Below are 140262 nucleotides of genomic sequence, written 5' to 3' on the forward strand. Positions count from 1 at the left end.
GCTTGCCACATCTTACCACTGGGATTTTTGCCCATTCCTCCTCGCAGAACTGCTCCAGCTCCTTCAAGTTGGATGGTTCGTGAACAGCAGTCTTTTTAAAGGGGTTCTGAACTTTCATTTAACTGATGATCTATCCTCTGGATAAATCATCAGCTTCTGATCAGTGGGGGTCCGACACCCGGGACCCCCGCCGATCAGCTGTTTGAGAAGGCAGCGGCGCTCCTGTTCACTTGAATGGAGCTTAGCCGCGCCCACTCTAGTTGATACAAGTCGTGACATCAGTGGGCGGGCGGCCCGGCGGTAAACAGTGAGAAGGCCGCGGCGCTACTGGAGCGCCGCTGCCTTCTCAAACAGCTGATCGGTGGGGGTCCCGGGTGTCGGACCCCCACCGATCAGAAGCTGATGATCTAGCCAGAGGATAGATCATCAGTTAAATGAAAGTGCAGAACCCCTTTAAGTCTGACCACAGATTTTCTATTGGATTGAGATCTGGGCTTTGACTAGGCCATTCCAACACATTTACATGTTTCCCCTTAAACCACTCAAGTGTTGCTTTAGAGGTGTGTCTGGGGTCATTGTCCTGCTGGAAGGTGAACCTCCGTCCTAACCTTAAATCACGCACAGAGTGGGACAGGTTTTGCTCAAGAATATCCCTGTATTTAGCACCATCCATCTTACCCTCAATCTGACCAGTTTCCCAGTCCCAGCTGCTGAAAAGCTCCCTACAGCATGATGCTGCCACCACTATGTTTCATTGTGGGGATGGTGTTCTTTGGGTGATGTGATGTGTTGGGTTTGCGCCAGACATAGCATTTCCTTTGATGGCCGAAAAGTTTAATTTTAGTCTTAGACCAGAGCACCTTCCTCCATACATTCCACATGCCTTTTTCGCAAATACAACATGCCTTGTTGTTTTCATCTGAAAGTAATGGCTTTCTTCTGGCCACTCTGCCATAAAGCCCGACTCTATGGAGCGTACAGCTTATTGTCGTCCTATGTACAGATACTCCAGTCTCTGCTGTGGAACTCTGCAGCTCCTCCAGGGTTACCTTAGGTCTCTGATTGAGGCCCTCCTTGCCCGGTCAGTGAGTTTTGGTGGGCGGTCGTCTCTTGGCAGGTTTGCTGTTGTGCCCAGTTTTTTCCATTTGGTTATGATATATTTGATGGTGCTCCTGGGGGTCATCAAAGATTTGGATATTTTTTTTAACCTACCCCTGATTTGTACTTCTCAACAACATTGTCCCTTACTTGTTTGGAGAGTTCCTTGGTCTTCACAGCAGTGTTTTGTTAGTGATGCCTCTTGCTTAGGTGTTTCAGCCTCTGGGGCCTTTCAAAAAAGGTGTGTATATGTAATGACGGATCATGTGACACTTAGATTGTACACAGGTGGACATCATTTCACTAATTATGTGACTTCTGAAGGTAATTGGTTGCACCAGAGCTTTATATGGGCTTTCTAACAAAGGGGTGGATACATACGCACATGCCAGGTTTTCTATTTGTAAACAATAGTTTTATTTATATATTTTTCTCATTTCACTTCACAGACTTAGACTCTTGTGTTCTGATCCATCACATAAAATTCAGATTAACAAAACATTGAACTTAAGGCTGTAATGTACCAAAATACGAACAAAGTCAAGGGGGGTAAACACTTTTGCAAGGCACTGTAGCTGATACATATTACTGGTGCCTGTGAATACACCAGCAATATGTATTAAGCCTTATTCACGCATCAGTGTTTAACAGATGTGTGCTGTACGTGTTCTCCACGGACAGCAAACATCCCCAATCATTTTAATGTGTGTATTCACAGTGTTTTAGCACAGTCCATGGATTTGTGTTTTTACCACGGATGCATGCTCTATTTTGTTCACGGATCCACCAGGCCCATTATAGTCTATAGGTCTGTGAAAACCACGCATGCCATCCATGTTGCATCTGTGCTTCTCGGATAATTAAAAAGAGATTCTTTGAAAATAATTTTTCAGCTGTTCAGTGTCCTAACACGGATCCTTCACGGATGCATCACTGACCACCTGCTCATGGATTTGAGCATGGACCTGTGAATGAGGCTTTAGCTTTCGGTCTACAGTTAGCCACGCAAAAATACTAGCCCTCATACAGCTCGATAGATGGAGAAATAAAAAAAAAGTTATGGGTGTCAAAATGCAGCAATGCAAAAAAAACAAACAAAGTTTTTTTTTGTAAAACATAAAAGCAACTATATAAAATTTGGTATCGAGACTAGGGATCGACCGATTATCGGTTTTACCGATATTATCGGCCGATTATTGAGGATTTCGACCGCTATCGGTATCTGCATCTATTTTGCCAATATTCCGATAGCGTATGGGGAACACAGATCGCACTGCTGTCAGCGCTCTTCGTGTTCCCCTTAGCAGCACAGGGGAGAAGGAAGCAGTGTCTCCTCCCCCTGTGCTGCTGCTGCCGCCAATGAAAGGACAGGGGACAAGAGAAGGGGAGGGGCTGTGGCCACTGCGCCACCAATGAAGATTAATCTCTCATTTATTCATATACAGGAGGCGGGAGCTGCAGGCTCACATAGCCGGCTCCCGACCTCTATGAGCTGTAGCTGCGATCTGCGGTAGTTAACCCCTCAGGTGCCGCGGATCGCAGCTACTGCTCATAGAGGTCGGGAGCCGGCTATGTGATTCAGCAGCCAGCTCCTGCCTCCTGTATATGAATAAATGAGAGATTAATCTTCATTGGTGGCGCAGTGCACCCCCCCCCCCCCCCAAGCCCAGTATTAGACATTGGTGGTGCAGTTTCCCCCCCCCCCCCAACCCCAGTATTAGACATTGGTGGCGCAGTGCGCTCCCCCCCAAGCCCCCCCAGTATTAAGCATTGGTGGCGCAGTGCGCCCCCCACCCCAGTATTAAAAACATTGGTGGCGCAGTGCGCCCCTCCACAGGATCCCCTCTCCCCTGCTCCTCCTATCGGAGCCACAGCAGTGTAATGCTCCATACTGCTGTGTGCACAAAGCAGAGAGCAGCAGGGACAGTGTGAGCTCCTATTCACCCTGATAGATCTCTATCAGGGTGAATAGGACAAGGGTCCCTAAGGGGGCTAAAAGTTAGTAAAAAAAAAAAAAAAGTTATAAAAATAAAACACCAAAATATTAAGTATAAATGAAAAAGAAAGATTTACAAAAAAACCTACACATTAACAATAAACATTATTTTCAGCAGATTTGTGTAGGAATTTTTATTTATTTTTTCAAAAATGAAAATTCCCAGAATATCGGTATAAATTATCGGCTATCGACCTGAAAGTTCACAAATTATCAGTATCGGCCCTAAAAAATCAATATCAGTCGATCCCTAATCGAGACTCGGGCGGACAAAACCACTGCATGCAGTGTTTTTTGTCTGTCCAGATCTCCGCCGGACACCAATATAGTTAAAGGGGTTATCCGAGACTAAAAAAATGTTCCCCATAAGCGCAGGCCCCTCACACTGATTCTACTTACCTGGCTTCCCACTCCCTACGCAGCTCCTGGTCTCCGCACCGCTGCTGCTTCTTCCTGTGCAGGGATAAAAACATCCGGTGTTGGGGGGAGCAGCCAATGGCAGTCGGGGGATGAGCCTCCCTAGCGTCTCCTGCGATGGGGAGAGTCGTCCCTGCCTGCGATTGGCTGGCCCCCTCCCCGACACCAGATGTTTTCATCCACGCACAGGGAGAAGCGGTGAGCCATTTTTTAGTCTCGGATAACCTCTTTAATGGAACCGGCGGGCATTCTGGTACCACCTGGCAATGCCGGATATAGATAGCTGCGGCAGGCTGTTCTATGCCAGAACAGCCTGTCTGATTTCTTGCCGCATATGTGAAACTAAGCTAAGGCTATAGCCCTTTATTTTTGGTTAAATGATGCAGAAAAAAATCTTGAAGTCACTCCCGGGATATCTACATGTTAGGGCTCTTTCACTTGAGCGGATGCCGTGTGGGTAATGTGCTGCGTGAAAGAGAGCCAAGCCCCGTTCCGGACAGCAGATACACGGAGCATTAAGATGATTAATAAGGCGCCGTGCCTCTCTGTGATCTTTTTACTACAAAATCACAGTGAGATAAAGTTGTCACTGAATTTGTAGTAAAAGGGTCACAGAGAGGCAAAGAGCATTATCAATCATGTTACTGCTTTGTGTCTCTGCTGTCCGAAACGGGGCATGGCTCTCTTTCACGCAGCAGATTACTTGCACCGCATCTGCTCGTGTGAAAGAGCCCTAAGGCTGACGACTTGCCTCCAGGCTGTAGCGTTATATATTAAGAAAAGTGGTTTTCTATACTTAGAAAGCTATTACATATTAGTCAGAGTTCTTTATAATCGTATATTGTGCCTGTGAATAAACAAGTAATGAATTTGATTTCTAAGCATGGAAAACCACTATTCTCAATATGGTAATGCTATAGTAAGTAGTGTATATGATATGTAGATGCTAGGACACAGCCCTGCCCTCAGCATCTCTAGCCCTGTCAATCAAGGGGAGGATGGAGTGTGCAGAGCACAGGAGTGTTAAAAAAAAAAAAATGCTCAAAGCGTTCACTGTATGGGATAAACACATTTGTGTGTCACTTTTCTCATATACTCCAATGATTTAACAGGCAGAGCTCCATAGGAACTTTGCTGTGGCAGGCCTCAGAGCCTTCAGAAGGCCTGAGGCTGCCATAGCAACAAAATGGCTCCTTCAATCTGGGGGAGCGCTGTGCTTCCAGTTCCCGAATGGCTCCCCAATGTCAAGTTTGAGAGAGCCATCTGGTTGCTATGAAGGCCTTCTAAAGGCTCTGAGGACTGCCACAGTGAAGTTCCTATTTTCCCCACTGACCATGACATCACGTTCAGCTTTTGAGTGGGTACCTTGTTTAAAGTGCGCACTTCCCCCATACATGTACAGCAAATGTCCTTAAGTGGTGAGAGGTCTTGTCTGATCAGAAAAAAAAATCAATGGAACCTGTACAAAATGAAAAAAAAACAAAAAAAACCTTTGCAATAATCCTGATGTGGCTAGCCTGGCATTACCATATATTACATTACCCATTCATTAGAACACTATTTAATACTGCATTTCTTCTGCAGTGAAATGCATGGCATGCGGGGACAGATTTAACCCCTTCATGACTTCTGCCGTACATGTGGAGTGGAGTAAAAGCCATAGCTAGCGTGTTCCTTTTTTTTGATACAGCAGACACCCGGGGCTAATGTCTGCGTTCGGTGGTACTGCTGTCTACAGCCATTTAACATTTCAGTTACTGTGGTCAAATGTGACCATGCATCTGAGAAGGCTAAAACCTGGAAGCACACACTTTCGGTGCAGAAACGTTTCCCCTCCCCCCGGCAGAGATCCTGGAAAGCGTTCTATGTGCACATAATAAGCCTGTACTAGACTTCCAGGCTCATTACTTGTATATTACAGTTCAGGCCAGCAGGTGGCGGCACTGAATTGTAATATAGCAATTTCTGTATAAGGTAATGGACCAAATTCTATTCTATACAAATTGCAATGTGATGATTGCATGTAGTGGTCCACTTGGGGACCTAACAAAAGTCTTGAAAAATATAAAAATTCAAATCATCCCCCCTTTCCCTAAAATAAAAAAAAAATTACATTATGGGCATCGCCGCATGCTAAAATGCCCTTACTACTAATTGGTTCTAAAAATCCCATATGGTGAATGGCGTAACGGGGGGAAAAAAATTAAATGGCAGATACGCTGTTTATTCATGACTTTACTTCCCAAAGTTTAACAAAAAGTTATCAAAAAGTAATACTCATCCCAAAATAGTATTAGCAAAAACTACAGATCATCCCGCAAAAAAAATAAGACCTCACACCTCTCCGTAAACATAACTATTAAAAAGTTATGGGTGTCAGAATATGGCAATGACAATAAAAAAATTATTTTTTGCAAAAGTTTTACTTTTTTTCAGAAACATTATACAAGTGTGGTATCACCATAATGGGCAGAAACCAGACGATTGTATCTATTGATAGATGCCTTTTGTTGATCGACTCTTGTGAGTACAATAAAACCTTTTAATAACATCAAGCCAAAGGGTGCTTCACTATTGTATCAATCCAGAAGGAGGAGTGAATGCCGAAAGGACATGTGAAAGGACCCTGCATTGCTTACAAATGTATTTCATGCACTTAGGATTTGCATTAACGCTCTTACCTGCCATCTAGTGGCAGAATGTTATATCATGGCAGTCTGGTTTGCCTGTAAATCTAAACTTTTCTGCAGCCCTCCTATTATGGAGAAGGAGGAATTGAGCACATTAGTGAATATTTTTGTGCAAAAAGTATAACTTGGAATTGATTTAACTCCTAACTGATTAGGAGTTAAATCAACTAATCAGTTAGGAGTTAAATCAATTCCAAGTTATACTTTTTGCACAAAAATATTCACTAATGTGCTCAATTCCTCCTTCTCCATAATAGGAGGGCTGCAGAAAAGTTTAGATTTACAGGCAAACCAGACTGCCATGATATAACATTCTGCCACTAGATGGCAGGTAAGAGCGTTAATGCAAATCCTAAGTGCATGAAATACATTTGTAAGCAATGCAGGGTCCTTTCACATGGCAGAAAGCATAGCAGCATTGCTATACAAAATAAATGCCAGCTTAAAAGGTTGTTTCCCATACTTTAAAATGACATTGCAAGCCTCCAAAGATAAAGAGAGGGTTTCTGAAAATCTATGCTGAAAAAGGATATTGCTCTACCACTAACCACAAACAGATGTGTGAAAGAACTGCCCTGGTTTAGGAAATACCGGGTCTAGGCGTTAAAATTTCTTATGCTAATGCTATGTTATTCAGATCCTTCCAATGTAAAGAGAAAATAATCACAGTACACTGAATGTGCTTGTGTATCTTTTTAGTTTAATGGGCTTAATAAGCATTATTACAAGACAGACCCTTGTTTTACACTCCTTAGATGGTGTGATCAGTATAAGCTGCACCCCTTAAAGAGGACCTTTCACCTGGATAAACATTGCGAACTAAGTATCATTACATATACCACGGCGCCCAGGGATCTCACTGCACTTACTATTATCCCTGGGCGCCGGTCCGTTCGGCCGCTGTGCCCTCCGGTATCTTCGCTCACTTGGTTATAGTAGGCTGAGTCTGCCCTTGTTCTGCTGGGCGTCTCCTCCTCCTAGGCTCCCAGCAGAACAAGGGCAGACTCCGCCTACTATAACCAAGTCCCCTAAGTCTCCGCCTACTATAACCAAGTGAGCGAACATACCAGAGGACATCGCGGCCGAACGGACCGGCGCCCAGGGATAATAGTAAGTGCAGTGAGATCCCTGGGCGCCACTGTATATGTAATGATACTTAGTTCGCAATGTTTTTCCAGGTGAAAGGTCCTCTTTAAGGGTACTTTCACACTAGTGTTTTTCTTTTCTGGTACCGAGTTCCGTCATAAGGGCTCAATACCAGAAAATAACTGATCAGTTTTATCCCCATGCACTCTGAATGGAGAATAATCCGTTCAGCATGTCTTCAGTTCAGTCACTGAACGGCGTTTTGGACGGAGGAAATACTGCAGCACGATCCGTCCAAAATTCTGGATCGGATGCCGGATCCGGCATTAATTTACATTGAAATGTACTAGTGCCGGATATGGCATTAAAAATACCGCAATGCTGGATCCGTCCTTCCGGTCTGCGCATGCGTAAAAATGTGAAATAAATATATAACGGATCTGTTTCTCCAGATGACATCCGGAGAGACGGATCCGTTCTTGCAATGCATTTGTAAGATGGATCCGCATCCAGTTCCGTTTGCATGCAGATTGCCGTGACGGAACTGCTTGCCGGGTGACTCTGCCGCAAGTGTGAAAGTAGCCTAAGAGTGGCTGCACACTGTGCAGAAAACCTGCAAGAAATCTGCAAACCCACGCATAATATGCAATGTATGCATTAAAGGCAACTAAGAGAGGCCATAGGCCTAACTAACTGGGACAAAGTCCCAAAATAAAAATACAGCCACAAAATGGGATATTTTTAAAACCATCCTAAAATCTAATTGTGAGAGGCCCATACCTTATGGGAATAAAAGGTTAAGGAACAAGAAAAAAAACAATGTGGATAAATAGAAATGTAAAGAAGGCAATAAATGGCAAAAAGAAAGCATTTAAATCAGTAAAACAGGAGGTTAGAGAGGAAGCACTGAAAAACTAATGAAAAAAATATAATATATAAAAAGAAAATAAAAGCAGCCAAACTAGAGACCAAGAGATTAATTGCCAAAGAGAGTGAAACTAACCCTAAAGTGTTCTTCAATTATATAAATGGTAAAAAGTATAAATCTGAAGGTGTTGGCCCTCTACACAGTAATGAGGGGGGAGTTGAAATATTTTTTTTTCTCCACTGTATTTACTGAGGAAAATAAACTATCAGATGAAATGCAGAATGTAAAAGTAAATTCCCCATTAAAAGTGCCCTGTCTGACACAGGAAGAAGCAGCGTCTTAAAAGATTAAAATAGACAAAAAGCCAGGACCAGATGGCATCTTGGAGTACCTCAATGAAAATAAGCAAATAACGCCGTATCAGCATGGCTTCATGAGGGATTGGTGATGTCAAACTAATTTAATCAGTTTCTATGAGGAGGTAAGTTCTAGACTTGACAGCGAATGGATGGCTATACTAAATTTATAACTACATGCAATAACAAAAGTGTCCAGGTGCTGGTTTGTAATGTAGAATGGACAAACCTGATTGTGCATGCAATTAGGGGTGACATGGTGTCATGGCACCTTTAAATGCATGTGCAATTAATAATAATTATATTCTTACCTGGTAACAGATGCTATTGCGATCTGGGTCTTTGCTGGTAACAGATGCTATTGCGATCTGGGTCTTTGCTGGTAACAGATGCTATTGCGATCTGGGTCTTTGCTGGTAACAGATGCCTTGTGCGATCTGGACTTGAAGGAATATCTTCTTCCTGATTGGAGAATGGTTCAACGGTCCGCATGTGAGTACCTATAAAAGAAAAGGATCGCACGGTTAATCGTCAGTTGGTGAGCAGCAGGCGAAGAAACCGGACCTGAAAAAGAAGTCTCCAGCATGGAAGAATTACTTAAGCAGTTAATTTCGAAAGCAGCATCTTCTGGAGTTGAAGATTGGCTAAGAAAATGCTTACAAGACGATGCAGCAGGATCGCAAGTACATCCGGATAGGTCCTCTACTAACTCGGTCTGCGCTGCCTTTCCCTTTAGGAGCGCAGAGCCGACAACGCGTGACGTCATTCCAATGCGACATCAAGAAGTAGAAGTATTTACACCTCATCCAGTTCCAGCTAAAAGACCCAGGAAAGAAAAGAAAAGATTTTCACCGTCTAGACAATCTCCGAAACGCAGGATTAAATTATCTGCTGCGCAACAAGGCACGAGAGCATCCGACAAGCATAGCAAGCGTTATCAACAGCCACTACAGCCAACTGTCAACTCCACTGCAAGATCTACAACTGTCAAGCCAGTGACAGCAACAGCGATTCATCTAATGGTGAGAAAAATTACACACAAACACTAAATAGTGACTGTTTATTACAGGGCACTATACAAGAACAGGGTAATAGTCATATTTCAGATGTAAATTTTGATAGAGAAAAAATACAGCTATTTAGGGACTTTGTTTCTTTTCTATCAAAAAACGAATCTCATACTAATGAGGAATCTGTTTGGTCAATTCAAGATAATGATTCGTTAGTTGAAATTCCTAATACGTTAGCAAACTTGGATAACATTACAAAGCCAGAGGACAGGTTAGGCCCTCAGTTAATTCCATATTTAGATAACAGTACAGGTATTAAAGAAACTTCATTAAAAGACACCATGCCTTGCCAAATGTCTCCTCTGGGCTTCCATCTATCCCATCAAATTAAAGAAAAAATATGGAGAAGAGAATATGTGGATTTATTCGCTTTACTCCTTTCTTCAAAAGATATAAAAAGTGATAAGAAGGAAGAAGAAGATAGAAAACGCAATATACAAAAATCCTTTTTAAATTGGGTACAATCATTCTGCATTTACGCAGCAGTATTAGGGGAAAAACAGCCTTTACATTGCTGTGATTTATTTTATTACTTGGATAGTATTTTGGAGGCTTTCAGAAATTTTGGAGGCACAGCATGGATTAATTATGACGAATCCTATAGGCAAAAATTAGCAGTATACCCTAATTTAGGTTGGGGGATAAAAGATGTGGGCTTATGGCTCAATTTAATGTTACCACAAAGGAATTTTCTTTTTCGTAACCAGCAAAATAAAAAAGGAGATTACATTATTTTAAACAGAAGGCCCATCTTCTAATTAATGGTTTTTCAAAGGGTTTTTATGTACCAACTTTTTTAGGTACAGGTTGTACTGTTGTAAAAAATGCTAAATCCGTTGATTTAAATAAATTAATTGTTCAAGAAAAAATAGATAAAGAAATTTCGGATAATAGAATTGCTGGTCCTTTTTCTTCTCCCCCTTTTCAGAATTTTAGAATTTCTCCACTTGGTCTAGTCCCGAAAAAAGAAAATAATTATTTTCGTCTGATTCATAATCTGTCTTTCCCTAAGGATGGATCTTTGAATGACACGATTGATAAGGAATGGTCTACAGTGCATTATGCATCTTTTGATTTGGCTTTATCTCAGTTACGTAAGGCAGGCAGAAATGCTCAGATGGCTAAAACAGATATTAAGTCAGCATTTAGACTATTACCTATCAATCCAGCTGGTTACAATTCACTAGGTTTCCATTTCGACCGTAAATTTTATTTTGATAAAGCTCTCCCAATGGGGTTCTCTCTTTCTTGTAATTACTTTGAAGCCTTTTCTACCTTCTTACAATGGATGGTAGAGAAGCATTATAAATCTGGATATACAATTCATTATCTGGATGAATTTTTATTCATAGGCAAGGAAGGAACAGAAGAATGCATTAATCTGCTGAATACTTTTTGTGGAATAGCAGAATATTTTAATATTCCGTTAGCTAAAGAAAAAACCGTATTGCCAACAACAAATATAAAATTCCTTGGAATCTTTATTGATTCAGAAAAAATGGAATTTAAAATTCCAGAGGAAAAATTATTCGCCACAAGGGTTCAACTTATTAATATGTTATCAGCAAAAAAAAAAGTACACTCAAGCGATTGCAATCAGTATTAGGTTCTTTGAATTTTATTTCCAGAGTTATTCCTATGGGCAGAATATTTTCTAAAAGACTATACGCTGCCACGGCTGGTGTTAAAAACCCATACGATCACATACGATTATCCTATCAATTGAAAGAGGATATTCGCATGTGGATAAGCTTTCTTGAAAATTTTAATGGATGTACGGTTTGGCAAGTGGAATTCGTGGATTCGGATTCTCTCCATTTATTTACTGACGCAGCTAAGTCAGTAGGTTATGGAGCCTGTTATGGTACACATTAGTCTGCCAGTAGTTGGCCAATAGAATGGCATGAAAAGCCTTTCATAAAAAAACATAAATTTTTTAGAGCTTGTCCCAGTTTGGATTGCTTTATCTATTTGGAGTGAACATTTTAAAAACAGACAAATATTATTATTTTCGGATAACAAAGGAGTAGTATTCGCTATAAATTGTCTATCTGCACATTCTACTTTTGTTATCAGTTTACTTAGATTAATCGTTTTAACGTGTTTGCAAAATAATATTTGGCTTAAAGCTAGATACATTGAAGGTAGGAATAATATTATTGCCGACGCTTTGTCCCGACAGAACATGACACTATTCAGGGACCTCAATCCAGATGCGGACAAAGAAGGAATAGAGTGTCCAACACAACTATGGGACTTGATGGCAAATTTATAGACAAGCTCCTAAAAAATTCAGTAGCAAACACTACATGGGCTGCATATTCAGCTGCATCGGCTAATTGGCGGCAATTTTGCTCGGTCAATAATTTTGTAGAAACTGAGAGATTATATGCAATTATTATTATTTATTCAAAAATTATTTAAGGAAGATAAAAAAGGGGATTATATTCAAAAAATGATTTACGGTATTTTGTTTTTTCAAAAAGTTCTTAATATTCCTCCTTTTTCAAATAATTTTTTAGTAAAACAGATCATAAAAGGAATTAAACGTGTAAAAAGTACTACAGTTAGAACAAAACCTTTTATCTTTAAAAAATTTAAAAAATGTCATATTATACTTACCAAAAATGTGTTCTTCTCCTTATGAAAATGTTCTATTTAAAGCCGTATTCTTGCTGACTTTTTTCGGAGCTTTCCGAATCAGTGAGATAATGGCAGCAAACAGAATTTCAGAGGCCCCGCTGCTCCTCAAGGATATATGCCTATATGAAAATAAAATAAAAATATTTATTAAAAAATCTAAAACAGATCAGTTGGGTAAAGGTGATTGGTGCATGTTAAATAAATACCCTTTTCCAGAATTATGCCCAGTCATAGCTATGAAGGATTGGTTACAAACTAGAGGGGTAATTCCTGGTCCATTATTCATGCATGTCGACAAATCCCCACTGACGAAATTTCTATTTAATTTTATATTATCAAAATGTAGGACTTATTTACAATTAGAGCAAGAAAAAATATCTGCTCATTCATTTCGAGTAGGGGCAGCCACTTATGCTCATTCTTTAGGACTTAAGGAAGAAGCAATAAAACGAATTGGAAGATGGAAATCCAATAGATACCAACTATACATTAGACCTGAATTATTATTTTAATAATTTTCAGATGTAAAGATTGTATGGATCATAGGAAACCAGCTTATTTCTTTGGCACGTGATCGTTCAACGATGCGTTTTAAATCCGATAATATAGGTTTTGGCAATAAAGTGGTTGTGTTTTGGAGAGGTATTTATGGTATCAGAATTCAGGAAATTTATTCTTTATGTTCTTTTTCTCTAACTTGGCCTATGCCCAATTTGATTATTTTTCATATAGGTACTGATGACTTGGGCAGAATAAGCACACATGTATTATTAAAGGATATACAGGATACAATTTGTAAAATTCAAACATTATTACCATACTCAAAAATAGCATTCTCTGAAATTATACCAAATTGGGATTGGAATTCATCTCAACTATCTTTTATGGAAAAAATAAGAATACGAATCAATAGGAATATTGGAAAGTTTATGGGGTCACATAATAAGTTGTCTTATATACATATTGAATTAGAAGGGTTTACAGCAGGATTATATAATATGGATAACAATTCATTATCTGATTTAGGATTAGACATTTTTAATGTTGGATTGCAAAATTTGGTGGAGAAAGGCTGCGGTGTTAATTAGCCATCTAGCTTCGCTATTTGGCGGTGTGGGGTAATAGTCACTCTTTGAGTGGACTAGGTGGATTTAATTATTTATATGGAGTAATAGTCACTCTTTGAGTGGACTAGGTGGAGTTAATATTTATTGAATTGGTTTATCAGATTTAATTCAGTTTAAATATTTATTAAGTAACGTAAGTAACACCGTGGCCAATTTTATCCAACAAATAAAAGAGAGAAAATAAAATAAAAATGATTAATACTACTTTGTGTGTTGTATTTATTGGAAGTAAGTTGATAAATTGGTTACAATGGAGTTTATGACACCATGGACAAACCTGATTGTGCATGCAATTAGGGGTGACATGGTGTCATGGCACCTTTAAATGCATGTGCAATTAATAATAATTATATTCTTACCTGGTAACAGATGCTATTGCGATCTGGGTCTTTGCTGGTAACAGATGCTATTGCGATCTGGGTCTTTGCTGGTAACAGATGCTATTGCGATCTGGGTCTTTGCTGGTAACAGATGCCTTGTGCGATCTGGACTTGAAGGAATATCTTCTTCCTGATTGGAGAATGGTTCAACGGTCCGCATGTGAGTACCTATAAAAGAAAAGGATCGCACGGTTAATCGTCAGTTGGTGAGCAGCAGGCGAAGAAACCCCCTCCCCCCCCATCCCCCTGTTAAATTTATGTCACGGTGTTAGCTTTGGGGTAATAGTCACTCTTTGAGTGGACTAGGTGGATTTAATTATTTATATGGAGTAATAGTCACTCTTTGAGTGGACTAGGTGGAGTTAATATTTATTGAATTGGTTTATCAGATTTAATTCAGTTTAAATATTTATTAAGTAACGTAAGTAACACCGTGGCCAATTTTATCCAACAAATAAAAGAGAGAAAATAAAATAAAAATGATTAATACTACTTTGTGTGTTGTATTTATTGGAAGTAAGTTGATAAATTGGTTACAATGGAGTTTATGACACCATGTGTAGAATGTGTTTTGTGACACAACCGCTTTAAAGCATATCTCTTAGGCCTGTTTCACATTTGCAGTAAACAGATAAGGCAGGCTGTTTTGGCCGGGAACAGCCTGCCGGATCCATGAATACCAGGCGCTGCCGAGATACCGTCTAGCCCCATTCACTATAATGGGGACCGGCGGAGATCCAGACGCAACCTGGCAAATATGACCATAAACGGCCAGACAAATACCGCTGCAGGCAGCAGTTTTCGTCCAGCCGACATATTTGCTTTCTAGCGGCCAAATCTCCTCTGGTCCTCATTATAGTGAACGGGCCGAACGGTATCTCGGCAGCACACGTAGGCGCCTGGTATTTGTGGATATGGCAGCCTGTTTACCGCAAATGTGAAATAGGCCATATTACATTAGACTATGCTGCTCTGTCCAGTGCATTCATAAGGGTGGAGTGCTCCTGTTTTCCTCTGGTGATTGACGGCAGGGTGCTGTGTATCTGCACATTCCAACAGTCCTGCTATAAGAAGGGAAGGGGGACAGCAGCTCCCTTGATAAATACACTAGACCAGGCATGCTCAACCTTTGGCCCTCAAGCTGTTGTAAAACTACAGCTCCCACAATGCCCTGCTGTAGGCTGTTCAGGCATGCTGGGAGTTGTAGTTTTGCAACAGCTGGAGGGCCACAGGTTGAGCATGCCTGCACTAGACTACTAAACTACGGGTTTATTTATGATTAGTTATACAGCACTTTTTGGCGTATATCTGTCACGTGCACAGATTTAAGGCTGTTAAGCGCCAGCGTTGGATGCATCTAAGTTACCGTATGTAGCGGCGCCTCTACATAACTTAGGCACATGAAGTGCCAGTGCAAGCGTATTAAGACCTGTGTCTAAAACGCTAGTCTTAATAAATGACTCCATATGTTTCCAGTGTATTCTTTTTTAGTTCTTATTAGTCAAACAGCACGATCCCTCTATGATATCCGTATAACCTATTACAGCATATGAAGTCCCAAAGTGAGAATCCCTTTAAAAGGGGCAGGCCACAATATATTTGGCCATATATGTGTATAGATATAGGTAACTTACTAATATATACTCTTCAGAAGGCCTGAGGTGATTTCTTTACCAACCAGACAGTCTTGCCTCTCCCTCCTACAAATGGCAGTTGATTGAGGGGCACATGCAGTGGCGTAGCTATAGGGGTCACAATTGCGACCGGGCCCCTAAGTCAGGGGGGCCCATAGGGAAGATAGAGTAAAGCGGGCCCCGCAAGTATTTTTTTATTAAGTGCGGCAGGCCCTCCTTATATTTTGTGTGGCTGTGCTTACTTGTGAGAGCGAGACCCGTGACCTCCACGGCGGGTCTCGCGGGATCACAGCAGCCAGGAATGACAAGGCTGCCTCAGCCCTCAAGTGAGGAGAGCGGAACAAACAAGAGTAGGTAGTCATTTTAAAAAAAAAAACACCTGCGTCCGGCTTCATACGGAGGGGGGACATGAATGATGATCAGTGGTGCCGTGAGGCAGTGTGTCTGAATTTAGAAGGGCCTGGACCGGCCATAATAGGGCAGCAAATAATGAGGAAATCCAAATGTATAGAGGGAGTGGGTGGGGGCAAAATGAAATATAGTAAGAATTAAATAATAAGAGAAAAGAAGAAATTAATCGTACATCCACTGCTAATGCTATGATCTCATCCCTGCATTCCTGCAGGAGACAGCACTGAATAGCGCATGTGTACTACCTCCATGCTAAATGAGGCATTTGTGTACATTTTGATCAAAAGGCAATAAGCCCACTTACCACGCCAAGGTTGCCTCTATGAGTGGGTCCTAACCTAAAATTGGCAATATTGGGTATACTGCTGGGGATAGTATACTCGGATACTCCAGTATATATTGTTACTCCCCACGTATTGCCAGACCCTGCATAGTCACAGAGATTCTCTCCAAATATATTTTTATGTATTTAAGTTTTAATGGCTATATAACTATAACACCTGGATCTGAATACTTTTGTAATTGCATGTAATTAAACATTTAGTATAGCTACTGAGTAGTGTTGATCGAGCACCAAAGTGCTTGTGTACAGAGCACCCGAGCACAATGGAAGTCAATGGGAGAACCCAAGCATTAAACCAGGCACCCCCTGCTCTGAAGAGGGGAGGGTGTCAGAACTCTAGTTCGGCTTAGGAGTCCCTGCTCTGACTCCATATATAGCTATATCCATATATGGAGTCAGTGATTGGGGACACCCAGTGTATTTAAAGCTAATTTAGCCTCTATTTCTGAAAAGTTTCTGACAGGATTTGAACGCACAACCTTCTAAGTTACAGCCAAGAATCTTAACCACTACACTATAGCGCTGCATGGCCATCCCCAATGGGCTTATACACCATCTGCTGGTGTAACTGTGCATAGCATGTCAAAAACATTACACTACAAACCCAAACTTTGCAGATGGCCTCAATATTTTTGGACGGATCAGAAGAACGCAAAGCTAAATGGTGATATGAACTCTTCCTTAATGTGGGGGACAGAGAAATTAGAAAAAGGACAAACATCAGGTGGACTTCATTGAATACCTCAGTAGTAGTGCTGACCGAGCATGCTCGGCCGAACACCAGAGATAATCGAACACCAGTTCGGCTCGAGCATCGCGATTGTATTTAAATCTAATTTAGCCTCTATTTCTGAAAAGTATCTGGCGAGATTCAAACTCACAGCCTTCTACATTACAGCCAAGAATGTTAACCAGTACACTTTAGAGCTGCATGGCCAGTTACTGAAAAATAATAATAAAAAAAAAAAAAAATATGAGACGTCTGCTGTGTAGGAATACTTACTGCTATATTTTTTTTTGCCATAATATATTTACATATATTATACAGTATATTTAGAATATATAATATATTATGAAATATTATATATTATAATATATTATGGCTAATACATCAGTAGTAGTTTCCCACATATTATGCATTCATATATATCAGAAGTATGATTTTATCTACAGTGGATATAAAAAGTCTACACACCCTTGTTAAAATGTCAGGTTTCTGTGATCATTTCAGAACTTTTTCCACATTTAATGTGACCTATAAACTGTACAACTCAATTGAAAAAAAACCTGAAATCTTTTAGGAAGAGGGAAGAAAAAATATAAAAATAAAATAATATGGTTCCATAGGTGTGCACACCCTTAAACTAATACTTTGTTGAAGCACCTTTTGATTTTATTACAGCACTCAGTCTTTTTGGGTATGAGTCTATCAGCATGGCACATTTTGACTTGGCAAGATTTGCCCACTCTTCTTTGCAAAAACACTCCAAACACATTCAGATTGCAAGGCCATCTGCACAGCCCTCTTCAGATCACCCCACATCGGATTCAGGTCTGGGCTCTGGCTGGGCTATTCCAAAATGTAATCATCTTCTGGTGAAGCCATTCCTTTTTTGATTTGGGTGTATGCTTTGGGTCATTGTCATGCTGAAAGATGAAGTTCCTATGCATGTTCAGCTTTCTAGCAGAAGCCTGAAGGTTTTGTGCTAATATTGACTGGTATTTAGAACTGTTCATAATTCCCTCTAGCTTAACTAAGGCCCCAGTTCCAGTTGAAGAAAAACAGCCCCAAAGCATGATGCTGCCACCACCATGCTTCAGTGTGGGTATGGTGTTCTTTTGGTCATGTGCAGCGTTGTTTTTGCGCCAAACATATCTTTTGGAATTATGGCCAAAAAGTTCAACCTTGGTTTCATCAGACCATAACACCTTTTCCCACATGCTTTTGGGAGACTTCAGATGTGTTTTTGCAAAATGTAGCCTGGCTTGGATGTTTTTCTTCGTAAGAGAAGGCTTTAGTCTTGCCACTCTACCCCATTGCCCAGATGCATGAAGGATACAGGAGATTGTTGTCCATGTACCACACAGCCAGTACTTGCCAGATATTCCTGCAGCTCCTTTACTGTTGCTGTAGGCCTCTTGGTAGCCCAGACCAGTTTTCTTTTTGTCTTTTCATCAATTTTGGAGGGATGTCTAGTTCTAGGTAATGTCACTGTTGTGCCATATTTTCTCCACTTGATGATGACTTTCTTCACTGTGTTCCATGGTATATCTAATGCCATGGAAATTCTTCTGTACCCTTCTCCTGACTGATACCTTTTACCAATGAGATCCCTCTGATGCTTTGGAAGCTCTCTGTGGACCATGGCTTTTGCTGTGGGATGCGACTAAGAAAATTTCAGGAAAGACCAACTAGAGCAGCTGAACTTTATTTGGGGTTAATCAGAGGCACTTTAAATAATGGCAGGTGTATGCTGACTCCTATGATTTTGAATGTGATTGCTTAATAATGCATTAAAAAGAAATGTTTTTCTATTGAGTGGTACAGTTTATAGGTCACATTAAAGGTGGAAAAAGTTCTGAAATTATTTATCTTTGTCTCATTTTTTTTTTTTTTACAGCACAGAAACCTGACATTTTAACAGGGTTGTGTAGACTTTTTATATCCACTGTGTATATATATATATTTTCTTTTTTAGTAATTACACATTTTTACATTTACTAAAGAAAATGTTCCTGGTGGGATTTGAACAAACAACCTACTACATTACAGCCAAGACTCTTAACCACTACCACTACACTATAGAGCTGCATGATCAGTTACTTAAAAAAATAAGAAATAAATGAGACTTCTACTTTATAGGAATACTTACTACTAGTAAGGTTGTGAGTTCGAATCCCGCCAGAAACTTTTCAGAAATAGAGGCTAAATTAGATTTAAATACACTGACTTGAGCATCACGCTCGAGCACACGCGATATTCGGCCGAGCATCGCGATTCTCGAACCGAACTGGTGTTCGGCCGAGCATGCTCGATCAGCACTACTACTGATGTATTCAATGAAGTCCACCTGATGTTTGTCCAGTTTCTAATTTCTCTGTCCCCCGCATTAAGGGAGAGTTCATATCACCATTTAGCTTTACGTTCTTCTGATCCGTCAAAAAATATTGGAGGTATCTGCAAAGTTTGGGTTAGTAGTGTAATGTAGGTAATGTTTTTGACATGCTATGCACTATTACACCAGCATATGGTGTATAAGTCCACTGGGGATGGAGCTTACCACCCATTCCCCCCTTCTTGATAGGAGTCGGCTGGTCTGACTTCCTGTCAGGAGGGAGAGTTAGCTTGGCAAGCCTGGAGAGAGGGATCACATCCAACTGCACCCGCTCCAAGGGCCTTTGGGACTAAAGATCCAGCTCAACTGTGAGGACCACTACTCCAGGGACACTGTAGGGTCCTAGGTCACAGATGTTGCAAACTACAGCATTTACAGTCAGCAGAGTGATCAGTACTACAGCTATACAGACTGCTGCAAGTGAGGGGAAATGTGTTAAGATACCTATCACCACAGTTCAGGACCGGCACACTCACAAGTCTGCATTTCATGAATGGACACATATAGCCAAAAGTGCCAGCTTGTTGCTGTTAGCAAGAGAATCAGGAGAGAGAGAGACTTTTGCCGTTTAGTATACTCAGAGTGCAATCATCTGCCACCATACCTCATCATCTGGGGAATGAAATTGCACTTTGTGCAATCTACTGCTGGATGTACTACAACTTATCCTTCACATTTAGTAAAGAGAAACTTTTGCTCTTTTACTTCTGGCTTGATTCCTTGCACCATCTTTTCACTGCACTGATCCCCAGGGAGCACAGGCCTGAAGGAGCACACTGTGACCCAACATATCATCAGGGCCACTACCACTCTCCTCCTCAGCACCGGCTCCTCAGGGGCATGCTGCCTAATTGCAGGTTTTGCTGATTTTCCAATAATTACCTTATCCTTAGGCGGAAAGTCAAGGTATTAGCATTTTTTTTTCCCCTTTGAAATCTCCGTCTCTGCTGTCCTTAAAGACCCTTTGACATGCATTTCCATGCAGAAGTTCTCAATAGATTAAAGAAAGGTGTTGTGGGACTAAGCAATATGCCCCTTTAGATTGCCTTGGCTTTTGCACAACCTCCTTGGGGAGCTGAGTATGTGGATATATGCTATCTATGGTCCAGCATGTTTCAATCTAAAAAAGGACATGGAGAACAAGATAAAAGGGGATTGGTAAGGGGGCACTCGCTCCTTACTCAGTAAAACGGCCAAATTTAACAACTGAACAGGAACTGTACATGAGTTTAAAGGGGTTATCTGGGAAATGATAATGACTTATCCTCAAGATAGGTACCCCTACCAATCAGCTGTTTCAGGGAGCTGCTGCGCTCCCCGAAGCTATGGTGAGCGCTGCAGGCTCCAAGTAGCTTTCCAAGGACAGCACCGTACATTGTATAGTGGCAGTGCTTGGTATTGCAGGCCAGCCCCATTGACTTGAATGAGGCTGAGCTGCAACTAGGCCATGTGACCGATGTACAGTGATGTCACTGGCCTAGGAAGAAGATGCGGCACTCAAGGCCTCTTCTAATAGCTGATCGGCGGGGATCCCAGTTGTTGCACCCCCAGGAGATCTGATACTGATGACTAAAGATAAGCAAAGTTTTGGAAAATTAGATTCAGCAGCTTTGCCAAAGTTTGGCAAGAAATTCGATCAATTATAAACTAATTTGTCACAAATCACTATAAATCAGGTGTACCCAGGCCACTTTGCCTTATGGTACGGCCATACAGAGCGGCCGTGCTGCGGTTGGGTTGCGGTCATGCTGCGTTGAAGAACCGCGTGGCCAATTAGCCCGCAGCTGCTTTTCATTTAATAATGAAGACTGCACTGTATAGTCCTTCAATGCATCTTTAAACAGGGGCTGTTCCTAGTATGGAGTTTGATTGGTTAGGTGGAGGCACAATATGCTGGCATACCCACTTCTCCAACCCGGCACTCTCCTGCCCTACAGGTGGGAGCCCTTCTTCTGCCATCTGCTTTTCCTCCTTTCCCACATCTAATATCGATGAGGAACATCCAGGTCCTCCTCTCTCTGCATTTTGCTGACTTTTCTAAGAAGTAAAGCCAGCAAAAGATGAGGATGGTCATCATTAAGACCTGGTGCCCCTAAAGGGTGGAGACTGGATGGTATTGGTTGGCATGCTGGCAGTGGAATAATAAAGGCTTCTATCTTATTGATATTGAATTCTTCTATTCATTATTTTCAGCAACACTGCCCCTAGCGCATGAGTGCTTGCCATGTGTCTCCCTATGCTCAGCTCACAGGACAATGGCTGAGACCACGTGGGATGAGAGTTTTATAGGACTGTGACATCACTGAGGATGGCTATCTCTGGATTGTCTGGCTGCACAGCATCATGTGTGATCTTGCGCTCCCGGGCTTGTCTCCTATACACTTATTTTAGCTTTGTAACACTTGCATCTGGTATTTTATGAAAACCTGATTTGTTATGATGAAGCACAAGGAAATTCAGATACGTTGCAAATCAAAGTTTTCCTAAACTTTAGACCAAATTCTGCTACAAATGCTTCACTTTGTACAACCCTACTGACGACCTATCCTGAGCATAAGTGATAAATATCTTTTTTTGGAAAACCCCTTTAACCACTTCAGCCCCGCTAGGTGAAACCCCCTTCATGACCAGAGCACTTTTTACACTTCGGCACTACACTACTTTCACCGTTTATCGCTCGGTCATGCAACTTACCACCCAAATGAATTTTACCTCCTTTTCTTCTCACTAATAGAGCTTTCATTTGGTGGTATTTCATTGCTGCTGGCATTTTTACTTTTTTTGTTATTAATCAAAATGTAACGATTTTTTTGCAAAAAAATGAAATTTTTCACTTTCAGCTGTAAAATTTTGCAAAAAAAACGACATCCATATATAAATTTTTCACCAAATTTATTGTTCTACATGTCTTTGATAAAAAAAAAATGTTTGGGCAAAAAAAAAAAATGGTTTGGGTAAAAGTTATAGCATTTAAAACTATGGTACAAAAATGTGAATTTCCGCTTTTTGAAACAGCTCTGACTTTCTGAGCACCTGTCATGTTTCCTGAGGTTCTACAATGCCCAAACAGTAGAAAACCCCCACAAATGACCCCATTTCGGAAAGTAGACACCCTAAGGTATTCGCTGATGGGCATAGTGAGTTCATAGAACTTTTTATTTTTTGTCACAAGTTAGCGGAAAATGATGATGATTTTATTTTTTTTATTTTTTCTTACAAAGTCTCATATTCCACTAACTTGCGACAAAAAATTAAAAATTCTAGGAACTCACCATGCCCCTCACAGAATACCTTGGGGTGTCTTCTTTCCAAAATGGGGTCACTTGTGGGGTAGTTATACTGCCCTGGCAATTTAGGGGCCCAAATGTGTGAGAAGAACTTTGCAATCAAAATCTGTAAAAAATGACCGGTGAAATCCGAAAGGTGCACTTTGGAATATGTGCCCCTTTGCCCACCTTGGCATCAAAAAAGTGTCACACATCTGGTATCGCCGTACTCAGGAGAAGTTGGGGAATGTGTTTTGGGGTGTCATTTTACATATACCCATGCTGGGTGAGAGAAATATCTTGGCAAAAGACAACTTTTCCCATTTTTTTATACAAAGTTGGCATTTGACCAAGATATTTTTCTCACCCAGCATGGGTATATGTAAAATGACACCCCAAAACACATTGCCCAACTTCTCCTGAGTACGGCGATACCAGATGTGTCACACTTTTTTGCTGCCAAGGTGGGCAAAGGGGCACATATTCCAAAGTGCACCTTTCGGATTTTGCAGGGCATTTTATACACATTTTGATTGCAAAGTTCTTCTCACACATTTGGGCCCCTAAATTGCCAGGGCAGTATAACTACGCCACAAGTGACCCCATTTTGGAAAGAAGACACCCCAAGGTATTCCGTGAGGGGCATGGCGAGTTCCTAGAATTTTTTATTTTTTGTCGCAAGTTAGTGGAATATGAGACTTTGTAAGGAAAAAAGAAAAAAAAGAAAAATCATCATTTTCCGCTAACTTGTGACAAAAAATAAAAAATTCTAGGAACTCGCCGTGCCCCTCACGGAATACCTTGAGGTGTCTTCTTTCCAAAATGGGGTCACTTGTGGCGTAGTTATACTGCCCTGGCAATTTAGGGGCCCAAATGTGTAAGAAGTACCTTGCAATCAAAATGTGTAAAAAATGGCCTGTGAAATCCGAAAGGTGCACTTTGGAATATGTGCCCCTTTGCCCACCTTGGCTGCAAAAAAGTGTCACACATGTGGTATCGCCGTACTCAGGAGAAGTTGGGCAATGTGTTTTGGGGGGTCATTTTACATATACCCATGCTGGGTGAGAGAAATATCTTGGCAAAAAACAACCTTTCCCATTTTTTTATACAAAGTTGGCATTTGACCAAGATATTTTTCTCACCCAGCATGGGTATATGTAAAATGACACCCCAAAACATATTCCCCAACTTCTCCTGAGTACGGCGATACCACATGTGTGACACTTTTTTGCAGCCTAGATGCGCAAAGGGGCCCAAATTCTTTTTAGGAGGGCATTTTTAGACATTTGGATCCCAGACTTCTTCTCACACTTTCGGGCCCCTAAAAAGCCAGGGCAGTATAAATACCCCACATGTGACCCCACTTTGGAAAGAAGACACCCCAAGGTATTCAATGAGGGGCATGGCGAGTTCCTAGAATTATTTTTTTTTTGCATAAGTTAGCGGATATTGATTTTTTTTATTTTTTTTTCTCACAAAGTCTCACTTTCCGCTAACTTAGGACAAAAATTTCAATCTTTCATGGACTCAATATGCCCCTCACGGAATACCTTGGGGTGTCTTCTTTCCGAAATGGGGTCACATGTGGGGTATTTATACTGCCCTGGCTTTTTAGGGGCCCTAAAGCGTGAGAAGAAGTCTGGAATATAAATGTCTAAAAACGTTTACGCATTTGGATTCCGTGAGGGGTATGGTGCGTCCATGTGAGATTTTATTTTTTGACACAAGTTAGTAGAATATGAGACTTTGTAAGAAAAAACAAAAACAAAAACAAACAAAAAATTTCCGCTAACTTGTGCCAAAAAAAATGTCTGAATGGAGCCTTACCGGGGGGGGGGGGGGGGTGATCAATGACAGGGGGGTGATCACCCATATAGACTCCCTGATCACCCCCCTGTCATTGATCACCCCCCTGTAAGGCTCCATTCAGACATCCGCATGATTTTTACGGATCCATGGATACATGGATCGGATCCACAAAACACATGCGGACGTCTGAATGGAGCCTTACAGGGGGGTTATCAATGACAGGGGGTGATCAGGGTGATCACCCCCCTGTCAATGATCACCCCCCCTGTAAGGTTCCATTCAGACATCCGCATAATTTTTACGGATACATGGATCGGATCCACAAAACACATGCGGACGTCTGAATGGAGCCTTACAGGGGGGTTATCAATGACAGGGGGTGATCAGGGTGATCACCCCCCTGTCACTGATCACCCCCCCTGTAAGGCTCCATTCAGACATCCGCATGATTTTTTACGGATCCATGGATACATGGATCGGATCCACAAAACACATGCGGACGTCTGAATGGAGCCTTACAGGGGGGTTATCAATGACAGGGGGTGATCAGGGTGATCACCCCCCTGTCACTGATCACCCCCCCTGTAAGGCTCCATTCAGACATCCGCATGTTTTTTTACGGATCCATGGATCGGATCCACAAAACGCATGCGGACGTCTGAATGGAGCCTTACAGGGGGGTTATCAATGACAGGGGGTGATCAGGGTGATCACCCCCCTGTCACTGATCACCCCCCCCCTGTAAGGCTGCATTCAGACATCCGCATGATTTTTTACGGATCCATGGATACATGGATCGGATCCACAAAACGCATGCTGACGTCTGAATGGAGCCTTACAGGGGGGTTATCAATGACAGGGGGTGATCAGGGTGATCACCCCCCTGTCAATGATCACCCCTCCTGTAAGGCTCCATTCAGACATCCGCATGATTTTTTACGGATCCATGGATACATGGATCGGATCCACAAAACGCATGCGGACATCTGAATGGAGCCTTACAGGGGGGTTATCAATGACAGGGGATGATCAGGGTGATCACCCCCCTGTCAATGATCACCCCTCCTGTAAGGCTCCATTCAGACATCCGCATGATTTTTTACGGATCCATGGATACATGGATCGGATCCACAAAACACATGCGGACATCTGAATGGAGCCTTACAGGGGGGTTATCAATGACAGGGGGTGATCAGGGTGATCACCCCCCTGTCAATGATCACCCCTCCTGTAAGGCTCCATTCAGACATCCGCATGATTTTTTACGGATACATGGATCGGATCCACAAAACACATGCGGACGTCTGAATGGAGCCTTACAGGGGGGTTATCAATGACAGGGGGTGATCAGGGTGATCACCCCCCTGTCACTGATCACCCCCCCTGTAAGGCTCCATTCAGACATCCGCATGATTTTTTACGGATCCATGGATACATGGATCGGATCCACAAAACACATGCGGACGTCTGAATGGAGCCTTACAGGGGGGTTATCAATGACAGGGGGTGATCAGGGTGATCACCCCCCTGTCAATGATCACCCCTCCTGTAAGGCTCCATTCAGACATCCGCATGATTTTTTACGGATCCATGGATACATGGATCGGATCCACAAAACGCATGCGGACATCTGAATGGAGCCTTACAGGGGGGTTATCAATGACAGGGGATGATCAGGGTGATCACCCCCCTGTCAATGATCACCCCTCCTGTAAGGCTCCATTCAGACATCCGCATGATTTTTTACGGATCCATGGATACATGGATCGGATCCACAAAACACATGCGGACATCTGAATGGAGCCTTACAGGGGGGTTATCAATGACAGGGGGTGATCAGGGTGATCACCCCCCTGTCAATGATCACCCCTCCTGTAAGGCTCCATTCAGACATCCGCATGATTTTTTACGGATCCATGGATACATGGATCGGATCCACAAAACGCATGCGGACGTCTGAATGGAGCCTTACAGGGGGGTTATCAATGACAGGGGATGATCAGGGTGATCAGGGTGATCACCCCCCTGTCAATGATCACCCCTCCTGTAAGGCTCCATTCAGACGTCCGCATGTGTTTTGTGGATCCGATCCATGTATCCATGGATCCGTAAAAATCATGCGGACGTCTGAATGGAGCCTTACAGGGGGGTGATCAATGACAGGGGGGTGATCAATGACAGGGGGTGATCAGGGAGTGTATATGGGTGATCACCCGCCTGTCATTGATCACCCCCCTGTAAGGCTCCATTCAGACGTCCGCATGATTTTTACGGATCCATGGATATATGGATCGGATCCACAAAACACATGCGGACGTCTGAATGGAGCCTTACAGGGGGGTTATCAATGACAGGGGGGTGATCAGGGAGTGTATATGGGTGATCACCCGCCTGTCATTGATCACCCCCTGTAAGGCTCCATTCAGACGTCCGCATGTGTTTTGCGGATCCGATCCATGGATCCGTAAAAATCATGCGGACGTCTGAACGGAGCCTGACAGGGGGGTGATCAATGACAGGGGGGTGATCAGGGAGTGTATATGGGTGATCACCCGCCTGTCATTGATCACCCCCCTGTAAGGCTCCATTCAGACGTCCGTATGCTTTTTGCGGATCCGATCCATGTATCCGTGGATCCGAAAAAATCATACGGACGTCTGAACGGAGCCTGACAGGGGGGTGATCAATGACAGGGCGGTGATCAGGGAGTTTATATGGGGTGATCATGGGTGATCAGGGGTTTATAAGGGGTTAATAAGTGACGGGGGGGGTGTGTGTAGTGTAGTGTGGTGTTTGGTGCGACTCTACTGACCTACCTGAGTCCTCTGGTGGTCGATTCTAACAAAAGGGACCACCAGAGGACCAGGTAGGAGGTATATTAGACGCTGTTATGAAAACAGTGTCTAATATACCTGTTAGGGGTTAAAAAATTCGGATCTCCAGCCTGCCAGCGAGCGATCGCCGCTGGCAGGCTGGAGATCCACTCGCTTACCTTCCGTTCCTGTGAGCGCGCGCGTTCACAGGAAATCTCGCGTCTCGCGAGAAGACGCGTATATGCGTCCAGGAGGAATAAAGCAACCACCTCCCGGACGCATATACGCGTACAGCGGTCGGGAGGTGGTTAATAAGTGCTTTTGACACTCGTCCATGTGAACAGGGGCTAGGAAGTACACGTGGGTCAGTGTAGTTGCAGCTGGGGATTGGTAAGGTGAGCATTAGTTCTTTCACTGGTTTACCCCATTCTGGGCATGTTTTTAAATTAAGTGGCTAGAAAACATCTTTAAGTACAAAAGGCTGGTGGTAACATAACCATAACCATGTTGAAGAAATGTTATTGTAAAAATGACAGTTTCCACAGATGACAAGTTTAGTGTAATGGCTGAGGGCCCACCAACTTTACTCCTTTTTCACACAGTATATAGATTTCAGTTTTGTTTCAATTTATACACTAACCCTATGAAATTGCTTTGAACACAAAACTGGGCACATGAATAAAAAACTGTAAAAAAGACCTGCAAGTAATGCTTTGCAGCCCAATGGAAACTTCTCAGTGGAGGTTTACAGGACAAATAAACAGTGTTGGTTAGACGGATGCCTGTGGTCAAGGCAAAGAGTCGTTGCAAAGCAACGAGAGGCAGTGTAGTTTATATAAAAAAGACAGACAAGGAATCTGAATATACACTGGTTATATCAAAACGTTATCAAACGTGCCAAACAATATGTGCCCTAGCAGTATTCCAGGAAGCTACTGATCTCTAAGTCAACCAAGATAATTGGATTAAAGAATGTAAGGTCAAAACTGTACGAAGGTACTGGCGGTGTACCCAGTGCTGTTATTCTTCACTTTACTTCGAATCTGACCACCAGTATTCCTTGTACAGCAGTCGTTGAGGGGATGAGTTTTTTTTTTACAATGGTAAAACAAAGTATGGTGAACAGATGCCACTGTATGGCACCAGTCTCAGGCATCCGTTTAACGTATACGTTTTTTGTATACATTAAACTTATTGAAAGAAAGCCTTAGTTAGCCACACTACCGTAATAACCTGAAGAATTAAAGGGGTTGAAATGTACTTTCAAAAAACTAATATGTCATAGTAACATAACAAAGATTTTGATCAGTGGGGGTCCAAGTGGTGAGACCCCCAATGATTGTTCAAAATGGGAGTTAGAAGCGCACAGACAGAGCAATGTCTCTCCATGCTGCTGGTAACCATTGGGATACCAAAATAAAGCCTCAATAAGAATCAGAGTCTGGTAGAGTTAGGTTTATCGGGACTGGGCGAGGTTCTATATCTTTAACTAAGCTGTTTTAATATACTGTAATTTCACAAAGGTAGAGTATTGTCCAAAAGATATTTAGGCAGATAGTAGGCTTGTGCTCTGTAATGAAGCTATAATAAGATATTTCCTATATACAGGTCCTTCTCAAAAAATTAGCATATTGTGATAAAGTTCATTATTTTCTGTAATGTACTTATAAACATTAGACATTCATATATTTTAGATTCATTACACACCAATTGAAGTAGTTCAAGCCTTTTATTGTTTTAATATTGATGATTTTGGCATACAGCTCATGAAAACCCAAATTTCCTATCTCAAGAAATTAGCATATTTCATCCGACCAATAAAAGAAAAGTGTTTTTAATACAAAAAAAGTCAACCTTCAAATAATGATGTTCAGTTATGCACTCAATACTTGGTCGGGAATCCTTTTGCAGAAATGACTGCTTCAATGCGGCGTGGCATGGAGGCAATCAGCCTGTGGCACTACTGAGGTGTTATGGAGGCCCAGGATGCTTCGATAGCGGCCTTAAGCTCATCCAGAGTGTTGGGTCTTACGTCTCTCAACTTTCTCTTCCCAATATCCCACAGATTCTCTATGGGGTTCAGGTCAGGAGAGTTGGCAGGCCAATTGAGCACAGTAATACCATGGTCAGTAAACCATTTACCAGTGGTTTTGGCACTGTGAGCAGGTGCCAGGTCGTGCTGAAAAATGAAATCTTCATCTCCATAAAGCTTTTCAGCAGATGGAAGCATGAAGTGCTCCAAAATCTCCTGATAGCTAGCTGCATTGACCCTGCCCTTGATAAAACACAGTGGACCAACACCAGCAGCTGACATGGCACCCTAGACCATCACTGACTGTGGGTACTTGACACTGGACTTCAGGCATTTTGGCATTTCCCTCTCCCCAGTCTTCCTCCAGACTCTGGCACCTTGATTTCCGAATGACATGCAACAGTCCAGTGCTGCTTCTCTGTAGCCCAGGTCAGGCGCTTCTGCCGCTGTTTCTGGTTCAAAAGTGGCTTGACCTGGGGAATGCGGCACCTGTAGCCCATTTCCTGCACACGCCTGTACACGGTGGCTCTGGATGTTTCTACTCCAGACTCAGTCCACTGCTTCCGCAGGTCCCCCAAGGTCTGGAATCGGTCCTTCTCCACAATCTTCCTCAGGGTTCGGTCACCTCTTCTCGTTGTGCAGCGTTTTCTGCCACACTTTTTCCTTCCCACAGACTTCCCACTGAGGTGCCTTGATACAGCACTCTGGGAACAGCCTATTCGTTCAGAAATTTCTTTCTGTGTCTTACCCTCTTGCTTGAGGGTGTCAATGATGGCCTTCTGGACAGCAGTCAGGTCGGCAGTCTTACCCATGATTGCGGTTTTGAGTAATGAACCAGGCTGGGTGTTTTTAAAAGCCTCAGGAATCTTTTGCAGGTGTTTAGAGTTAATTAGTTGATTCAGATGATTAGGTTAATAGCTCGTTTAGAGAACCTTTTCATGATATGCTAATTTTTTGAGATAGGAATTTTGGGTTTTCATGAGCTGTATGCCAAAATCATCAATATTAAAACAATAAAAGGCTTGAACTACTTCAGTTGATGTGTAATGAATCTAAAATATATGAAAGTCTAATGTTTATCAGTACATTACAGAAAATAATGAACTTTATCACAATATGCTAATTTTTTGAGAAGGACCTGTATTTACAGAACAGTTTGGAAAAAAAAGTATAGTACGAAACTCATAATGACAAAATTTTGGCACATTTTAAGTTGCACCACCTTTCCCTCTTAGTCATGACCCTTGTCAGACAAGTCAGAATAAATGCTTTTAAACACTTACAAAATGTGGGGCAAAGCATCTGCTCGAATGTGTTGGTGCAAATTGTGCCAAAATTGTGGTGCATTTTGATTAGAATATTTGCATCCTCCCCTATGTTTCACAACCTAACTTACAGGGGTATTTCTATCTCTATCACTAGGATACGCCATGAGTGCCAAATAGGTGTGGGCCCCTCCTTTGGGATCCCCTCCAATCTCCAGAATGAGCCACTGAAGTGAAGGGATGTGCATGTGCAGCCACCCTCCGTTCACTGCTATGGGAGTACCTAAAATCACTGAGAGCTACCTCAGCTCAGTTCGGCATATACGGTACACACGTCATGTAGATTAGTAAAGCAGTTGTCTGGTTAATTAAATCTATTTTCAAATCCCTTATTAGGATGTCCCTTATTAGAATGTTCTGAACTAATCGAGGGGGTCATTCTTTCTTTGTATGTCCATGCATTTTCAGTGGAACCTTCAAACAAAAAGGGATTATCAAATACACTCATAGACAAAAAGACACCCAGACAAGACTATATTTTTTTGTCATGTATAATGGTACCAAACCTTTATGTGTCCCCATAGACATTTATTAGGATGGAGCAAAACGGAATGCCTCTTAAAGGCTTCCGTTTTGCTTTCCGTCCTAAAATTCTGTTATAACAGAACCTATAACGGAATTCCCTAATGCTAATGAGAATCTTCCCTTATCTGCAGTAATATGTGATTAGTAGTGCAGATAGATCTTTATTTTTCTCTTTCATCCTCCATGACGGCATACCATGGGAGATGACCCGCCTCCAACCAGGTAGGGACAGAAAGATAAATTTGACCCTCCTCCAGCTCCTCCTCAGTGTCTTCCTGTCCCTCCAGGTGGAGACCGATTATCCTCATGGCACTTGCTTTCTGTTTAAAGCAGACAGAGGCGGATAACAAGAAAAATACCTTCCACATGAGGGAAGCAGGCAGCACCTGTGCCCTAGTTAGGTATTTGAGGTGCTGATAACCATGGACATTCCTGCTCCTTACCTCCCGCTCTGCACATCGGGCGTGGAGGTCCATGTGTGGACCTGACACTCAAGTAGTCCCTCAGGTCATGTTCAAGCTCCGCATCGCAGCCCTATACTTTTGGCACTTGTGATGACGTCACAGGAAGTCTAGTGCAGTCTATGTGCGTTCCAAGAGGTACTTCCGGTCCGTTGAACGCACGCTAAGGGGGCGAAGCTAGTATTGGCACAAAGGATCAATGCGGATGTCGCCCTCTTATCTGAGGTCTGCAGGTAAGAGTATTTAAAGGGGTCAGAGGTAGAAACGGCAAACATGTCTGAGCCTGGTAAAGTCCAAATGGAGACCTCCCAGGGGCCGACTATTGTAAGCTACTGAAAGTCTCTTGGGGAGAATGCTGTATAATTTTACTTATGCTAACCCCCTTGTACCTCTGTCTCCTTCCCTTCCTGTATGCATGCAGAGTGATAAGGATGGGGCTCAGAGAGCTAAGCCTAGTCATAAAAACTGCTGCTTCTCCCTGTGCGCGAATGAAAACATCTGGTGTCGGGGGGGGGGGGAGTAGCCAAAGGCAGGCAGGGACAGGGTCGAGCCTCCCTAGCATCGCGGGTGACACTAGGGAGGCTCGTCCCCATCCCCGTCTGCCATTGGCTGCTCCCCCCGACACCGGATGTTTTCATCCGTTTAAAGGGACAAGCAGCAACGGCAGTGCGGGGACCAGGAGCGGCGCAGGGAGCAGAGTAAATATATTTTGTGTGAGGGGCCCTGTCAAGGAAGGTATGTAAGCAGGGAAATAACCAAACACAGGGAAAACAAACAGAATAATAGACTAGGCCCAAAAGCTAGGGAGAAAGGGTCACCTCCTGAAGCTTTCCCTATACTGCTGTGCACATGTGCATACCCTTATGGTGGATATGCACATGCCCTCGTGCCTACGTATATATACCCTGGGAAAACCCTGAGCAGTAGGGAAAGGGGAAGATGCGACCTGCTTCCTCAAACAGGAGGAAGCAAGCATCTCCCTAGAGGCCTAGATAAAACACACAAAGGGAAATGAAGGAGAGGACTTATCTGAGCAGAAGATCCACAACACATCAAGAGCCCACAGGAATGAATGAACTATAACCCGCACAGGCCACTGGGAGAAAGGAATAAATAGCCTCGCTAATAATCAACCCAGTACACCTGAGGGAAGGTGGATCCAGCTCAAACCAAAACAAAGAGTCAAACATGTGCAGCCAGCCTGGCAGATCTCCGCACATTCACAAGGCAAGGTGTGACAGTACCCCCCTTTTACGGGTGACCTCCGGACACCCCGGACCAACTTTCTCCGGGTGTGCCTTCACCAGGTGGCTAGCACTAGCATCAGAAGCTGGAATCCACATTACTTCCTCGGGACTGTATCCCTTCCAGTGCACTAGGTACTGGAGGGAACCCCGAAGAACACGTGAGTCGAGAATCCTAGAGATCTCAAACTCTAAATTGCCATCCACCAGGACAGGAGGAGGTGGCAATGGAGATGGTTCCATATATTTCTTCAGTAAGGACCTGTGAAACACATTATGGATCTTCCAGGTCTGCGGAAGATCCAGACGAAATGCCACCGGGTTGACCACAGCAGAGATTTTGTAAGGGACAATAAATCTTGGACCCAGTTTCCAAGATGGTACCTTGAGCTTAACGTTTTTAGTGGACAACCACACCGAATCACCCACACACAGGTCCAGACCAGTCATACGTCTCCTGTCAGCCATCAGTTTATATCTTTCACCCATATTTTCCAAATTAACTTGGCTCTTCCGCCAGATAGATGACAATGCGGAATAGAATCTCTCCTCTTCTGGCATTCCAGAAGATCCAATCCCAGAAAAAGTACAAAACTGTGGGTGAAAACCATATGCGCCAAAAAATGGCGACTTATCAGTGGACTCCTGTCTACGGTTATTAAAAGCAAATTTGGCTAGAGACAAGAACGAGGACCAGTCATCTTGGTTCTTGGCAACAAAACACCTCAAATAGGTCTCCAGGTTTTGGTTAGTGTGCTCTGACCATTCGACTGGGGATGAAAAGCCGAAGAGAACGACAGTTCAATTCCCAGACGAGAGCAAAACGCCCTCCAAAACCTGGAAACAAATTGCTTCCCCCTATTAGACACCACATCTGAGGGAATGTTATCGATAAAAACCTGAGCGAGAGTTTTGGCATTGGGCAAGCTAGGTAACGGTACAAAGTGGGCCATCTTACTGAAGCAGTCCACTACCACCAAAATCACAGTTTTCCCAGAGGAACTCAGTAAATCGGTAATAAAGTCCATGGACAAATGCGTCCAAGGACGAGACGGGATGAACAAAGGAAAAAGGGATCCTGAAGGCAAGGTGTGAGCCACCTTCGCCCCGTGCACAGATCTCACAAGCTGCCACATAACCCTCCACACCCTTGCGCAACCCTGGCCACCAGAATCTCCGGAAAATAAGATCTATGGTGGATTTGCTTCCAGGATGTCCCGCAGGGACCGTATCATGATGTTCCTTGAACACCTTGTATCGCAGTTCAGCAGGAACAAACAACTTGCCTGGAGGACAGGAATCAGGAGCCTCCTCCTGGGCCCCCAACACCTCCATCTCCAACTCGGGGTACAGAGCTGAAACCACTACCCCATCAGCCAAAATCGGAGCGGGATCCTTTGAATCACTCCCCCCAGGAAAACTTTGTGACAACGCATCTGCCTTGATGTTTTTAACCCCAGGGCGAAAGGTGACCACAAAATTGAACCTAGTAAAAAACAGTGACCACCTAGCCTGTCTAGGTTTCAGGCGCTTAGCATACTGCAGGTTAACCAAATTCTTGTGATCAGTATATACCGTAATAGGATGAGTAGCCCCTTCCAACCAGTGACGCCATTCTTCAAAGCCCAATTTAATGGCCAGTAATTCTCTATCTCCTACATCATAATTTCTTTCAGCGGCGGAGAGTTGTTTGGAGAAAAAAAGCACACGCATGCAATTTGCTAGGAGATGGACCCTGCGACAGAACTGCTCCGACCCCCACTTCTGATGCATCAACCTTCACGACGAACGGTTGAGACACATCAGGTTGCATCAGAATGGGAGCAGACGCAAAACATTTCTCAATAGCAGAAAAGGCCTGTAATGCCTCATCCGACCAGTCAGAGAGGTCGGCGGTGGAATAATTAAAGTTTAATTTTCTGTAGTAATTGGTAAAACCCCAAAACTGCATCAGAGCTTTCTGATTCTCAGGCCGGTCCCATTCCAGTACCTCCCGGACCTTTTCGGGGTCCATACGAAAACCAGAGTCAGAAAGCAGGTATCCCAAAAACGGTAGCTCCTAGACAGCAAATACGCATTTTTCCAATTTTGCATACAATTTATTCTCCTGAAGGATCGACAACACCTGTCTCACGTGATCCTGATGGGTCTTCAAATTGGGTGAGTAAATTAGTATGTCATCAAGATAAATAACAACAAACCTTCCCACTAAATGATGGAAAATATCATTGACAAATCGCTGAAAGACCGCTGGCGCATTAGTTAAACCAAAGGGCATGACAAGATTCTCGAAATGACCTTCGGGTGTATTGAAGGCCGTTTTCCACTCATCTCCTTCCTTTATTCTGATCAAATTATAGGCTCCTCTTAAATCTAACTTGGAGAACACCTTGGCTCCGACAAGTTGATCAAATAGATCAGAAATCAAAGGAAGGGGATACGGATCACGGACCGTAATAAGATTCAAATCCAAACACGGTCTAAGTGAACCGTCTTTCTTTTTTTACGAAAAAGAAGCCAGCGGCCACAGGGGACTTGGATAGCCTAATGTGTCCCTTTGCCAAACTCTCGGCAATATACTTCCGGATAGCTTCTCTTTTGGGTTGGGAAAGGTTGTATAGCCGAGATTTTGGCAGTTTAGCTCCAGGGATGAGATTGACCGGACAATCATATTCTTGATGGGGGGGCAGCTCCTGAGCTCCACCCTCCGAGAATACGTCTGCAAAATCAGAGAGAAACTGAGGTAGGACAGTAGTTGACACCCCTGAGATAGAAGCACAGAGACAGTTGTCTGTACAAAATTCACTCCAGCTATTGATTTGTCTTCTTCGCTAGTCAATAGTAGGGTTATGCTTAACCAACCATGGTAAACCTAGAACTACCGGAGCAGGCAAGCCCCTCATAACAAAACAAGAAATGGACTCAACATGTGAATCACCCATCCTTAACTGAATGTGAATACCTCCGTAGTTTTTCATTACCATTTTGAGGTTTAACCAAAGCACACGCATAAACAAAATGACTTTTTTTTACCACAGTAGTAACATAACTTATTCAGCTTCCTAAAATCCCTATCATCTGAACGAAAGGAAACCTGGCCCAACTGCATAGGCTCCTCTCCTGCCCCAGATTCAAAAGTCATATTACCCCGGGGACTAGGTGGGACCGAGCCACTTACAGACGGGACCCCCCGCTCGAGAAGAATCTTATACCTCTCTCTAAGACGTCTATCAAGCCGCACTGCCAAAGACATGGCCGTCTCCAATGAATCGGGATACTCATGAAAAGCATGGGCATCATTCAACCTCTTAGATAGCCCCTGACAAAACTGACTCCGGAGTGCAGGATCATTCCACCCCAAGTCAGTTGCCCATCTTCTAAATTCTGCACAATACGACTCTGCAGTATGTTCTCCCTGTAAAAAACTGCGCAGCTTCGATTCAGCCATAGAGACGCGGTCTGGGTCATCATAAATCAAGCCCAAGGCTATAAAAAATTAATCCACCGACCAGAGGGATGGTGAACGGGTCGGCAGAGAAAAATCCCAGGACTGCGCGTCCCCTTTGAGCAGAGATATAATCATCCCCACTCTTTGATTCTCGTCACCAGATGACATCGGCGGCAGACGAAAATACAACCTGCAGGACTCCCTGAACCGTATAAAGTCATCACTACCCCCTGAGAACCTATCAGGGAGAGCGACTTTAGGCTCTAAACAGACCTGTTTTCCTCCAACGGCGCCAGACGCCAGAGCATTCTGACACTGTGCAACAGAACTGCGGAGGTCAGCAACCTCCAGCGATAATCCCTGCATGCGATCAACCAAGACAGCCATAGCCTCCATTTCGCAAACAGCAGGGATATGACAGTTTTATGGCGGGTTATAATGTCACGGAAGGTATGTAACCAGGGAAATAACCAAACACAGGGAAAACAAACAGAACAATAGACTAGGACCAAAAGCTAGGGAGAAAGGGTCACCTCCTAGCGATCCCTGAAGCATTCCCTATACTGCTGTGCACATGTGCATACCCTTATGGTGGGTATGCACATGCCCTCGTGCCTACGTCTATATACCCTGGGAAAACCCTGAGCAGTAGGGAAAGGGGAAGAGGCGACCTGCTTCCTCAAACAGGAGGAAGCAAGTGTCTCCCTAAAGGCCTAGATAAAACACACAAAGGGAAATGAAGGAGAGGACTTATCTGAGCAGAGCTGGAGCAGACGATCCACAACACATCAAGAGCCCACAGGAATGAACTATAACCCGCACAGGCCACTGGGAGAAGGAGGAATAAATTGCCTCGCTAACAATCAACCCAGTACACCTGAGGGTAGATGGATCCAGCTCAAACCCAAACCAAAACAAAAAGAAGAGTCAAACATGTGCAGTCAGCCTGGCAGATATCCGCACATTCACAGGGCAAGGCGTGACAGGCCTGGCACATGGGGGGGCTGTTTATGACATTGGATAACCCATTTAGGATACATTCGCACAAACGTATGTATTTTGCAGTCCGTAAATTACAGATCTGCAAAAAATACGGATGACGTCAGTATGGCATCCGATTTTTTTTGCGGATCCAATGTAACAATACCTATCGTTGTCCACAAAACGGACAAGAATAGGACATGTTCTATTGTTTTTGGCTACGGAATGGACATACTGATGCGAATAGCACACAGTGTGCTGCCGCATTTTTTGCAGGCACATTGAAATGAATGGGTCTGCATCCTATCCGCAAAAATAACGGAACGGAGGTGGAAACAAAATACATTTGTGTAAATGTAGCCTTAAGGGGTTTTCCAGGAATACAGGGACCAGAAGATAGAGGAATGTGAGCCAGCATGCAGAACTGGAGTGGCGGGGAGCAGGTAAGTATAAATCTTATGGGAGGTAATGCAGGCTAGGGGTTTTTCCTTAAAGGGAGTCTGTCACCAGATTTTGACCTTATCGACCGCTTGCATAGAGCTCTAGCATAGCAGTCCATGATTCTAATGGTACCTTTGATGTTTTCTTGTGAAGTTCCCCCAAGGCAAAAACTGACTTTTATTCATATGTAAATTTGGGCTTGCAAGTGCTTAGGGGCGGCGTTCACCTCATTAGTGCCCAGGCTGTTCTGCCTCTTTTCGTCATATCCCCACCCCAGCCTCTTCCTCTGCCTGCCCCGCTTTTCCTTTGCCTCCTCCTTCTCTGCAGCGAGATCCCACGCCTACGCTATCCATTGCTTGGCTGGGGCATGCGCACTGCGATGCCCATTGTGGGTGTCTCTGGTCCGCCTCCTTGCCGCTGTTTCTCGCCGTTGGCCAGCGCATGCGCAGTAGCTAATATTGGGCATCTCAGTGCACATGCCCCAGCAAAGCTATGGATAGCGCAGGCGCGGGATCTCGCTGCAGAGAAGGAGGGCACAAAGGAAGAGCGGGGCGGGCAGAGGAAGAGGCTGGGGCGGGGATATGACTAAAAGAGGCAGAACAGCCTGGGCACCAACGAGGTGAACGCCGCCCCTGGGTACTTACGAGCCCTAATTTACATATGAATAAAAGTCTGTTTTTGCCTTGGGGGAACTTCAAAGAACACGTCAAAGGTACCATTAGAATCATAGACTGCTATGCTAGAGCGCTATGTAAGCGGTCTATAAGGTCAAAATCTAGTGACAGACTCCCTTTAAAAGATAATATTCCCAAAAAAAAACTTTAAAGTGAACTGAATTTATATGAGTAAATGACAAGTAATACTGAATCTTTTCTCACAAAACTATATATCAATTTTCTTAGCTTGTCAGTTTTACCGGATCCATGATTACTTGTTCATCTTTTTTTTTTTCCTAAATGTTTTATTTAAGCAGCCCCATCTTATATATTTGGCATTGCAGCTCTGCCCCATTCAGTTCAATAGGGATGAGTTGCAATACCAGCCATACCCCATGCACAATAATTGTGCTGTTTCTAGAAAAAAGAGACCTGTATAATTTTACTTATGCTAACCCCCTTGTACCTCTGTCTCCTTCTCTTCCTGTATGAATGCAGAGTGATGAGGATGGGGCGCAGAGAGCTAAGCCTAGTCAAAAAATTAAGAAATGTGTTATATGCTCAGTAAAATTACCTGATTTATATGCCCAAAAACTCTGCAGGAAATGTACTTCAAATATAGCAAAAGATTTGGTTCCGCCTATTAGAGAGGAATTGAGAGACATAATCAGGGAAGAAATGCGGACAGCCCTGTCTAAAAATCCTATGCCTACCTCTGGTGCATCTACGTCAAAACATAGGGAACCAAAAATAAGTTACTCTAGTTCATCGTCTTCAGAGTCAGATCAAAAATCGGATTCAGAGGGTCTTGTCTCTTCTGATTTGTCTGGGTCTGATTCAGAATTTAAAACATTTTTGTTCTCCTCTAAGGATACTAAGGAATTAATTAAGGCCGTCAGGGCGACCATGGATCTCTCAGACGAAGAGGTCCAGAGGTCCGTTCAAGATCAAATGTTTAGTGGACTAGAACAAAAGAAAAGGAGAGTTTTTTCAGTTCACAAAAATATGCAGGAACTAATTAAAAGAGATTGGAAGGCTCCAGATAGGAAGTTATTTGTTCCAAAAACGATGAGACGTCGCCTTCCATTTAGCGATAAAGATGAGGCGTAGATATTTCCTTATCAAAATTAGTCAAAGGGGCAAATGCCCTTCCTTTTGAGGACATGGGGTCCCTAAAAGATCCCATGGACAAGAAAGTCGATTCAAGTCTGAAGAAAACCTGGAGGCCGCAGCAGCTTTATTCAAACCAAATCTACCTGCCACATCCACTTCTAGATTCCTAAAAAAAATTTGTAATCTCTTCCCATTCTTTAAAAAAAATTGTTTATCTCCCTCCTACCTGAAGCTTGGCGTCATTGTTTAGAAGATTCTGTATTTGTGGGATTAAACAAGAAATCTGTTTCTGTTTTTTTTTGTTTTTCCCTTTGGACCACTGTCCTTTATTGGATCTTTTGGCCTGGAAGGAACTACCTTTTTTGACCCTCCGAAAGGGAAACTTTATTTTATTTGTTTCCTTAGGAAATAATTTTTTAGAGTCCGAAGCCTTCTCTAAAATATTTTCAAAATCCTGACCAAACATCAAGTTTCCGTGAAAGAGCAAACTACATAGTTTAATCTTGGAACTGATGTCACCCGTCCAAGATTTCAATCAAAGCTCCCTTCTGGCCACTACCGCTAGACCCGAGGTTCCTGCTGCTATTCTGACTGATTCTGCAGTGGAATCAGACAGAAAGCCCACCGCTTTTAATAAGAGGGGAAATGAATCTTTTAGGGAGTCATGAGTGCCCTTTCAGAAGCGATTCCAACTGTGATAACCGTAAAACCTTGGGTCTTAAATATTTTATCAGGGGGTTACGATATTCCCATTCATTTTATTTCTCCCATAGATGTTTTCAGAGTAACCCCTATTCAGAAATCAGCGAAATTACAAGAGGAATTAGAAAAAAGGGATTCAGAATCTGCTGGCTCAAAAAGCTATTGTATCGGTTCCCCTCTCACAAAAAAAAAGGGTTATTATTCAACAGTCTTTTTAGTAAAAAAAAAAACATGGGGGATATCGTCTGATAATAAACTTAAAGAGCCTAAACAAATTCATAAAATACGACAAGTTCAAATGGAAACGATAAAATTCACCATAAATCTATTAAAGGAAGGAGATTTCTTGGCATCAATAGATCTAAAATATGCGTATTACCATATTCCGGTATGCAAAAAAGCTCAAAAATTCCTCCGCATAGCAGTCTTTTTAAGAAAGGAGCTACGTCATTTCCAAGTTCTCCCCTTTGGCATCACCTATGCTCCAAGGGTGTTTACCAAAGTAATGTTAGAAGTAGTGGCTCATTTAAGGAGGAGGAACATTTTAATAAATCCCTACCTGGACGTTCTATTAAAAGTAGGAAGCTCAAAAACAGTCCTGGAAAACAATCTGTTCATAACTTGTCAGAAACTATATCAGACAGGCTGGGTAATAAACTTGGAAAAAATCAAACCCTTGTCCATCCATCCCAGAGTTTAATATTTTTAGGGGTCTGTCTAGGCTCAATCCTTCAGAAGACTTTTCTTCAACCCAGAAAGTGATAGGGATAAGCGAAAAAGTCTCACAATTCCAAAGTCAGTCAGTATGCACAATCAGAGAGGCTAATAAGCTATTAGGCTCATTGCCATCTTGCATCCCAGCAGTAAAATGGGCCCAGTTCCACACTCTGACTCTCCAACAATGGATATTAGAGAGTTGGAACAGAAATCAGTATACATTAGAGGAGACAATTCAGATTCCCTTAAAGAGGACCTTTCACCAGAATACAACTTCTAAACTAACTATACAGGCATGTAGAGCGGCGCCCAGGGAGCCAATCACAGCGCTCAGCTCATAGCCTGAGAGGCTTTTTTCTCTCTCAGGCTATGAGCTGAGCGCTGCGATTGGCCAGCGCTACAGCATGGGAGAATGAGCCGACGGCAGGTTCCCCTGGGTGGAGCCTAACTATGAAGATACCGGAGGCTATAACGGGAGAACGGAGCGGCGCCCAGGTATAACAGTAAGTGCAAGGGGATCCCTGGGCGCCTCTCTACATGTCTGTATAGTTAGTTTAGAAGTTTTATTCTGGTGAAAGGCCCTCTTTAAGAGTGAATCAGTCCTTACAGTGGTGGAAAGATCCAGACCATCTGATGAGGGGAGTTTCTTGGAATCCCAAACATCTGCAAGTTATTACCACAGACGTGAGCCTTTGGGGATGAGAAGCGCATTGCTCTCATCTATCTTTCCAAGGACAATGGTCCGAGGATCAGAGATCTCTCTCTTCAAATCAGAGAGTATTGTCTGCAGTCTCGGAAGCTATAAAGGCATTGTCCCATTACATAGAAGGAAAGGACATTCAAGTAAGGACGGACAACACGAGGGTAGTCGCCTACATAAACCATCAAGGGAGTACAAGAAGTGTAGATCTGAGTCTAGTGACAGAAAAAATATTTTCATGGGCAGAAGTGCACTCAAGATCCCTATCGGCAGTACAGTCGTGGCCAAAAGTTTTGAGAATTACATAAATATTGAAAATTGGAAAAGTTGCTGCTTAAGTTTTTATAATAGCAATTTGCATATACTCCAGAATGTTATGAAGAGTGAACAGATGAATTGCATAGTCATTCTTTGCCATGAAAATTAACTTAATCCCAAAAAAATCCCTTTCCACTGCATTTCATTGCTGTCATTAAAGGACCTGCTGAGATCATTTCAGTAATCGGCTTGTTAACTCAGGTGAGAATGTTGACGAGCACAAGGCTGGAGATCATTATGTCAGGCTGATTGGGTTAAAATGGCAGACTTGACCTGTTAAAAGGAGGGTGATGCTTGAAATCATTGTTCTTCCATTGTTAACCATGGTGACCTGCAAAGAAACACGTGCAGCCATCATTGCGTTGCATAAAAATGGCTTCACAGGCAAGGATATTGTGGCGACTAAGATTGCACCTCAATCAACAATTTATAGGATCATCAAGAACTTCAGGAAGAAGTTCAATTCTTGTTAAGAAGGCTTCAGGGAGTCCAAGAAAGTCCAGCAAGCGCCAGGATAGTCTCCTAAAGAGGATTCAGCTGCGGGATCGGAGTTCCACCAATGCAGAGCTTGCTCAGGAATGGCAGCAGGCAGCTGTGAGCGCATCTGCACGCACCGTGAGGCAAAGACTTTTGAAAGATGGCCTGGTGTCAAGAAGGGCAGCAAAGAAGCCACTTTTCTCCCAAAAAAACATCAGGGACAGATTGCGTGAAGAATACGTGAGCGCTACCATCAGTCCTGTGTCATGCCAACAGTAAAGCATCCTGAGACCATTCATGTGTGGGGTTGCTTCTCATCCAAGGGAGTGGGCTCACTCACAATTTTGTCCAAAAACACAGCCATGAATAAAGAATGGTACCAAAACACCCTCCAACAGCAACTTCTTCCAACAATCCAACAACAGTTTGGTGAAGAACAATGCATTTTCCAGCACGATGGATCACCGTGCCATAAGGCAAAAGTGATAACTAAGTGGCTCGGGGACCAAAACGTTGACATTTTGGGTCCATGGCCTGGAAACTCCCCAGCTCTTAATCCCATTGAGAACTTGTGGTCAATCCTCAAGAGGCGGGTGGACAAACAAAAACCCACTAATTCTGACAAACTCCAAGAAGTGATTATGAAAGAATGGGTTGCTATCAGTCAGGAATTGGCCCAGAAGTTGATTGAGAGCATGCCTAGTCGAATTGCAGAGGTCCTGAAAAAGAAGGGCCAACACTGCAAATACTGACTCTTTGCATAAATGTCATGTAAAGCCTTTGAAACGTATGAAGTGCGTGTAATTATATTTCACTACATCACAGAAACAACTGAAACAAAGATCTAAATGGTTTAGCAGCAAACTTTGTGAAAACTAATATTTGTGTCATTCTCAAAACTTTTGGCCACGACTATACACCTAAAAGGGTCACTAAATACAAACGCCGACTTCTTAAGCAGAAATTCTCTGAGGTCAACAGAATAGAGCCTAAAAAAATGAAGTGTTTTTCCAGATCACAGAATAATTGGGTACTCCCCAAGTGGATATGTTTGCCTCAGCAGAAAACACAAAACGAAAAAAATTCTCCCTAAATCCCTTAGATGGAAAATATAGGAGTAGACGCGCTGTCACAAAAATGAGACTTTCAGCTGGTGTACGCCTTCCCCCCTCTTCAGTTAATTTCGAGAGTGCTAAAAAAAGATATGCATAGACAAGCCCCATGTGATTTTAATAGCCCCCCCTATGGCCAAAAAAGCCATGGTTCCCTCTGCTGAAGCTCTTGTCAATCCAGAGACCGTGGGTTCTTCCATGGAGTCAAGATCTGTTGTCACAGGGGCCAGTCCGTCATCCCAAAGAGAAAAGACTACATCTGGCAGCGTGGAACCTGAGAGGGTCACATTAAAGTCCAAGGGTTTATCGGGCGCCATAATTAACACTATGGTAGCCAGCAGCAAGGAAGTTACTTCCAAGATTTACTCTAAAATCTGGAAAAGATTTTGTGGTTGGTGTAGTCAGGGGAACTTTTCTCAGAGATTTTCCATCCAGGCAATTTTGGGATTTTTGCAAACAGGATTCGAGAAAGGGTTGCATCCAAATACTCTAAGGGTACATGTATCAGCATTGAGTTCAGTGTTTGATGAAAAAATTGCGTACCATCCTTGGGTTATCCGGTTTTTGAAAGGGGCAGATAGATTAAGACCCTTCTCAAGACCTACTGTTCCTCCCTGGGATCTTAATTTAGTTCTGTCAGGGTTGATGAATTACCCCTTTAAACCCCTTTCGGAGGTCGCACTAAAATGTGTTTCCCTAAAAACCCTATTTTTAATAGCAATCACCTCAGCATGTAGAGTAAGTGAGATCCAGGCTCTAAAAATAGTGGAACCATTTTGCATGGTCTTTCTAGACAGAATTGTTTTTAGATTGGACAATTCTTTCCTTCCAAAAGTTGTATCTAATTTTTACAGACAGGAGGAGATTATCGTCCCCTCTTTCTGTTCGAATCCAAAATCAGATGGAAAGGAGAAATTTCACAAATTGGATGTACGTAGAGCTATCTTGTACTACTTAGAGACCACATAGTCCTTGAGGAAAACTGATTACTTGTTTGTACAGTTCAGTGGGGCACATAAAGCCACAAAGAATTCTTTGTCCATATTAAAATCTTATAAGTCTTTAGGGGTATCTCCACCAAAGTCTCTCACAGCTCACTCTACAAGATCTGTCGCAACATCCTGAGATCAAGTGCTTCTTTAGAACAGATCTGTAGAGCAGCAACATAGTCAAGCCCTCACACGTTTACTAAACACTACAGGGTAGATACTAGGGCTAATCAGGAGCTTTCCTTTGGTAGGAAGGTATTGCAGGCCATAGTCCCTACCTGTCACGGATGAATTTGCTGATAGCTGGAAATAAACGACCGACTGGCTTGATCCCAAACTAAGGAGCATATAGGTGAGCCCTTTAAAACCCTAAGAGCTCTCCCTGACTGCTATGCACATGCAAGGGTCTCAATGGTAGACGATTGCATGCCCATGTACCTAAGACTGTGTGACACCTGAAAACCCTATAATAGTGAGGGGACACGACCATCGGCTCTCTGCCCTTAATACGGACGGAGTCAGGGTCACCTAGAATCAAGCCAGCACAATAAAGGAAAAGACTTATCTGAGCAACCAGCAGCAGCAGCCTCCAGCAGTGAACACTTCATCCAGGAAGTAGTATAAACCGCAAAGTGAGGCAGTATGGGAGAGAATATAAAGGAAGACGATTAGTCTAAATAAGTGAGACCTGGCAGAGGGAAAAGAGATGACAAAATAAAACCAAAACAAAGAACGTCATACAAGAGGTAGAGAAGAACGTCTGTCAGACCTTGTCACAGAACTGGCGGTGACACTACCTAAACAAGATTAATCTGTTATATCTCATAATATGCCGTGATATAGGATGAAAGGGAAAAACCATATTACTTACCGGTAATTTCCTTTTCATGAATCCTCCATGATGACATGGGTTTACCCCGAACCCCCCCCCCCAAAAAAAAAAATATAATAATAAAAAATAATAATATTATATATATATATATATATATATATATATATAATAATAATACTAAAATGTATAGATATATAAGTATAGGATAGTATATAGGTATGTGTTGGTGTGAATGAAAAAAAAAAATGGGAAAAAGACTCTCTAGGCTGTCGGTTCAGAAAGACACTGAGGAAGAGCCGGAGGAGGGTCAAATTTATCTTCCTGTCCCTACCTGGTTGGAGGCGGGTCATCTCTCATGGTATGCTGTCATGGAGGATTCATGAAAAGGAATAGACTGCCAATCACTGGGAGGCCAGGGACAGATTAGCTGATAAATATTGGAACTCCGGTTTATCACCACCGATGACTGGCTGAAAATAAAGTATGTGACCCTGGGTTGTAATCAGGGTCTCTGTCACGGTCCGGTGGTCCGGTCCTGCCAGTACTGTGCTCTACCTGCCTTGCAGGTCAGCCCACTAGAGTAGCACTGTTCTTCCTTCTCTCATCTTGTTCTCCCCAGATTATGGCTGCCACCTTAGGGTATTTAAGACACCTTCCCCTGTGGGAAGGTGCCTTAGCAATGGGGTCTACTATGCTAGTTCCCTGCTAAGGTGGGCTGTTTCATGTATCGACTTCAGCCTGACTTCTGGATTTGATCCTTTGCTGCCTAACCGGACCTCTGTTGTTGCCGCCCTGACCTTGGACTGTTTATTGGATTGCACGTACTCTGCCTGGTCTGACCTTGGACTGTTTATTGGATTGCACGTACTCTGTCTGGCTTGACCTTGGCTGTTCCTGACTATTTTTTCCTGATTCCTTGGTCTCTTGACCTCATTTTCATTTCCAATTACTGCTGTTATTTCTACATATGAATACGCTAGAGTAACAAAATTGGTACCGACCTGAAAAGTCCATGCAGATGTATTTAATAGGACATATAAGTGGGTTTGTGGGTGACACATGCTTCTTCCATGATCACTGAGACATTTACAACACCCATAAATTCTTATACCAAAATATGAGAAAATCAACTAGGGAGATTTATCGAATGGGACAAATGAAAAGCGGAGCAGACTCCCAGCAATCTGATTTCGCTCCCTCTTAGTTCATTTGATAAGAGGATCCCTGGTTGTCATCTGGTTGAGTGATGCTAATCGTACTATATTATAACTAGTCTGCAGCTTGATATAAAATATACACATAACCTTACATCACAGTTTCCTAAAATGTCAGCAGTAAATGAAAAAGGAAGGCATGGGATGTGTAAAGTTTTCCACAGCTCTATTTAGTACTGAACTATTTCTCCACCCTTATCCTGGAGGACATTCACTTTCCACTGCAGCTCAGCCTACATCTTAAAGTAAGAATAAATATAAAAGTCGGCTTAACAAAGGAGAATCAGTGGTCTACCATATGTTATTTCCGTATCTGTTTAAAGCATGAACTATCTACCGTGCACACAGAGTACCCCTATACTTCTTTTTGTCTAATATGCAGCATTTTTGGGAGATTACGAAAGCAGCAAATGAATAGTTGTCTGCAGGCCATGTGACAGGACTGCCCATAAATAGCCCAGACTGGTTTCCGTTTGTTTTGTAGGAATTAAAGCCTCCTCTTTCTCGCTCTCTTTCTTTTTGTTAGGTCAGGAAATTATTTGTATGCGATCCACATGAGCATAGGAGCAGAGCCTGAGAGATGACTGTGTGCTAGAAGTTCTTGTCTCCTGATGATGTGTTATAGGACACAAAACTCCTTTTAAAGGATGGCTATCCGAGAGCTGAAAGTTTGCCTTCTGGGGGTAAGTGCTGCTTTGGGTTGCGGGAGGGAATCCGTTATACAATGGAAAAAAAGGACGGTAAATTGCACTCCAACATACCTAGCCGGGTCTCGTTGTGTCAAGCTGAACCAAATTATTGCATGTTGTCTTGTATAGTGCACGACTACAAGTCCCAGAATGCTGGAGAAAATGCTTTTTGTATTGCACAAAATAATTCACTGGGAAAAAATACCATACATCAAATCTTTGTACTCTCTTAGGCTAATGGCTACCCATGGATATATTTTTATGTAGTGATTATTGTGATGAATGTTCTCCCCAGATTTCAGGATCATCAATGAAGTGACAAGTGACAAACTGTTTTTCTCAACTGATGGTCACAGTGTCTATAAGACATTGTCTAGAATTAATCTATAGTTAGTCGGAAATATTGTCCAGAATGGCCAGACTGTAATGTTAAGGCAGAGGCAGAGGAAATCCAGAGAGGGATGACACTACAGGTTTCAAACAAAGAGCGTTACATCCTGCTTTGTTGCATTCCTCATAGCATATGTTCTAGATTTGTGATCCCTACCCTGATACAGAAGTAACCTCTACAATGATTGCATCTCAGTGAATACATGGGGCTGACAAACAACAAGTAATGACGGAGTGTAGGGACCTCTGCCCAGTTATTATATGTGTCCTCATCAAGCCTCTTATAAGTTGCAAGAAAGTGATGACCCAGAAACCTCCTTCATATGAGCATATTTCATGCCTCAGTTCAGCCTCAGAATATGTAGCTAATGTTTGTTTTTGTCACTATTCACACTGCTATATAGTATGTCCTTACACAGTGAAGTCTGCATTTACATCTGTATTTGTGACTAGGTATTAGGAGAAAACATATGTATGAAAATATAGGGAAACAATACAGAGTGAAACGGAGACATTACAATCCACGTTGGGTGTGTACTTATCTCTATATTACATCATGCTCATTATTATTATATTCACTTATTATACTCACTTATATATCGCTGATATATTCACAGCGCTTTACAGATGTTAGCATCAACCTGCCCCCAATGGGGCTCAGAATCTAAGATCCCTATCAGTATGTCTTTGGAGTGTGAAAGGAAACTGGAGCACCCGGAGGAAACCCATGCAATGGGCAGAACATACAAACTCCATACAATGTTCATGTGAATTATCAATAGTTGATAGTAGGGGCTATCTGGCAGGATACCTTTTTTATACATGGGGCAGAATGGGTTAAAAAAAATAAGCATTGCTCATGTCTTGGATCCCCTCCTGCTGACATTCTGATACTTACTGGGTCTCTGCTTCCTGGTCCTAGCTCAAGGATATGGCAGGAGATGCAGTGATTGGCTGAGCAGACATCTCTGTGCAATTCCTTTGTGTCAAGCTGGGACCGCCAGGGATCCGGTAAGCATCAGAATGGCAGGTGATCAGTGACATGAGTAATGCCTATTTTTGTAACCTATTCTGCCCTATATATGTATACAGTTGCAAGAAAAAGTATGTGAACCCTTTGGAATGATATCGATTTCTGCACAAATTGGTCATAAAATGTGATCTGATGTTCATCTAAGTCACAACAATAGACAATCACAGTCTGCTTAAACTAATAACACACAAAGAATTAAATGTTACCATGTTTTTATTGAACACACCATGTAAACATTCACAGTGCAGGTGGAAAAAGTATGTGAACCCCTAAACTAATGACATCTCCAATAGCTAATTGGAGTGAGGTGTCAACCAACGGGAGTCAAATCAATGAGATGAGAGTGGAGGTGTTGGTTACAGCTGCCCTGCCATATAAAAATCACACACCAGTTCTGGGTTTGATTTTCACAAGAATCATTGCCTGATATGAATGATGCCTCACACAAAAGAGCTCTCAGAAGACCTACGATTAAGAATTGTTGACTTGCAAAAAGCTGGAAAGGGTTATAAAAGTATCTCCAAAAGCCTTGCTGTTCATCAGTCCACGGTAAGACAAATTGTCTATAGATGGAGAAAGTTCAGCCCTGCTGCTCCTCTCCCTAGTAGTGGTCGTCCTGTAAAGATGACTGCAAGAGCAGAGCGCAGACTGCTCAATGAGGGGAAGAAGAATCCTGGAGTGTCAGCTAAAGACTTACAAAAGTCTCCGGCATATGCTAACATCCCTGTTAGTGAATCTACGATACGTAAAACACTAAACAAGAATTGATTTCATGGGAGGATACCACTTATGTAAAAAAAAAACATTGCTGCACGTTCACAGTTTGCACAAGAGCACCTGGATGTTCCACAGCAGTACTGGCAAAATATTCTGTGGACAGATGAAACCAAAGCTGAGTTGTTTGGAAGAAACACACAACACTATGTGTGGAGAAAAAGAGGCACAGCACACCAACATCAAAACCTCATCCCAACTGTAAAGTATGGTTGTGGGGGCATCATGGTTTGGGGCTGCTTTGCTGCGTCAGGGCCTGAACGGATTTCTATCATCGAAGGAAAAATGAATTCCCAAGTTTATCAAGACATTTTGCAGGAGAACTTAAGGTCATCTGTCCACCAGCTGAAGCTCAACAGAAGATAAGTGTTGCAACAGGATAATGACCCAAAGCATAGAAGTAAATCAACAACAGAATGGCTTAAAGGGCTTCTGTCACCCCCCAAAACTAATTTTTCATTTTTGGGCATATTAAAATCCTTATTGTATGACTATTCCCTATATAGGGCTCTTACCTTGTTCTGTGGCTTCGTTTCATAAAAAAATAGAGCTTTTAAAATATGCAAATGACTTCACTACCAGCAAGTAGGGCGTCTACTTGCTGGTAGCCGCCGCATCCTCCTTTTCAAAAAAACGCCCCCTCCTCCAGTTGATTGACAGGGCCAGCGAGCGCTCTCCTCCTCCGCCTGGCCCTGTCTGCAATTCAAATCCCGTGCCTACACCTTACATGTCTTCATTCGGCGCAGGCGCTCTGAGAGAAGGATGCTCGCTTCCTCAGCACTTCCTCAGTGCGTCTGCGCCGATGACGTCACCTCTAAACCCGAAAGAGAAGACGTCATCGGCGCAGACGCACTGAGGAAGTGCTGAGGAAGCGAGCGTCCTTCTCTCAGAGCGCCTGCGCCGAATGAAGACATGTAAGGTGCAGGCGCGGGATTTAAATTGCAGACAGGGCCAGCAGGAGGAGGAGAGTGCTCGCTGGCCCTGTCAATCAACTGGAGGAGGGGGCTTTTTTTTTCTAAAAGGAGGATGCTGCGGCTACCAGCAAGTAGACGCCCTACTTGCTGGTAGTGAAGTCATTAGCATATTTTAAAAGCTCGATTTTTTATGAAACAAAGCCACAGAACAAGGTAAAGAGCCCTATATAGGGAATAGTCATACAATAAGGATTTTAATATGCCCAAAAATGAAAAATTAGTTTTGGGGGGTGACAGAAGCCCTTTAACCACTTAAGGACCACAGGTTTATACCCCCCTAGTGACCAGGCCCTTTTTTACAAATCGGCACTCCACAACTTTAGCGGTTTATTGCTCGGTCATGCAACTTACCACCCAAATGAATTTTACCTCCTTTTCTTCTCACTAATAGAGCTTTCATTTGGTGGTATTTCATTGCTGCTGACATTTTTACTTTTTTTGTTATTAATCGAAATTTAACGATTTTTTTGCAAAAAAATGACATTTTTCACTTTCAGTTGTAAAATTTTGCAAAAAAAACAACATCCATATATCCATTTTTCACAAAATTTATTGTTCTACATGTCTTTGATAAAAAAAAAATGTTTGGGTAAAAAAAAAAATGGTTTGGGTCAAAGTTATAGCGTTTACAAACTATGGTACAAAAATGTGAATTTCCGCTTTTTGAAGCAGCTCTGACTTTCTGAGCACCTGTCATGTTTCCTGAGGTTCTACAATGCCCAAACAGTAGAAAAACCCCACAAATGACCCCATTTCGGAAAGTAGACACCCTAAGTTATTCGCTGATGGGCATAGTGAGTTCATAGAACTTTTTATTTTTTGTCACAAGTTAGCAGAAAATGCTGAATTTTTTTTTAATTTTTTTTTTTTCTTACTATGTCTCATATTCCACTAACTTGCGACAAAAAATAAAAAATTCTAGGAACTCGCCATGCCCCTCACGGAATACCTTGGGGTGTCTTCTTTCCAAAATGGGGTCACTTGTGGCGTAGTTATACTGCCCTGGCAATTTAGGGGCCCAAATGTGTGAGAAGTACTTTGCAATCAAAAGCTGTAAAAAATGACCGGTGAAATCCGAAAGGTGCACTTTGGAATGTGGGTCCCTTTGCCCACCTAGGCTGCAAAAAAGTGTCACACATCTGGTATCGCCGTACTCAGGAGAAGTTGGGGAATGTGTTTTGGGGTGTCATTTTACATATACCCATGCTGGGTGAGAGTAATATCTTGGCAAAAGACAACTTTTCCCATTTTTCTATACAAAGTTGGCATTTGACCAAGATATTTCTCTCACCCAGCATGGGTATATGTAAAATGACACCCCAAAACACATTCCCCAACTTCTCCTGAGTACGGCGATACCAGATGTGTCACACTTTATTGCAGCCAAGGTGGGCAAAGGGGCACATATTCCAAAGTGCACCTTTCGGATTTCGCAGGCCATTTTTTACACATTTTGATTGCAAAGTTCTTCTCACACATTTGGGCCCCTAAATTGCCAGGGCAGTATAACTACGCCACAAGTGACCCCATTTTGGAAAGAAGACACCCCAAGGTATTCCGTGAGGGGCACGGCGAGTTCCTAGAATTTTTTCTTTTTTGTCACAAGTTAGCGGAAAATGATGATTTTTTTTCTTTTTTTTTTTTTTTCTTTCAAAGTCTCATATTCCACTAACTTGCGACAAAAAATAAAACATTCTAGGAACTCACCATGCCCCTCACGGAATACCTTGGGGTGTCTTCTTTCCAAAATGGGGTCACTTGTGGCGTAGTTATACTGCCCTGGCAATTTAGGGGCCCAAATGTGTGAGAAGTACTTTGCAATCAAAATGTGTAAAAAATGGCCTGCGAAATCCGAAAGGTGCACTTTGGAATATGTGCCCCTTTGCCCACCTTGGCTGCAAAAAAGTGTCACACATCTGGTATCACCGTACTCAGGAGAAGTTGGGGAATGTGTTTTGGGGTGTCATTTTACATATAACCATGCTGGGTGAGAGAAATATCTTGGCAAAAGACAACTTTTCAATTTTTTTTATACAAAGTTGGCATTTGACCAAGATATTTCTCTCACCCAGCATGGGTATTTGTAAAATGACACCCCAAAACACATTCCCCAACTTCCCCTGAGTACGGCAATACCAGATGTGTGACACTTTTTTGCAGCCAAGGTGGGCAAAGGGGCACATATTCCAAAGTGCACCTTTCGGATTTCGCAGGCCATTTTTTACACATTTTGATTGCAAAGTACTTCTCACACATTTGGGCCCCTAAATTGCCAGGGCAGCATAACTACGCCACAAGTGACCCCATTTTGGAAAGAAGACACCCCAAGGTATTCCGTGAGGGGCACGGCGAGTTCCTAGAATTTTTTATTTTTTGTCACAAGTTAGCGGAAAATGATGATTTTTTTCTTTTTTTCTTTTTTTCCTTACAAAGTCTCATATTCCACTAACTTGCGACAAAAAATAAAAAATTCTAGGAACTCGCCATGCCCCTCACAGAATACCTTGGGGTGTCTTCTTTCCAAAATGGGGTCACTTGTGGCGTAGTTATACTGCCCTGGCAATTTAGGGGCCCAAATGTGTGAGAAGTACTTTGCAATTAAAATCTGTAAAAAATGACCGGTGAAATCCGAAAGGTGCACTTTGGAATGTGTGCCCCTTTGCCCACCTTGGCTGCAAAAAAGTGTCACACATCTGGTATCGCCGTACTCAGGAGAAGTTGGGGAATGTGTTTTGTGGTGTCATTTTACATATACCCATGCTGGGTGAGAGAAATATCTTGGCAAAAGACAACTTTTCCCATTTGTTTTATACAAAGTTGGCATTTGACCAATATATTTATCTCACCCAGCATGGGTATATGTAAAATGACACCCCAAAACACATTCCCCAACTTCTCCTGAGTACGGCGATACCAGATGTGTGACACTTTTTTGCAGCCTAGATGCGCAAAGCGGCCCAAATTCCTTTTAGGAGGGCATTTTTAGACATTTGGATCCCAGACTTCTTCTGGCTCTTTAGGGCCCCTAAAAAGCCAGGGCAGTATAAATACCCCACATGTGACCCCACTTTGGAAAGAAGACACCCCAAGGTATTCAATGAGGGGCCTGGCGAGTTCATCGAAATTTTTTTTTGGGCATAATTTAGCAAAAATTATTTTTTTTTTGTTTTTTTTCTCACAAAGTGTCACTTTCCGCTAACTTAGGACAAAAATTTAAATCTTTCATGGACTCAATATGCCCCTCAGAAAATACCTTGGGGTGTCTTCTTTCCAAAATTGGGTCATTTGTGGGGTGTTTGTACTGCCCTGGCATTTGAGGGTCTCCGCAATCATTACATGTATGGCCAGCATTAGGAGTTTCTGCTATTCTCCTTATATTGAGCATACAGGTAATGAGATTTTTTTTTCCGTTCAGCCTCTGGGCTGAAAGAAAAAAATGAACGGCACAGATTTCTTCATTCGCATCGATCAATGTGGATGAAAAAATCTCTGCCCAAAAAAAAAAAGGAGGGGAAAGGCGTCTGCCAGGACATAGGAGCTCCGCCCTACATCCATACCCACTTAGCTCGTATGCCCTGGCAAACCCGATTTCTCCATTCACATCAATCGATGTGGATGAATAAATCATTGCCGGGATTATTTTTTTTTTACATACAAAGTGTTTGCCAAAGCATAGGAACGCCGCCTCCTCCTCAGCTCGTATGCCTCGGCAAACGTATCTGTTACTGCAGAGTAGAAATCTCGTCTTGCAGCGCCGCATACACCGACTTGCGTGTAATCTGACAGCAGCGCAATGCTTCTGTCAGAATGCACATCAGTGCTGCAGCTGCTTGATCGCTTGGTCCACCTGGAAGGTAAAAAAACAAAAAAACAAAAAAGAAAAAACCAGGCCGCAACGCAATAATTTTATTAACATTAACTTTAGAGAACATTAACTTTTCAAAACTTTTGAAACAGAACAATAACTTTTTTGCTTACCGGTGATTTTTTTTTTTTTTTTTTTTTTTACCTTTATTGGACAAACCTCTCCTTCCCCATGGGACAATGTGCAAAGCGCAAATCGCCCAAACATGTGGCGAAGTGCATTATGCACTTTGTCCCAGGTGGAAGGAGAGGTTTGTGGCAGCTCTGTGTGAAAGGGGCCTAAGACCCCTATGTGCCTGTCCTGTGTACACAATCCCTATGCTAATAGTGTACCTGAGTGTGGAACTTGCGGAAACACTCCCCTATGCATAGGGCAGGCTGGTCAGGACAGTCAGGACAAAAAAAGGTGGTGTCACGCCTTATTCCACCCCTGCTACAGACACGACATCTTTTTCTTGTGGAACGTTGAGTTGGGGTACCAGGATAGACAGACGGGAAGTGTCTGCCATGTAGCCGGCTCACTACATCAGGGCCTTGGGGCACGGACCCTCCTGGATACAGGATTTCCGAAATGATCTCTTCCTGGAATTTTAGGAAGGATCCTGTTCTCCCAGCCTTACTGTAGAGAACAAAACTATTGTACATCGCCAATTGGATCAAATAAACAGACACCTTCTTATACCAGCGTCTGGTTCTGCGGGAAACTAAATAGGGAGCCAACATCTGGTCATTGAAGTCCACCCCTCCCATGTGAAGGTTATAGTCGTGGACAGAGAGGGGTTTCACAATGACTCCAGTTGCCCGTTCAATTTGGACAGTCGTGTCTGCGTGAATGGTGGACAGAAGGTAAACGTCCCTCTTGTCCCTCCACTTCACCGCGAGCAGTTCTTGGTCACACAAGGCAGCCCTCTCCCCCCGTGCAAGTCGGGTACTAACGAGCCGTTGGGGGAAGCCCCGGCGACTAGGTCGCGCGGTACCACAGCATTGAATTCCGACTATATGTAAGTGCCGAAAGAGGGCCACGCTTGAGTAAAAATTGTCCACGTATAAGTGGTACCCCTTGTGGAATAAGGGTGACACCAAGTCCCAGACAATCTTGCCACTGCTCCCCAGGTAGTCAGGACATCCGACCGGCTCCAGTTTTGAGTCTTTTCCCTCATAGACCCTAAAACGATATGTATAGCCTGTGGCCCTTTCACAGAGCTTATACAGTTTGACCCCATACCGGGCGCGCTTGCTGGGGATGTACTGTTTTATGCCAAGGCGCCCGGTAAAATGTACTAGGGACTCGTCTATGCAGATGTTTTGATTAGGGGTATACGCATCTGCAAATCTGGATGACAAATGGTCTATGAGGGGCCGAATTTTGTGGAGCCGGTCATAAGCAGGGTGGCCTCTTGGATGACAGGTGCTATTGTCCGCGAAATGCATAAAGCACATGATGACCTCAAAACGTGCCCTAGACATTGCAGCAGAGAACATGGGCATGAAATGTATTGGGTCTTTAGACCAATATGACCGCAATACATTTTTTTTTGTTAGACCCATGCTGAGGATAAGGCCCAAAAAAATTTAAACTCGGAAACTGTGACTGGTTTCCACCGGTAAGGCTGGGCATAGAAGCTTTCCGGATTGGCGGTAATAAACTGTGTGGCGTAGCGGTTGGTTTCAGCCACAACTAGGTCATAGAGATCCGCGGTGAAGAACAGCTCAAAAAACTGAAGGGCCGATCCTAAATGAGCCGTCTCCACGCGAACTCCAGACTGGGCGGTGAAAGGGGGCAGTACGGGTGCGGCGGAATCAGGGGATTGCCAATTAGGATTTGCCAGCACCTCTGGGAGACTAAGGGTTCTACGGACCTGTGAACGCGGTGGCTGTGACGGGGGAGTTATTGCACGTGCCACCGTACCAGCTGGAACTGCCCTTCTGGTGCTCGCCACTTCACCAGGGACTACGGCAGTGCTGGTAGAAGGTCCAGGCTGTGCTGCGCTGCTGGTGTATGCCGCACCATAAACAAGATCAGCGCTAGCACCACTCTGCTGCAAATGAGGATCATCATGCAGGGTAGGCAGAACTCTTACATGGGATCGGGTACGTCTGGCCGTAGCAGGGACCTCTACCTCGTCATCCTCACTAGCCGTTAGAGTGCCACTGCTGTCTACAGGTTCATATTCTGAACCACTGGATTCAGCGGATAAGGCGTCCCCATCGCTTTCATCCATCACGGTCAGAATCCTGTAGGCCTCTTCAGCGGAATACCCCTTGTTTGACATTTTGGGTTCACTAAATTTAGGGGGTATTCCTCTGAGACTACCCAGGAAAAAGAGCAAACCTGCTTAGTAAAAAGGAGTGCTTGCGAAGTAAAGCTGCGATCGCTAATAAAGATCCAAAAAGCTCAAAAGTGATCTTTTATAGCGGCGCAGCGATTTTACGGTTTTTGCAGTGATCAGAAAAAAAAAAATTCTGTCACTGCGGTGGGGCGGACTGAACGCAAGTGTGCGCACAAGATCAGGCCTGATCGGGCGAACACTGCGTTTTTTGTAGAACCTAAGGTGACCCTAATGTACTTATATAGATCTGATTGCGATCAGTATTGATCACTTACAGATACTATATAGTACTAGTGCTGATTAGCGACAGCGATGACGCTAATCAGCGACTAATCGGTGACTGCGGTGCGGTGGGCGCTAACTACCTAACAAGTAGCTAACTACCTGGCGGTGATAAGGGACCCTAACAGGGGGGGTGATCAATGACAGGGGGGTGGATAAGGGGGTGATCAGGGTGATCAGGGTGTCTAATATGGGTGATCAGGAGCTAAATAAGGGGTTAAATAAATGACAGGGTAATATCTAATGTGTAGTGTGGTGTTTGGTGCTACTTACTGAGCTGCCTGTATCCTCTGGTGGTCGATCCAAGCAAAAGGGACCACCAGAGGACCAGGCAGGAGTTATATCAGACGCTATTTTCAAAATAGCGTCTGACATAACCATTTCATTGGCCGATTCAAAAATCCACAGCCTGCCAGCCAATGATCGTGGCCGGCAGGCTGCAGATGAACTTGTGAACTGCGCAATCCTGTGAACGCACGCTCCTGTGAGCGCGCGTTCACAGGAAATCTCGGCTCACGCGAGATGACGCCAATCGGCGTTAGTGTGACCTGGGAGCGCCGCAGAGATGACGCCTTTCGGCGTTAGTGTGACGGGAGGAGGTTAAACAGAAGAAAATACGCCTTCTGGAGTGGCCCAGTCAGAGTCCTGACCTCAACCCTGTTGAGATGCTGTGGCATGACCTCAAGAAAGCGATTCACACCAGACATCCCAAGAATATTGCTGAACTGAAACAGTTCTGTAAAGAGGAATGGTCAAGAATTACTCCTGACCGTTGTGCACGTCTGATCTGCAACTGCAGGAAATGTTTGGTTGAAGTTATTGCTGCCAAAGGAGGTTCAACCAGTTATTAAATCCAAGGGTTCACATACTTTTTCCACCTGCACTGTGAATGTTTACATGGTGTGTTCAATAAAAACATGGTAACATTAAATTCTTTGTGTGTTATTAGTTTAAGCAGACTGTGATTGTCTATTGTTGTGACTTAGATGAACATCAGATCACATTTTATGACCAATTTGTGCAGAAATCGATATCATTCCAAAGGGTTCACATACTTTTTCTTGCAACTGTATATATATATATATATATATATATATATAAAATCATGCTGGATAACTTCTTTGATATTAAAGGGAGTCTGTCACCTCCATATGGCCATATACAGTGCTTACATGGCTCTGTAGCACACCTACACAGGATTGTAACAGTACCTTTGTTCTTTTCTTTAGACTTGCACCAGCAGGAAAAATGAAGTATGCAATTCATATGCAAATGAGCACTCGCAAGTGCCCAGGGGCGGCTTTCAGTGTGTAGGTGCCCAGGCTGCTCTGCCTTCTTTTCACTTTACTCCTCCCCAGCCTCTTCCTTTGCCCTATCGATGAGGCAAGAGACTTGGAGGGAGGGCAAAGGCAGAGACTGGGGAGGAGTAAAGTGAAAAGAAGGCAGAGCAGCCTGGGCACCTACACACTGAACGCCGCCCCTGGGCACTTGTGAGTGCTAATTTGCATATGAATTGCATACTTCATTTTTCCTGCTGGTTCACGTCTAAAGAAAAGAACAAAGGTACCGTTACAATCCTGTGTAGGTGTGCTACAGAGCCATGTAAGCACTGTATATAGCCATATGGAGGTGACAGACTCCCTTTAAAGCAAGTCTGTCAGCTTAAAATACCGTCCTATGTAAGGGTAACATATTAACCCCTTAGGGACCGAGCTCATTTTCACCTTAAGGACCAGGCCATTTTTTGCAAATCTGACCAGTGTCACTTTATGTGGTGATAACTTTAAAACACTTTGAGTTATCCAGGCCATTCTGAGATAGTTTTTTCGTCACATATTGTACTTCATGACACTGGTAAAATGAAGTTAATAAAAATAATTTTTATTAATAAAAAAATAAAGAAATTTGGAACAATTTGCAAATTTCCAAGTTTCAATTTCTCTACTTCTATAATACTTAGTAATACCTATAAAAATTGTTATTACTTTACATTCCCCATATGTCTACTTCATGTTTGGATCATTTTGGGAATGACATTTTATTTTTTCGGGACGTTACAAGGCTTAGAAGTTTAGAAGCAAATTTTCAAAAAACCCAATTTTTAGGGACCAGTTCAGGTCTGAAGTCACTTTTTGAGGCTTACATTATAGAAACCACCCAAAAATGACCCCATTCTAGAAACTACACCCCTCAAGGTATTCAAAACTGATTTTTACAAATGTTGTTAACCCTTTAGGTGTTCCACAAGAGTTAATGGCAAATGGAGATAAAATTTCAGAATTTAGATTTTTGGGCAAATTTTCAATTTTAATCTATTTTTTCCAGTAACAAAGCAAGGGTTAACAGCCAAACAAAATGCTATATTTATTGCCCCGATTCTGTAGTTTGCAGAAACACCCCATATGTGGCCGTAAACTACTGTGCGGGCACATGGTAGGGCATAGAGGGAAAGGTGCGCTGTGTGGTTTTTGGAAGGCAGATTTTGCTGGACTGGTTTATTTACACCATGTCCCATTTGAAGCCCCCCTGATGCACCCCTAGGGTAGAAACTCAATAAAAGTGACCCCATTTTGGAAACTACGGGATAAGGTGGCAGTTTTGTTGGGATTATTTTTAGGATACATATGATTTTTGGTTTATCTATATTACATTTTTGTGAGGCAAGGTTACCAAAAATAGAAATTCTGAAATTTCTTCTCCATTTGCCATAAACTGTTGAGGAACACCTAAAGGGTTAATAAAGTTTGTAAAATCGGTTTTGAATACCTTGAGGGGCGTCGTTTCTTAGATAGGGTCGCTTTTATGGAGTTTCTACTCTAGGGGTGCATCAGTGGGGCTTCAAATGGGACATGGTGCCAAAAAAAAGGCCATCAAAATCTGCCTTCCAGAAACCATACTGCGTTCCTTTCCTTCTGCGCCCTGCTGTTGGTCATACAGCACTTTACTACCACATATGGGGTGTTTCTGTAAACTGCGGAATTAGAGTAATAAATATTAAGTTTTGTTTGGCTGTTAACCCAGGCTTTGTTACTGGAAAAAAACGGATTAAAATGGAAAATTTGCCAAAAAATTGCTGTTTTGGCACAGTTTTTATTAATTTATTTTGACCGTGTTCATCTGAGGGGTTAGGTCATGGGGTATTTTTATAGAGCAGATTCTTACGGACGCGGCGATACCTAATATGTCTTTTTATTTATTTATTTATTTATGTTTAACACTATATTATGTTTTTATAAACAAAAAAAAAATTTTTTGTATCTCCATAGTCTGAGTCATATTTTTTTTTAGTTTTTAGCCGATTATCTTAGATAGGGGCTCATTTTTTGCAGGATGAGAAGACGGTTTTATTGGCACTATTTTGGGGGTCTTATGACTTTTTGATTGCTTGCTATTACATTTTTTGTGATATAATGTGACAAAAAAATACCTTTTTTTGCACCATTTTTTTTTTTTTTTTGACCGTGTTCATCTGGGGGGTTAGGTCATGAGGTATTTTTATCGAGCAGATTCTTACGGACGTGACGATACCTAATATGTCTATTTAGTTAGTGTCTCAAGTCTGAGAACCATAGTTTTTTATCCAATTGTCAGTGGCTAAATTGGGGAAGGGGAATATAAATTTAGTACTCCATGGAAGTGTGGTACTCCCTGAAGCAACCAATAATGCAGAGGCCTGGATAATCGGGGCATGTGTCACACTAAGTAGTGGTGTCCTTCTGTATCCCCCACCTGTGACACACTCTGCACCTTTTTTGGGTCCGTCCCTTCTTTCCAGTATGGGGGACCACACTGGAAAGTGTTGGCCAGGGACGATCCGGGCGCCTCCAGTTCCCGAGGTACTCCGGCCTGCTCTTTCCCGGTCACAAAAGATCAGGTCCTTGAGGACTGCCTCATAGAACTGAAGGAATTTCCCTGTGTTGCCAGCGCTCCGGAACAGCACAAAAGAGTTGTACAAAGCAACCTGCACGAAGTAGACCGCAACTTTTTTGTACCATGCCTGGGTTTTGCGCATGGCATTATATGGCTTGAGGACTTGATCAGAGAGATCAACTCCTCCCATATACCGATTGTAGTTGACGATACAATCAGGCTTGCGGACCGTTGCCGCGGTACCTCGCACAGGGACAGGGGTGATGCCGTTACCGTGAATTGTGGACAGTAAAAGGACATCCCTCTTGTCCTTATATCTGACCAGCAACAGGTTTCCACTGGTAAGGGCACGGGTCTCACCTCTGGGGATAGGTACCTGGAGGGGGTGGGTAGGGCATTGATTTTTCCGCACAGTCCCACAAGCGGACGTGGATCTGGCGGCGAGGGACTGAAACAAGGGGATACTAGTATAAAAGTTATCCACGTACAGGTCGTAACCCTTATCTAGCAGTGGGTGCATAAGGTCCCACACAAGTTTCCCGCTAATACCCAGAGTTGGGGGACATGCATCACACCCAGCAGTGGGGGGTTGAATACGGGAATCTCGCCCCTCGTACACACGAAACTTATGAGTGTACCCTGAGGTACTCTCACAAATTTTGTACAGCTTCACGCCATACCTTGCCTGCTTAGAGGGAACATACTGGCGGAAAAGGAGTCCCCCCTTGAAAGCAATGAGAGACTCTTTAACTGCGACCTCCCTTCCAGGTACATAGGCCTGCACAAATTTGGCCCCAAAGTGATCGATAACCGGCCTGATTTTGTACAGGCGGTCATAGGCAGGATCACCTTGGGGGGGACTGTCCGAAGTTGATCAGCAGTGGGGTGTGCGATGCGCTAACAGTGGCCGGACGCTAAGAGTGGACCCCAGACACCCGATTTAGGGTGATGCAACAAAAACTGTAATTTTTTAAATTTTTTCTCACTAACTCTCCCTGTATATCCCTGCCTAACCTAACCTTTCCCTAAATACCTTGGTGGAGCTGGGGCACAGATGGGGGTGCTGGCTGATGATCCCTGCAGCTCTGAAGGATCAGGAGGAAGAGAGGAGCGCTGATGTAATTTTAATAGCCTGCCCGCCCCAGCCGACCAATGAGTGCCGATCCTGAGAGGTGATGTTACCTCTCAGGATCGCAGGATGGTGATTGGTGGTGTATTATCACACCACCGATCACAATCCTGTTCCGGGTCCCCAGAGACCCGAATAACCCGGAAAACGCAGCAAACAGCAGGTCTGAATTGACCTGCGGTTTGCTGCGATTGCCGACATGGGGGGGGGGTCACAGGACCCCCCGGCGCATTGTTCCAGGATGCCTGCTCAATGATTTGAGCAGGCAGGCATCCAGTTCCGATCACCGCCGAACTACACATGACATACCGATACGTCATGTGTCCTTAAGTACCGGGACAACATTCCGTACCCGTACGTCATGTGTCCGGAACAGGTTAATTACAGATCTGCACTACCAGTCATCAAAATGGCTCTAAAAATGTTGAATACACCAAACACAGAGTAAGGTGTATTGGGGAGAGTGCCATTTTAGTGAACAGTAGTATGGACCTGTAGCTGCAATTTAACTTATGGTAGGTCTGAATATTAAGCTGACAGATCTGAAATAAAGTGGTTGGCCACCTTGGAGTCTGTGAGTCCAATGTACAAATACCATTATAGATGGCTTTAGTATGTGCAGCTGAGCGAAATGATCTTTTATTCTGCTGGATGCCATGACCGCAAGTGCCCTGGAGGTGGGGCTTCACTATGAAGTGCTCTCTGCATCATAGCCCCTCTGCTTTGGTTGCAGTCTGTGTAGCAGTCTCCTGGTTGAACACCAAAGCTGTCACTCAGATCATATAGGAGGGGCTGTAAAGGAGCTCAGTGCAGGGAGCACTTCACAGTGAAGTCCTGTCTCCTGGGCACTTGCGGCCATGGTGTCCAGCAGAATCAAATATAATTTTGTTCAGCTCCAAATACTAAAGGCATCTATAAAAGTATGTTTTTTACTGTTCTCCCTGGTCCCTAAATATAGCTTTTTTAAATGGGTCAAAACTGCTGACAGACTTTCTTTAAAGTTCTAACCAACATTAAGAAGATTGATGTCTTCTCTATATTTCTAATTCAGCTACACATCATGCAAACTAAATTCAGAATTTGTGAAATTTATCACAAAAAGTGCAAGGCAAAAGTGTCTCATTCTACAAAGAGGCTCTGAAATATTGTCTGTGATCTAACTGTTTACCATGGACAACTACTTCAATTTTACGCTGCTATTACTTGTATGGTTTGTGGTTGTTACTGCGACGATGTTAGATTACACAATAGGGTCTGTAAATGGCAATTGTTAGTGGTCGTTGGGTCACAAATGTATACGATAGCAAATATTGGGTAACTTAAGACAATAAGACATTCCTGCAGTTTCAAAATGTGTAGTAGAAGTTGTCTTAGTATACCTTGTATTTTGCTTTTTAAATGTATAAATCACAGAATTCATTTCTGGTCGTGATGTTGATACCAGTTTGCTAGTTCTCACATGACTAGGGTTTTGTCGCATCTGCTAGCAAAGAATTAGGAAATGCCTGTCCTCCCTATGCTTGAGTGGCAGCGTAACTTATCTTGTGGAGCCCTGTGGAGATGTAAATGGACAGCAACGGGAAAAGGAAGTTTTGCAACAACATATGTAAATAATTGTGCTGCTGCCTAAGGACAAGCATATTGAGCCACAGTAAAGTCAAGGCATGAGTGCGTTCTGTGTTTGTTCACCACCCCCTCCCAACCTATGTCCTTCTTGTTTCAGTGAGAGGAGGCAGGCAAATGATGAGTTTCCTGGAAATTCTTCCAGATAACATTTCCATCTGCGGCATAGCTTCTTACAGCAAGTATGAACTGCAGCAGATTCCAGTTTTTCTCTTCTTGTACTTGAAAGTAGTAAAACACAAAGCAAATAAATAAAAGCTTGGGTAATATCAGAACTCCATTATGTGACCTTCCCTGTAGGACTTACTGTGTAGTTCTGGGAAAATCATTGACACATAAGTCAATTTGCTATAACCTCAGTGCCGTCATGGTTTCTGATTGCAAAACTGGCTCTTATGGGAAGGTGGAGGGGAAGCTGTAAGTCCCAGGCACCCACAGAGGAAAAATACTGTAAAAATCCCAGATCAATGCCTTAAACTGTAGAATATATATATATATGTGTGTATATATATAAGTCGCAAAAATCCACGACACTCCTTAAAAGTGAAAAATGTTAGCAAAGGAGTGCTGCCCTACTTTTCATGTGTATATCTATCTATCTATATATATATATATATATATATATATATATATATATGTATTTATATTTATATATTGTAAGAAGGTACCTGGAATCTTCGTGGATGGAAGGTATGTGTCACCGAGGTTCCTGGCCTCGGTGAAGTAAGAGCCGGTATTTTATGTGTCAGCAGCAGCTATTGCTAATTGATACCATGAGATTTAGCATGGCTGTCATAGCTGATCCGGGACGGCTCTTACTGGGAGAAGTCATAGTGCTGGGTGGGTGACTACTCCCCATGTTCCAGGCCGGGTTTTGCCAGGCATAAAAACCAGCCAGCACTGCCAGGTGTGGCTTTACCTCCCTCTAACAGTGGAGCTCAGGAGTCTGTGTGCTGTAAACTGAGGGCTGTGCTGGGATTTGAGGTTTGAGCCAGGCTGGAGGACTCAGGCCCCTCTAAAGGCGAACAGGCCGCCTATGGACTTGATGAGGCTGAAATGCTAACAGGGTGTGAATTAACACCCAGGAGAAAAGGTGACTTTTATTGTATGTGAACAAACACCAAGCCACCTGCGTTTTGTGATACATCTTATCTGCATTTTGTTATACACCAATGTGTGAATAAACACCGCTGTTTGATTTAAGAACTGTGTACTTTGCCTCTATACTGCATCCGCTAGTCCTAACTACCAGAGCGAATCCCCACTATATATATATATATATATAATATATATATATATATATATATATATATATATATATTATATAATGTCTTTATTCTCAAAAGGATTCCATAAGATGGGACTAGTCATGTTCCCATTATGCAAAAAAAATAATAATCATGTATTAAATACCTATATGTGAAATTTTTTTTAAGGAATTGAAGGATGGTTTTCCGGATATACGGTAATAATAAAATAAAAAAATCACTTCAAGTATACTAGTTCCTGTCCAGCGAACCATTAAAGGGGTTGCCTCATGACGCCGTTACTAAGGTGAGATGAGACACAGGCCCGACCACCAGCCCCCGGGAAACAGCAGAGCGGTGTATGAGAGCTATAGAAACAGCATAGCACAGCAAGCTATGCTGTTTTTGAGTAAGGAAAACAGTATAGCTTGTTGTGCTATGCTGTTTCCATAGCTCTCATGCACCGTAATGGGAGCTACTGAACCAGTGAGTGTTGCAGTGCTCTCTGCTGTTTCCTGGAAGGCTGGTGGTCGGGACTGGGTATCATCTCGCCTTAGTAACGGCAAGATGAGACAACACCTTTAAGTTTGTCTTCATCTGGGCATTTAGCACATCAGGGAGTCTCACTTTACACTCTTTGTCTGACCATCAGTCAGACCGGGGAGGAGTGGTGACTCAATTTGAGCAAACGTTTGAAAAAACCATAGCACTCCAGTCTTCAATCCAATTGTATATTTATTAGCACCGAACAGAATATTCTGTTTGGTGCTAATAAATATACAATTGGATTGAAGACTGGAGTGCTATGGTTTTTTCAAACTTTTTTGGTAATTGAGGGGTCCCTTGGGCCGGGGCCTGACACCGCAACCACCGCCGCCAAATGATGGACTAACATACGTCAGTAAGTGGTGCTGTCCTTTTTCTATGCTTTTTATTGACTCAATTTCAGCAGCACACTTTGCTAATCCAGTAGTGTGGCTGGTCTCTCACATTATACCAATCAGTGCACTGCTCCTCTGCAGGCATATGTTTATCTAGACCTAAGAGAACAATAGTTCCATCATTCTGTCAGTCATTCCAGTCCTACACCTACTACTCTAATGAGGATTACCTTATAGATAAACCCTCACATGTGAGTCATAAACTACAATTACTTTGCTCTTTATTTTAGGACTTTTATCTCTGATACAGCTGACACAAAAGGACAATATTTTGTATTTAATTTTCAATGGTATATAGTTGACAACCTAAAAAATTAGAGTAATGTAAAGCGTAGCAGAAACAGCCACGGGAAATCTGCAGTTAATGTGATTTTTGTTCAGCTTCAGTGCTGAAATCTTTGACTGGCACTTTATTATATTATGATATCATATAATCTACATAGTGAACCTGTCATCAAGCTCATGGTGCCAGAACCAAGTGCAGCACGATATCTTGACATCGTCGCTCATGACAGAGAGCTACATTTTAATCTGAAAATTTGCTGTGTTTGTTGCAGTCTAAACAGGCTCTTAGTTAAGCTTACTGAACCTTGTGGGACACCTTGGGTGGACACTCTTAGTCTCTGGTCATAACAGTAGTATTCACCAGGGCCTTCCTCAGCCCACAGCGCAGGGACCAATCAGTAAGCAATCCAGAAATGCTTGCAGTGCTTCCAGGGACACCCCCGGTGAAAGGCTCTCCTAGATACAGGAGTCCCCAGCAAGATCATAGCTGGTGCTGGTCAAGATGGCAGGGCGGTGGTTCACCACCCAACAGGATCTAAAGACCAAGAGCTCTAGTGAGGTTTGCCGGCCAGACCCAATTCCACCTAACAGACTAGGCTAGTTTGCATTCTCAATTATTCCATGTTCATAAATGTCCATGTTAATGTCCATACTTAGCATAAAACCCTCTCTACTGCTCCACATATATGACTCACATATCACCCCTGTGATACCATGTTCCAGTGTCTGCATCCATACCCAGGACCAACGCAAGCCCTGTGTTCACCACCAATATAATGTAACAGCCACTGTTAGGCCCCTTGCAGACGAGCGTGTCCGGATTAGGTCCGGATGAGTCCCGGTGCATTGTGGAAAACCTGAGCGATTAGGTACGCAATTTCTATCAGTTTTGACTGCGATTGCGTTTCGTTGTTCAGTTTTTATCATGCGGGTGTGATGAGTTTTGCACGCGCATGATAAAAAACTGAATGTGGTACCCAGACCCGAACTTCTTCACAGAAGTTCAGGTTTGGGTTCAAGGTTGTGTAGATTGTATTATTTTCCCTTATAACATGGTTATAAGGGAAAATAATAGCATTCTTAATACAGAATGCATAGTACAATAGGGCTGGAGGGGTAAAAAAAATAATTTTAACTCACCTTAATCCACTTGTTCGCGCTGTCGGCATCTCTTCTGTCTTGTTGTGTGAGGAATAGGACCTTTGATGACGTCACTAAGTTCATCACATGGTCCATCACATGATCTTTAACCATGGTGATGGATCATGTGACGGACCATGTGATGAACATAGTGACGTCATCAAAGGTTTTCACGCAACCCCATTCATTTATATGGGGCCTGCGTTACGTGAAAAACGAACAAAGAGGAGCATGCTGCGATTTTCACGCAACGCACAAGTGATGCATGAAAATCAACGCTCATGTGCACAGCCCCATAGAAGTGAATGGGTCCGGATTCAGTGCGGGTGCAATGGGTTCACCTCACGCATTGCACCCGTGCGAAAGGGGCCTTAAAGGTGCAGTACCTACAATGAAGAGCAGTTATAATGCACATTGGTACACAACACAGTAAATATAACATGGCCCAGTTAACCTCATTATTAACAGTCCAATGCACAGTAAATAAAGTCCTGTTTGGGGATGCAGTTTGGGGGTGCAGGCGGTTTATCTCGACCACCTCTTTACATATCAATTTAAATTCACACAGGCACTGTGAGAAAATACAGACTGCATACAGATGTTGCCTTGTTTGAGGGAAGGCAACAGCACTGACTGCTGGGCAAACATTTACTTCCTTAGTATCATTATGGAGTGAAATGCATTAATTCTTGGATTTATTAGTAGTTTTATTGTTCACTTCACATTGGAACATGCATGCTGAAGCCTCTGTAGAACTGCTGGCTCTTAGATGTTTTTGAGGCTTTACCAACAGACACGAACAAAAAATTTAGCAGACAGAGCTTTTTGGGCCTTCAGCCAACAGTTACAACATAAGGCCTGAAAAACAAACATGTCTGCAGGACATCTTTCTCTTCTATATACAATGACTCTTCTTCTTGGTAACTATGTTTTATGGAGAACCCTAGGCTACTGTTTGAACTAATGCTAATTTCTTTTATGTTCTACCTCAAAGGTCAAGATAATGACCCATATGCAAAGGCAAAAGATATAGCCCCTAATTTGCTTAGTGTCTATTAAAACATCTTGGCTTTATCTGTTAGTTAACCCTCAATATTACTAGAGACCTCAGCTTTTCGCTGAACACTTGGTCACCTGACAGCTAATTCATCTAATTTCACCATACAGATACAGTGCCTTGCAAAAGTATTCACCCCCTTGACTTTTTTTTTCGTATTTTGTTACATTACAGCCTTAAGTTCAATGTTTTGTTAAGCTGAATTTTATGTGATGGATCAGAACACAATAGTCTAAGTTGGTGAAGTGAAATGAGAAAAATATATAAATAAAACTGTTGTTTAGAAATAGAAAACAGAAAATTGGCATGTGCGTATGTATTCACCCCCTTTGTTAGGAAGCCCATATAAAGCTCTGGTGCAACCAATTACCCTCAGAAATCACATAATTAGTGAAATGATGTCCACCTGTGTACAATCTAAGTGTCACATGATCTGTCATTACATATACACACCTTTTTTGAAAGGCCCCAGAGACTGCAACACCTAAGCAAGAGGCATCACTAACCAAACACTGCTGTGAAGACCAAGGAACTCTCCAAACAAGTAAGGGACAATGTTGTTCAGGAGTACAAGTCAGGGTTAGGTTATAAAAAAATATCCAAATCTTTGATGATCCCCAGGAGCACCATCAAATCTATCATAACCAAATGGAAAGAACATGGCACAACAAACCTGCCAAGGGACGGCAGCCCACCAAAACTCACGGACCGGACAAGGGGGGCATTAGAGAGGCAGCACAGAGCCCTAAGGTAACCCTGGAGGAGCTGCAGAGACTGGAGTATCTGTACATAGAACAATAAGCCGTATGCGCCATAGAGTTGGGCTTTATGGCAGAGTGGCCAGAAGAAAGCCATTACTTTCAGCTAAAAAGGCACGTTGTGAGTTTGCAAAAAGGCATGTGGGAGACTCCCAAAATGTATGGAGGAAGGTGCTCTGGTCTGAAGAGACTACAATTTAACTTGTAAAATATAGAGAGGCTAAGCACTCTCCAAATGGACCACACAGGGACTGACTCAAAATTACTAATGTTAATATTTATTACACCAATTAGTAGATCAAAAAGTAGATCAAAAAACAATATCGCCAAAATCACAATAAGTAATAAAATATTCAATGTTAGAAATATTCAGATTAAGAACAACATCATAAGTACATAGCTGGATATACAATGACATGCAAAGGGTGCTTAATACAACTCAGGTGAATGGATATGTCCTGATTGAATAAAAAATCGCTAACAGTTTGATGTTAGATGATCGACGATATGAAAATCGAAGGTTAGTTTATATCGAATAGATATTCTAATGTTCGAATAAATGTCCGGACTAAAATTCAATATTTTCTTTCGATTATGCTTTTCGATTATAACCACATATTCGATCAATATTTCCTGTATGGCAAAAGTCACTTGCGAATTGCCATCTGACTAGAGCACACAGTGGCGTCCCACGTGGCTAATGGTGTCCGATTCGGCGGTACCTGTTAATGGTGATTCCGCAGGAACAGTGTGAGCGAGTTGATAGCCCTCAGTGTAGAGATTCTCCGATGTAACAGGAGCTTTGATCGTACCTCTATCGATGTAAGGGTCAGGATATTCGCTAGATGCCAAAAGTATATCAGGGTAAAATCCTCAATTCAAGTCATTAGACTCAGGACGTCCATCAGCTGATGTGCGGGTCTTTTGAAAACAGACGCGTTTCGGGGTCTTTTCCTAGCCCCTTCCTCAGTGAGCTCCTGTTACATCGGAGAATCTCTACACTGAGGGCTATCAACTCGCTCACACTGTTCCTGCGGAATCACCATTAACAGGTACCGCCAAATCTGACACCATTAGCCACGTGGGACGCCACTGTGTGCTCTAGTCAGACGGCAATTCGCAATATCGAATTTTAGTCCGGACATTTATTCGAACATTAGAATATCTATTCTATATAAACTAACCTTCGATTTTCATATCGCCGATCATCTAACATCGAACTGTTCAATCAGGACATATTTATTCACCTGAGTTGTATTAAGCACCCTTTGCATGTTATTGTATATCCAGCTATTTACTTATGATGTTGTTCTTAATCTGAATATTTTTAACATTGAATATTTTATTACTTATTGTGTTTTTTGCGATATTGTTTTTTGATCTACCTTTTGATCTACTAATTGGTGTAATAAATATTAACATTAGTAATTTTGAGTCAGTCCCTGTGTGGTCCATTTGGAGAGTGCTCAGCCTCTCTATATTTTACATTTTCCTTTTGACTGGGTGAGTCATTAGGCTTAGTAGCACCCACTCATAGCTATAGGCGTTAGTGAGCCACCATACTCTTTATAAAATGTAACTTTTCAGCCATCAAAGAAAACGCTATGTCTGGCGCAAATCCAACGCATTACATCACCCAAAGAACACCATCCTACCTGATTTATTCACCTATTAAAGGGATTATACCTGAAGACCCTTGGTGTGGACTGCCGTATTTTCCTACCACTCTACGTACGAACCAGGCGAGGGAGGCGGTTGTATTGGGTGTCTTGAGCTTTATCCCTCTACACCCCTCCCTGGTGAAGTGAGTTTCGGTGTTAATTACCTTTTACTCTATTCTTTTACACTAGTTGACCCCATAGGGGCTTTTTATTATTTTATTAATTTATATAATAGCGTTTCTTTTCCCGTATTTTGGGATACTTTACTCCATAGCATTTACTACGTTATTAGCGGTAGGCGCCATTTGGTGATTTTTTTCTCTTTATTTCTCACCAGTCTGAAAAATGCCTGATCAGTCAGAAAAATGCATTGCAATACTGAATCCGTTTTTCCGGTGTCATCAGGCAAAACGGATCAGGTATTTATTTTTTTCTCATTTTTAAAGGTCTGCGCATGCGCAGACCGGAAGGATGGATCCGGCATTCTGGTATTTTGAATGCCAGCACTAATACATTCCTATGGAAACAAATGTCGGATCCGGCATTCAGGCAAGTCTTCAGTTTTTTTCGCCGGAGATAAAACCATAGCATGCTACAGTTTTCTCTTTTGCCTGATCAGTCAAAATGAACTGAAGACATCCTGATGCATCCTGAACGGATTGCTCTCCATTCAGAATGCATGGGGATATGCCTGATCAGTTATTTTCCGGTATAGAGCCCCTGTGACGGAACTCTATGCCGGAAAGGAAAAATGCTAATGTGAAAGTAGCCTTAGCTGTGTGCTGAAATAAGTTCAACATTTTCCCTCAATATCTCATAAATACAAAGGGAAAACCGAATTTTAGAAATCTTTGCTAATTTATTGGAAAAAAAAAACCTCAGATCTTGCATTGACATAAGTATTCAGACCCTTTACTCAGTACTAAGTTGACGTACCATTGGCATCGATTACAGCCTCCAGTCTCCTTGGGTACGATATGGGAATTTACTGCCATTCTTCCCTGCAGATCCTCTCAAGATCTGTCAGGTTGGATGGGGACTGTCAGTTGACAGCCATTTTCAGGTCTTTCTAGAGATGTTCAATTAGGGTCAATTCATGGCTCTGGCTGGGCCACTCAAGGACATTTACAGAAGTGTCCCTAAGCTACACCTGTGTTGTCTTGACTGTGTGCTTAGGGTAATTATCCTGTTGAGAGGGAAACCTTCAGTTTTCATAGAAAATATCTGTGTACTGTATGCTGCATTCAGCTTTCCCTCAACTCTGACCAAACTCCCTGCTCCAGCCACTGAAAAACACCCCCACAGCATGATGCTGCCACCACCATGCTTCACTGTAGGGATGGTATTGGGCAGGTGATGAGCAGTGCCTTGTTTCTATCAGACATGACACTTAGAACTGAGGCCAAAAAGCGCAATTTTGGTTTCATCAGACCAGAGAATCTTGTTTCTTTAGGAGCTTTTTTTTTGTTGCAAATTTGTATGTGTCTTTTACTGAGGAGAGGCTTTTTTTCTTGCCACTTTGCCATGAAGCCCAGATTGGTGGAATACGTCGGTGATGGTTGACCTTCTGGAAGTTTCTAGCATCTGCACACAGGATCTTTGGAGCTCAGCCAGAGTGACTATTGGGTTCTTGGCCACCTCCCTTACCAAGGCCCTTTGCCCCTGATTACTTAGTTTGGTGGGGCGGCCAGCTCTAGAAAGAGTCCTGGTTGTTCAATGTCTTCCATTTAAGAATTATGGAGGCCACTATTCTCTTGGGAGCTTTCAGTGGAGCAGAAGTTTATTGTACCCTTCTCCAGATATGTGCCTCCACACAATCCTGTCTCTGATCTTTACAGGCAGTTCTTTCCTCCTCACGGCTTGATTTGTGGTCTGAATTGCATTGTCAGGTGTGAGACCTTATATAGACAGGGGGAGTGTCTTTCCAAATCATGTCCAATCAACTGAATGTACCACAGGTGGACTCCAATCAAGGTGTAGAAACATCTCAAAGATGATCAAGAGAAATGGGAGGCTCCCACAGCTCAAGTGTCATAGCAAAGGGTCTGAATACTTATGTCCATGTGAAATTTTAAAAGGAGTTATATCAAATGGTAGGGGGCACTCAACTACCTGGTACCAGATGGACAAGGGTGATGTGAGCAGTAGCAAATATTTATTCAGATAACTGGAATTAGTAGTGGTGTAATCCACTTCATCAAACATAAAGGACAATGTAATAATAATATAAAAACATTACATCACACATGATGGCGGCAATGAAAAATAATAAAAATACATAAAAAATATATAAAAAAATATATAAAAAGTCACTGTTACATTGTTATTTATGTTTGATGAAGTGGATTACACCACTACTAATTCCAGTTATCTGAATAAATATTTGCTACTGCTCACATCAGTCTTGTCCATCTGGTACCAGGTAGTTGAGTGCCCCCTACCATTTGATATAACTCCTTTTACTCTCTCTGCGACCAGTGGTAGGTCGCAAGGGTTGTGCACCATATCCAGCTGATACGAGAGGTTAGAGCCATTGTACCATATCTTTGCTTCATGTGACATTTTTACAATTTTTATAAATTTGCAAAAAATCTGTGCCACAGTATATATCTACTGATCTTAGCACTTGCTCAGTGCAGCAGGAGCAACACTGATCAACCGCTGAGACCATCTGATACAGTGCAGCACAGATGACAGGTCTCAGTGCTTGGAGAGCAGCAGGAGAACACAAGTACTGAGACCAGGAGAGCAAGCGCAAGAAAACATGGCTCTACCCGATGATCATTCCTTGCAGTCTGTATGCCAGGATTAATAGGGTTGATCATGCTGACAGAGGTTCTATAATCTGTGTTACTAATCTTCCTAATATTATTAATCTTTATTTTTACTTATTTTAGGATGACATTTTGGGGCTTCCAAACCAGTTACTAGTTTTCCATACAGTTATGGTGTCACATTACAATGTTACAACTTACAATACGTTGATATTGTAACTAATAATGCAGTTCTGTTACCACAACATTTTAAGGGGTTCTCCAAGATTTTGATATTGATGGTGTATCCTCAGGATAGGTCATCAATATCAAATTCGTGGGGGTCCGACTCTTGGCACTCCTGCCGATCAGCTGTTTAAAGAGGCCGCTGCACTCCGGTGAGCACCATACCAAAAACATTGCATAAGGCCGAAAAAAGACATTTGTCCATCCAGTTCGGCCTGTTATCCTGCAAGTTGATCCAGAGGAAGGCAAAAAAAAAATGTGAGGTAGAAGCCAATTTTCCTCACTTTAGGGGAATAAAAAATTCCATCCCGACTCCAATCAGGCAATCAGAATAGCTCCCTGGATCAACGACCCCTCTCTAGTAGCTATAGCCTGTAATATTATTACACTCCAGAAATACATCCAGGCATGCATCCAGGCAATAACAATCTGTGAAACAACTAGTGAAGTTGCACTGAAATACGTACCAGTTTTTGCATATTAATTCTGTAGATCGAGCGAGAGAAGTGGTAGCATAGAGCTGGGCCATAATTTAATCACTGTGTCTGGCCGACATTATCCATCATTATACAGTACCAGCTGTCAGCCTATGGTGAACAGACAGCAGAAAAGTACATTCCCTATAATATAATTCAGTAAATTCATCACTTACACAGTGTGCTTGAGGCATATTCACCATGGTTGAACTGCGTTTAAGTGGCTGCAAGAGCACAGACATTAGACTGATCATTCGTCTCAAACTTTTTCTTAGTATGGAACTATCATACTTCATTACTTATATAAATATATTTATTTTAGGTATATTCTAGTTGGAGCACAAGTGTTTAGGAGTAATGTTACTCCTGCACCCACTCATCAAAAGAACGGGTACCATAATCCCAAACTGAGTTACATAGAGACAGTCAAGAGCATTTGATTTGCTCATTATTGGCAGTTCTTCTGTTTCTACTCAGATTCTTTTATCTCTGCAAGCTAAATGTTACGTCGCCATGTGACAAAGTGTATAATACTGGTGAGTGCAACTTGCAGGATATCCTCATTCTATTTTTTAGCCTTTGTATTACCCAATCAATGACAACAGCTTCCTTCTATACTCAGTATTTTCACAGGATACAGTTGCAAGAAAAAGTATGTAAACTCTTTGGAATAATATGGATTTCTGCACAAATTGGTCATAAAATGTGATCTGATCTTCATCTAAGTCACAACAATAGACAATCACAGTCTGCTTAAACTAATAACACACAAAGAATTAAATGTTACCATGTTTTTATTGAACACACCATGTAAACATTCACAGTGCAGGTGGAAAAAGTATGTGAACCCTTGGATTTAATAACTGGTTGAACCTCCTTTGGCAGCAATAACTTCAACCAAAGGTTTCCTGTAGTTGCAGATCAGACGTGCACAACTGTCAGGAGTAATTCTTGACCATTCCTCTTTACAGAACTGTTTCAGTTCAGCAATATTCTTGGGATGTCTGGTGTGAATCGCTTTCTTGAGGACATGCCACAGCATTTCAATTGGGTTTAGGTCAGGAATCTGACTGGGCCACTCCAGAAGGCGTATTTTCTTCTGTTTAAGCCATTCTGTTGTTGTCCTGTTGCAACACCCATCTTCTGTTGAGCTTCAGCTGGTGGACAGGTGGCCTTAAGTTCTCCTGCAAAATGTCTTGATAAACTTGGGAATTCATTTTTTCTTCGATGATAGCAATCTGTCCAGGCCCAGACACAGCAAATCAGCTCCAAACCATGATGCCCCCACCACCATACTTCACAGTTGGGATGAGGTTCTGATGTTGGTGTGCTGTGCCTATTTTTCTCCACACATAGTGTTGTGTGTTTCTTCCAAACAACTCAACTTTGGTTTCATCTGTCCACAGAATATTTTGCCAGTACTGCTGTGGAACATCCAGGTGCTCTTGTGCAAACTGTAAACGTGCAGCAATGGCTTTCTTGGACAGCAGTGGCTTCCTCTGTGGTATCCTCCCATGAAATCCTTTCTTGTTTAGTGTTTTATGTATCGTAGATTCGCTAACAGCGATGTAAGCATATGCCAGAGACTTTTGTAAGTCTTTAGCTGACACTCTAGGATTTTTCTTCACCTCATTGAGTAGTCTGCGCTGTGCTCTTGCAGTCATCTTTACAGGATGGCCACTCCTAGGGAGAGTAGCAGCAGTGCTGAACTTTCTCCATTTATAGACAATTTGTCTTACCGTAGACTGATGAACAGAAAGGCTTTTGGAGATACTTTTAGAACCCTTTCCAGCTTTATGCAAGTCAACAATTCTTAATCGTAGGTCTTCTGAGAGCTCTTTTGTGCGAGGCAACATTCACATCAGGCAATGCTTCATGTGAAAAGCAAACCCAGAACTGGTGTGTGTTTTTTTATAGGGCAGGGCAGCTGTAACCAACACCTCTGATTCTCATCTCATTGATTTGACTCCAGTTGGCTGACACCTCTTTTAGGTGTCATTAGTCTAGGGGTTCACATACTTTTTCCACCTGCACTGTAAATGTTTACATGGTGTGTTCAATAAAAACATGGTAACATTTAATTCTTTGTGTGTTATTAGTTTAAGCAGACAGTGATTGTCTATTGTTGTGACTTAGATGAAGATCAGATCACATTTTATGACCAATTTGTGCAGAAATCCATATCATTCCAAAGGGTTCACATACTTTTTCTTGCAAATGTATATATCCCAAACAGGCATTACCAATATGATGTTCTCTATTTGATGTTGATCTCTGAAGTGGCTTCCATAAAAAAAAAAAAAAATTGAATCTAGTAATCTCTACGATTACGTTTTTCACTCCTTTCACAGCACATGGACTAAAGCTGCCGATAACCATTAAAGTTGTCTGAAATGGCTGATTTTTGGTATTTCGGCCAACCAATTTGTGTTCTGGTATAATATGAATATTTTTTCGTCTAAAACTTTTCTATCCTATAGAACTATCGCTGTGTAACTGACCTCTTCATACAATATACAGTACAGACCAAAAGTTTGGACACACCTTCTCATTCAAAGAGTTTTCTTTATTTTCATGACTATGAAAATTGTAGATTCACACTGAAGGCATCAAAACTATAAATTAACACACGTGGAGTTATATACATAACAAAAAAGTGTGAAACAACTGAAAATATGTCATATTCTAGGTTGTTCAAAGTAGCCACCTTTTGCTTTAATTACTGCTTTGCACACTCTTGGCATTCTCTTGATGAGCTTCAAGAGGTAGTCACCGGAAATGGTTTTCACTTCACAGGTGTGCCCTGTCAGGTTTAATAAGTGGGATTTCTTGCCTTATAAATGGGGTTGGGACCATCAGTTGCGTTGTGGAGAAGTCAGGTGGATACACAGCTGATAGCCCTACTGAATAGACTGTTAGAATTTGTATTATGGCAAGAAAAAAGCAGCTAAGTAAAGAAAATCGAGTGGCCATCATTACTTTAAGAAATGAAGGTCAGTCAGTCCGAAAAATTGGGAAAACTTTGAAAGTATCCCCAAGTGCAGTCACAAAAACCATCAAGCGCTACAAAGAAACTGGCTCACATGCGGACCGCCCCAGGAAAGGAAGACCAAGAGTCACCTCTGCTGCGGAGGATAAGTTTATCCGAGTCACCAGCCTCAGAAATCGCAGGTTAACAGCAGCTCAGATTAGAGACCAGGTCAATGCCACACAGTTCTAGCAGCAGACACATCTCTAGAACAACTGTTAAGAGGAGACTGTGTGAATCAGGCCTTCATGGTAGAATATCTGCTAGGAAACCACTGCTAAGGACAGGCAACAAGCAGAAGAGACTTGTTTGGGCTAAAGAAAACAAGGAATGGACATTAGACCAGTGGAAATCTGTGCTTTGGTCTGACGAGTCCAAATTTGAGATCTTTGGTTCCAACCACCGTGTCTTTGTGTGACGCAGAAAAGGTGAACGGATGGACTCTACATGCCTGGTTCCCACCGTGAAGCATGGAGGAGGAGGTGTGATGGTGTGGGGGTGCTTTGCTGGTGACACTGTTGGGGATTTATTCAAAATTGAAGGCATACTGAACCAGCATGGCTACCACAGCATCTTGCAGAGGCATGCTATTCCATCCGGTTTGCATTTAGTTGGACCATCATTTATTTTTCAACAGGACAATGACCCCAAACACACCTCCAGGCTGTGTAAGGGCTATTTGACCATGAAGGAGAGTGATGGGGTGCTGCGCCAGATGACCTGGCCTCCACAGTCACCGGACCTGAACCCAATCGAGATGGTTTAGGGTGAGCTGGACCGCAGAGTGAAGGAAAAAGGGCCAACAAGTGCTAAGCATCTCTGGGAACTCCTTCAAGACTGTTGGAAGACTATTTCAGGTGACTACCTATTGAAGCTCATCAAGAGAATGCCAAGAATGTGCAAAGCAGTAATCAAAGCAAAAGGTGGCTACTTTGAAGAACCTAGAATATGACATATTTTCAGTTGTTTCACACTTTTTTGTTATATATATAATTCCACATGTGTTAATTCATAGTTTTGATGCCTTCAGTGTGAATCTAAAATTTTCATAGTCATGAAAATAAAGAAAACTCTTTGAATGAGAAGGTGTGGCCAAACTTTTGGTCTGTACTATATGTAAATCTATTCTGTTTTATAGTACTACAATAACACACATTTTGGAAAAAAAAAGTTATATTTTGAGGTAAAGCTGGGAAAAACAGAAGTGACACTAAATGATTTTGCATAATTAAGTTATTAGGAAGTGTAAGGATGTACTTTCTACAGTAAATAAGCTACTTAATCAGCAGAATATTGCCACAGAGAAATTTGAAAACTATACTGGTACAGTCTTTACCAGAACTCATGCCATTAGTATATTGGGTATTGCATAGAGGAATATGTGTACAGAGACAGCACTTATATGGGCTAGGGCCCTTTCACTTTGTGTGAGGATAGACACAATCAGAAATTAACATTCATATGAATTCTAAATAAGTAATAAATAAGTACGATTGCTAGTTCATGAGAATTGGGCCATGTAATGGTGCCACCGATCATCAGAGAATGAACAAAATGCACGTTTGTTGGGTAATGAAAATTTTCATGCAGCACCTAAAATAATTATGAAGCAGGGGATGTACTGCTAACATGCAATGGGAATGGGGGATGTAATTGTAATAGCCATTTTACATTGGATCAAGTAAAAGTCCCTTTAAAATAAGTGCTGGTCGTATTGAATATTGTCGATAGGTGCTCATTATTGACCTGACATCGGCTCATGTAACAGGACCCATTAGAAGCTGTTTACCACCAATGACTGTAGATAAGCGGTGTATCTGGTCCTCTAAATCAAACAGTGATTTTCCAGACCTTGTTGCAATGTATAGTTTGCCCATAGGGTTCAACCTAGTGAGCAAAATGAGCGAAGAAAAAAAAGCCAATTCTGTTATTAAATAACATATTGATTACAAAATCTCCAGAAGTACAGACAGGGGGTGGCATCCATAGATCATACAGATAATAGTATATATATAATTAAATAAGAACTGATCCAATATGTTGTAAAAATAAAGTTTGACAGTCCAATGAAAATTGTCTGATATGTACTTTGTAGAACATACACTTTGCTTGGTGTTTTTGTAAAATTGCTGCATTCATTTGAATTCCTGTATCTTATGATCAGACATAGATTTTGTGTTGGTATTACTTAGAAGCAAAGGTTCTGACACTTTATAATCAGAGAAAAATGTCCAAAATGTCAACATATAATAAATACTACTTTTTTGCAGTATGATCCATTTTGTTGGCTATTTGCACGTGCTTCTTCTCCGTTTTTTCTTGTGTCCACAAGATATGTTTTATCAGGAGTTGGGTTGTGGTCTGGCACTAAAATACTGTTGACATCTTTCTCTATGAAGTCCTGATCAAATAGATCCCTCTGGCCCTGCACTGCCCACAACATCAGCTTGGGTTAGAGTAGTCCTTTAAAGAGGTTGTTCGGTTTCAAGATGAAGTCAGACAACACTGGGGATCAGACTGCAATGAATAATTGACCGGTACTTACGGTACCTTGCAGACCCAGCTCCGCAGTTCTAGTGTTCCCAGCTGGGCTCTGTTTACCCAGCTTCAGCGGTGATGTCACATGAACCGCCAGTCGCTGGCCCGACATGACATGACTGCTGCAGCCAATCACTGGCCTCAGCACTGCATTCAAGAGGACAGTGATTTTCTGCAGCAGATTTTGTTGACATCAAAAAATATATATTTTCCTGTAGGTTGAATGATAAGAAATGATTTAATTATATTAATGTTTTGTTTCAGGACACAGGAGTTGGGAAATCCAGCATAGTTTGTAGATTTGTCCAAGACCATTTTGATCATAACATCAGCCCTACTATTGGGTAAGTGAACTGAAAAAAAGAGAATTTCTACTTACTGAATGTACACCGATTGGCCATAACAATAGAGATACTGACAGGTGACAGGAACATTGATTATCTTATTACAATGGCACTTGTCAAAGTTGGGATATATTAGGGGACAAGCAAACAGTCAGGTCTTGAATTTGCGATGGATGACAGAAAATTGTGCAAGTGAAAGGCTCCAGGTCAGAACATCTCCAGTACAGCAAGTCTTATAGATGGGTATACAGTGGTTACAACCCACTAAAAGTGGTCAAAGGAATGACAATGGCAACATGGTCAAGGCCCAACATGGCCATGTCCCAAGGCTCACTGAAGGCTAGCCTGTGTGGTCCAATCCCGCAGAACTATTGTAGAACATAGGTTAAAGAGGACCTTTAATCAGTTTAGCCCTAGTCTAATTATGGTCTTACCTTATAGGGCGGCCTCCACTGATGACATGGCACTTTTCCCAAAAGACCCCCTTCCCATTTGTCCGCTGTTGGCCGCGTGGATTTCGGCGCCTTATATTATAATAAGCTGACTCAGTATACTAGGGGGAGACTCGCAGTTCCGCTGGGGGCGGTTCTCTTCTCCCTGGCTGTGAGCGTATCCAATCAGAGAGCACCGCTCTTAGCCAGGGAGAATGAGCTCTTCCCTTTGGATTGGAAAAAAAAAGTGCCATGGCATCAGGGGGGCGCCCTATAAAGTAAGACCATAATTAGACTAGGGCTAAACTGATGAAAGGTCCTCTTTAATGCTATGGCTATGACATAAATGTGTCGGAACACACAGTGTATTACATCTTGCTGCAATGCACTGTGACAGACAGGTCAGAGTGACCATGCTGCCCATTGTTCACCACCAACAGCACCTACAAGGAGCACATGAGCATCAGAACCAGACAAAAAAAATGTATGAAGGTGGCCTGGTTTAATGAATCACATTTTCTCTTATGCCATGTGGATGGCTGGTGGCTTGTGGCAAACCTACCTGGGTCTGCTATGAGAAGGAAACAAGCCATGTTTAAGTCTAGGTGCTCTAGGCAATTAATGGAATTTATCAACTCTGCAATTCTGGCTTCAAAAGTCGCTACGTAGGGGCTTTACTACTTTTTGGGCTCACTTGCGCAAATAATGTTGTGACTTTTTGCATTTTTACACCACTCACTCCAATCTTAAAAACATGTGTGAGAAAGTTGGTGTGATTAGCTATGTTAGTTTTATTACAGATTTAGATAGTTTCATCACTGTGCAACAGTGGGTGCTGTGCGCCTCTGTTCCCCTGCTTCCCGCCACAGTCCCGGGCACCGTGTTCAGCGGTGATCTGCTGCCAGTGCTTCCCCATTCACCGCTGCAGTCCTGGGCACTGTCTGTGTAGGTACTGTTCTGGGATCGGCTCAGTTTCCTCTCAGCCCTGGCCACAGCATGCTTGCTGCTTGTTCCCTGCAGCACTCCCTTAAGGGCCGGCGCACGTCACTTCCTGTGCTTTATGGATTAGATCATGTGACCTCGCTGACCAATCCTAGCCCTCCTGCACATATATAAGTGGCTCAGCCCACTTCCCAGATGCCTCAGTGTCAAGGTCCTGCTAGGTACAGTTGCAAGAAAAAGTATGTGAACCCTTTGGAATTATATGGATTTCTGTTCAAATTGGTCATAAAATGTGATCTGATCTTCATCTAAGTCACAACAATAGACAATCACAGTCTGCTTAAACTAATAATACACAAAGAATTAAATGTTACCAATTTGTGCAGAAATTCTTATCATTCCAGGGTTTACATACTTTTTCTTGCAACTGTAGCGGTTATCTCTGCTTGTGTTTATGTTTGCCTGACTCGTGCTTGTGTTTCTGGACTCCGCTACCTGTTTGATCCATGCCTGCTTGCCTTGACTCACCTGTTGCCAACCCGGATTGCCTGACCTGTACCTGTGCCGCCTGCCCTGACCTATTGTTGTTTGACTTCGCCTATGCCTCATGCTTCGGTCCTGCACTGCTGCTCCTGGTTACGACTCAGCCTCCTGACAACGCCTGTACCTCTGGTACATTGCTCTGGTACCTCCTGGTCCGCCTGGACCAGCTGCCTCGTGTGCCAATCCTCCTCAAGAGGTAGCAACCTGGTGTTCCACTCAGAAAAGTCTATCCCCACCACCAGGGGTACTGTGAAGATCGAGGGGTTCACTTAGACAACGCCCTTAGAGGAGGTAGGACACGTGGCACAGTGAGTTCACACCCACTGGTTCGTGACACACTGCAACTTTTTAAAAGGTTGCAAAAAAGTTGTAAACTCACTCTAGTAGGGGGTTGGCATAAAAAATGGTGTTGCATTTCTAGGCAATAGTGTTGGCTTTAAAGATGTTCCAAATTTAACAAGCAACACATGCTGTTTGATAAATTTGGTGCAAAGTACTCCACCATAGACTCAAGCAAAACTGACTTCAAATATTACCCTCATGATAAATTCCCTGCTATGTTCTGCTGCTAAGTCTTTGGTTCCGGCATTTATGAGAATGTTACTTTGACACATACCGCCTACCAAAACACTGTACAGACCAAGTACACCCCTTTGTAGCAAAGGTATTCCCTAATGACAGTTTCCTCTTTGAGCTGAATAATGCACAGTGCAAAAACTGCTCAGGAATGGTTTGACAAATGACAAAGCATTCAAGGACTGAACTTGAAAGCCAAATTTCTCACATGTGATCCGATTCAGAATCTGTGGAATGTGCTGATAAAACAAGTCCAATTCCTGGAGGACCCACCTTACAACTTACAGGACTTAGAGGAGCTGTTGCTAACATCCTCGTACCAGCTGCCACAGGGCACCTTCAGAGGTCTTGTGGGGTCCATACCCTGAGGAGTCAAAGCTATTTTATCAAGACAAAGTGGGCCAGCACAATATAAGGCAGGTGCTTTTAATGTTATGGCTGATCAATGTATGTGCCAGTATCATCTCTGACCACAGACTAAGTTCATAGCAGTTCCACATAACCTGATTTCTGTGCAATGATGAAGACCTGGTATAATTAGATTTATTATTAGATATTTCCATTTATGGTTTCATAATTCTAGAACTGTATGTCTTTTTTAGCGCTTCATTTATGACTAAAACAGTTCCTTGTGGGAATGAGCTGCATAAATTTTTGATATGGGACACTGCTGGTCAGGAACGAGTGAGTATCAAACATGTATATGAAACATTTATTAGTCAATATTAGTAATAGTTATACAGATTAGTAGTAATCTGGTGTTATGCATGAGAATACATCTAAATGGTTAGATTGCTCATGTATATTTACAAGTTACTTCTGCGTTTTCCTGCTTTCACGCATCACTTCTTCTTCCAGGACACTCTAGACAATCTCCAGAATAACTGTAAACCAGGATAGGCCATCAATGTCTGATCAGCAGGGGTCCGACACCTCGCTGTATTTCTGGCACCTGAAGTCAGCACCAAAACTACAAAGCTCAGTCCATTGTGTAGTGGACGCAGCTGGTTATTGCTGCCTGGCTCCTATAGAAGTGAATGGGAGCAGCACTGCAGTATGTATGCAGCTGTGTAGTTCTGGTGTTGACTTCTTGCACTGGAGCTACTGCAGGACAGCTGATTGCCTGGGGCACGGAGTGTCAGATCCCCATTGATCAGATATGAATGACCTATCCTGGGGAGTGGACAACTCCGTAAAACATCAGACCGCTTCTGCTGTAAACACTGTCAGAGCCTTGGGTGCTGTATATTAGGCAACATTATATATAATAAAGACATATACAAAGTGAGTAAAATCTATAATGCCTTTCTTTGCTAACTAGTGCAGTGGCAAAAATAGTCCTTTTGTTCTTTCTGGCCATTGATTCTAACAATGAACGACATTGTCTATTAACTTAATTTGTAAGTGTTGTGTCTCTATATTTCTAGACTTCATAATAATAATACAAATATTTCCATATGAACCACTGGCCTATAGTTGACAAGTGGCAGAGACCACATTATTTCAAGTGATACACTCATATATTTAATAACAAGCATTCAGAATTGTATGCCTGCGTGTTTGTGGCTTCAAGTTCTATGGCCAGATAACTCATTAGAAGATACAATAGATACAGCATTTTGGTGGCCCGTGGGAGGAAAGTAAAAATGTAATGTAGCAAATTGCTTTCCAATCTCTATGCATGACAGCAAGAATACATTTTATGCAATAAATTAAGATACCCTATAATATTACTAGGGGTTGTGTCAACATTAAATATCAATATAATTCAGCATGAAACACTAGTTAGCATCGTCATTTATTTTCTGTTACCAAAATTCTTCAGTTGTGAAACATTCTTATATACACTGCCTGTCCCACCTGGATTTAACTAAGCAAATAGTTATGAGCCTCTTATTGGATAATTACTGCATGGGTGATTATCTTCAGTTGGCAATAAGTTATTTAACCGCAACTGGTGCAATGAGTTGCTTCTCATTTCTTAAACAACGAAAAGAAAGACACATCTCGTGGTTGTGGAAAAGATGTTAGTCTGTTTGAGAAAGGTCAAATCCTTGGCATGCATCAAGCAGAGAAAACATCTAAGGAGATTGCAGAAACTACTAAAATTGGGTTAAGAACTGTCCAGCGCATTATTAAAAACTGGAAGGATAGTGGGGACCCATCATATTCGAGGAAGAAATGTGGCGGGGAAAAAAATCCTGAATGATCGTGATCAGCGAAGAAAAACAACAGTAGAACTCAGGGCTATGTTTAATAGTGAAAGTAAGAGCATTTTCACACGGACAATGTGAAGGGAACTCAAGGGATTGGGACTGAACAGCTGTGTAGCCGTAAGAAAACCACTAATCAGTGAGGCAAACCAGAAAAAAAAGGCTTTAATTTGCTACGGAGCATAAAGATTGGACTCTGGAGCAATGGAAGAAGGTCATGTGGTCTGATGAGTCCAGCTTTACCCTATTCCAGAGTGATGGACGCATCAGGGTAAGAAGAGAGGCAGATGAAGTGATGCACCCATCATGCCTAGTGCCTACTGTACAAGCCTGTGGGGGCAGTGCTATGATCTGGGGTTGCTGCAGTTAGTCAGGTCTAGGTTCAGCAACAGTAGGTGCTCCAAGAATGAGATCAACTGACTACCTGAACGACCAGGTTATTCCATCGATGGATTTTTTTTCCCTGATGGCACGGGCATATTCCAAGATGACAATGCCAGGATTCATCGAGCTCAAATTGTGAAAGAGTGGTTCAGGGAGCATGAGACATCATTTTCACACATGGATTGGCCACCACAGAGTCCAGACCTTAACCCCATTGAGAATCTTTGGGATGTGCTGGAGAAGGCTTTGTGCAGCGGTCAGACTCTACCATCATCAATGCAAGATCTTGGTGAAAAATTAATGCAACACTGGATGGAAATAAATCTTGTGACATTGCAGAAGCTTATCGAAACAATGCCACAGCGAATGCGTGCCGTAATCAAAGCTAAAGGCGGTCCAATGAAATATTAGAGAGTGTGTGGCCTTTTTTTTTTGGTGGCAACTTTTTTTTTTGGACAGGCTGTGTATATACTTCATTATAATGGTGTCCCCTGATGTTGAATCTGTATAGTAATGTGCACTTCCTCCTGCTGTGGTCGCATCTGCTCAGTCGATCCTTCAACTGCCAGCAGCCATATCTACTGTTAGAAGCTTTGATGGTTACAGAGGGAGAGTTGCAGGAGAAAGGACACACCCCCTGAGAGAAGACACTCTGAGCTGTAATCGGGAGAGTGCTGCAACAGAAAGGGCACACCCCCTGAACTGCCAGCCAGAAGAGAATCTAGCAAATCAATTGGAGCAATGGATGGGCAGATCTCTCGATTCATGTTAGGTACAAGAATAGGGTCTAACTTTGATAGAAAGAGATTGTCATTTACTATATTATGTCTGGTTTTCATTTTTTACATAATTATTGACACAACCCCATTAAATTCCGCTCTCCTAATCCAGAGATTTCCATAGCCCCCTTCTATGCTGACAGTAAAGCCGCTTTACAGACAGATCTCTTATAGGTCTGTGATATATTTGCACATCTTTTCTTCTTTCTATTCTCCTGTGTACTGCATTCAATACATTCTCAATTACTTTGATTGCCTGCACGGCCGTTATCAGAAATTTCTGATTCCCATACAGTACATTTTTTGAACATATGTAACTAACCCATTTTGATGCATGCCATACTCGTAATTGCCTTGGCAGGAGCTGCCAGGCACATGCACTTCATTTTGCAATCTGCTTATAGTCATAAGTCCTTTTCAATGTCCATTTTGCCTTTTTTCCACTTGTGTGTGTTAATATTTAAACTTCCCTAAACCTTTCAGATTGAAAACAGCTTAGTATCATTTGCAAATATGGAAATATTAAGGTACTCATGCACCTTTAACACTTATTCAACCAACCAGCATCTCCACATACATGCATGCTCAGTTCAAAGCAAGTGTGTGTATGTTTTCATGTGAGAGGAAAAAGCCAGACACATCTGGCGGTGCACAAAAGCATTGTGCACTGAAATGTAACGCACTTGATGCTTCTCTCCCCCAACATCGCATGTCAGCAGAGAGTCAGGAGCTCTCCGTACATGGTAGACTGCTGACTGATCAGAGAGAAAACGGTGGGTTCAGCAGACAATGGTGTAATGTACATTAGACTATTGTCAGGTTCAGCCGACAATAGTATATTGGATATGTTATATTATTTCTTTAGCACCATTATACAATGTATATTTATGATTAAGTGTACAGTGCAAAGGATTTGTCAAATTAGGTAATTCCCTTAAAGGGGTTATCCCATCTTAGACAAAGGGGGCATATCGCTGGGATATGCCCCCATTGTCTAATAGGTGCGGGTCCCACCTCTGGGACCCGCACCTACAAGGAGAACGGAGTCCGTCCACCACCAGGCGCAGCTCCCTGCCTCTCCCATTGAAGTGAATGGGGGTGCACCGCGCATGCGTGGCCACCGCCTCCATTCATTTCTATGGGGCCGACTAGAAATGAATGGAGGGCGGCTGCGCATGCGCAGTGCACCCTCCTCAACTTTCTCCGCTCCGTTCTCCTTGTAGGTGCGGGTCCCAGAGGTGGGACTCCTACCTATCAGACAATGGGGGCATATCCTAGCGATATGCCCCCATTGTCTAAGATGCGATAACCCCAATAAATCAACATATATTTTAAAGGGAACCTGTCAGCACCAAAATGACCCCTGTACTGTTACAGCTGATGCCCTCTGGTTTCTAATGATGTACAGCGCATGCGTGAGAGGTCAAGAAGGAATCGCACATGAAGGAAACAAAAAAGTTCATCAGTCAAAAAGGGGCGGCAAGATTGACTTTTAAAGTGTGAAAGCTGCTGCCCCTTTGACTTCTAGGTCGTCATGTCCATACAGCCTGCAGCAGAATAAAAGCTGTTTTACAGTGATCATACCAGACAACTTAGACAAGTACATCATTAGAAACCAGATGGCATCGGCTGTAAGGTACTGCGGGCAGTTTAGGGGCCACTTTGGGGCTGACAAGTTCCCTTTAAGACTATAACACACACACTTAGGTTTGGAAGCCAGAAAATAATTTACAAAAATCTCATAGTAATGTGGGTTTTCATACAGTCTGAAATAGACACGCATAGACTTTTGTATGTATTCAGTCAAGATAGAGGAAGCTGAAAGTAACTCCTACTCCTGTGCACATATGTGACATACAGCTTTGGGAAGGGGGTGTCTTTGAGTAGAAGCACGGCAGGCAGCAATGGAAGGAAGAACAGGAAAGGAGTGTTGGCTCACAATATCTGCTTCATCAATGAGCTTCACCTATTTTAGGCTACATATTTGCATGTGTAATGTTACCATATACAGTATATTAACAAATGATCAAAAACATCAGTGGCTGCTTTAAAAGACGTGCAAAAGGTATACTAGAGATTTCAATTGTTTTTGCAGTTCCATTCTTTGGCACCAATGTACTATAGAGGCTCGGCAGCCGCTGTTATTGTATATGACATAACAAAGCAGGTAAGGAATATCAGCTCATATTTTACCCATCTGGTATTTCACTGATCATTCTTAATATAAAATAACTGCTAAAACAGACATACATATGGTAAATGCATGGCAGAATTCCACTATGACTATAAGGCATTACACCAGCATTCACTGTACAATGAATATATGACTCAGATACTGGAGCAGAGCCAGATATGGCATTACTGATCCCATTTTTGAGATGGGGGTCAATCTCTATAGGTCACTGATTGTTATGGGTGTCAATTTCATCCATCTGGGGTATAACAATTTCTTCTAAACAGAACCTAAGTGGAATATTATACATCAGCATACATTATATATAAAATGATACTAAATACACTACAAAGCCAAATACATATAGGCATAGTGTTTTTGTCCAATTTGGCAGCACTCATTACCAACAGATGCATGAAATCAAGAATATATCATCTCAATAGCAGATTTCTTACATTAGATGGGATTAAAAAAAAATCGGTTTACCAAATATCTAGCCTGCCAGAGCTAGACTGTAAGGCAGCATGGAGGGAGAGGAGACGGATCATGTCCTTTTGTCTCTGTATGGATTTAGACATTAACCCTTGATGTTGTCTCCCTCCATATCAATCAGGAACCATCTATTTTTTCAGACGAGGAGCTAGAAGATGCACATTTGCTCATGTAGTGACCCCCTCCGATGTCGCTGTTAATGCTGACTGAAGCACCTAAATGGTTTTATAGAAAACAAAAAACAAAAAAACATCTACAATGCTTTATTGCTGAAAAGAATACACCACATCCATGATAACCCATACTATAATACATTATTTATCATCACAGTAAACACTGTGAAAAAAAGAAACTAAAAACAATACCAGAATTACTGTATTCTATTCTTCATAAAAAGAAATTGCAAAATGGTACCAATAAAAGCTACAAATTGTCACGCAAAACACAATATCTGATCGACTGGGGTCCGACACCCTGCACCCCTGCCAATCAGCTGTTTCAGAATGGACACCGGATGTCAGGGCTGAGGCTACACAGCTCCATCCATTGTGTAGTGGATGGCGCTGATTAAAATGCAATAAAAAAAAAACGAGCTGTGTGACAAGTATATTTATGAATTCAAACTCTACAATAAACAGTCACATTTTGTGGCAGATTTTTCCAATTTTAATGTGACTGCGGTTAAGCTGCACTGGCCAACCTTATAATGCGTATGGGGACCTCATTAATATTCTTGTAGAGGAAATAGCCTCAGGTCACTGAAGCAATATTCCAGCATTTAGTTAAAAACACAAATGGATAAAATTTTATAGCATCACATACTTTTAACCAAGTAGTGTATTATAACTTTTTGTGTATTTTAATACATTTCAGTGTTTTGCTGATTTATTACACACATATGCACATGTATCTATTTTAATTCTATACAAATATGAAATTGGGTTGTTTTTTCATGAAAAAAAATTAAAATAGTATTCATTTGAATGTACTGTACCTATTTAACTAAAGATTTGAGGAAACATGTTATAATTCTAAGACCTGGGGGTCTAATCCATTTCAAATATAGATTTAGTTAGGCCTCTTTCACACTTGCGTTGTTAGGCTCCGACGTGCACTTCCGTTGCCGGAAGTGCCCTCCGGATCCGTAACACCGCAAGTGAACTGAAAGCATTTAAAGACTGATCAGTCTTCAAAATGCGTTCAGTGTTACTATGGCAGCCAGGACGCTATTAAAGTCCTGGTTGCCATAGTAGTAGTGGGGAGCGGGGGAGCAGTATACTTACCATCCCACGTCATCCATGCGCGTGGGGCGCCCTGACGTCACTCTGAAGCGCCCCGGGAGCCGCACGGACGGTAAGTATACTGCTCCCCCGCTCCCCACTACACTTTACCATGGAAAACAGGACTTTAGCGTCCTGGCAGCCATGGTAACCATTCAGAAAAAGCTAAACGTCGGATCCGGTAATGCACCGAAACGACGTTTAGCTTAAGGCCGGATCCGGATTAATGCCTTTCAATGGGCATTAATTCCGGATCCGGCCTTGCAGCAAGTCTTCAGGATTTTTGACCAGAGCAAAAATCAAAAACGTTCCGGTCCTGAACTGAAGACATCCTGATGCATCCTGAACGGATTTCTCTCCATTCAGAATGCATTAGGATAATTCTTCTGGCATAGAGCCCCGACGACGGAACTCTATGCCGGAAAAGAAATACGCAAGTGTGAAAGAGCCCTTAGTTGACTGTTTTGATCATAAAGATACAATTATATCTGTGAAATATTTTATCTAATTTGTACAGGACTCATTCCATACACTGAAGAAATGGGTAAAAGAACTGAAAGAACATGGTCCTGAAAACATTGTTATGGCCATTGCCGGAAATAAATGTGATCTCTCAGACATCAGGTAGAAAAACAAATAATTTATTAAGTAGCCTCTGCACAGCACGAGGCAAGACATTAGATGTATAAGAAGTAGCAGCAGCACTGGTTCTGCCAAAGTGCAAAAATGGTGCCCGCAATCCAGACCCTGATCCACAGGTCAAAGTAATACGTTCTAGAACAGATCACAGCACTCCCACTGCAATACTGAAGAACCATAGATTTATTCTCAAGTGTCCATAAACATGCGGCTTTTCATGCTGTGATCTCTTCTAGAATATATATATATATATATATATATATATATACACACAAACACACACTGGCTGACTTAGGATACTTTCACACTAGCGGCAGGACGGATCCGACAGGCTGTTCACCCTGTCGGATCCGTCCTGCTGCTATTTCGCTGTGTCCTGCCGCTAGTGTGAATGTAGCCTAAAAAACGAAATCAAGCACCAAGGCGTTGTTGGAAATGAATGTAACTTTCTATGTTGAAATGTATTGATGATATATGTGATTACATTATTAGAGTGAAAGGATACGTTTATTGGGGAAACTGTATGGTTGAAAGGAGGGTCTAGTACCCTGTTGGGCCACCTCTAGCCTGAATACAAGATGAGATACGGTTGGGCATGGAAGTATACAGGCTCTTAGGGTATACTTGCTAACAGATGTTACTGCTAGTCCTCTGCACACTCAGAGGTTGCTGAAGCTGGCGTCCCTGCTGGTCCAATAAATGCTAGATTGGCAGTAAATCTGGTGACTGAACAGGCCAAGAAAATGTTGCAATCTGATGGAGACATTCCTTGGAAATCTTTGCTGTGTGTGAGTGAGCATTATGCTGCTGAAAATGCCAGTTGGAAGCCCTGCCATGAGAGGAAACCCATGTGGCCGTTGGATGTTCTGTACATATCACTGAGCTGTTAGTGTTCCTTATATCGCTACTAGGGGGACTGTTGTATACCATGGCTTCCCAGATCATCACACCAGCAGTTGGGACAGTGTGTTGCTCCATAGCAAAGGCAAGATTGAAATTGCTAACCACATGTCCCCCATACTCAAATGCAACCATCATTGGATCCCAAACAGAACCTGGATTTTTCACTAAAGACTATATGGTTCCAGTCTGTATCAGTCCAAGTTTCTTTTCGTGCACAACACCACTGCAAACGAAAGCAATGGTTGCTGGCTGTCAATGGCAGGACACATAATGTCACCATGACACCAAATTTACTTCTGCTAAGTACCTGGAAATGGTCCCGCCAGAGACAGGGGTGTGTAATGAAGATGTCAGCTGTGTCTGGATGGTGGACAATGAAACTGTGGAAGTTGCTCGTGCTTGTGGGCAGATCAAATGATCCTTTTAACTGGTGGTCTTACTGGGCCAACAAGAGCATGTTCACTGTGTGCGTGCCCTCACATAACCACTACTCCTAACATCTCCTAACAACTAGGTCAGAGTGGCATAGATGGTAGACAGTTTGTCAAAAAACACCATCTAGCTTCTCTCAGTACAACGATGTGCCCTCTCTCAAAGTCTGTAAACTGGGCAAGATATCTTTGAGTGTGTTAAAGAGGCATATATACCAGTAAAAGATCTCTGACCAAGAGGTACACTACCCAAAAGTAGTCTCTGGGAGCCTTTTTATAGGGCAGCAGGGTAAGCATTTTTATGCTCTCTTGTGGCACGGTCCAGTGTCTAGTAAAGACCACATCTGTAAGCATGTACATATTTGCCTGCTAAAATTAGTTGTTCATTTTATGTTGGACACAAGTAACATGCTTGTATCATATATTTGAAATAAAATGAAATGTAACTATACAATTAAAGTGCTGATAAGTTCCAGATGGTCAGGAGCAAGTTCAGAAGCAAACTTATGTTTATGCTTCTGATAGCAATTATGAAGTGATGAAAAATCAATGCATTGACCTATAAAGAATGTCATATAATAAACTTGACATTGTAGTAGTATATGTTGTAGTATAATGAGGTTACAAATAAAGTTAAAAGGGGCCGTCTCATGAAGACAAGCCCTGTCCATATGTCCTATTAGGGCACAGGGACATCAGGCTCATATAGCCCCCCATCTATGGGAAACAATAGAAACATGATCCTGTTCTTGTAGAGTCAAACGTTATATTACAAGGACAACCACTTATCTGAATGGCTGCCATGTAAAACTACATTTCTCCTTTAATGGACACTGCAAGGGAAATGTCTGAACAGGGGCTTTCAGCACAAAAATAAGCTGTTTGCTAAGGGTGCTGGGAGAAGGTCTTTGGGAGTTCAGTTGATTGCTCTAGAGCCACATTTTGAAAGTGTTTGTCTCTAATGCAGGGCTCCAGACAAAAAATAATATTAACCTAACCTGAAAAATTTAGGAGCAAAACTAAAAATTTTTGTCGCCAAACTTAAAATACATATAATTACCGTATAATAATTTAAAAAAACACACGTCTTACCTAGGGTTGTCACGACACCAAAATTTTGACTCAATTTCGATACCAAACACCAAAAAAGCCGCGTGCATTCCAGATTTTATGGAACGTCTGGACCATAATAGAATAGTCCTAACCTAATTTTTGTTGGGACAAGGTGACTAAAAAATGGCAAATTGCACGTTTTGTTTTTTTTCTGTTACGGCGTTCACCGCATAGGAGATATTTTTTAATAGTTCGCACTTTTTCGGGAGTGGCGTGGCGATATGTAAATGGGGTGATTTAAAATTAATATATATATATTTTTTTTAACTTTTAATTTAATACCTATTTACCCCCTTAGGGGCAAGAACCTGGGATCTTTCATCCCTTGTCCTATTCACCCTGATAGAGATCTATCAGGGTGAATAAGACTTCACACCCTCCCTGCTGCTCTGTGCCCTGTGCACACAGCAGCAGGGAGCCGACTATGGCAGCCAGGACTTCAATAGCGTCCTGGCTGCCATGGTAACCGATCGGAGCCGCAGGCTTGCACTGCTGGGGCTCCGATCGGAAGCTGCCACTGCCACCAATGATAATACTTGGTGGATGGGGGTTAGGGGCGCACTGCACCACCAATGGTTATAATACTTTGGTTATAATACTTCGGCCGCTATTAACCCCTCGGATGCCGCACCTGGGGGGTTAATAGCGGCTGATCGCAGCGCGCAGACATAGAGGCTGGGTGCCAGGTATGGGAATGGTGTATTAAGCATAAAGGATATTCATTGGTGGCGCAGTGGCCATAGCCCCTCCCCTCCTCCTCCCTGCTATCAGCCCATTGGTGGCAGCGGTACAGGGGGGAGGGACTGCCCTGTGCTGTTGAGAAGAACATGGCACGCGCTGCTGCCATGTCAGTAATGTGAAACCGGCGGGTCTAGGCGCAAATGGCGACAAGACTACAAAGTCTTGTCGTCATTTAGCTATTCCAGGTTGCATTTGCAACCATTTTGGTCGCCATCTGGAGCCCTGTAATGAGATAACCTCTTTAAAAGGAACCCGTCACTCTGAATATACAGTATAATCTGCCAGCAGCATGTTATAGAACAGGAGTAGCTGAGCAGATTGATCTATAGTTTTGTAGGAAAAGATTCCTTAAATTGTATAATTTATACATTTCAATTCCTCCTCATTCTGAGCTTTGAAGTCAAGGAAGTTGTCCTATCAGTGATTGACAGCTATATCTGTATACACAGAGGGAAGGCTGTAAACCACTTATAGCACCGCCTCCTTGACTTCAAAGCCCAGAATGAGTACAGATATAAATAAGTAAATGATCAGTCTGCTCAGCTCGTCCTGCTCTATAACATGGTGCTTGTAGATTACTCTGCATTTTCATAGTGACCCGTTCCCTTTAACTACTGTATGTGCAGTCTAAAAGGTTGTGTGCTATTCTGCAGCAGTTAATTGCAACAACACTAGGGTTAATAATACCTGTCTGCCAGGTAGTAATGTATGGTGCAGTGCCAATTTAAAGGTCTTTCCTACAGGGCAATAATTGCCCTGTGCAGCAATCAGTGTGAATGTTTGTCGTGGTCCAATGTAGTTATATCAAGGTAAAAGGCCATTATTTTGCTGCAATATAAGAAAAATCACAGCAAAATACATGATATTAACACAATGTTTTAAAAAACTCTTGGGATGACATTAGGTGGACTTTCCCTTCAAAGGGGTTGGCTTATCTTAGACATTGGTGGCATATCGTTAGGACCCGCACCTGCCTTCAGAACAGGACCCTTGAAGTGAGCAAAGAGCAGCCGTGCATGTGTGGCTGCCCTCTATTCATTCCTATGGGACTGCCGAAAATAGCCGAGCAATAGCTCCGCCAGTCCGATAAAAGTTAATGGAGCAGTGGCAGCACTTGCATGGTATGCTCTCCATTCATTTGTACTGAACGTCCGAAAATAGCCAAGCACACTCGTCTGGCTATTTTCAGGACTCTGATAGAAATGAAAGGAGAACATGCTGTGCATATGCAGTGCACTCTCCCTCACTTTCAGGGGGCCATTCTGGAGATAGGTGCAGGTCTCAGGGGTGGGACACGCACCTATATGACTTTGATGGAATATCCTAGTGATATGCCATAAAAAGTCTGAGATGACACAACCCCTTTAATTTGGAGAGCTGCGTTGTTGCCATTTTAAACTCCTTTTTTTGTATTTCGGGAAGCAATATATGGATCGCAATGGTTGTAGTGAATCAAACTTACAGCACCATAGGGTCTGGGTCTTGATGCTACCTCTGGAATAAGGATATGACAATATGACCATTTAAATGAGACATTACAATGAAACTGAATTGACATTGTAGCTGTAAGTTCAGAAATGGTAATAATAAACCTACAATTTAGATCAGGAAGTGAGTTATGGTAACCTCAAGCCTGTGGAATTTTGCTGCATATTGATTTTTTAAACATTTTTCAGTAAAGTGTAATGCAGTGGCCACAGGTAGGAAATTTACAATGTATCAGAGACCTCTAGTGGCCCTTAAAGGGAGTACAATTCCAGATGAAAATGCAAATATTTGCAAATAAGGTGTTCAGTCATTCTCTATCCAGTCACACAGGAAATGTAAAAAAATATACTTTACGTATTGGTACAGTTTATGGGTTAGTCTCACTGACATTCCTCTGGAGATAGCGATAACCCATTGTGTCACTATTGGATTTGGCTTACAGCTAAACTGGGGGTTCTTCTTCTTTAGTCTCCATTAGCAACTAGTTGACAGTTTGCAGATCATATTCTGTAGCATCGTACAAAATTATAAGGCAGAGTCCTATTCTTACAAAGCCATGGTCAGGACAGGCAGAGTTCTTACAAAACAGGAGCATAGATACAAATGAGGCCAGCCAGCGATTACAAAGCTTAGTCCAATAACAGTCCGGATCAATCCAAAAATAATAAATATAATTCGCTCTTCATACACTAAGAGGAAGAAAGGATCCTGGGAGACTACATATGGACATCCTGAGCAGGTCTGACCAACTAGAGGTGCTTCTTTATAGACTAAGCACAGAACTGATGGCTTGCTTTCGGCCCTTTAAGAAAGTTTCCTGACTGTTAAGTTGAAGGCCCCCAGCTGCTCCGGTATCGGCAATGTCAACACAAGCTGGAATGTTTTGCGGCGGTCATGTGGACTAAGAGTCTTCCAGTTTGCTGGGTTGAGATCGCCAATACTGGGTCAGCCAGAGGCCTTCAACTTCACAAATGGGGTACAGTAGATAATCAGGTATACTTGCATGCAAAAACATTAAGGTTTATGGGCTGTTTACACATTTATGTATAGATTGGTCAACGCCTTTAATGTGTAGACCAATTTATACATGACATATGCCGTAATTTCTGAAAAGTAAAATCGTATTATTTGGAGTAACATGTTCCTACAGTGTGAAGACCCACTCGCTCTGCTACTCCAGCAGGTGCAGGGAACACCAGGATAGTATGAATGCAGGTGGAGACCAGAATCCATAAAACAATGTAGCCTTTATTCAAAAGAATTTAGATCCATAACAGGAGTGGGAGATATCACTTACGCGTTTCAACCTTATTCAGGACTTAATCATAGAGATGCTCCTGTTATGGATTTTAACATGTTACTACATTACTGCGACCTGTATAGTATGTAAAATAAAACAGATTTATACAATCAACTTTCCACGGAATGTTCCTTTTACACAACATAGACATAATCTATAACCATAGTATGAACGTTCAAGTGCGACAACCTGTATCCTGTATTTTCTTTCAGGGAGGTATCAATGAAAGATGCCAAGGAATATGCTGAGTCTATTGGAGCAATTGTTGTTGAAACTAGTGCAAAGAATGCCATCAACGTTGAAGAACTCTTCCAAGGCATAAGTAAGTCTTTTCTTCTGTCATTGTAATCTTTATATTTAGAGCTTTTCTAACACTTCAGTAAGGATTGGGGGAATGCTACCTTGCAAGCACCATGCTGTCTAGATCAGTGTTTCTCAGTGTTCTCAAGCCAAGTTCCCTCTGTTCAAGCGATTATGATAAACCAAGGGGATGATCATACATTGTGCACCCTATTAAAAGCACAGCATGAGCATAGTGTGAGTACTCTCAAGAGACATGCCATGTACCCCCTGTGACACATGCACCACAAGTTGAGAACCTAAGGAAACGGCCACATGGCCAGGTTTCTTCATGCAGTTTTACAAGCCAAAACCAGGAGTAAATTCAAAAAAAGAGAAGTTGTATCTGTCCTTTATATTTTCTTTCATTTTATGATCCACTCCTAATTTTGGCTTCCAAAACTGTATCAGGAAACCTAATCAGGTGCTCTATGGTCTAAATCCACTGTCCTGGAAGAGGCTAGTTTGTCAACCAAGCTCAGATTAAAGGGGTTATCTAACATTACATCAGACCTCACAGAGTGGCTGACTTGCAGTGGTGATCATACTTACCTGATCCCCAACGCAATGTTTGGTCTCTATCGCTCCAAGGCTTGATCTTCATCTCCATGGTAAACTGAAATCAACATCCTGTTGATGGGGGGCACATGACCACTGCAGCCAATAGCTGGACGAAGAGGTGACCTGCTTCCCTTGCTTCATGTGACCAGTTGTCATGATGCAAGTGGAGCAGGAGACTGCTGCGCTGCCAGGGCTGTAGCAGTCACATGCCCCCGGTTAACAGGATGCTGATAGCGCTGCAGGGAAATAAAGGCCGAACCCAGCCGTGGGGACCAGGTTAGTATGGACACTATCGACGGTTGGCCACTCTGACGTCTGATGTAATGTTGGATAACCCATTTAATAATGCAGTGGTATTTAGAAAAAAAATGTAACAGCTTGCTTCATATATTAAAATTGTGTCATATAAAAATGTCTCTATCTCTCTTAGAACCAGAGTTTTCTTTTCTTTTTTAAATTGCACTGGAAACATAAATGTGGACTCTGATCTCTGAATGAAGGTCTTGTTTGCATAGTAGTTTTGGCATGTAGATGGTTAGTAGATCTTAAACAAAATAAAGTTACAGTATCTCATAAAAGTGAGTACACCCCTCACATTTTTATAAATATTTTATTATATCTTTTAATGGGACAACACTGAAGATATGACACTTTGATACAATGTAAAGTAGTGTGGTGTGCCCTCAAAATATTTTTCATTTTTGGGCTAATTAAAATCCTTATAGTGCGATTTTTCAATATATAGTGCTCTTACCCTTTTCTGTTGTCTAGTTTCTTTAAAAACCGCACTTTTATAATATGTTAATTACCTGGCTACCAGCAAGTAGGGCGGTTACTTGCTGGTAGCCGCCGCATCCTCCTTTCAAAAAAACGCCCCTCCTCCTGTTGATTGACAGGGGCAGCGAGCGCTCTCCTCCTCTGGCTGGCCCTGTCTGCGTTCTAAATCTCGTGCCTGCGCCGTACCGGTCTTCAGTCGGCGCAGGCGCACTGAGAGGAGGACGCTCGCTCAGCCGCTCCTTCCTTAGTGCGCCTGCTCCGGGTGTAGATGTGACGTAATCGGCGCAGGCGCACTGAGGAAGGAGCGGCCGAGCGAGCGTCCCCCTCTCAGTGCGCCTGCGCCGACTGAAGACCGGTACGGCGCAGGTGCGATATTTGGAACGCAGACAGGGCCAGCCAGAGGAGGAGAGCGCTCGCTGGCCCAGTCAATCAACAGGTGGAGGGGCGTTTTTTTTAAAAGGAGGATGCGGCGGCTACCAGCAAGTAACAGCTCTACTTGTTGGTAGAGAGGTAATTTACATATTATAAAAGTGCGTTTTTTAAAGAAACTAGACAACAGAAAAGGGTAAGAGCACTATATATAGAAAAATCGCACTATAAGGATTTTAATTAGCCCAAAAATGAAAAATGACTTTTGGGGGGGGGGACAGAAGCCCTTTAATGTCTAAACTGCTGGCAACAAAGGTGAGTACACCCCTAAGTGAAAATTGCTAAATTGTGCCCAGTTAGCCATTTTCCCTCCCCGCTGTCATGTGACTCATTAGTGTTACAAGGTCTCAGGTGTGAATGGGGAGCAGGTGTGTTAAATTTTGTGTTATCGCTCTCACACTCTCTTTTACTGGTCACTGGAAGTTCAATATGGCACCTCATGGCAAAGAACTCTCTGAGGATCTTAAAAAAAACTTGTTGTTCTACATAAAGATGGCCTAGGCTAGAAGAAGATTAAAGTTCAGTGCACATGCTCAGCGTCATATCAAGAGGTTGTCTTTTCAAAATAGACGCAAGAGTGCTGCCAGCATTGCTGCAGAGGTTAAAGTGGTTGGGGGTCAGCCTGTCAGTGCTCAGACCTTATGCCGCACGCTGCATCAAATTGGTCTGCATGGCTGTTGTTCCAGAAGGAAGCCTCTTCTAAAGATGAGGCACAAGAAAGCCTGCAAACAGTTTGCTGCAGACAAGCAGACTAAGGCTACTTTCACACTAGCGGCACAGACCTCGGGCAGGCTGTTCCGTCGGGTGAACAGCCTGTCGGATCCGTCCTGCCACTAGTGAACATGTGCCCCTGGACTGCCGTTCTGTCCCCATTGACTATAAGGGTGCGGAGTTCCAGGCGAGGCACGGCTAGAGGCTGCCGGAATAAAACTACAACATGTCCGACATTTATTCCGGCAGCCTCTCGCCGTGCGCTGCCATGCCCTGCCGCGAACTCCTCCCCCCGCCCCCATTATAGTCAATGGGGACGAAGCGGCAGTCCGGGGGCAGACATTCACTAGCAGCAGGATGGATCAAACAGGCTGTTCACCCGACGGAACAGCGTGCCGGAGGTCCGTGCCGCTAGTGTTAAAGTTAGGACATGGATTACTGGAACCATGTCCTGTGGTCTGATGAGACCAAGATAAACTTATTTGGTTCAGATGGCGTCAAGCGTGTGTGGCAGCAACCAGGTGAGGAGTACAAAGACAAGTATGTCTTGCCTACAGTCAAGCATGGTGGTGGGAGTGTCATAGTCTGGGGCTACATGAGTGCTGCAGGCTGTGGGGAGATACAGTTCATTGAGGGAACCATGAATGCCACACAGAGCATGATTCCTTCCCTTCAGAAACTGGGCCGCAGGGCAGTATTCCAACATGATAACGTCCCCAAACGCACCTCCAAGACGACCACTGCCTTGCTAAAGCAACTGAGGGTAAAGGTGCTGGACTGGCCAAGTATGTTTGTGGGGCATCCTTAAACGGGAGGTGGAGGAGCGCAAGGTCTCTAACATCCACCAGCTCCGTGATGTCATCATGGAGGAGTGGAAGAGGATTCCAGTGGCAACCTGTGAAGCTCTAGTGAACTCCATGCCCAAGAGTTTTAAGACAGTGCTGGAAAATAATGGTGGGTACACAAAATATTGACACTTTGGGCACAATTTGGCATTTTTCACTTAGGCGTGTACTCGCTTTTGTTGCCAGTGGTTTACACATGTGTGTTGAGTTATTTTGAGGGCACACCAAGTTTACACTGTTATACAAACTGTACACTGACTACTTTACATTGTATCAAAGTGTCATATATTCTGTGTTGTCCCATGAAAAGATTATAATAAAATATTTTCTAAAATGTGAGGAGTGTACTCGCTCTTGTGGGATACTGTACTGACTAATTTTATGTCGATTTCATAAAGAAAACTAATTGTGGCATGCTCAGTCAGATGGCATACTGTGGAGTTATTCTGTGACATCCAGTGGTTCACAGAACACCAAATTGCGCACCCACAGTTGGTATGGTGTTCTAGCAGAGTTCAAGTGAGCATTATTTAACGCATACACGTATATTACAGGTCGGAGAATCCCACCACTGGATCCACATCAGAATGGCTCGAATGGAGCAGTGAAACTTGGTAGACAATCCTCACAGCCCACAAACAGATGCTGCTGATCTATCTCCATGCAATGAGAAATCTAGCATAGTTGTTCATAGCACTCAAGATGCTCAGTATACAGTATGACCATTAAATGGCAAGCAGATGTAATATGTTCATGGTAAAAGTATGCTTAGTCCCAGTTCACAGTATTTTATTTTAGCCAAAAGCAGGAGTGGAGCCTACATGAAGAAGTAGAATTGAAGGCTTTATAATTCTCTTCTTTGAATCCATTCACACATAGAGATATACACATACATGACAGATTTGTAGTAGAAATGCCTGCGCCTGTCCATTCATCAGGATGGAGTTTGCAGATATCCATGCAGAAACAACCCCATTTACATGTATGGAACAGATTTTTTAGTTGTAGATACGCTGCTGTGGAATTTCCACATGCAAAAAACAAAAATCATTTGCTGCAGTCCCATGTGCAAATGGTCTTAAAGGCGTTGTGCATATTTAATTTTTTTTTATTTTTGGCAATCTTCCCCTCCTGGGCAGACTTGCAAAGGGAAGCATATTTACTTGCTTCCTGATGCTGGCTCCCGGCTCCTGTGCTCTCCAGCCTCTGCTGCTGTGCTCAGGTCCCCAGTTTGACGCAGCTGCAGTCAATTTCTGGCTTCAGTGGTGAGCTGCTAGCATTACGTCATGATAAATGGTCACGTGGCTCAAGAGAAGCGGGTCACTGCTTTGGCCAGCGATTGGCTGCAGCATCGTCAAATCGGAAGTGTTCATCCAGGGACCCGAGCGGAGATGAGGCCAGTGAGCGCAGGTGCCAGCATTGGGAAGTAGGTAAGTATGCATCCCTTTGTAGGTTTGCCCAGGAGTAGGGGAAAAAAAAAAAGTGCACAACCCCTTTAAACTACATACAAAAATGTATCAAAAGGCAAGATGTAAATTGCTCATTGGATGTAACATTATTGCATCTTCTGTTTCCAGACCATTTTTCTATCCCAGACTAAACAAATGCTGTAACTACATAACGTTAGGGTTTATTTTTTTACACTTTAGTTCTTAATTCAGGTTAAAATTTTAATTGTTAAACAAAATAAACATAACAACAATGATACTCACAGTGAAAGACCCAACTACTTTATAATCTGTATATTAGTGTAAAACCTCTGCTGAGATTGAAATAAGTAACCTCGGGTTAAGGCCTCATGCACACAGGCGTTGCCGGCTGTGGCTGTATTGCGGCCCACAAACAGCGGGTCCGCCAATATGCGGGCAACGGCCGTGTGCTCACTGCATCATGGATGGGTTTGCAATCCGGAGGTGCGGTGCGGAAGGGAGGCACTCCATAGTGCTTCTGTGGGGTTCCTCTCCGTACCTCCTAACCGCAAAAAAATAGAACTTGTTATTTTTTTTTCAGTGCGGACGGATCACGGACCTATTTAAGTTAAATGGGTCAGGATCCGTCGGGAAGCAAAATAGTATTTTTACATCAGTATTTGTAACCCAAAACCTTGAGTGGAGCCTACAGTACATTTTTCGGTTCCTCTGATGAAACAGTAATACGGAAAACACAATGCTGAGGTGAACTTAGCCTCAGGGCACATTCACACGACCGTATTAGTTTTGCAGTCCGCAAATTGCAGATCCGCAAGCTCTGCATTTTGCAGATCAGCATGTCTCGCTCTTTTTTTAGAAATACCTATTCTTGTCCACAAAAAAGACAAGAATAGGACATGTTCTATGTATATTCGGACATATGATGCGGACAGCACACGGTATGCTGTGTGCATCTTTTGCAGCCCCATTGCAATGAATGGGTCCACATTCGATCTGCAAAAAAATGCGGATTGGGTGCGGACTGAAAATACGGTCATGTGAATGCCCCCTTATAGTAAGCATCCTTGTGCCACTCTAAGGCCCCTTTCACACGGACGAGTTTTCCGTGCGGGTGCAATGCGTGAGGTGAACACATTGCACCCACACTGAATCCGGACCCATTCATTTCTATGGGGCTGTGCACATGAGCAGTGATTTTCACGCATCACTTGTGCGTTGCATGAAAATCGCAGCAAACTCTATTTTGTGCGTTTTTCAGGCTCCATAGAAGTGAAAGGGGCTGCGTGAAAGCATCCGCAAGCATGTGCGGATGCGGTGCGATTTTCACGCACGGTTGCTAGGAGACGATCGGGAAGGAGACCCAATCAATAATATTTTCCCTTAAAACATGGTTATAAGGGAAAATAATAGCATTCTTAATACAGAATGCATAGTACAATAGGACTAGAGGGGTTAAAAATATTTAAAAATTGAACTCACCCTAATCTACTTGATTGCGCAGCCCGGCTTCTCTACTGTCTTCATCTTTGCTGTGCACAGGAATAGGACCTGTGATGAAGTCACTGCGCTCATCACATGGTCCGTCACATGGTGATGGATCATGTAATGGACCGTGTGATGAGCGCAGTGACATCATCAAAGGTCCTATTCCTGTGCACAGCAAAGATGAAGACAGAAGAGATGCCGGCTGCGCAATCAAGTGGATTAGGGTGAGTTAAATAATTTTTTATTTTTTTTAACCCCTCCAGCCCTATTGTACTATGCATTCTGTATTTGGGTACCAAACATGCCGATTTTTCTCACGCGCGTGCAATGTTTTGCACTCGCGCATTTTCCCGCAACGCACCCGCATCTTATCTGGGTCAAAAACATGACGCCCGTGTGAAAAAGGCCTAAGGGTACATACACATTTAATTCAAACTACAGCATAAAAATATCTATTACAGATATGCAGTGACTTTGTCTCAAGATCTGCTGCAAAATCCATGTTTTGTATGCTGATTTTTTACGGATTCGACTATATGCATTACAAAGACAGGAATCCGCAGCGAAAATGTGCAACGTTAATTGACATGAAATGTGCATTGCAGGTCAGTTACTGCATTACTGAAAATGTTGTGGATTTTCTGCTTGCAGTTCCATGGTGGAATATTTGTAACGTATCTGTCCTGTATTCCTGCCATTGCAATACCTTTAGGTGGGTTCATCTGCAGCTTTGGTGAAATATTTTAGCAATTAATGTTAACCCTATATATATATTTTAAATCTTAGTCTAAGTCCAGGTTTAAAAGGGTCAGCGAAACATTGATTGGTGAGGATCTGACTACAAGGAATCCCACAGATCCCAAGAATGGGACAAGATGATGTGAACAACAGAGCCGCAATCACATAGAAACTGGCTGCATCATAAATCACTGTGATGCAGTCTGTTTGTATCAGTTTGCTCCTGGAGATGCGGCCGACACACGGGCCATGTTTCCTGGACTAAACACAGTTGTGTGAATCAGCCCTTACAGTTTATCCAGAGGTTAATAATTACTAGTTCTTGGAGGAAGTCTTGCTTATGAGTCCAAATAAAATGTTCAGACAGTGTGTAAAACACTTAAAGGGCATCTGTCAGCATACTGCCTGGTAGGGTTGATTATTGTGAATAAAATGATACCTGCCTTGTGAAACGTGGTTGTGGCGTTCCCAATAAAACAGACTTTTATTATTTATGGACTTGAGGATTTCATACACCTCAGCTCCTCAGCTTCCCAGTGCTGGCCATAAAGAATAAACCCTTTTTTTTTCTTCTCGGGAACACCATAACTAATTTTCACACGATAGGTACGGTATTCATTCTAATCAGCAGGAACAACCCATACCAGGCAGTATGCTTGGTTTAACAGATTGATTCTACTGACAGGTAAGCTTTAAGAATTAAGAAATCCTGTAATAACAGGTGCCATCCACTGATTTCTAGTAGAAAAGTTGGAATAATTTAAATGTCTTGTCTAGAAAATCAATTTTTGAGTATTAGGAAAATATTAGTTAATATTAAATATTCCAAGTTTACAATTTCCATCCATTAGTTAGACCAGAGAGCAAGGTTAAAAACAAATGTCCCCATACATCAAACATGTAATTACTTTCTAATCTTTTAACTAGTTTTACATTTTGTTTTGCAAAATAATGTACAGTATTTTAATTGTAAATGCCCTATCATTCCCATTTTCAGGAGATTATTAATAAAGATGATTTGTAGACTGTAAACCACAACTTGTTCTGCAAAACATAACAAACCCTCCTATATGTACAGCTAAGGAAAAATAAAAAAGTTATAGCTCTTGGAATGCAAAGATCAAAAAATGAGAAAAAACTAATTGCTTGGTCACTAAGTCCCAAGACAGGCTGGTCACTAACAGGTTAAATGAATAAATTACAAGTTTTACCCACAAAATTATATATCAATCTGCTCAGCTCTTTCGGTTGTATAACATGCTGCTGGCATATTGCATTTCGTAGTAACAGGTTCTCTTTAACCTGAACACATTACAAACATCCTTCCTGGCGACACAGTTTTGTGATATTCAATTCTCAATATATTAATTTATTCTTAATGTTTATTGTATTACTTATCTCAAGTGAGGCTACTTTCACACTTGCGTTTGTAATTCCAGTATTGAGATCCGGCAGAGGATCTCAATACCGCAATTAAACATTTAGATTTTGCACATCAGGATGCATCCATTATGTTAGGATGCGGTTGTGTGAAATCAAAATGGAAAAAAACAGATCCGTCACTAAATACATTGAAAGTCAATGGGCGATGGATCCCTTTTTTTAGGCTCCTAAAAAAAAAAAAAGATCCGTCACTATTGACTTACATTGTTTTCAGAGGTCATATCTACCAGCATTACTTGCGGGCTCATTGTTCTGGACTTGATCTGCTTTTAACACCAGTTGCTAACCTTTTGCTAAACTTTTAGACTGTTTCGAGTGATGACCAGAAAACTTGTTAATATATTTCTGGATTGTAATCCCCATGATCAGAACAGCACAAGAAATCTAATATGTTTACAAAGTTATACAACCTATGATGTAGATTAATGTATATACTGTACAATAGTGTTCAGAGGTTTAAAGGGGTGTTTCAGCAAACAACACATCCCATATCTATAGCACTGCTGGGAACCCCAGCCATCATGACAACAAGGGGCTCGGAGTTCCTTACATGAATAGGACTGCAGGAGATAGCATGGAGGGCTGTACTTGGCAGTCCCATAAAGGTGGGGTGGTTGTCACTCCGCCACTCCAGCCCCATAGGGAACTCCAGGTCTCCTACGCTTCTGAATGCTGGGTCCTAGTGGACAGACCCCCAGCAATCAGACACGTAACCCCTATCCTGTGGAACTGAATTGCTGACATAACAACCAACCTATAAAGAATAGAATAAAAGAAGTCGTAACCAGCATCTTCTCCTTTCCGCAAGTTTTATTCCAGTTCACATATAACACAAGGCAATGTTTCGGCTTATATCAGCCCTTTCTCAAGCCAACCAACCTAGCCACTGATTTCATCTTCTAGCTAAACACCATTTGCCATGGGCAACAAGAGCACTTTTCCTTCTTCCAGATTTATACACCAGCCCAACTTCATTACTGGTACTATTGGCTGTAGCAATAAGGGGTGAATAAACGATAGTAAAAACATATAAGAACCTAATTTTTATATTTGTCTGATATATCCATTTGTACAGTCAAGTATTGTGGTTTATAATGTAGAATGACTGCATCGATCTAATCCTTTTCCTTCTTTGCCCCATTGGGAGGCATATCTTGTGCAAGTTGACAAACTTCTTTAACATTTTATGACATACGAACATTTTCAGTACTATTACAGACATATGCTTGCAATGTGGCTATTATGATATAGTAGAAGTAAAATCATCTATTTGTGCCAATGGACAGACAAATGTTGCATGTAAAATACATCAACATGAATTTATTGAATGCCACTGCAGAACAGAATGCGGAGATTACCGAGACGGTGAATACAAATGGCTTGTTCTTATGTATTAGATGCAATGTACTACTTTAACCTCATTTATTTAAACTTTTTATTTTATAAAACATTAGTTATTAAGTCGGATGATTCCATGATTGTGTTTTTCTGTAAAATGAAGACTGGGCTGGTTCCCAATGTTTGCCTTAATGTATAACACACAGAAAATATGTTCATTATCATCATTATATTACAAGTTATGTACTTCTGACTTTATTCAACAATATAAAAAAAGCAAATAAACTTTTCTTTTTTTAAGTGTTATTGGAGGTTTGAAGACTTTATTCAGACATTGGTTCCATTTGTCTGTTTGCCATCATAAAGGCTATGGATAGCATTATATCGGCTCTACGTCAATTTTTTGCCCTATAAGACTATAAGACGCACTTAGGTTTTAGAGAAGGAGAATAAGAAAAAAAATGTTTTCATTAGACCTCAGATGAGACCACCAATCAGACCCCTAATGTTAATAAGACCCTCTGGGGTCACAGAGTGCGCTGATGTCCTCACACACAGCGAGCAGCCGAGGACCAGGAAGCAGCGAGTTAGGAGCCCGGGAGGGGGGGGGGGGGGAGTTCTGCATTCACTGCTTCCAGGTTCTCCTGTACTAATGCACTCTTCCATAATGGAATAGCTCTTTAGTATTTGCTCCATAAGACACATTGACATTCCCTCCCCCCCAAAAAAGTGTGTCTTATAAGGTGAAAAATATGGTATGTGCTAAAAGTAGTTTTGCATCTTCTGCTTGCAAGTATTACAATACGTAGCAAGCTGCTTGACAGCTGTACAACATGTGTCTGACACTCATCTCCAGAACACATATTTAACCTGAATTCTGATTAAATTAGCAAAACATTGTAATGCGTTTTCTCACCCAAAGGATTCAAAGCCCAAGTGACTCAAGAAATTCTTGTTTTCTGTAGTATTGTGGAGTAGGGTAGTCAATGGATGCCATCTGAGTGTTCATTCCTCAACATCCATTAGGGCCAATTTTCATAGGAAGCCAATTTACCCACTCAACATGCTTTAGGAGTGAGAGTTGAAACCAGAGTACTCAGAGTAAACTGCACATAGAGAGAACATACAAACTCCATGCAGATGTTGCCCATGGTGGGATATTAGCAAGGAACCTCAATGCTGCAAGGCAACAGTGTTAACCAATGAGCTCATTAACCCCTTCACGCTTTTTCATGTACACATATCTGGAGGAATGTAGTCTTTTGAAGCATCTCCACATACATGTAGGTGTTCTGCCCAGGAGCTGTGCCTGCTCGATCAGCAGCCGGGCCCACTCTTATTGACAGCCAGGCCCATGCTGTATCTGCTGGCATAGCTCAAACCGCAAATGCTGGTGGATGAACCCTTCAGATGCCGCAGTCAATGCGGACGACGACATGTGCAGGGTTTGCAAAGGGAGGGGGCTCCCTCTCTCACCCCATTAGCCCCCTGCGCTGTGATGATGGTGGGGGGCATGTATTGTACTGCATTGAAACAGGGATCAAACCCTGAAAAGTCCCATAGTGGGACAAAAATAAAAAGTTAAAAAAACAGTTTTTTTTTAAATAATAGTTTCAAGTAAAAAAACAACAACATACTTGTACAATGAAAAATAAAAAGGACATGTTCGGTATCACCGCATCCGTAATGACTGTATCATGTCACATGATCTACCTTGTCAGAAGAACGGCGTAAACAAAAAGAAAAGAAAAATTCCAAAATAGCCATTTTTTATCAGTATTATGTACCCCAAAATGGTACCAATAAAAACGTCATGTCATCCTGCATTAGGGTGTGTTCGTAATTAACTTTTCTATAAAAATATCACATGATCTACCCCGTCAGGTGAATGCCGTTAAAAATAGCCAATTAAAAGGTCACCTTGTCCCACAAAAAAGGAGTCCCTACACGGATGGATCCCCTAACCTAAGATGATCGGCAGAAAAAAGTTTGACTCAAAATGTATGGTTGTCAGAAAATGGCAGTATTGGTACCCAGAGGCTGGTCAATAGAAACATGGCACCCATAAACCAATCTATCAAAATCTGTGCTGCAAAAGTCAAAAGGTGGCCTTTCCCTTCTGAATCTAAAAAAAAAGATTTTATACATATGCAAATTAACCTGAGATGAGTCATGTCCCTGACTCATCTCACATACAGGACTCATCTCAGGTTAATTTGCATATGTATCAAATCGTTTTTTTTACACAATAAAAGCACACAGAGCTATGGGGACTGGATATTGCAGATGTGCTAGCGGCCATCTAGCAACCCATGTCCTCAGCTCTATACACAAAATCCCGGTGACAGGTTCCCTTTAACCACTTCAGCCCCGCTAGCTGAAACCCCCTTCATGACCAGAGCACTTTTTACACTTCTGCACTACACTACTTTCACCGTTTATCGCTCGGTCATGCAACTTACTACCCAAATGAATTTTACCTCCTTTTCTTCTCACTAATAGAGCTTTCATTTGGTGGTATTTTATTGCTGCTGACATTTTTACTTTTTTTGTTATTAATCGAAATGTAACGATTTCACTTTCAGCTGTAAAATTTTGCAAAAAAAACGACATCCATATATAAATTTTTCGCTAAATTTATTGTTCTACATGTCTTTAATAAATAAAAAATTTTTGGGCAAAAAAAAATGGTTTGGGTAAAAGTTATAGCGTTTACAAACTATGGTACAAAAATGTGAATTTCCGCTTTTTGAAACAGCTCAGACTTTCTGAGCACCTGTCATGTTTCCTGAGGTTCTACAATGCCCAGACAGTAGAAAAACCCCACAAATGACCCCATTTCGGAAAGTAGACACCCTAAGGTATTCGCTGATGGGCATAGTGAGTTCATAGAACTTTTTATTTTTTGTCACAAGTTAGCGGAAAATGATGATGATTTTTTATTTTTATTTTTTTCTTACAAAGTCTCATATTCCACTAACTTGCGACAAAAAATAAAAAATTCTAGGAACTCGCCATGCCCCTCACGGAATACCTTGGGGTGTCTTCTTTCCAAAATGGGGTCACTTGTGGGGTAGTTATACTGCCCTGGCAATTTAGGGGCCCAAATGTGTGAGAAGAACTTTGCAATCAAAATGTGTGAAAAATGGCCTGCGAAATCCGAAAGGTGCACTTTGGAATATGTGCCCCTTTGCCCACCTTGGCTGCAAAAAAGTGTGACACATCTGGTATCGCCGTACTCAGGAGAAGTTGGGGAATGTGTTTTGGGGTGTCATTTTACATATACCCATGCTGGGTGAGAAAAATATCTTGGCAAAAGACAACTTTTCCCATTTTTTTATACAAAGTTGTCTTTTGCCAAAAAAAATTCTCTCACGCAGCATGGGTATATGTAAAATGACACCCCAAAACACATTCCCCAACTTCTCCTGAGTACGGCGATACCAGATGTGTGACACTTTTTTGCAGCCAAGGTGGGCAAAGGGGCACATATTCCAAAGTGCACCTTTCGGATTTCGCAGGCCATTTTTTACACATTTTGATTGCAAAGTACTTCTCACACATTTGGGCCCCTAAATTGCCAGGGCAGTATAACTACGCCACAAGTGACCCCATTTTGGAAAGAAGACACCCCAAGGTATTCCGTGAGGGGCATGGCGAGTTCCTAGAATTTTTTATTTTTTGTCGCAAGTTAGTGGAATATGAGACTTTGTAAGGAAAAAAGAAAAAAAAAGAAAAATCATAATTTTCCGCTAACTTGTGACAAAAAATAAAAAATTCTAGGAACTCACCGTGCCCCTCACGGAATACCTTGGGGTGTCTTCTTTCCAAAATGGGGTCACTTGTGGCGTAGTTATACTGCCCTGGCAATTTAGGGGCCCATATGTGTGAGAAGTACCTTGCAATTAAAATCTGTAAAAAATGGCCTGTGAAATCCGAAAGGTGCTCTTTGGAATATGTGCCCCTTTGCCCACCTTGGCTGCAAAAAAGTGTGACACATCTGGTATCGCCGTACTCAGGAGAAGTTGGGGAATGTGTTTTGGGGTGTCATTTTACATATACCCATGCTGGGTGAGAGAAATATCTTGGCAAAAGATAACTTTTCCCATTTTTTTATACAAAGTTGGCATTTGACCAAGATATTTATCTCACCCAGCATGGGTATATGTAAAATGACACCCCAAAACACATTCCCCAACTTCTCCTGAGTACGGCGATACCACATGTGTGACACTTTTTTGCAGCCTAGATGCGCAAAGGTGCCCAAATTCCTTTTAGGAGGGCATTTTTAGACATTTGGATCCCAGACTTCTTCTCACGCTTTCGGGCCCCTAAAAAGCCAGGGCAGTATAAATACCCCACATGTGACCCCACTTTAAAAAGAAGACACCCCAAGGTATTCAATGAGGGGCCTGGCGAGTTCATAGAATTTTTTATTTTTTTTGCATAAGTTAGCGGAAATTGATTTTTTTTGTTTTTTTCTCACAAAGTCTCACTTTCCGCTAACTTAGGACAAAAATTTCAATCTTTCATGGACTCAATATGCCCCTCACGGAATACCTTGGGGTGTCTTCTTTCCGAAATGGGGTCACATGTGGGGTATTTATACTGCCCTGGCTTTTTAGGGGCCCTAAAGTGTGAGAAGAAGTCTGGAATATAAATGTCTAAAAATGTTTACGCATTTGGATTCCGTGAGGGGTATGGCGAGTTCATGTGAGATTTTATTTTTTGACACAAGTTAGTGGAATATGAGACTTAGTAAGAAAAAACAAACAAAAAAATATATTTCCGCTAACTTGGGCCAAAAAAAATGTCTGAATGGAGCCTTACAGGGGGTGATCAATGACAGGGGGTGATCTATGACAGGGGGTGATCTATGACAGGGGGGTGATCAATGACAGGGGGGTGATCAATGACAGGGGGGTGATCACCCATATAGACTCCCTGATCACCCCCCTGTCATTGATCACCCCCCTGTCATTGATCACCCCCCTGTCATTGATCACCCCCCTGGTAAGGCTCCATTCAGATGTCCGTATGATTTTTACGGATCCATGGATCGGATCCGCAAAACACATGCGGACGTCTGAATGGAGCCTTACAGGGGGGTGATCAATGACAGGGGGGTGATCAATGACAGGGGGGTGATCAGGGAGTGTATATGGGTGATCACCCCTCTGTCATTGATCACCCCCTGTAAGGCTCCATTCAGACGTCCGCATGATTTTTACGGATCCATGGATACATGGATCGGATCCGCAAAACACATGCGGATGTCTGAATGGAGCCTTACAGGGGGGTGATCAATGACAGGGGGTGATCAGGGAGTGTGTATGGGTGATCACCCCTCTGTCATTGATCACCCTCTGTAAGGCTCCATTCAGACGTCTGCATGATTTTTACGGATCCATAAAACACATGCGGATGTCTGAATGGAGCCTTACAAGGGGGTGATCAATGACAGGGGGTAATCAGGGAGTGTATATGGGTGATCACCCCTCTGTCATTGATCACCCCCCTGTAGGGCTCCATTCAGACGTCCGCATGTGTTTTGGTATCCATGGATCCGTAAAAATCATGCGGACGTCTGAATGGAGCCTTACAGGGGGGTGATCAATGACAGGGGGTGATCAGGGAGTGTATATGGGTGATCACCCCTCTGTCATTGATCACCCCCCTGTAAGGCTCCATTCAGACGTCCGCATGATTTTTACGGATCCATGGATACCAAAACACATGCGGACGTCTGAATGGAGCCCTACAGGGGGGTGATCAATGACAGGGGGATGATCAATGACTTGCTAATTTCCAAGTTTCAATTTCTCTACTTCTATAATACATAGTAATACCTCCAAAAATATTTATTACTTTACATTCCCCATATGTCTACTTCATGTTTGGATCATTTTGGGAATGATATTTTATTTTTTGGGGATGTTACAAGGCTTAGAAGTTTAGAAGCAAACTTTGCGAGGCTTACATAATAGAAACCACCCAAAAATGACCCCATTCTATAAACTACACCCCTCAAGGTATTCAAAACTGATTTTACAAACTTTGTTAACCCTTTAGGTGTTCCACAAGAATTAATGGAAAATAGAGATACAATTTCAAAATTTCACTTTTTTGGCAGATTTTCCATTTTAATAATTTTTTTCCAGTTACAAAGCAAGGGTTAACAGCCAAACCAAACTCAATATTTATGGCCCTAATTCTGTAGTTTACAGAAACACCCCATATGTAGTCGTAAACTGCTGTACGGGCACACGGCGGGGCGCAGAAGGAAAGGAATGCCATACGGTTTTTGGAAGGCAGGTTTTGCTGGACTGGTTTTTTTGACACCATGTCCCATTTGAAGCCCCCCTGATGCACTCCTAGAGTAGAAACTCCAAAAAAGTGGCCCCATTTTAGAAACTATGGGATAGGGTAGCAGTATTGTTGGTACTAGTTTAGGGTACATATGATTTTTGGTTGCTCTATATTACACTTTTTGTGAGGCAAGATAACAAGAAATAGCTGTTTTGGCCCAGTTTTTATTTTTTGTTATTTACAACATTCATCTGACAGGTTAGATCATGTGATATTTTTATAGACCAGATTGTCACGGATGCGGCGATACCTAATATGTAAACTTTTTTTTATTTATGTAAGTTTTACACAATGATTTCTTTTTTGAAGCAAAAAAAAATCATGTTATAGTGTTTAGTGTTTCCATAGTAGAGCCATAATTTTTTCAGTTTATGGGCGATTACCTTGGGTAGGGTATGATTTTTGCGGGATGAGATGACGGTTTTATTGGCACTATTTTGGGGTGCGTGTGACTTTTTTATTGCTTGCTATTACACTTTTTGTGATGTAAGGTGACAAAAAATGGTTTATTTAGCACAGTTTTTATTTTAAATTTTTTACGGTGTTCATCTGAGGGGTTAGGTCATGTGATATTTTTATAGAGCCGGTCGATACGGACGCGGCGATACCTAATATGTATACTTTTTTTTATTTATGTAAGTTTTACACAATAACAGCTTTTTTAAGACAAAAAAAAATTATGTTTTAGTGTCTCCATATTCTGAGCCATAGTTTTTTTATTTTTTGGGCGATTGTCTCAGGTAGGGGCTCATTTTTAGCGGGATGAGGTGATGGTTAGATTGGTACTATTTTGGTGGGCAAACGCCTTTTTGACCACTTGCTGTTGTACTTTTTGTGATGTAAGGTGACAAAAAATTGTTTATTTAGCACAATTTTTATGTTAGGTCATGTGATATGTTTATAGAGCCGGTCAATATGGACGCGGCGATACCTAATATGTATACTTTCCCCCCCCCCCCCCTATTTTTTACCAATTGTTTTTAACTTTATTTGGGGAAAATGATGTTTTTGTTTATTTTTACTTGAAACTTAATTTTTGGGGGGGAAAACGTTATTTTTTGAAAAAAAATGTAACCTTCTTTTTTGTCCCACTTTGGGACTTGAACTTTTGGGTGTCTAATCCTTTACAATGCATTCCAATACTTCTGTATTGGAATGCATTGGCTAAGTATGAGTAATACTGTGTGTATTACTCATACAGCTTCTGGCCTGTGAGATCCAGGGGGCTGGATCTCACAGGCTCATCACCGGAAGGCAGCGCGATGCCTTCCTTAGGCATCGCGCTGCCTTCCATGCCATCGGGTCCCCCCTACAGTCGCATGGGGACCACACACCGCTGCAAACCGCAGGTCTGAATTGATCGCCGACACGGGGAGGGGGGGGGGTGTCACGAATTTAGCCAAGGTGCCTGCTCAATGATTTGAGCAGGCACCGGGTTCTGATCACCGCCGCCTGGCGGCGGTGATCGGAAATACACATGGGTCCTTAAGGGGTTAAATGGGTCCTTAAGGACTCGGGAAACATGCCGTACCGGTACGCCATAAGTCCTTAAGGGGTTAAATTAACTTCCCACCTGTGTGAGGTGGTAACACCCGAGATGGAGTATGGGAGTGACCTTCCCACCCAAACTCTTCAGTCACTCCTAAATCCTGGACCAAAACTCCAGCTACCACAAACTCAGTGATCTAAAATTACCTCCGGGATTTACATCACTGAGAGTAGCAGCCTCAGTTATACATACCTGCCATCTATGATCTCACCCATTGAATGCTTACACCACATACAGAGTAGCTGGAGATGAGCCATCAGAAAGCCTATCCTTCAGAGTTGACTGTACAGCATCGAGCAGCTTGCTATGTATTGGAATACATGCAAGCTGTAGATTCAAAATGGTGCAAACCTTTTAATAACTGTCAGGATCTCTGTGGTTGGCAATGACACTTCATGGGCTTAATAAGCTTAAAACATTGTTGTTTGGTCCAAAATAAATAGTGGAAGCAAAGCTATCTATACTAGCCCTATTTATTCCAATACCAGATCCATTTGGCATTGTTGGCTATGATACTGTCTCCACTAGTTGAATAAATTTTATGGCCTAGTAATGGGCCCATTAGCTTTTACCTTCCCCCAATTGAATGCCTTGTTATTTTGCCAAGAAACTTTATTCTATCATGTATCAAATGGAAAAAACAGAACTGGATTGCACATCTACAAGCTCTGCTTTGATCTAATTAACCACACTTCTCAGCGCAATATTCAGTGTACTGCCACCTATACTGCATGCTCATGCAAGAGGCAGTAGTGCAGGGCTTGACAAATGTCCTTGGAATCTAGGAGCCAGCTAAAAAAGTTAGGAGCCAGGCGGAGCCGCGTCATAAAGCCCCTAGTAGGTGCCCCCATAGTGCCCCCCCGCACTTTTCCATCGAGCCCCCCAAAAAATGCTGTATACCATGTTACATATACCGCTGCTCCGTCCCCGGACCCTATTGACTATAATGGGGACGGGGGTGGAGCTCCAGCGCAGCACGGCAGTTCGCGGTGAGAGGCCGCCGGACTAAAAAGTTGAACATGCAGTACTTTTTGTCCAGCGGCCTTTCACCATGCACTGCCGTGCTGAGCCGGAGCTCCACCCCCATTATAGTCAAGGGGACGGAGCGGTGGTCCGGCGAAACAGCGGAAGGACGGATCCGACAGGGTGAACAGCCTGCCGGATCCGTCCTGCCACAAGTGTGAAAGTACCCTTAGAAGCCAATTTGATCCTAAAGGGTTAATTCAAACTGTAATCTAAACTCTGTCCTGTCACTTCTCTTATCTCTCTGCTCCTGTCCATTAATCTTATCACTGCTGCAAAAGCATCAGCCTCAGTGTAAACTGTTCTAGAGTCTGACTCACGGTTCTTTTAACTCAAAGAATTGAATGAGTCTCTTACTAAGGCCTCTTTCACACTTGCGTTGTCCGGATCCGGCGTGTACTCCATTTGCCGGAATTACACGCCGGATCCGGAAAAACGCAAGTGAACTGAAAGCATTTGAAGACGGATCTGTCTTTCAAAATGCGTTCAGTGTTACTATGGCAGCCAGGACGCTATTAAAGTCCTGGTTGCCATAGTAGTAGTGGGGAGCGGTATACTTACAGTCCGTGCAGCTCCCGGGGCGCTCCAGAATGACGTCAGAGCCATGCGATCACGTCATCCATGCGCGTGGGGCGCCCTGACATCACTCTGAAGCGCCCCGGGAGCCGCACGGACGGTAAGTATACTGCTCCCCCGCTCCCCACTACACTTTACCATGGCTGCCAGGACTTTAGCGTCCCGGCAGCCATGGTAACCATGCAGAAAAAGCTAAACGTCAGATCCGGCAATGCGCCAAACGACGTTTAGCTTAAGGCCGGATCCGGATCAATGCCTTTCAATGGGCATTAATTCCGGATCCGGCCTTGCGGCAAGTCTTCAGGATTTTTGGCCGGAGCAAAAAGCGCAGCATGCTACAATATTTTCTCCGGCCAAAAAACGTTCCGGTCCTGAACTGAAGACATCCTGATGCATCCTGAACGGATTTCTCTCCATTCAGAATGCATTAGGATAAAACTGATCAGTATTCTTCTGGCATAGAGCCCCGACGACGGAACTCTATGCCCGAAGAAAAGAACGCAAGTGTGAAAGAGCCCTAAGTCGGATCTTTAGATTCTTTTAACCTGTAGAGACTCATCCGATTCTTTCTTAGACTCCCTGCACTTGTGTCAGTGACTCAGACTCAGAGCTGCTAGTGCTTGCCTTGCCTCAGCTCTGATTGGTTGGTGGGCGGGGAGGGGAGGGGCTGGCAGAAGCACCTTCCACTCTAGGATCAGATTACACTCCTCCCGAGTCCCTCCCCTCCCTGCTGCCAGCGGCTCTGCTATTGTGTGCTGTGACCGAGCTGACTCTGTGCTGCCTCCGGGCAGAACGGCAGCTCCGCACCCATCGCCCGGGCACCTTTGAAAACGGGCTGACAAATACCCAAGCTCCAGGACTAAATTACTGGTCGCCATGGCGACCTGGGATTTGTCGAGCCCTGCATTAGTGTACATTTTGATGAAAAGGCATAAGCCCACTCACCACGTTAAAGTTGTCTCTTTGAGTGGAACCTACTCTATACTTGGCTCAGCACTGCGCGGCGACCTCCAGATTTGGCACAGCACTGTGTGGCGACCACAGTGCCAGAGTGGCATTGCCAGGCAGCAGGGGTGCCGTTTGGCTGCTGGGTCGCTGCACAGTGCTGCTCCGGATTTGGAGGTCGCCGCGCGGTGCTGCACCAAGTTTAGTGTAGTTCCCACTCAAAGAGGCAACCTTGACGCAGTGAGGGGGCTTATGCCTTTTGATCAAAATGTACACTAATGCCTCTTACATAAGCATGCAGAATAGGGGGCAGTACACTGAATATTGCGCTGAGAAGCAAGTTTAACTAGATCAAAGCAGAGCTTGTGGATGTGCGATCCAGTTCTGTTTTTCTCCATTTGATATATCTTTTCTACCATGGACTCTTAGACCTGGCCTCTATCCCCATGGCTGACATTCAATTACAGATCCTGTGTTAAAAGATATTTATTATGCAGAGAAAGTTAATTTATTTATTTATTTTATGCACTTATATAGCGCTACTATATTCTGCAGCACTTTACAGACATTAGCATCCAACTGTCCCCCAATGGGGCTCACACTCTAAGGTCCTTATCAGTATGTCTTTGGAGTGTGGGAGGAAACCGGAGTACCCGGAGGAAACCCACACAAACACGGGGAGAACATACAAACTCCATGCAGATGCTGTCCTTGGTCGGATTTGAGCCTAGGACCAGTGCAAGGCACCAGTGCTAACCACTGAGCCACCGTGCTGCCCATAGCTGATTGTATGTCAGTGTCTTTTGATCTATTAAGGACTTATGCAAATTGTGCCTCTAGATGCCAACCAGTCTGCAAAAAGGTGAGACACTCCACATTCTCAGAGGAAACTTCATTTAGCACTGGCCTGCTACTTACAAGCCATATGTACAACTTATTAAATCATCAATTAGATGAGTCAATGTGTGACAATAAATTCTAACTACACCAAATAATCTCTATGGACACACATATAAAAAATTCACATATTTTATTGAGTAATTAACATTACAACATACATAGAAAAATAATGAGTGCAGCAGCAATGCAGGCTAGCGCTGTGACAAGCAGCTCACCTGCTAGACACCACAGGGTAACCCAATCCTAATGAGGAAAAGCTCAAGGGAAAGCTCAATAAGTCCACACCAAGCAGACAATTAAGGGCAACCCCAGATGCAATGCATAAGCCTACTCATAGGTATGCACAGTACAAAGGACACTATGACATATGCCAATAGAAGGGCCAAATACACGGCACCCTACTAAGATCACCTATAGGCAGATACAATGGCGATAACTAAAACATAATACCTTAAAAGAGTAGCACCAAGAGAAGGATCGGACCCTGGACCAGCAAGGAGTGCACCCCAACGCGCGTTTCACTCTGCTTTTTCATATATACCCCAGACAATAGCTTTTGTATGCACTTCACCTGTGCGTAGGCCAATGATTATTTAACAGGCTGGATATCACGGAGCACTGGCGAATCAGCGGCAGCAGCGTCATCTCGTGAGATTCCGCGAGAATGACGTTTGCTGTCACGTGATGAATCACGTCAGCTAGAGTTGCTTTTGCCGGGTTAAAGAATACATCACGGGGGGCGCATGCGCGGGTCTCGCGAGGAGGACATGCTTCCGTGAGCTCCGCTCCACTTATCGTTTTCTCCCTAATCTAAGCGCCTTTTACTGGGCTCCAATCAGCCTCAAAACCGATGCAGGGATCCCCGAAGATGACCCGCACTAAAGGGAGATCGAAAATTCCGGGCACCCCGGTCCCGTCGCAAACTTTACCGGAGTTATTCAGACAGACCAGGCAAACTGTCATGGCGGACCCTCCGTCAGAGCCTGCTAGCCCGACCTCATCAGACGGTGGCGGATCCGCTCCGGACACAGCTGCTCCTAATACAGGTCAGAACGATCTATACAAGAACATTGCAGCCCTGTTTAAAACGGAGCTATCTCAGGCGGTTTCTGAGTTTTCCCGCCAAATCCAAGATTTGGGAAATAGAGTCTCTGACTTGGAGACACGAATGGATGATATGTCCGATGCATTGGACCGTGATAAAGAGGATATTACCTCACATGACGCTCACCTGATAGAGTTAGAGCTCAAACTAGAAGACCTCGAGAACCGGTCTAGGCGGGGAAATCTGAGGGTCAGGGGCCTTCCTGAATCCTTCACTGATCTACAGGATACCCTCACCACACTGTTTGCGGCCTTGCTACCACAGACAGAACTCAATCTCCTGAAAATGGACAGAGTCCACAGGGCTTTGGGGAAGCCTCGCAGTACGGATCTCCCTAGAGATGTCATACTCAAGTTCCATCATCCGGAATCAAGAGATAAAATCCTGGCTGCAGCAAGGGACCTCCCCGAGTTACCTGGTCTTCCAGCTTCGGTCCATCTCTATGCAGACTTGGCTCCTTCTACGCTCCGCAGACGCCGTGAGATGAGACCAGTCACACAGTCCCTGCAGAAAGCCCACATTCGATACAGGTGGGGGTTCCCCTTTAACCTATCGTTCCAGCTAAATTCCCGACTTCACACTGTCCATTCACCGGCGGAGGGACTGGAAGTCCTGCAACGAGCAGGGATTCCCTGCGAACCTCAAGCTCATCGTCCTTCGTCCCCGAAACCTCAGAGGCCGGCTAGGGTCTGGACCAAAGTCCCTGCTACACCGAATGGATCCAGCAGATCAAGAAATACCTGAGCTCTTCATATCGGGACAGTAGCAGATTCCTGTTCCTTGGTTTGAGATATTGTGGGGATTCTCTGTTGTTACCTGCCTCTATGTTATGCGAGGCCAACCCTTCTAATTCAGGGGTTCGATAATGTGGATTTTCATGTTGTCCCTGTTTATGGGTTATTGTGAGAGAGTACTGCTAGTCAGATGCGGGCTAGCCCTCTACTCGCTTTTCCCACTTATGATTACTTTTAATTATGAGCTTACCAGCTCTCAATTTTGTTCCACGTTTTATTACGTTAATCCAATGTTTAACTGTTTATTCCTTTGTTTCTTGGAGACATGGTATAAGGATTCGCATTGTAATGCTCGAGGGGGAGGTGCTGCTGGGATGATGTTGGCCCTGGAGGCGGATGGCGTCTGGTTTTCTCCCCAAACTAATAGCAAGATTCTGAACTACCATCATGTGTAAGGTACTTACGCATAATGTGAGGGGTCTAAACTCCCCCCGAAAGAGAAAGACAGCTTTCTCCGTTTATATTAAACACAAGCCTGACGTCATCTGCCTTCAGGAGACTCATTTCACCACCACATCCCATCCTAAGTACTTTCACTCGCAATATTCCACTTTCCACTCCTCCGCATTCACCTCAAAATGTAGAGGAGTAGTGACACTATTGAGGAACTCCTTCCCGTTTACAGTATCCCAGACGTGCATTGACCCAGAAGGGAGATACGTGATCATGTTGGGGACTTACAGGGATGAGTCTCTTTGTTTAGTCAACTCATATGCTCCTAACGAGGATCCCATTTCCTTTTTTGAGAAGGTTGGAAAAGTCATTGACTCTCTTACATTCCATAAATTGGTGTGGTGTGGGGACTTTAATTTTACTATACATCCTGTGCTAGATCGCTCCTCCCCCCCCTCTACTCCACGGTCAGCGTCATTGACAAATAGGATCCAGCGAGTACTCCAGTCCTTATCTATAGCTGACACCTGGAGAGAGCATAATGGGTCCCAGAGAAGTTATACCTTCTATTCATCGGCCCACAGAGTGTATTCCCGCTTAGACATGATTTTGTCTTCCGCTTCTCTCCTCCCACATTTATCATACTCCCGACATGTGGTCTCTTCCTGGTCGGACCATGACATGGTAATCTCGGATTTTGCGGCCCCACAGATTGGTCCTAACCCGTTTCACTGGAGGCTAAACGAATCTCTCCTGACTCATACGGCTCAATTTACTCAATTGCAGGATGAGCTCACACAGTTCTTAGCTGAGAACGTCTCACCTGATATCAACCCTATGACACTTTGGCTAACGCATAAAGCCTTTATGAGGGGTAGGTTGATAAGTTTGGCCTCCAGGAGAAAGAGAGAACGTACCCAAGCTCAAGCTGGGCTGGAAGCCAAATTGAACAGACTGGTCTGGGCTCATCAGAGATCACCGTCTCTTTATTTGCTTAAGGCAATTAAAGACGCTAAGCTACAACTTAACATGATACTCACAAATAATACAGAAAAAGCCCTTAGATGGACGAACTCTTTCTATTATAGGTACGCCAATAAGCCGGATAAACTATTAGCCAGCCAACTTAAAAGTAAACAGAGGATCAATCACGTTTTTAAAATTAATACAAGATCAGGCCACACCTCCTCCAATCCTGACACTATCTATGCTGCTTTTCAGGAATTTTATGCACACCTCTACTCGGCCCCCCTAGGAGATGCTACCCCCCAGATAAATGAGTTCCTGTCATCGGTTCAGCTCCCTGTCTTATCCCCAGAGTCCCAAACAGAACTCAGTAAACAGGTCTCAGCGGAAGAAGTGGAATACGTTATTAACTCCTTAAAGTTAGGGAAAGCCCCAGGCCCTGATGGCTACTCAGCCTTATATTATAAAAAATTCGCCCCTCTGCTTATCCCACATATAACCAATTTTTGCAACTACTTGATGCAAGGTTCTACCCCTCCTGAAGAATTTTTGAAGGCCTCTATCACAGTGATCCCTAAGCCCAACAAGGACCCCTTGCTCACATCCAACTACAGGCCGATCTCTTTGTTGAACATTGACAACAAACTTTTTACCGCTATATTGGCTGGGAGACTTAATAGACTCCTTCCAAGCCTCATCCACAGAGACCAAGTCGGGTTCATACCTGGCAGGGAAGCTCCTGATAACATTAGGAAACTACTTAACATAATCCATGACTCGAATAAATCTAAAACCCCGCTAGCTCTACTGGCTCTAGACATTGAAAAGGCTTTCGATTCTGTCACATGGACGTACCTTTACAGTGCCCTATCGAAAATGGGTATTAAGGGTCCATTTCTAGCTGCCGTCCGAGCCCTCTATTCTAAACCGGAGGCTTATCTTAAATTACCCTCTACTAGGGCGTCCTGTATCCCCATCAGACGAGGCACGCGGCAGGGATGCCCGTTGTCCCCAGCCCTATTCGCCCTGGCCATCGAACCCCTAGCTGCTCAAATACGATCTCACCCTGATATTAAAGGGCTGACGATTGGTGGGGCAGAATACAAACTCAACCTCTTTGCGGATGATCTCCTGTTAACCATAACCAACCCCATTATCTCCTTCCCTTCCCTAATGAAACTCCTGGAGTCCTTCACCAAAGTATCTGGTCTATCCATAAACCATGCCAAGTCTGAAATGCTTCTCTGTAACACTTCCTCCTCTACCAGGTCATTACTTACTCAAAAGTTCCCATTCCAACTTAGGCCCCAATATATCCCCTATCTGGGGGTTCTGTTACCTAAGACACTGGACACAACCTATAGGGTTAACTATTCACCCATGTATAAAAAGATACGACAGGACCTGGTGACTTGGCAATCCCTACCGGTGTCATGGGTGGGCAGGATCAACATTGTCAGGATGGTTGTTCTTCCGAGACTCCTGTATTTATTTAGGGCTCTGCCTATCCCAGTACAAGTGCGGGATCTGAGAGCAGTCCAGAAGGACATAATGAAGTTTATATGGGCTAACAAACGTCCTCGTATATCTAAGTCGGTAATGTGCAGACATAGGTCCCAAGGGGGACTCTCAGTACCAGACCTGGTTAAATATTACCAAGCCGCTAGACTGGCTCAAATGTTTTTGACCCATTTAAATCCCCAGGCCCACCCTTTATGGATTCCACTTGAGCGCTCTTTCCTATCTCCCTACACATGGAAAGCCTTGGTCTGGAGCTCGGCACCTGTTCCTCAAGTGGTCCGTAATAAATCCCCCCTGACATACTATGCACTGATTCTTTGGAGGTCAGTTAGGTTTAAATTTAGTTTGCAATCCAAGCCCTCACCCTTATTATGTGTTGTGGGTAATCCTGCCTTCCTCCCAGGTCTACAGGGACACAAGCTCAACTGGTGGTCAGATAACAATCTGTGTACTCTCCATAGGTTCCTTGTGCGTGGTAAATTGATATCCCTTTCAGACTTCAAAGAAAAATACTCACCTCCGGTGGGAGAATATTTCCTCATGAACCAGATCTTTTCTTTCCTCAGGTCTACTCAGATACCCGACCGTAAAGTAGAATTCTCCCCTTTTGAGCGTTCTATTAATTTCTCGCTATATAGGCAAGGTCTCCTGTCGAGAATGTATGAAGCTCTGAATTCTGTCCCCGGAGATCACAAATTGGCATATATGAGAGCTTGGGAGGGAGACTTGCAGCAAGAATTTTCTCCTTCTAGATGGTCCCAGCGCTCGTTAACCCTTACGAAGGGATCCTGGCAGGTTACTTTGGCAGAAACCTCCATAAAAGTTCTTCACAGAACCTACTTGGTCCCTACGAGGCTGCATGCCATATATCCCGAAATATCCCCTATGTGTTTCAGGGGATGTAATGAGGATGGGACAATGCTACACACGTGGTGGACATGCCCGGTGGTTAAACGGTTTTGGACCCGAATAACAAACCTAATCTCTGAGGTCCTAAATTGCAACTATCCCCTTACATTGCCATTTTGCATTTTGGGAGATAAGCCTCATTGGCTAACCTTTGTCAGATTTAAGCTGTCTCAATATATACTGTTAGCGGCCAGAATTCATATAGCCTATAAATGGCGATCTGACTCATTGTCTTTCCAAGTTGTTATTGAGAGGATTAATAGAATCATGGTATCTGAAAAGCTGTCGGCTGTCCGTTCCGACACTTTCCTGAGGTTCGAAAGGGTCTGGGATCCATGGTTGTCTTCCTCACATGCTCCGGATTTAAGATATAGTGTCTCTCTCTGATGCTGACTATTTTGCATGATGGTATTCTGTCACTTAGTCACTCCACTCTCTCCTTATGTTCTAGATCTACTCAATCCCTATTATCATGCCAAAGCAATGTATTTATTTTTATTATTTTTTCTTTATTATTGATATGCTTCTCTCCAAGTATTGTTAGTATCTTTGTATAACATATTCTTTACCGATTAATGTATATGCATACCTATCTATGCTAACATATTCTCTACCGATTAATGTATATGCATACCTATCTATGCTAAAAAACCAATAAACACCTTTTGAAACTTAAAGAATACATCACGCGAGACAAAACAGTACTATCAGGCGAGATCACAGATCAGGTTGCGGTCACATGATCACTCTTCACTTCCTGATGTGAAGCTCGCTGTCTCACCACGGCAACCCGCAACGCTACATGCGCAAGATCGCCGTCTCACTATGGTAACCACCCACGCTGCATACTCAACATCTGATTACTCTACTCCTATGTTTGTCAAAGAAAAGGGGTTGAAAGGGGGACTCAGTCCATCTATTCAGAAAGGCTTAATAGTAGAGAAACTTATTAAAACTTACACTAATGACATACAATAATAATGTAGGTTAAAAACAATGAGTACAAATATGACGCGCAAAAACAACACGATGACAGTGCAAAGTACAATCAAAAGGATATAATTAACCACTTAAGGACCACAGGTTTATACCCCCCTAGTGACCAGGCCCTTTTTTACAAATCGGCACTCCACAACTTTAGCGGTTTATTGCTCGGTCATGCAACTTACCACTCAAATTAATTTTACCTCCTTTTCTTCTCACTAATAGAGCTTTCATTTGGTGGTATTTCATTGCTGCTGACATTTTTACTTTTTTTGTTATTAATCGAAATTTAACGATTTTTTTGCAAAAAAATGACATTTTTCACTTTCAGTTGTAAAATTTTGCAAAAAAAACGACATCCATATATAAATGTTTCGCAAAATTTATTGTTCTACATGTCTTTGATAAAAAAAAAATGTTTGGGTAAAAAAAAAATGGTTTGGGTAAAAGTTATAGCGTTTACAAACTATGGTACAAAAATGTGAATTTCCGCTTTTTGAAGCAGCTCTGACTTTCTGAGCACCTGTCATGTTTCCTGAGGTTCTACAATGCCCAGACAGTACAAACACCCCACAAATGACCCCATTTCGGAAAGTAGACACCCTAAGGTATTCGCTGATGGGCATAGTGAGTTCATAGAACATTTTATTTTTTGTCACAAGTTAGCGGAAAATGATGATTTATTTATTTATTTATTTTTTTCTTACAAAGTCTCATATTCCACTAACTTGTGACAAAAAATAAAAACTTCCATGAACTCACTATGCCCATCATGAAATACCTTGGGGTGTCTTCTTTCCAAAATGGGGTCACTTGTGGCGTAGTTATACTGCCCTGGCATTCTAGGGGCCCTAATGTGTGGTTAGTAGTTTGAAATCAAAATGTGTAAAAAATGGCCTGTGAAATCCGAAAGGTGCTCTTTGGAATGTGTGCCCCTTTGCCCACCTAGGCGGCAAAAAAGTGACACACATCTGGTATCGCCGTACTCGGGAGAAGTTCGGGAATGTGTTTTGGGGTGTCATTTTACATATACCCATGCTGGGTGAGAGAAATATCTTGGCAAAAGACAACTTTTCCCATTTTTTTATACAAAGTTGGCATTTGACCAAGATATTTATATCACCCAGCATGGGTATATGTAAAATGACACCCCAAAACACATTGCCCAACTTCTCCTGAGTACGGCGATACCAGATTTGTGACACTTTTTTGCAGCCTAGGTGGGCAAAGGGGCACACATTCCAAAGAGCACCTTTAGGATTTCACCGGCCATTTTTTACAGATTTTGATTTCAAACTACTTCGCACACATTAGGGCCCCTAAATTGCCAGGGCAGTATAACTACCCCACAAGTGACCCCATTTTGGAAAGAAGACACCCCAAGGTATTCCGTGAGGGGCATGGCGAGTTCCTGGAATTTTTTATTTTTTGTCACAAGTTAGTGGAATCTGAGACTTTGTAAGAAAAAAAAATAAAAAAATAAAAATCATAATTTTCCGCTAACTTGTGACAAAAAATAAAAAATTCTAGGAACTCGCCATGCCCCTCACGGAATACCTTGGGGTGTCTTCTTTCCAAAATGGGGTCACTTGCGGGGTAGTTATACTGCCCTGGCAATTTAGGGGCCCTAATGTGTGCGAAGTAGTTTGAAATCAAAATCTGTAAAAAATGGCCGGTGAAATCCTAAAGGTGCTCTTTGGAATGTGTGCCCCTTTGCCCACCTAGGCGGCAAAAAAGTGACACACATCTGGTATCGCCGTACTCAGGAGAAGTTGGGGAATGTGTTTTGGGGGGTCATTTTACATATACCCATGCTGGGTGAGAGAAATATCTCTGCAAAAGACAACTTTTCCCATTTTTTTATACAAAGTTGGCATTTGACCAAGATATTTATCTCACCCAGCATGGGTATATGTAAAATGACACCCCAAAACACATTGCCCAACTTCTCCTGAGTACGGCGATACCAGATGTGTGACACTTTTTTGCAGCCTAGATGCGCAAAGGGGCCCAAATTCCTTTTAGGGGAGCATTTTTAGACGTTTGGATCCCAGACTTCTTCTCACGGTTTCGGGCCCCTAAAATCCCAGGGCAGTATAAATACCCCACATGTGACCCCATTTTGGAAAGAAGACACCCCAAGGTATTCAATGAGGGGCATGGCGAGTTCATAGAATTTTTTTTTTGGGCACAAGTTAGCGGAAATTTTTTATTTTATTTTTTTCTCACAAAGTCTCCCTTTCCGCTAACTTGGGACAAAAATGTAAATCTTTCATGGACTCAATATGCCCCTCACGGAATACCTTGGGGTGTCTTCTTTCCGAAATGGGGTCACATGTGGGGTATTTATACTGCCCTGGCTTTTTAGGGGCCCTAAAGCGTGAGAAGAAGTCTGGAATATAAATGTCTAAAAAATGTTACGCATTTGGATTCCGTGAGGGGTACGGTGAGTTCATGTGAGATTTTATTTTTTGACACAAGTTAGTGGAATATGAGACTTTGTAAGAAAAAATAAAATAAAAAATATTTCCGCTAACTTGGGCCAAAAAAAATTCTGAATGGAGCCTTACAGGGGGTGATCAATGACAGGGGGGTGATCAGGGAGTGTATATGGGGTGATCACCCCCCTGTCACTGATCACCCCTCTGTCATTGACCACCCCTCTGAAAGGCTCCATGCAGACGTCTATATGTTTTTTACGGATCCACGGATACATGGATCGGAACCGCAAAACACATACGGACGTCTGAATGGAGCCTTACATGGGGGTGATCAATGACAGGGGGGTGATCAGGGAGTGTATATGGGGTGATCACCCCCCTGTCATTGATCACCCCCCTGTAAGGCTCCATTCATACGTCCGTATGCGTTTTGCGGATCCGATGCGTGGATCCGTAAAACACATATGGGCGTCTGAATGGAGCCTTACAGGGGGGTGATCAATGACAGGGGGTGATCAGGGAGTGTATATGAGGTGATCACCCCCCTGTAAGGCTCCATTCAGACGTCCGTATGTGTTTTGCGGATCCGATCCATAGATGCGTGGATCCGTAAAACACATGCAGACGTCTGAATGGAGCCTTACAGGGGGGTAATCAATGACAGGGGGGTGATCAATGACAGGGGGTGATGAGGGACTGAATATGAGGTGATCACCCCCCTGTAAGGCTCCATTCAGACGTCCGTATGTGTTTTGCGGATCCGATCCATGTATCAGTGGATCCGTAAAAATCATACGGACGTCTGAATGGAGCCTTACAGGGGGGTGATCAATGACAAGGGGGTGATCAATGACAGGGAAGTGATCAGGAAGTCTATATGCGTGATCATCCCATTGTCATTGATCACCCCCCTGTAAGGCTCCATTCAGACGTCCGTATGCGTTTTGCGGATCCGATCCATATATCCGTGGATCCGTAAAAATCATACGGACGTCTGAATGGAGCCTTACAGGGGGGTGATCAATGACGGAGGTGATCAGGGAGTCTATATGGGTGATCACTCCTCTGTCATTGATCACCCCCCTGTAAGGCTCCATTCAGATGTCCGCATGTGTTTTGCGGATCCGATCCATGTATCAGTGGATCCGTAAAAATCATACGGACGTCTGAATGGAGCCTCACAGGGGGGTGATCAATGACAGGGAAGTGATCAGGAAGTCTATATGCGTGATCACCCCATTGTCATTGATCACCCCCCTGTAAGGCTCCATTCAGACGTCCGTATGCGTTTTGCGGATCCGATCCATGTATCCGTGGATCCGTAAAAATCATAAGGACCTCTGAATGGAGCCTTACAGGGGGGTGATCAATGACAGGGGGGTGATCAATGACAGGGGGGTGATCAGGGAGTCTATATGGGGTGATCAGTGGTTCATAAAGGGTTAATAAGTGACAGGGGGGGGGGGTGTAGTGTAGTGTAGTGGTGTTTGGTGCTACTTTACTGACCTACCTGTGTCCTCTGGTGGTCGATCCAAACAAAAGGGACCACCAGAGGACCAGGTAGCAGGTATATTAGACGCTGTTATCAAAACAGCGTCTAATATACCTGTTAGGGGTTAAAAAAAATCACATCTCCAGCCTACCAGCGAGCGATCGCCGCTGGCAGGCTGGAGATCCACTCGCTTACCTTCCGTTCCTGTGAGCGCGCGCGCCTGTGTGCGCGCGTTCACAGGAAATCTCGCGTCTCGCGAGATGACGCCTACTGGCGTTAGTGTGATCTGGGAGAGCCGCCGCGATGACGCCTTTCGGCGTTAGCGTGGCGGCAAGCGGTTAACCCACATTAGTTGCACTAAATATTAAACATGTAGTTGTAAAGTGGGAGTTGGGGGTCACTCAAATATTAGGCAAACCACACGATATAAGTAATCCACATAGATTTTATAGGCTTGAATATCACCACATTACGATATTACACATAAAACATTTCATAAAATTAATAAAACACAACATTAATTGAACACTATATAATAAAACTGTACACCGCACTAATAAGATCGCACTAATAAGATCATAAATTGTGGACCTATATTCCAACAACACTAAGGGTCTCTGAATGCTATATAGGTGCTGATGTATTTCCAAAGGTTGTTAGCAATTGGTTGCACGTTCTCTAGTTCAGAGACAGCTATAGCTGATGAATCGCAGGTTCTATAGTCCTGAAACAGTTGTATTGGACAAATCACAAAGTGTCACTAAATCCAAAATACGGTACTTTACCGCTCCCGTAGCTGATCCACTTGTATGTCAGGTTAGCTGATGGAACGCTCTGCTTTGAGCTGTCAGGACCTGTGAGTCGGCTGTGTGATGAAGTTCCCCGGATATTTGTTGTAAGCGGTAGTGTTTGTATTACCGCTTTGACCTTCCAGGACCTAGGTGGCGTCCCACGTGGTTTACTGGGCGGTCAGGTGTTTCCAGGCGGGGTTTTCAAACTTCTGCAATATAACAGACTTGCTCCGTACTCATATGGACATCCGATTGTATATTCTTCTTAATGGTCCCTCACTGTCATTCACCAAACGCGTTTTGGGGTAAGAAGACCCCTTCCTCAGTAAGAAGACCACTGAGGAAGGGGTCTTCTTACCCCGAAACGCGTTTGGTGAATGACAGTGAGGGACCATTAAGAAGAATATACAATCGGATGTCCATATGAGTACGGAGCAAGTCTGTTATATTGCAGAAGTTTGAAAACCCCGCCTGGAAACACCTGACCGCCCAGTAAACCACGTGGGACGCCACCTAGGTCCTGGAAGGTCAAACCGGTAATACAAACACTACCGCTTACAACAAATATCCGGGGAACTTCATCACACAGCCGACTCACAGGTCCTGACAGCTCAAAGCAGAGCGTTCCATCAGCTAACCTGACATACAAGTGGATCAGCTACGGGAGCGGTAAAGTACCGTATTTTGGATTTAGTGACACTTTGTGATTTGTCCAATACAACTGTTTCAGGACTATAGAACCTGCGATTCATCAGCTATAGCTGTCTCTGAACTAGAGAACGTGCAACCAATTGCTAACAACCTTTGGAAATACATCAGCACCTATATAGCATTCAGAGACCCTTAGTGTTGTTGGAATATAGGTCCACAATTTATGATCTTATTAGTGCGATCTTATTAGTGCGGTGTACAGTTTTATTATATAGTGTTCAATTAATGTTGTGTTTTATTAATTTTATGAAATGTTTTATGTGTAATATCGTAATGTGGTGATATTCAAGCCTATAAAATCTATGTGGATTACTTATATCGTGTGGTTTGCCTAATATTTGAGTGACCCCCAACTCCCACTTTACAACTACTTCTTTACACCAGCATTTGAGAGTGCTGTGGGGAGTGCACCTTTCCAGAAGTGGATCAGTGAGAGAGCCACCATTTCTCTTTCCATTTAAATATTAAACATGATCATATACAATAAAAATGTATTAAATTAAAAACCATGAATAATGAATGATCATAAAAAAGTGCAAGTGTGATAAGAAAAAATAATAAGAAAGTGCAAGTGCATAGTGATAGGTGACTAGTGACATGCAGTGAATAGATGACAAATAATCTGACCCAAGAGAGAGTCAAAAGAGCCACCCCATAAATGCACATCCGACCATGAAGGGATACAAAAATATATATAAAGTTTATTAGACGACCATAATACCTCTGTTATTCTGAGAGTGATTGCTACTCAAAATGCTTATATGATGATGAATATATATTCAATAAAGCATTTGAAACATAAAGTTTATTAGACACAACAACACACACGCATTAAAAAATTGTATACAATATGGAACAAAGTGCGGTGTGCAATAAAATATATGTAACCGACACACACAGGTCCACTGAGTTATCACATATAAATGTATGCGTTATCAACCAGCATATAAAGCAATACAATGAATCACATATAGCAAATGTAAGGTAAGGTGAGACCACTAGAATTGAAGATGCAGACAGACCGACATAGGGTAAAATATCAAGAACCAAACCTACATAGCCAGCTGGTGCAGTGGACCTGGAAACATAACAAGCGCCCAACGCGTATCGCCGGAGCAATCCGGCTTCCTCAGGGGTAAAGTAATGCAGTGAATAGATACTATTCCATAAAACAGAAACAACTAGCCTCAGTTCATATGCTAGATAGTGAATACACGTAGTCATTGTCATATAACCCCATAATGCATTATCAAGTAGTCATATACATACTTCCACCTAAGGCTACTTTCACACTTGCGTTTGGTGCGGATCCATCTGGTACCTATAATGCAAACGCACCTATAATGCAAACGCTTGCATCCGTTCGGAACGGATCCGTCTGCATAACGGCTTTTTCAGATCTGAGTTTTCACATCGTGAAAACTCAGATCCGACAATATAATCTAACACAGAGGTGTTCCCATAGTGATGGGGACGCTTCAAGTTAGAATATACTAAGAACTGTGTACATAACTGCCCCCTGCTGCCTGGCAGCACCCGATCTCTTACAGGGGGCTGTGATCCACACAATTAACCCCTCAGGTGCCGCTATGAGCTGTGCGCTGCGATTGGCCAGCGCTGCAGCAAGGGACACGCCTAATACAAAAAATCCGTCCAGTACAACAGAGGGAGCTGCAGACACTGGAGCCTATACCGGGCGAACGGAGCGGCGCCCAGACATACTAGTAAGCGCAGTTTTTAGTTTTTAAACTAGTGAAAGGTCCTCTTTAAATACGTCCTGAAGCTCACCAACAGTGAAGGGAGTTTCGAGGCTGGCCGATTGCTCCATTGTCAGCTGAGCGGCAGAAGATTGAGGCAAGGCAAGTCCCCCTACTCAGACGGGGTCGGCAAGTCATAAAGAGCAGAATAAAAAAAGTGGAAAGCGGATGCAATGTCTGGAGTAGTATGTACCAGTAGACCCTGTGGAGTCTTAATGACCGGGATGTGAGAAGATGCCATTTGACCCCTAAGGGCTCTGGCCAACAAGCACCCACTTGTGTTGCCAAATTCATAGAATTTGCTGCAACAGGTTTGAATCACTTTTTGATATGAGTGCTCTAGTAAGCATTTAGCCTCTAGATGAGCATCCTGAAGATCTCGTAAAACCACCTAAGTGCACGCCTGTGGGCCAGTTCCAAGGAGGCGACTTTTTGTAGGGCGATAGAAAGATTATGAGCCTTCTCCCCCTTGATGCGGGTCCCATGTTTGACTAGAATGCCCCGTATCACGCATTTAAGAGCCTCCCATTGCATAGGCAAAAGGGGTGGCATCTGTCAGGTGGTCAGACAGAAAATCAGTGATTGAGAAACCTCGGCAACACAGACTGAATAAAGAAGGAGAGACTCATTAAGCTTCCATGACCACTCAGTTTTACACAGAAAAGGAAGTTGTAGCGAACAAAAGACTGGGGCGTGATCTGACCACAGAATGGAGCCTATATACAACTGCTCTGTCCTCTTCTCCCAAAACCCGCTTCTCCACCATTACAGAAGAAAAACTCTCCACTCTACTCTCCAAATCTCATCTGACCACCTGTGCACTTGACCCAATCCCATCCCACCTCATCCCTAACCTCACCGCAGTGTTTATCCCAGGCCTAACTCATCTCTTCAACCTATCAGTAAACTCTGGTGTCTTCCCCTCTGCTTTTAAACATGCTACCATTACACCCATCCTCAAAAAGCCTTCACTTAACCCATCTTCCTTGTCCAGTTATCGCCCCATATCACTTCTTCCGTATGCCTCAAAGCTACTTGAACAACATGTCCATTCAGAACTGTCCTCCCACCTCTCCTCCTGCTCCCTCTTTGACCGCTGTCACGAGGGTGTCAAGAACCACGCCTGACTCCGTTATACCCGGGGTCAGGAAGTCGCAGCGGTTGGCTGCGCGCTCTATGTAGAAAGATAGGGCTGTTTCTTTATGGTAGCTTTCTGGGTTTGCTTTGCAACCCTTTTTGGCTTACTCAGGGATCCGTAGCTCCTTCTACTCAGCTGTTCCTTGTCCAGCACTCCCAACCTCCTTATATTCCCCTCTCCCACTTCTCTGGTTGCCAGATATAGAGCTTCCTGCCTGGACTTCTATACTGACCCACTGGAGCTGTGTTGCTGCGTTCCCTGGTTGTTGTTCAAGAACGTTACCCTCCGGATCCCTGTTGGGCCTTTGTGGTCTGCTGTTGTCGCCCACCTGGAATTATATGTTTGTCTGTATTGTCTGTCCTCTCCTTGGTGTTTTCCTTTTAGTGTCAGTGGTGCGGACTAGTGATCCCACCGCCCCGTTCACTACCTAGGGCTCATCTTAGGGAAAGCCAGGGTTTAGGCACGTGATCGGCGTACGGGTGAGGAACCCGTCTAGGGACGTCAGGGCAGTCAGGTGCCAGCCGCAAGGTGAGTCAGGAGTCACCACCTTTCCCTCTCCCTTTGGCAGGGCCTTCCCTTTTCCCTCCCTTTGCGTGACGCCGGTCATTACAACCGCCTACAATCTGGCTTCCGACCCCACCACTCGACTGAGACTGCCCTTAACCAAGTCACCAATGACCTACTGACAGCCAAAACCAAGAAACAATACTCTGTCCTCCTTCTCCTTGACCTGTCCTCTGCCTTCGACAATGTTGAACACTCCCTTCTGTTGCAAACTCTCTCATCTCTTGGCATCACTGACCTGGCCCTCTCCTGGATCACATCATACCTCACACTCCCGCACCACCTCCTCGTCTCATTCCCTCTCTGTTGGTGTCCCGCAAGGCTCTGTCCTAGCCAGGACCCCTGCTCTTCTCTATCTACACTTTTGGCCTGGGGCAGCTCATAGAGTCCCATGGCTTTCAGTATCACTCCTACGCTGACGACACACAAATCTACCTCTCTGGTCCAGACATCACCACCTTACTATCAAGAATCCCACAATGTCTATCTTCTATATCATCCTTCTTCGCCTCTCGCTTTCTTAAACTTAACATGGATAAGACAGAATTCATAATCTTTCCCCCATCTTGTTCAACCCCCCCCAACAGACCAATCTATTATGATCAATGGCTGCACACTCTCCCCAGTCAACAAAGGCCGCTGCCTTGGTGTGACCTTTGATTCTGCCCTTTCCTTCCGACCGCACATCCAAGCCCTTTCCACCATCTGCCGCCTCCAACTCAAAAACATCTCCCGCATCCGTGCTTTCCTTAACTTTGTATCTGCGAAAATACTTGTACATGCCCTCATTATCTCCCGCCTAGACTACTGCAACATTCTCCTCTGTGGCCTTCCATCTAGCACTCTCGCACCCCTCCAATCTATCCTCAACTCTGCTGCCCGACTAATCCACCTCTCACCCTATTACTCCTCTGCCTCTCCCCTCTGCCAATCCCTTCACTGGCTCCCCATCGCCCAACGAATAACCTGTCTCCGCCCTACATCTTTTAGCTACTTTCCCAATACACCCCCACACACACTCTCCGATCCTCACAAGACCTTCTTCTCTCCTCTTATTGCCTCTTCCCACAATCGACTCCAAGATTTCTCCCGTGCATCCCCCATACTCTGGAACTCGCTACCCCAACATATCAGACTCTCACCTACAGTGGAATCCTTCAAAAGAAACCTGAAAACCCACCTCTTCAGACAAGCCTACAACCAGTGACCCTGCTGCCTCTATACTGCCATGACCAACTTACTGTTACCGCACCTACTGTGTCCTTCTCCCATACCATGTAGATTGTAAGCCCTCATGGGCAGGGCCCTCTCTCCTTCTGTACCAGTTTGTAACTCATCTTGTTTATGATTAGTGCAATTGTCTGTATTATGTATGTGCACCCCTTATCATATGTACAGCGCTATGGAATGAATGACTCTTTAATAATTAATAATAATAATAATAAATAATAATATATGAGTAGATTCCAACCAAGTGAGAGCTTAATGTTGGATCAGAATGTAATCGATACGACTATAGGAAGAGTGCGGCAAGGAGTAAAAAAGTGTAGTCCCTGTCTGCAGGGTGTTGTATATGCCAGGGATCACTAAGTTGTAATTGCAGGAAGGCTTTCTTAACTTTCTTTATTGTCTGGTAAGAAATGGTAGCATGTCCCGAGGAGTTATCTAGAGTAGGGTCGAGAGTAAGATTCAAGTCTCCACATAAGATAACTGTGCCTCTCAGCTTAGGGAGGACCTTGTCAACCAAGTCAACTAAGGAGGTAACCTGATTTTGATTAGGGGCATAGATATTGAATAAAGTGAACTCCCGGCCTCCAATACCTATAGAGAGGATCAGACACCTGGCATCTGGATCGACCACACAGTCCAGCAGTTGGTAAGTCAAGGATTTGTAAATTGCTATGGGAACTCCCTTAAACCTGTTGTGTTTATTATTAGCGACATGCCAAGTTGTGTAGTGACGATGCCGGACGCCAGGAGCAGACCCCTCCTTAAAGTGCGTTTCCTGAAAGCAAGTAATATGTACCTTTCGTCGATGAAAGTGATGAAGAACTTGATGTCGTTTCTGAGGTGAGTTAAGGCCCTTCGCATTGAATGACGCAATATTAAGTGACGTCATCTCAGGAGTGGCACAAGGACCTGCAGAATGTAAGAAAGAGAGCAGTGACGAGAGAAGATGAAAAGAGAAGAGGAGGGAAAGTGGGAGGAGGGGGAGAGAAAAAAAAGAGGGGGGAGGGAGAAAAAGCTAAATAAAAAACGGAATGAAGAGACCACTTGGTCCTAAGGGACGGTCACTCAGGAGAGAAATCCTCCCAAGAAAAAGTGTCCCAGACTATGTGGGTAAAGTGACAGTCAGGAAAAGGAGGTCCACCTGTCACCTCTAAAGACAAATCTAACTACTGTAGATCATTATGGAACAGCGTCACCTGTGACATAAGACTGAAAATAAAAACCTGCTGGGCATCAGACAATGGGAAAAGAAACAACTTAAAGTGCATAACATCTCCAAAGTGTCCTCAGGTCCGGGCAGACGCCTGGGAATTCCGCAATTGACCATTGGATCGTTGTCGGCGTCCTCTAAGGGATTGGGACGGAGAGCCCCGGGTGCTTCTTGCAGAAGCTTGTGAATTCGAGTGTGTTTGCTGAGGAGTAGAGTTAGGCGGAATGAAGGTGGGCCATGGGTCAATGTCCACAAATGGTAGGTGGAGGCTATGGAGGAATCCAGGGAGGTCTTCGCTGCAGCGAAGAGAAGCTGAATGACCTTTATTACCCGCTATCAAAGCAAAAGGAAAGCCCCAGCGTTAAGGTATTCTTCGGTCCCGCAGTAGAGCAAGGAGAGGTTTCAATGCTGCTTACTGGGCAAGCGTGTAGCGGGAGAAGTCTTGTAGGATCATGATGGGCGATGCTTCAAACGACAGAGACACTGCCGTTGTCTGGGTTTGAAGAGTGTCTATTCTTTAACGGCCAAAAAATTGATCCTACAGATAACATTTCTGGGCCTGGAGCCCTCAGGTGCTGGTGGTTGTAGTGCCCTGTCAATTTCAAAGGGAGTGGCCCTGGAGCGCTCCAGTAGGTTATTGAATATTGATAAGATGGTGGGAAGAAGGTCAGCTGTAGAAACAGATTTTGGAAGACCTTTAATGCGAAGATTGTTGCGTCTTCCACGGTCAGCTAGGTGTTGTTAAAGAGCATGAATTTGCGTCCCTTGGCCCTTGGTGACATCCTGAAGAGCTTTTACTTCAGCAAACACTGTTGTTTGGTCTAGAGCCATGGAGTCCACTAGTTTGGTCAGAGTAGATAGATCTGTGCGGAACTGAGCGAATTCCTGTTTGCTTTCTTGTAAAATATTAGCCGCAAAGTTAGAAAAGTCCTCTTTAGAGGGTAAGAAGCAAAGAAGAGCACGTAAATCCGCTATAATCTGTGGTCTGGAGTCTTCATCAGGTGTTGTGGAAGCTGACCTTTGCTGCGCCGGCAAGTGGTTTGTATGGATTTGAGAATAAGGGTTAATGTGGGGAGCTGTTTTAGTGACTTTCTAATTTCCTCTTTAGGCTACTTTCACACTAGCGTTCGGCTGTCCGCTCGTGAGCTCCGTTTGAAGGGGCTCACAAGCGGACCCGAACGCTTCCGTCCAGCCCTGATGCAGTCTGAATGGATGCAGATCCGCTCAGACTGCATCAGTCTGGCGGCGTTCAGCCTCCGCTCAGCAGGCAGACACCTGAACGCTGCTTGCAGCGTTTGGGTGTCCGCCTGGCCGTGCGGAGGCGTGCGGATCCGTCCAGACTTACAATGTAAGTCAATAGGGACGGATCCGTTTGAAGATGCCACAATATGGCTCAATCTTCAAGTGGATCCGTCCCCCATTGACTTTCAATGTAAAAGTCTGGACGGATCCGCTTAGGCTAATTTCACACTTAGCTTTTTTTTGCCAATTTAATGCAGACAGATCCGTTCTGAACGGAACCTCCGTCTGCATTAATATGATCGGATCCGTTCAGAACGGATCCGATCGAACGCTAGTGTGAAAGTAGCCTTACACTTCTGTTATGCTTGGCGTACTCTTTGTTAAATGGTTCCATTCCGTCCATTCACAGTGTGGTATTTATTGTACGTCTTATTAAGTTGTTAAGTACTGTCCAATTAGGATATTAGTTGTTATTAGCAGTCATTGGCGGTACGTACGTTGCTATACCACTGAGGAAGAAACTTTAGTGTTTCGAAACGCGTCTGGTTTATCAAAGGGCAGTGTGAATATTGATCTACAGTGACTGACAAAGACTACAGCTCCGAGAAGTTGGCGTCTCGGAAGTCTTACTGCGCACGCGTGAGAAGTGCGCTCAGAGAATAAGCTGAGCTGACAGTACATGGGGCAGGCAACAATGCGGAGTACACATTGGCGGAGACCATGTGAGTAACACGCAGGAGCGTGCAGCAGGAGCATGCAGCAGCGCTAGCAGCGAAATCAGCTGCGACCGAATAAAGGGACACAGACCAACGGTGACTCTAAGTAACACGCGGCAGCGTGTGATAATGAAATTGGGTACTTGAAGAACAGTATAATAACTAAGTGTGTGTATATGTACTTACCGCTAATGACTGCTAATAACAACTAATATCTTAATTGGACAGTACTTAACAACTTAATAAGACGTACAATAAATACCACACTGTGAATAGACGCAATTAACCATTTAACAAAGAGTGCGCCAAGCATAACACAAGTGAAAAGAGGAAATTAGAAAGTCACTAAAACAACTCACTATCTGATATGATAGATCACATGCCCAGAAAAAATGGAACATAATCTAACTGCAGTTTTTAAAATATTTTTTAACAATTTTTTTTATAGTATTTGCGTGAGCTCCGCATTTAAAGGGGCAGTTCAATAATTAATGTGTATGGCTTGCATAAAGTGTAATTTTTTTGTATGCTAGTAAAAGTTGAGGAAAATAATATCCAGCCAATTTGATAATATTTGTGATTAGTAAAATTACGGCAAGGTGGGCAGTAGGCTGAGCCCCGGTAAGGCCGGTGAGCATCCCCTATATTATACATATTGGGACTTAATTAATGTGGGGAGTCTCCAGGGTTTTGAGGCCTGACGATTGTATATGAGGGGAGCGACCTGGTGCCATAACCTGGGAACTGACCCACGAGGATCCGGTCGACCAATGAGGAGATGGGATTAGGTGAATCTGGTGGGGACATGGGGCCCCTAGGACGCTGCCCATATTTATTTAAGGTCAGGGACAGGTCTTGTTGCTGTTGATTGGCTGTCTCGTGTACTAGCTCTTGGGGTCCAGCATCTGGACGTTTTATAGAGGGAGCGTAGAACGCTGGGGTATGAGTGAGGGGGCAAATTAGCAAGGGGTTGTGGTTCGAAGGCTTGCGCTCCAGGCTGCAACGTGGAGCCTGCGGTGTGGGAGACGGTAGAGGAGGGCAATGGAAGATGGCAGCAGAGAGGAAGAGGGATTTGGAGAGCTTGCCCAAGGGGCTATGCAGTTCTCCTCCTTCCGGCGATCTGCCTCCTCATTATTGCTGGCAGGTGCTGTGGTCTCCTGCTGATTCTGCCGGATTGGGCGTGGGTCACCATTTTGCGCTTCTTGTGCCAGGGAAACCGCGCTGCCGGGCTCCATGTTAGACCCGGAAGAGACCTCACTCTCAGGTTGCGCTGCCGGCGGTGCCGAGCAGAAGCGGCGATCTCTTGCAGGCGGGGATCGCATCCCTGTGGGCCAGGTGGACGGTGTTCCGTCTTCAGGGCCGGCCTGTTTTGAGAAGTAGCAACTCAGATAAATACCTTTACTTGCGGGGTGATGCTGCCACCCTGCCGGATTTTTTAAAATATCGTTCCTGCGCCCCGCTGTGTTCCCCTGTAGTTTTCGCTCTCAATATGCTAATACTGAGTATCGGTACAGGGAGGAGGAGACGCCACGGCGAACTGGCCATCATTGGTTATGTGTACGGAGCTGTATGAGAGCTCTTTTTTGTGGGGCAATCTGTACTTTTCATTGACACCATTCTGAGGTATGTACAACTTTTGTATAACTTTTTAATGAATTTTTGGTGGGAGGAGAAGCGACCCAAAAATGGCGAATCAGCCATTTTGACACTTTTTTTTTGGTTTGGTCTTTTTCTGTATGGGATTAATACAGTACTTTTATATTTTGATAGTATGGGCATTTTCACATGTGGGGATACCCATGATGTGTACTTTTTCTATTTTTTATTCTTATTTTGGGGAAGGGTGGGTGATTTGAATTTTTATATTTTTGTTATTTTTTAAAAACTTAATTTTTTTACACTTTTTTTTTAGCATGGAGTTTATGATAATTTTACTAGTTCTCTATGGAGTCCTGCTACAGACAGGGGCTCCATAGGAAACACTGTGCAGCAGCCTCCTGTCATTCACTACCTTAGGCCTCCGGCACACGAACGTGTGCGCCCCGTGGTAGTGCTGCGGCCCGCAAAAAGATAGGGCATGTTATATCTTTTTGCGGAATGGAAGTACGGGCTGAAACCCCACGGAAGCACTCCGTAGTGCTCCTGTAGGGTTCCGTTCCGCATCTCCGGATTTGCGGACCCATTGAAGTGAATAGGTCCGCATCCTTGATGCGGAATGCACACGGAACGGTGCCCGTGTATTGCGGATCCGTTCGTGTGCAGGAGGCAGGCTGGGACTGGCCCACAGGGGTACAGATGAATCCCCCGATGGGCCCCTAGTCTCCCACCCCCTGCACAAGTGGCACATAACACAATAGCCTTACTGCACTACATACACATATTCAATGTACAGCACCTCAACCAGCCTATATTCATATAAAAAAACTTGATAGATTATTAAAGAAACTCCCCAGTTCCTTATTATAGACACGATCAGAGCTGAGATGACTTCTAGATATAGAGGAAAGCTGCCAGTATCCTCTTCTCCCCAGACCTACCTTCTCAAAGCTGCTGTAGGGATCCTCATATTC

At 43.1% G+C, this 140262-nt stretch overlaps 1 protein-coding gene across 1 annotated transcript; it reads left to right on the forward strand.

The window, feature by feature from the left end:
- The first annotated feature begins 46880 nt into the window (after positions 1-46880).
- Positions 46881-101902, forward strand: RAB31 (RAB31, member RAS oncogene family). Its single transcript, XM_044294542.1, has 7 exons — positions 46881-47093; positions 79763-79842; positions 82937-83018; positions 87806-87877; positions 90173-90279; positions 96483-96592; positions 100487-101902. The coding sequence occupies exons 1-7, from the start codon at positions 47058-47060 to the stop codon at positions 100582-100584; spliced, it is 585 nt and encodes a 194-aa protein (XP_044150477.1). The 5' UTR covers positions 46881-47057; the 3' UTR covers positions 100585-101902.
- The last annotated feature ends 38360 nt before the right edge of the window (positions 101903-140262 follow it).

This window comes from Bufo gargarizans, chromosome 5 (genome assembly GCF_014858855.1).
Source record: "Bufo gargarizans isolate SCDJY-AF-19 chromosome 5, ASM1485885v1, whole genome shotgun sequence".
Lineage (NCBI taxonomy): Eukaryota > Metazoa > Chordata > Amphibia > Anura > Bufonidae > Bufo > Bufo gargarizans.

Bases quoted from the DNA above. Each gene is read 5' to 3' on its own strand.
- RAB31 (XM_044294542.1), top strand. From the start codon at position 47,058: ATGGCTATCCGAGAGCTGAAAGTTTGCCTTCTGGGG. The intron at 87,878-90,172 runs GTAAGGAATATC...TAATTTGTACAG, and splicing joins TATATGACATAACAAAGCAG to GACTCATTCCATACACTGAA. The intron at 96,593-100,486 runs GTAAGTCTTTTC...CGTATATTACAG, and splicing joins AGAACTCTTCCAAGGCATAA to GTCGGAGAATCCCACCACTG.